The 119,903-nt window shown below is 42.6% G+C and overlaps 6 protein-coding genes across 13 annotated transcripts; 3 read left to right on the plus strand and 3 right to left on the minus strand.

Annotated features, from left to right (window-relative positions):
- Window positions 1-812: 812 nt before the first annotated feature.
- On the minus strand, window positions 813-32,759 carry LOC109873110 (DNA repair protein RAD51 homolog 3). 2 transcript variants are annotated; one of them, XM_031807899.1, is made up of 10 exons: window positions 32,657-32,759; window positions 31,929-32,069; window positions 31,468-31,705; window positions 31,217-31,374; window positions 29,297-29,430; window positions 28,843-28,974; window positions 22,992-23,058; window positions 22,628-22,688; window positions 15,615-15,675; window positions 813-3,760 (listed from the first exon to the last, which is right to left on the minus strand). In XM_031807899.1, exons 2-10 carry the CDS (start codon window positions 32,044-32,046, stop codon window positions 3,635-3,637), a joined length of 1,095 nt encoding a protein of 364 aa, XP_031663759.1. In that variant the 5' UTR covers window positions 32,047-32,069; window positions 32,657-32,759; the 3' UTR covers window positions 813-3,634. The 2 variants fall into 2 exon arrangements, with proteins under 2 accessions (XP_031663759.1, XP_020320244.1); XM_020464655.2 differs by having other exon boundaries at window positions 32,217-32,758.
- A 20-nt stretch (window positions 32,760-32,779) lies between these two features.
- tex14 (testis expressed 14, intercellular bridge forming factor) lies at window positions 32,780-64,299 on the plus strand. Of its 2 annotated transcripts, XM_020464302.2 has the most exons (31): window positions 32,780-32,981; window positions 33,103-33,190; window positions 33,390-33,562; window positions 42,077-42,191; window positions 42,331-42,496; window positions 42,573-42,718; window positions 42,813-42,891; window positions 43,124-43,257; window positions 43,372-43,485; window positions 43,670-43,793; window positions 43,892-44,070; window positions 44,222-44,370; window positions 44,445-44,635; window positions 44,774-44,885; window positions 44,980-45,911; window positions 46,095-46,189; window positions 46,488-46,570; window positions 47,845-48,111; window positions 48,214-48,311; window positions 48,427-48,534; window positions 52,558-52,663; window positions 52,808-52,886; window positions 53,353-53,492; window positions 54,016-54,164; window positions 54,344-54,710; window positions 55,169-55,336; window positions 55,452-55,560; window positions 57,176-57,280; window positions 62,536-62,669; window positions 62,752-62,797; window positions 63,834-64,299. In XM_020464302.2, the coding sequence occupies exons 3-31, from the start codon at window positions 33,436-33,438 to the stop codon at window positions 63,907-63,909; spliced, it is 4,698 nt and encodes a 1,565-aa protein (XP_020319891.2). In that variant the 5' UTR covers window positions 32,780-32,981; window positions 33,103-33,190; window positions 33,390-33,435; the 3' UTR covers window positions 63,910-64,299. The 2 variants fall into 2 exon arrangements, with proteins under 2 accessions (XP_020319891.2, XP_031663758.1); XM_031807898.1 differs by having other exon boundaries at window positions 32,780-33,562; window positions 53,383-53,492.
- Window positions 64,300-64,303: 4 nt separating this feature from the next.
- LOC109872888 (spindle and kinetochore-associated protein 2) lies at window positions 64,304-70,636 on the minus strand. 4 transcript variants are annotated; one of them, XR_004205975.1, is made up of 7 exons: window positions 70,215-70,635; window positions 67,198-67,287; window positions 66,826-67,002; window positions 66,662-66,736; window positions 65,549-65,760; window positions 65,221-65,263; window positions 64,304-64,746 (listed from the first exon to the last, which is right to left on the minus strand). XR_004205975.1 is itself a non-coding variant. In XM_020464303.2 (6 exons), the coding sequence occupies exons 1-6, from the start codon at window positions 70,305-70,307 to the stop codon at window positions 64,736-64,738; spliced, it is 489 nt and encodes a 162-aa protein (XP_020319892.1). In that variant the 5' UTR covers window positions 70,308-70,342; the 3' UTR covers window positions 64,304-64,735. The 4 variants fall into 4 exon arrangements, 1 of the variants encoding a protein (XP_020319892.1); XR_002252520.2 differs by having other exon boundaries at window positions 65,221-65,582; window positions 65,701-65,863; window positions 70,215-70,342; XM_020464303.2 differs by lacking the exon at window positions 65,549-65,760 and having other exon boundaries at window positions 70,215-70,342.
- An 8,946-nt stretch (window positions 70,637-79,582) lies between these two features.
- LOC109872651 (malate dehydrogenase, mitochondrial) lies at window positions 79,583-85,432 on the plus strand. The gene is made up of 9 exons (XM_020463962.2): window positions 79,583-79,764; window positions 82,556-82,724; window positions 82,844-82,927; window positions 83,030-83,139; window positions 83,533-83,658; window positions 84,134-84,211; window positions 84,590-84,689; window positions 84,804-84,955; window positions 85,131-85,432. Exons 1-9 carry the CDS (start codon window positions 79,699-79,701, stop codon window positions 85,260-85,262), a joined length of 1,017 nt encoding a protein of 338 aa, XP_020319551.1. The 5' UTR covers window positions 79,583-79,698; the 3' UTR covers window positions 85,263-85,432.
- A 355-nt stretch (window positions 85,433-85,787) lies between these two features.
- Window positions 85,788-100,640, plus strand: gas2l2 (growth arrest specific 2 like 2). 3 transcript variants are annotated; one of them, XM_020463960.2, is made up of 6 exons: window positions 85,788-86,641; window positions 87,273-87,514; window positions 90,836-90,943; window positions 91,262-91,406; window positions 93,887-94,208; window positions 98,644-100,640. In XM_020463960.2, exons 1-6 carry the CDS (start codon window positions 86,284-86,286, stop codon window positions 100,265-100,267), a joined length of 2,799 nt encoding a protein of 932 aa, XP_020319549.1. In that variant the 5' UTR covers window positions 85,788-86,283; the 3' UTR covers window positions 100,268-100,640. The 3 variants fall into 3 exon arrangements, with proteins under 3 accessions (XP_020319549.1, XP_020319550.1, XP_031663760.1); XM_020463961.2 differs by having other exon boundaries at window positions 91,310-91,406; XM_031807900.1 differs by lacking the exon at window positions 85,788-86,641 and having other exon boundaries at window positions 86,648-87,514.
- On the minus strand, window positions 100,495-118,263 carry rasl10b (RAS like family 10 member B). The gene is made up of 5 exons (XM_020463895.2): window positions 117,984-118,263; window positions 117,844-117,876; window positions 114,753-115,147; window positions 109,064-109,188; window positions 100,495-104,142 (listed from the first exon to the last, which is right to left on the minus strand). Exons 3-5 carry the CDS (start codon window positions 115,044-115,046, stop codon window positions 103,872-103,874), a joined length of 690 nt encoding a protein of 229 aa, XP_020319484.2. The 5' UTR covers window positions 115,047-115,147; window positions 117,844-117,876; window positions 117,984-118,263; the 3' UTR covers window positions 100,495-103,871.
- Between the last annotated feature and the right edge of the window lie 1,640 nt (window positions 118,264-119,903).

The raw sequence follows: 119,903 nt of genomic DNA on the forward strand, positions 1-119,903 counted from the left end.
CCTCGTTTCGCCTCTTCCTCTCTGCTCTCTCACACACACAACAAAGATGAGAGATCACTTCTTTGTGACAAGCGGTTTCAACTCGCTATTTGCATTTGAGGTTTAATCCAACATAATTGGTCACATGGACACAAACACATTGTTACAGTAAAATAATGTCTCAGAGGAGAAGTTACGTTTTTATGTCTTAACTACTAAAATTGTGCTCAGAACACACACACCTAAAAACTGGAGTATCAATGTACATTGGTTCTGGAAAATGAATGCTCAGTTTGTCCCGCTTGCATTGCAGTACAGTTATAGCAGCATTTCAGCCAAAGACTGTTATACTAGCTGTCTAGTCTGTTTAAAAATGAGAAATATGCATTTGTATATGGAATTGGCAACTCGTTCTCATTCAGAGAAATAATGTAGGCCACTTGATTTCAACATCTGAACAAAGTGGACAGGCTAGCATGCTGTTTAAACAGTTGAGATGGATAGAAGGGTGTGTTCATAACAATTCAACTGTTCTACCTTGTTAGCTAGCAAATAAATACAAGTTGGCTAAACTTGAAATATAAAGATTAACTGGCTAGTTTTTAATTTTCTATAATGCTTGCTACAATAAGTTAGTCATTAACTAATAATGTGCATTATGCATGTTCTGGTTAAATTTTAAACAAAAAGTCATTTTTATAGACTTTTTAAAATGTTTATCCAAAAAAGGCTGCGATTTTTGCTGCGATTTTAAATAATCGGTTGTGGTTGTGGAAGGCTTATTTTTAGTTTAGGTATAATTTCCCAATCCCTGAAATAATTCAAATCATTGCTGACTGTTTGAAATGCAGTATATATTTACCAAGGTGTACAGTAAAACTTAGAGAAAACATTTTAAAAAATCATCCATTAAGTAAAAAAGCACACACTACCGCTCAAAAGTTTTAGGACACCTATTCATTCAAGGGTTTCTTAATTTTTTACTATTTTCTACATTGCAGAATAATAGTAAAGACAACAACACTATGATAAAATATACGGAATCATGTAGAATTCACAGTATTAAACAAATAAAAATATATTTGATTTTTGAGATTTTTCCAAATAGCCACCCTTTGCCTTGATGACAGCTTTGCACACTCTTGGCATTCTTTCAGCCAGCTTCACCTGGAATGCTTTTCCAACAGTCTTGAAGGAGTTCCCACATATGCTTTTACTTCACTCTGCGGTCCGACTCATCCCAAACCATCTCAATTGTGTTGAGGTCGGGGGATTGTGGAGGCAAGGTCATCTAATGCCGCACTACATCACTCTCCTTCTTGGTCAAATAGTCCTTACACAGCATGGAGGTGTGTTGGGTCATTGTCCTGTTGAAAACAGGAAAAATGATAGTCCCACTAAGCCCAAACCAGATGGGATGGCATATCGCTGCAGAATGCTGTGGTAGCCATGCTGGTTGTGTGCCTTGAATTATAAATAACATCAGTGTCACCAGCAAAGCACCCCCACACCATCACACCTCCTCATCCATGCTTTACGGTGGGAAATACACATGCAGAGATCATCCGTTCACCCACACCGCGTCTCACAAAGACACGGCGGTTGGACTCCAGACCAAAGGACACATTTCCACCGGTCTAATATCCATTGCTCGTGTTTCTTGGGCCAAGCAAGGCTCTTCTTCTTGGAAATGGAAATGTTCCGTATTGCGCTTGATGGAAATATTCCATATTGACTGACCTTCGTGTTTTGGACAGTCGTCTCTCTTTGTTTATTTGAGCTGTTATTGCCATAATATGGACTTGGTATTTTACCAAACAGGGCTATCTTTTGTGTAGCACCCCTACTTTTAACAAGGCACACCTGTTAATTGAAATACATTCCAGTTGACTACCTCATGAAGCTGGTTGAGAGAATGCCAACAATGTGAAAATCTCTCATAAAGGCAAAGAGTGGCTACTTGGAAGAATCTCAAATTTAAAACATATTTAGTTTTGGTGAACACTTTTTTTGGGATAACACATGGAATCATATAGTATTTCATTAGTGTTGATGTCTTCACTATTATTCTACAATGTAGAATATAGTAAAAAATAAAATAAAAACCCTTGAATGAGTAGGTGTTCTAAAAACACACACACACACACACACACACACACACACACACACACACACACGCGTATAAAATACATCAAGATGATTATTAGGTCATGTCGCCCAGCCCCATGCCAGATGGTGAAGCATTATTCATCACTCCAGAGAACACGTTTCCACTGCTCCAGAGTCCAATGGCGGTGAGCTTTACACCACTCCAGTCGACACTTGGCATTGCGCATGGTGATCTTAGGAATGTGTGTGGCTCCTCGGCCATGGAAACCCATTTCATGAAGCACCCGACGAACAGTTATTGTGCTGACGTTGCTCCCAGAGGCAGTTTGGAACTCTGTAGTCAGTGTTGCAACCAAGGACAGACAATCTTTACGCACCACACGCTTCAATCGGTAGTCCCGTTCTGTGTGGCCTACCACGTCGCAGCTGTGCCATCCACTGCATGTTTCCACTGCACAATAACAGTACTTACAGTTGACCGGGGCAACTCTAGCATGGCAGAAAGTTACTGAGCTCCTCAGTAAGGCCATTATTCTGCCAGTGTTTGTCTATGGAGATTGCATGGCTGTGTGCCTGATTTTATATCCGTCAACAACGGGTGACTGAAAAAGCACAATCCACTGATGTCCACATACTTTTACATATGTAGTGTATTTTGATGACATTGTAACTTTTTTTTCGGCTGTTCATACACACAAACATAATTTGAGGCAAGCCAGAGTTCAGAAGCCAAAGTCAACGCCCCTTTGCCATTGATTGGTCAACAGTAGGGATCCTTCAATGAAGTGCTTATTGTCATTCAACAAGTGACTCGTTTTCATGCAAATTTTTTCACTTGAGAAATACTGCAACAAACATCCTCGTAAGATGTCAAATTGCACGACTAAGATCTTAATTCTGACTATTTGAGGAAGTGTATACTGGCCATGGCGTTTCAATACGGACAAACAGCACCATTGTCGCATTCTCATTTTTCAAGCGAAGGTCTTTTCATGCGAAGGTCTGCGAGTACACTCGTTCGGTTCACCTAGGCGCCAGCCGAACCTTAACATACGGCTAGTAAGCCTTTACTCAATGAGAGGGGGCAGCATTGAGCTAGACTGCAAAGGCACTTCCTGGAGCAGCTCAAACTGAGCATGTTATGCCTCCATGCAATGCCATCTTAACCAAATTATTTTGTCTTCAATGCGCTTTTGTGTCTTCACATAGGAATTAATGGTGTCACGTGATTAATGGCTTTGTCCATTCCTACAATATATACAATCATTGGTAGAATTTATGCCAAGGCGTGTTGAAGATGTTCTGGCGGCTTGTGGCGCCCTATTACCTGTACATGATAGTATAACATGCAGTAATTACAGGACAGCTATTGACAGAGGCAAATATTGTATATTTCAACTCAGTGTAAATACTGTACATTGTGTTGAGCAAAATATTCAGCAACAAAATGTGCAGACAAGAGTATATTGGGTTTTTGTTCCCCTAAGTATAATACCATTCAAACAAAACAATATTTCACATTCATGGTCTAAAACCACTTGTTTCCCTATGTTCTTGTAGATTGGTCCTCTTCCGTCCGGGGACGCTTGCTCAAGCTTCCCGATTGTCTCACAGAGGGGTCATCTGAGGCCTTTGGTTGGTCTGATGGGGGCGCGTCTCGAAAGCCTTGACCCTGCGAGTGAGGAATTGGCCAAATATAAAGCATAACGATTTATTCCCTTAGTGGAGTTTACAGAACAAAAATCTGAATATAAAATAATTTAAAGTAATAACATAGTTCAAGGTGCAATATGACTGACATGTAGAAATTAGGTTTTTAAAAGTACATAACCATAAGAAACGTCAGATATGTTATGAAACTTTAATAGTGCTCTACGTGGCTGGTACATGTTTCACTATGGGCTGTAATACCTTCCATTGCTCTGCAGGTCTGAGCTTTTCTTCCACAGCTCAGTATTTTGTGTGTATTATAGCCATTTGTAGTGCTAGCCACAAAGTAAGTTTAGATTATGAAATTACATTTTATTTGTCACACTCGCCAAATACAACAAGTGTAGACTTCACCATGAAGCGCTTACTTACACGCCCTTTCCCAACAATGTAGTTAGAATATTAGCAAATAGATAAAAGAGTAACACAAAACTATAATGAGGCTATATAAAAGCTACATACAAGGAGTTTCCTGTACAGAGTCAGTGTACTGGGGTACGAGGTAGTCGGAGTGACTGGTAGAGGTCCAAGATGACAGGGAGCTTCGCCCCAGTGATGTACTGGGCTATCCCTACCGGGTTAGGCCGGTATGGATATGGGGTTAGGTTAGGCCGGTAGGGATATCCTTGTCTCATCGCGCACTAGCGACTCCTGTGGCGGGCCGGCCGCAGTGCACGCTAACCAGGTTGCCAGGTGCACGGTGTTTCCTCCAACACATTGGTGTGGCTGGCTTCCGAGTTGGATGTGCGTTGTGTTAAGAAGCAGTGTGGCTTGGTTGGCTTGTGTTTGGAGGACGAATGGCTTTCGACCTTCGTCTCTCACGAGCTCGCACGGGAGTTGTAGCGATGAGACAAGATATTAGCTACTAAACAATTGGATACCACGAAATTCGGGAGAAAAGGGGGTGTAAAAAATCAAATGTTGGAGTCATGTGGGGCCACGTAGTCGTGGGTGAACAGTGAGTACGGGAGGGGGGTTAAGCACGCACCCCTGAGTGTCCCCCGTGTTGAGGGTTAGCATGGCAGATGGGTTTTTGCCTACCCCCACCTGGGGGCGACCCGTCAATGCCCAGTATCCAATTGCAGAGGGAAGTGATTAATCCCAGGGTCCTTAGTTTAGTGATGAGCTTGGAGGGCACTATGGTGTTGAACGCTGAGCTGTAATCAATGAACAGCATTCTCACGTAGGTGTTCCTTTTGTCCAGGTGGGAAAGGGCAGTGTGGAGTGCAATAGAGATTGCATCATTTTGCATCACTCCCAGTTATGGGGAGTGATGAGCTCTACAGCAGAGTCTCACAACTCAATTGCTGGTTGAAAACTGTTTTCTGCCCCTCCCAAAAGTTAGAATTTGTAGATAATTGGCCCTCTTTCTGGGACTCACCCACAAACAGGACCAAGCCTGACCTGCTGAGGAGTGACGGACTCCATCCTAGCTGGAGGGGTGCTCTCATCTTATCTACCAACATAGACAGGGCTCTAACTCCTCTAGCTCCACAATGAAATAGGGTGCAGGCCAGGCAGCAGGCTGTTAGCCAGCCTGCCAGCATAGTGGAGTCTGCCATTAGCACAGTCAGTGTAGTCAGCTCAGCTATCACCATTGAGACCGTGTCTGTGCCTCGACCTAGGTTGGGCAAAACTAAACATGGCGGTGTTCGCCTTAGCAATCTCATTAGGATAAAGACCACCTCCATTCCTGTCATTACTGAAAGAGATCATGATACCTCACATCTCAAAATAGGGCTACTTAATGTTAGATCCCTTACTTCAAAGGCAATTATAGTCAATGAACTAATCACTGATCATAATCTTGATGTGATTGGCCTGACTGAAACATGGCTTAAGCCTGATGAATTTACTGTTTTAAATGAGGCCTCACCTCCTGGCTACACTAGTGACCATATCCCCCGTGCATCCCGCAAAGGCGGAGGTGTTGCTAACATTTACGATAGCAAATTTCAATTTACAAAAAAAAAAATGACATTTTCGTCTTTTGAGCTTCTAGTCATGAAATCTATGCAGCCTACTCAAGAAATCTATGCAGCCTACTCAATCACTTTTTATAGCTACTGTTTACAGGCCTCCTGGGCCATATACAGCGTTTCTCACTGAGTTCCCTGAATTCCTATCGGACCTTGTAGTCATAGCAGATAATATTCTAATCTTTGGTGACTTTAATATTCACATGGAAAAGTCCACAGACCCACTCCAAAAGGCTTTCGGAGCCATCATCGACTCAGTGGGTTTTGTCCAACATGTCTCTGGACCCACTCACTGTCACAGTCATACGCTGGACCTAGTTTTGTCCCATGGAATAAATGTGGTGGATCTTAATGTTTTTCCTCATAATCTTGGACTATCGGACCACCATTTTATTACGTTTGCAATTGCAACAAATAATCTGCTTAGACCCCAACCAAGGAACATCAAAAGTCGTGCTATAAATTCACAGACTACACAAAGATTCCTTGATGCCCTTCCAGACTCCCTCTGCCTACCCAAGGACGCCAGAGGACAAAAATCAGTTAACCACCTAACTGAGGATCTCAATTTACCTTGCGCAATACCCTAGATGCAGTTGCACCCCTAAAAACTAAAAAAATGTCTCATAAGAAACTAGCTCCCTGGTACACAGAAAATACCCGAGCTCTGAAGCAAGCTTACAGAAAATTGGAACGGAAATGGCGCCACACCAAACTGGAAGTCTTCCGACTAGCTTGGAAGGACGGTACGGTGCAGTACCGTAGAGCCCTTACTGCTGCTCGATCATCCTATTTTTCTAACTTAATTGAGGAAAATAAGAACAATCCGAAATTCAGTTTTTAATACTGTCGCAAAGCTAACTAAAAAGCAGCATTCCCCAAGAGAGGATGACTTTCACTTCAGCAGTGATAAATTCATGAACTTCTTTGAGGAAAAGATTATGATTATTAGAAAGCAAATTACGGACTCCTCTTTAAACCTGCGTATTCCTCCAAACCTCAGTTGTCCTGAGTCTGCACAACACTGCCAGGACCTAGGATCAAGAGAGACGCTCAAGTGTTTTAGTACTATATCTCTTGACACAATGATGAAAATAATCATGGCCTCTAAACCTTCAAGCTGCATACTGGACCCTATTCCAACTAAACTACTGAAAGAGCTGCTTCCTGTGCTTGGCCCTCCTATGTTGAACATAATAAACGGCTCTCTATCCACTGGATGTGTACCAAACTCACTAAAAGTGGCAGTAATAAAGCCTCTCTTGAAAAAGCCAAACCTTGACCCAGAAAATATAAAAAACTATCGGCATATATCGAATCTTCCATTCCTCTCAAAAATTTTAGACAAGGCTGTTGCGCAGCAACTCACTGCCTTCCTGAAGACAAACAATGTATACGAAATTCTTCAGTCTGGTTTTAGACCCCATCATAGCACTGAGACGGCATTTGTGAAGGTGGTAAATGACATTTTAATGGCATCGGACCGAGGCTCTGCATCTGTCCTCGTGCTCCTAGACCTTAGTGCTGCTTTTGATACCATCGATCACCACATTCTTTTGGAGAGATTGGAAACCCAAATTGGTCTACACGGACATGTTCTGGCCTGGTTTAGATCTTATCTGTCGGAAAGATATCAGTTTGTCTCTGTGAATGGTTTGTCCTCTGACAAATCAACTGTAAATTTCGGTGTTCCTCAAGGTTCCGTTTTAGGACCACTATTGTTTTCACTATATATTTTACCTCTTGGGGATGTTATTCGAAAACATAATGTAAACTTTCACTGCTATGCGGATGACACACAGCTGTACATTTCAATGAAACATGGTGAAGCCCCAAAATTGCCCTCGCTAGAAGCATGTGTTTCAGACATAAGGAAGTGGATGGCTGCAAACTTTCTACTATTAAACTCGGACAAAACAGAGATGCTTGTTCTAGGTCCCAAGAAACAAAGAGATCTTCTGTTGAATCTGACAATTAATCTTAATGGTTGTACAGTCGTCTCAAATAAAACTGTGAAGGACCTCGGCGTTACTCTGGACCCTGATCTCTCTTTTGAAGAACATATCAAGACCATTTCGAGGACAGCTTTTTTCCATCTACGTAACATTGCAAAAATCTGAAACTTTCTGTCCAAAAATGATGCAGAAAAATTAATCCATGCTTTTGTCACTTCTAGGTTAGACAACTGCAATGCTCTATTTTCCGGCTACCCGGATAAAGCACTAAATAAACTTCAGTTAGTGCTAAATACAGCTGCTAGAATCCTGACTAGAACCAAAAAATTTGATCATATTACTCCAGTGCTAGCCTCTCTACACTGGCTTCCTGTCAAAGCAAGGGCTGATTTCAAGGTTTTACTGCTAACCTACAAAGCATTACATGGGCTTGCTCCTACCTATCTCTCTGATTTGGTCCTGCCGTACATACCTACACTACGGTCACAAGACGCAGGCCTCCTAATTGTCCCTAGAATTTCTAAGCAAACAGCTGGAGGCAGGGCTTTCTCCTATAGAGCTCCATTTTTATGGACCGGTCTGCCTACCCATGTCAGAGACGCAAACTCGGTCTCAACCTTTAAGTCTTTACTGAAGACTCATCTCTTCAGTGGGTCATATGATTGAGTGTAGTCCGGCCCAGGAGTGGGAAGGTGAACGGAAAGGCTCTGGAGCAACGAACCGCCCTTGCTGTCTCTGCCTGGCCGGTTCCCCTCTTTCCACTGGGATTCTCTGCCTCTAACCCTATTACAGGGGCTGAGTCACTGGCTTGCTGGGGCTCTCTCATGCCGTCCCTGGAGGGGGTGCGTCACCTGAGTGGGTTGATTCACTGTTGTGGTCATCCTGTCTGGGTTGGCGCCCCCCCCCCTTGGGTTGTGCCGTGGCGGAGATCTTTGTGGGCTATACTCAGCCTTGTCTCAGGATGGTAAGTTGGTGGTTGAAGATTGGAGGCTGTGCTTTGGCAAAGTGGGTGGGGTTATATCCTTCCTGTTTGGCCCTGTCCGGGGGTGTCCTCGGATGGGGCCACAGTGTCTCCTGACCCCTCCTGTCTCAGCCTCCAGTATTTATGCTGCAGTAGTTTATGTGTCGGGGGGCTGGGGTCAGTTTGTTATATCTGGAGTACTTCTCCTGTCCTATTCGGTGTCCTGTGTGAATCTAAGTGTGCGTTCTTTAATTCTCTCCTTCTCTCTTTCTTTATCTCTCGGAGGACCTGAACCCTAGGACCATGCCCCAGGACTACCTGACATGATGACTCCTTGCTGTCCCCAGTCCACCTGGCCATGCTGCTGCTCCAGTTTCAACTTCCACCTGACTGTGCTGCTGCTCCAGTTTCAACTGTTCTGCCTTATTATTATTCGACCATGCTGGTCATTTATGAACATTTGAACATCTTGACCATGTTCTGTTATAATCTCCACCCGGCACAGCCAGAAGAGGACTGGCCACCCCACATAGCCTGGTTCCTCTCTAGGTTTCTTCCTAGGTATTGGCCTTTCTAGGGAGTTTTTCCTAGCCACCGTGCTTCTACACCTGCATTGCTTGCTGTTTGGGGTTTTAGGCTGGGTTTCTGTACAGCACTTTGAGATATCAGCTGATGTACGAAGGGCTATATAAATAAATTTGATTTGATTTGATCATTTGTGGATCTGTCGGGACGGTATGCTAATTGGAGTGGGTCCAGGGTGTCTGGGATGATGGTGTTGATGTGAGCCATGGCCAGCCTTTCAAAGCATTTCATGGCTACAGTTGCGAGTGCTACAGGGCGATAGTCATTTAAGACAGGTTTCCTTGGTGTTCTTAGGCACAGGGACTATGGAGGTCTGCTTGAAACATATGGGTATTACAGACTGGGTCAGGGAGAGGTTGAAAATTTCAGTGAAGGCACGTGCCAGCTGGTCAGCACATGCTCCGAGTATGAGTCCCGATAATATGTCTGGCCCTGTGGCCTTGTGAATGTTAATCTGTTTAAAGGATTTACAGACTACAAAGAGCGTGATCACACAGTTGTCCGGAACAGCTGGTGCTCTCATGCATGGTTGTGTTTCTTGCCTAGAAGCGAGCATAGAAGACATTTAACTCGTCTGGTCGGCTTGCATCACTGGGCAGTCCACAGCTGGGTTTCCCTGTGTAATTCGTGATGGTTTGTAAGCCCTGCCACATCCGACGAGTGTCAGAGCTGGTGTAGTAGGATTCAATCTTAGTCCTATATTGACACTTTGATGGTTCGTTGGAGGGCGTAGCGGGATTTCTTATAAGCGTCTGGATTTGTGTCCCTCTCCTTGAGAGCGGCAGCTCTAGCCTTTGGCTCAGTGCAGATGTTGCCTGTAACCCATCGCTTTTGGTTAGGGTATGTATGAGCACTACGGGGACAACGTTGTCGATGCAATTATTACTGAAGGGGTGACTTGTGGTAAACTCCTCAATGCCATCGGATGAATCCCGGAACAAATTCTAATCTGTGCTAGTGAAACAGTCCTGTAGCTTAGCATCCGCTTCATCGGACCACTTCCGTATTGAGCGCATAACTGGTATTCCTGTTTAAGTTATTGCTTGTATGCACAAATTAAGATGGAGTTATGGTCAGATTTCTTTGTGCAGAGTAGAAGTGATCTAGAGTTTCTAACCTCTAGTTGCACTGGAGACATGTTGGTAGAAATGAGGTGAAACAGATTTCAGTTTCTCTGCATTAAAATCCTCAGCCAGAAGGTGCAACTTTTCAACTGTCCTGCCGATACAGAATGTGAATATAATTTTAATTGACTCGAAGTAGGCTTGTGGCAGTGATTGTCAAGCAAATAACTGTCGGTCTCACGTAATTGACCATTAATTCACAAACACATTTAGCATCCGTCTTCCACGCATAGCCTACATGCCATTTTAAAATCCATTATTTATTTTACATAGGTCTAAAGAAGAATGATATGAAGAAAATGTGGTCTATTTCAGAAGGAAATAATTGCATACTCTTTGTTGTCCTTATGTTCGGTCCTGATGTGGCTATGCCAAATGGCTGTGGACTACACTAGTAAATTTAGCAGACAAAATGTTCTTATAATTCCGTGGAACTATTTTATATTATAGTAAGAAGAATCCAATTGATCAAAGCTGAATAAAATACAAATATTTTCTCCAAAACGATTTGAGGGATTGCGCACATGCGACTATTCTGTGTTGAGCTGTTAACAAAGAAATAGGTAATCCTCTATGCTTAATTTAGAGTTATTAATGTAACTTTAGTTGTTCTAAAAACATTAGGCTGTATGTTTTGATTTAATACATTGTAAGGCTGCATGATGAGACTAATGATGATTTTAAAAACGTTGCTTGAAAGGCATGAGCTCTGCTTTGTATTTTGCACAGGCTGTACAGACATCATGTCTCTCAATCACAATTTGACAAGCATTTGATAATGCCTTGAATTTCACAGCGGCATCCCCTTTGTGGCTGTAATGCACCATCAAAAAAAAAATCTGTTTGGTGCTGCGTTCTTCTCCTCCGAGTGTGCTGCACAATCTGAAGCGCCTTTCACTCACATGGTTCTGTCACGTGATCGCACAACTGCGAGCGTCCTTATCCAATTCCGAGGTGCATATTGAAGATATTGGAAGAACTATCCACATTTACTTTGTCTGCCAACAAGATGAGTAGGCCTAACAAACAGCAAAAGCACTAACCTGTGTCAATCTACTATCCCCCATAGTACAAAAGTTGACCTATTCTATTCTGTGCAATAAATAAATAATTCAAAACATTCTGGGACAGTTGTGGGATACAATAGATCCCAAATTAATACAACCACTAGCATAAAAAAAAACTTCATGCAAAATGGCTGACGCAACAGATCAGAACATTTAGCTTAAAATATTGATAAACTATTAGGCTATTTCTTCATACTACAAGCGCAGCAATGCACACGTTAGTAGGCTATAAAACGCAAATGTTCCAATAGCGGAAAACACCATCATCAAAAGTGACCGCAAATGCAGTTATGCATGTAATGCTTTTATTATAAAAGGTGCATTTTTATGGTGAAAATTCAATTCCCCAAACTTGAAACGCACTGCTTATGTATGCCAGTTAAACTCTACACCCCTTGTAAAGCAGATTAAACGTGCTTAATTTGAATGAGTTATTTGGCCACTTTACTTTTGATACAAACATTAAAACATTTGGGCCCTATGGGCAGGGCTACATGAGGTGTGCAACTATGATTTGAACAAGTCGCAAAAAAATACAAATAAAGGCATTGTTTATGCTTGGCATCATTCACAAATTATAATATATAATTCACAAGTGATAAATCACCCATCAGATTATTCTTGATTTAATCTGGTCTTTACATATACGTTTGACATTTGTTTTTATTTAGACTATTATCATGCACCAGTATTGAAACCGGGCCAGCGGGGATAAAAATGCATGTCATCTACACACTTAAATAGTGAATGGAACTCTATCCTCCTGATTCCTGCTTACAAGCAAAAATTAAAGCAGTAAGCACTAGTGACTCAGTCTATAAAAAAGTGCTCAGATGAAGCAGATGCTAACCTACAGGACTGTTTTGCTATCACAGACTGGAACATGTTCCCGGGATTCTTCTGATGGCATTGAGGAGTACACCACATCAGTCACTGGCTTTATCAATAAGTGCATCGAGGACGTCGTCCCCACAGTGACTGTACGTACATACCCCAACCAGAAGCCATGGATACAGGCAACATTCGCACTGAGCTAAAGGGTAGAGCCGACGCTTTCAAGGTGCGGGACTCTAACCCAGAAGCTTACAAGAAATTCTGCTATGCTCTGTGACAAACCATCAAACAGGCAAAGCGTCAATACAGGGGCTAAGATTGCATCATACTACACCGGCTCCGATGCTCGTCTTAATAGGCAGGGCTTGCAAACTATTACAGACTACAAAGGGAAGCACAGCCGCCAGCTGCCCAGTGACACGAGCTAAATCACTTCTAAGCTTGCGTCGAGCCAAGCAACACTGAGGCATGAATGAGAGCATCAGCTGTTCCGGACAACTGTGTGATCACGCTCTCCGTAGCCGACGTGAGTAAGACCTTTAAACAGGTCAACATACACAAGGCTGCGGGGCCAGACGGATTACCAGGACGTGTGCTGACCAACTGGCAGGTGTCTTCACTGACATTTTCAACATGTCCCTGATTAAGTCTGTAATACCAACATGTTTCAAGCAGACCACCATAGTCCCTGTGCCCAAGAACACAAAGGCAACCTGCCTAAATGACTACAGACCCCTAGCACTCACATCCGTAGCCATGAAGTGCTTTCAAAAGTTGGTAAATGGCTCACATCAACACCATTATCCCAGAAACCCTAGACCCACTCCAATTTGCATACCGCCCAAATAGATCCACAGATGATGCAATCTCTATTGCACTCCACACTGCCCTTTCCCACCTGAACAAAAGGAACACTTACGTGAGAATGCTATTCATTGACTGCAGCACCATAGTACCCTCAAAGCTCATCACTAAGCTAAGGATCCTGGGACTAAACACCTCCCTCTGCAACTGGATCCTGGACTTCCGGACGCTCCGCCCTCAGGTGGTGAAGGTAGGCAGCAACACATCTGTCACACTGATCCTCAATACTGGAGCTCCCCAGGGGTGCGTGCTCAGTCCCCTCCTGTACTCCCTGTTCACCCACGACTGCATGGCCTGGCATGACTCCAACACCATCATAAAGTTTGCAGACGACACAACAGTGGTAGGCCTGATCACCAACAACGACGAGACAGCCTATAGGGAGGAAGTCAGAGACCTGGCCGGGTGGTGCTAGAATAACAACCTATCCCTCAACGTAACCAAGACTAAGGAGAGGATTGTGGACTACAGGAAAAGGAGGACCGAGGATGCCCTCATTCTCATTGACAGGGCTGTAGTGGAGCAGGTTGAGAGCTTCAAGTTCCTTGGTGTCCACATCAGCAAACTAGAATGGTCACCAAGACAGTCGTGTAGAGGGCACGACAAAGCCTATTCCCCCTCAGGAAACTAAAAAGATTTGGCATGGGTCCTGAGATCCTCAAAAGGTTTTACAGCTGCAACATCGAAAGCATCACTGGTTGCATCACTGCCTGGTACGGCAATTGCTCTGCCTCTGACCACAAGACACTACAGAGGGTAGTGCGTACGGCCCAGTACATCACTGGGGCTAAGCTGCCTGCCATCCAGGACCTCTACACCAGGTGGTGTCAGAGGAAGGCCCTAAAAATTGTCAAAGACCCCAGCCACAGACTGTTCTCTCTACTACCGCATGGTAAGCGGTACCGGAGTGCCAAGTCTAGGACAAAAAAGCTTCAACAGTTTTTACCCCCAAGCCATAAGACTCCTGAACAGGTCATCAAATGGCTACCCAAACTATTTGCATTGTGTGCCTCCCCCTGCTGTTGCTACTCTCTGTTTATCATATGTGCATAGTCACTTTAACTATACATTCATGTATATACTACCTCAGTTGGGCCGACTAACCAGTGCTCCCACACATTGGCTAACCGGGCTATCTGCATTGTGTCCCACCCACCACCACCTGCCAACCCTACTTTTACGCCACTGCTACTCTCTGTTCATCTATGCAGTCACTTTAACCATATCTACATACTACCTCAATCAGCCTGACTAACCGGTGTCTGTATGTAGCCTCGCTACTTTTATAACCTCGCTACTGTATATAGCCTGTCTTTTTACTGTTGTTTTATTTCTTTACATACCTATTGTTCACCGAATACCTTTTTTGCTCTATTGGTTAGAGCCTGTAAGTAAGCATTTCACTGTAAGGTCTACACCTGTTGTATTCAGCGCACGTGACAAATAAACTTTGATTTGATTGAGAGTCTTAAAGCTCAATTCAACCACAGCTGTTGGCATTGCAGTATTTATTATACACAGTCATACATCAACATAGTAGCTGTGTTCAAATACTCATACTAACCGTACTATTTGTGACGTAAATTGAGTATATAGTATGCTTATTGGCCATAGTATGAATATAGTTAGTATTCCAAAAGTTCACGGATGTCGTACTAAAATCCGCCAAAATACGAAGTATTCAAGCAGTGGACACTATTTCTGTGCTTTTAGAACCCATAATGCAATTCAGAAAATGGGCTCGGCTTCACAACATTTTCAGATTTGAAGGAAATTGCAGAAAATGCTGCCGAAGTCCGATGAAAGTGGATACAAATGTAATGCTTTAACCAATCATGACAAATTTTAAGAAAATGCAGAGCAATGTAATCTAGTAATCAGTGTGTGCTCTGAAAGCTCCGAGAGCGAACCGCTCTGAATTTACGAACTCCCAGAGCGCACTCTAGCACTCCAGATTGAATTTATGAACACACCCGAAGTCGTAAAATGTCTAGCTAGTCATTTGTTGTGTTAACAAGCTAGCAAGAGGTTTCATCACAACAGCATCAACTTCCGGTAGACAGGCAAAGTGCCAGTACACTCAACTGAAACCATACCGTTCATTTACAGTATACTAAAATTAACTAATAGTATATACTCAATATGGGTATTTGAACACAGCTAGTGTATTTTCCTCCAGTAATCAAATGATATCCAAAATGGTTTTAGGGGCTGTAAACATTCCAAAAAGTGCAAAATAGTTTGTACACAAAGTTATTGCATAAACAACATACATTTGGCCCAACTCCTTTCCTTTATTACCACTGGTTTGGAAGGACAAGATAGATAAAAGCAATATGGTTGGAAGTGGACTATCCAATCTTTTCACCAATCACTAGTCATGATGGACAGGAGGTGAGGAAAGGAAGCCATTTGAGAGTGTTGGGAGAAAACCAGTGTGTACTCACAGTGATCTGGTAGGGTACTGTGGCCTCCCTTTGGCTGGGTGACTTGTACAGGGATGCAAGTCTAGGAGAAGGAAACAGAGGTGAGGACAGGGTACTAAACTAACTTTTGTTTAGAACAAAAATAATCATTTACAATGGCCTGTGTCTTATCACCTGCATTCCATACAGAACAAGGCTAATAATGAACAGCTATGTTTTTAATTAGCATGCCCTTGTGTTCTTACATTGATTTGGATATATTTACTGTAAAAACAAAAGGGACTTAAAATAAAAAGTGCAAAATGTATTTATTGCAGATTTCAAAGCACCACGTGTTATTTTCTGCGAAATCCTCTAGAGGGGGCAGAATAAAATAAAATATATCAAAACTATACCATGGACAAATAGAAAGCGGGGAGAAGGACTGATTTCCCCCATTTTTTGTAGTTTTTTTAATAGAACATCCCATTCTTGTTTTTAAGTCCATAACAATGCATAAACCACATTTGGGGACCATTTTTTAGATCTGGGAAAAATAAAAATGGTGTAGTTATTATCATTTAATTCAGGTGCGCACCAGCGCGGTGGCATTTTCAAAACAAATGGGCACCGGATCCTACTCCGATGTGTTCTGCCTACAACAAAATCTCTTGCACAGTCTCTGTAATAATGGTATGGGACTAATAATGCATTTTATTTTGTAAAGTGGTTCCTTGCAAACACCACAACATTCTCAGTCACCTCATTGTCTGAAGGACAAGTGGATAAACAGGTTAAGGCCTGCATGTTTTTTTTTAAGTCTCATGTAATGTAGGCCTACATTGAACACCACACATTGGTTGCTACTGTAGGCTGAATGAGAACAGCCATGTTAAAATATTAAAGGATGCATTTTCTCCATCGTTTTTGATGGTAGGCCACTCTGGTAGGCCACTCTGGTAGGCCTACATGACCACTGTTAAAACGGGTATAGCCTCAGTGTCTACAGTATACGCATGCTGGAAGTTGGACAGAATTTTCACAATGTTCATGTTTGCGCTCAGCAGACCTGTATTTTGCTCAGTGCTGACATTTTTTCAGGGAACTTTGGTCCCAATAACCTGATGGCATTCAGTTAATTCTCACAATATGCTGTTCAGAGAATCAAACGTAGGATCATATTAATTTGGAGCAGTCACATTAAAAAAGTTTATTTCTTTCCATTATGGATACATTTAAGAAAAGTGATTCTGCATTCCTTTACCAAAGATGGTGATTTGGAGTTTGTATCATTATGATTACACCTTTTAGTTTTGTTTGGGGCTGATGAAAAAGCAGCCCCTTTGTACAAATGGTTCTGCATTCCATGTTCGTCCTTATGGAGCTGGTGTTTCTTGGAGCGTTGGCCATGTCAATGTGGTTTCTTACTAGGATATCAAGACAGCTGGAACGTTTGATAGGACAATTTAGGACTTTCAAATTCCAATTGAGAATAGTTAGTGTTGTCAATATTTCTCATGTAATTTATCATTTTAAATCTTGATAAGCCCATGGACGTGTAACAAAAAACAGGACCCACAGAGAAACTCATTGGCCGTTCACCCCCCTCCTTCCCCTTCCCTACCTCCCACACTAATTACAGGGTTGGAGCATAATGGCGAGTGGCAGCATAGAGTTTCTTAAGCAGCATTTAAAAAATATATATACAGTATATATAAAAGTATGATTTTTTTTTATCACATAAAAAACAAGTAACCATTTGACATTTGTAGTTTAGCTAGCAGACTTGATGAATTAGGGTGGGTAATGAAGGAACTAAGTTAACAGATATGCAAGCCTAAATAGGGAAATAGGATCATGTAGCTGTAAATCCATTTATTAGCAATATAGTGCACTTGATTTGCTCTCTGGGCACACCAGGAACGCAGAGTTTGTACAGTTGAAGTCGGAAGTTTACATACACCTTAGCCAAATACATTTAAACTCAGTTTTTCACAATTCCTGACATTTAATCTTAGTAAAAATTCCCTGTCTTAGATCAGTTAGGATCACCACTTTATTTTAAGAATGTGAAATGTCAGAATAATAGTAGAGAGAATTATTCATTTCAGCTTTTATTTATTTCATCACATTCCCAGTGAGTCAGAAGTTTACATACACTCAATTAGTATTTGGTAGCATTGCCTTTAAATTGTTTCACTTGGGTCAAACATTTCGGGTAGCCTTCCACAAGCTTCCCACAATAAGTTGGGTGAATTTCGGAGCATTCCTCCTGACAGAGCTGGTGTAACTTGGTCAGGTTTGTAAGCCTCCTTGCTCGCACACGCTTTTTCAGTTCTGCCCACAAATTTTCTATAGGATTGAGGTCAGGGCTTTGTGATGGCCATTCCAATACCTTGACTTTGTTGTCCTTAAGCCATTTTGCCACAACTTTGGAAGTATGCTTGGGGTCATTGTCCATTTGGAAGACCCATTTGTAACCAAGCTTTAACTTCCTGACTGATGTCTTGAGAAGTTGCTTCAATATATCCACATAAGTTTCCTCCTCATGATGCCATCTATTTTGCGAAATAGATATACTCCAATTACAACCTCATTGATGCTTGATGAGCATTATCCAAAAGGCAAACAAGTACACTTTCTACTCAGAGCCCGACCGATTTATTGGTTCACCAATATAAAAAAATATATTTAAAAAAATTGGCCGATATTAGCCTTTTACAGATGCATTTGTATCAGTGTTAAATCCAAACTAGCCCGTTACTTAGACCATGTAGAACCGCACACGACATAAAGATGCATGCTAGATTACATAATTAATTTTATTACAGATTATTGCGTCGATCCCGGAGCAAACATAAATTATTCCGCAGCTAGCCAGCTGAAGAGTTCCATCAGCCACTCCTGGGCTACAATCACCTATCCGGACCCGTTTTACTACCGATGCGGAGCTCCACCAGGCCTTCACGTCTGGACTACCGCCGTTATCTGCCCGAGGGAGTTATCCAACTGGCCCCTCATTTGCGACGTTACCTGAACGCCCATCTGCGGCCCGCTAATCGTTAGCTGTCTTATTGGCTGCTATCTGAATAGGTCTATCGGACAATTTTTCTTGGGTCACTTTAACTATATCTATTTTTCCAATTGGATTGATCCCCTCTACCACACGGAGCCCCACTAATCTACCAACGGAAACGCACGAGGTGGCTAAAAACAGACCTCCATCCTATGCTAGCTTGCTACTGATGGCCCGGCTAGCTGTCTGAATCGACGTGACCCCAACCAACCTCACTACTCACTGGACCCTTATGATCACTCGACTAAGCATGCCTCTCCTTAATGTCAATATGCCTTGTCCATTGCTGTTCTGGTTAGTGTTTATTGGCTTATTTCACTGTAGAGCCTCTAGCCCTGCTCACTATATACCTTATCCAACCTTTCAGTTCCACCACCCACACATGCGATGACATCACCTGGTTTCAATTATGTTTTGTCGTGGTAATTTCCTGTATTACTAAATGAGGAGAGTATACAAACCACACACCAGTCAGTTATACTTAATCTTTAATTATATGAGCTCCATCATAGCCCTTTGACTATCAGATCAATTCAGTGTCTATAAATGAATTATATAAATGAATCGTTCAGTTTGGTCTCTAAGACGAGATTCTAATCTCGTTCCTGGTACTTTATAGTACCAAAACATTACCTCATCCAATGGCATATATCAATTGTCAACTTTATCTTCTCCTATCTCAAGTTAAAAAAACTATTCTCCCCACTCCTGGACAAGCTCAGAGGGGAGTGACTTGCGCACAGACATTGTGGAGCCAATAGATAATTGGTTCTCCCTTAATCATCCATTCACATGGTTTAACAGATACATTCACATATGAAGACAATGTTCCATTCTGTCCTCCTCCCCTTCTGATATTCTGGTAAGCACCAGACATGTAAAAGACAAGGATGACCTCTCCCCCAACTAGGCCCCAAGTTACTTTTTCCTGGCCGAGAAGGGAAAAATGCAACTGCCAACAGTATAGTGCAAAAGGAGACATTCTAATGACAACAATCTCACATAAGCATATAAAACATCTTATGTTACCCAACTAATTCTGATTCATCTCCAACAGTTACTAGAAACAATATTTCTCTCATCACTCAATACCTAGGTTTACCTCCACTGTATTCACATCCTACCATACATTCCCATCCTACCATACCTTTGTCTGTACATTATACTTTGAAGCTATTTTATCGCCCCCAGAAACCTCATTTTACTCTGTTCCAGATGACCAATTCTCATAGCTTCTAGCCGTACCCTTATCCTACTCCTCTTCTGTTCCTCTGGTGATGTAGAGGTGAATCCAGGCCCTGCAGTGCCTAGCTCCACTCCTATTCCCCAGGTGCTCTCTTTTGATGACTTCTGTAACCGTAATAGCCTTGGTTTCATGCATTTTAACATTAGAAGCCTCCTCCCTAAGTTTGTTTTATTCACTGCTATAGCACACTCTGCCAACCCGGATGTTCTAGCCGTGTCTGAATCCTGCCTTAGGAAGACCAGAAATTCTGAAATCTTCATCCCTAACTACATTTTCAGACAAGATAGAATGACAAAAGGGGGCGGTGTTGCAATCTACTGCAAAGATAGCCTGCAGAGTTCTGTAATACTATCCAGGTCTGTTCCCAAACAATTTGAACTTCTACTTTTAAAAATCCACCTCTCACCGTTGCCGCCTGCTATAGACCACCCTCTGCTCCCAGCTGTGCTCTGGACACCATATGTGAACTGATTGCCCCCCATCTATCTTCAGAGCTAGTGCTGCTAGGCGACCAAAACTGGAACATGCTTAACACCCCAGCCATCCTACAATCTAAGCTTGATGCGCTCAATCTCACACAAATTATCAATGAACCAGGTACCACCCCAAAGCTGTAAACACGGGCACCCTCATAGATATCATCCTAAACAACTTGCCCTCTAAATACACCTCTGCTGTTTTCAACCAAGATCTCAGCGATCACTGCCTCATTGCCTGCATCCGTAATGGGCCAGCGGTCAAAAGACCACTCATCACTGTCAAACGCTCCCTGAAACACTTCAGTGAGCAGGCCTTTCTAATCGACCTGGCCGGGGTATCCTGGAAGGATATTGATCTCATCCCGTCAGTAGAGGATGCCTGGTTATTTAAAAAAAAAAGCATGCCCCCATTCAAGAAATTTAGAAAGAGGAACAGATATAGCCCTTGGTTCTCTCCAGACCTGACTGCCCTTAACCAACACAAAAACATCCTATGGCGTTCTGCATTACCATCGAACAGCCCCTGTGATATGCACATTTTCAGGGAAGCTAGAAACCAATATACACAGTCAGTTAGAAAAGCCAAGGCTAGCTTTTTCAAGCAGAAATTTGCTTCCTGCAACACAAACTCAAAAAAGTTCTGGGACACTGAAGTCCATGGAGAATAAGAACACCTCCTCCCAGCTGCCCACTGCACTGAAGATAGTGTTTCCTGTCACCACCGATAAATCCACTATAATTGAGAATTTCAATAAGCATTTTTCTACAGCTGGCCATGCTTTCCACCTGGCTACCCCTACCCCGGTCAACAGCACTGCACCCCCCACAGCAACTCGCCCAAGCCTTCCCCATTTCTCCTTTGCCCAAATCCAGTCAGCTGATGTTCTGAAAGAGCTGCAAAATCTGGACCCCTACAAATCAGCCGGGCTAGACAATCTGGACCCTTTCTTTCTAAAACGATCTGCCGAAATTGTTGCCACCCTTATTACTAGCCTGTTCAACCTCTCTTTTGTATCGTCTGAGATTCCCAAAGATTGGAAAGCAGCTGCGGTCATCCCCCCCTTCAAAGGGGGGGACACTCTTGACCCAAACTGCTACAGACCTATATCTATCCTACCATGCCTTTCTAAGGTCTTCGAAAGCCAAGTCAACAAACAGATTACCGACCATTTCGAATCCCACCATACCTTCTCCGCTATGCAATCTGGTTTCAGAGCTGGTCATGGGTGCACCTCAGCCACGCTCAAGGTCCTAAACGATATCTTAACCGCCATCGATAAGAAACAATACTGTGCAGTCGTATTCATTGACCTGGCCAAGGCTTTCGACTCTGTCAATCACCACATAGTCACGATCCCACGATAGTTCAAATGACAATAATCCAGTAAAACTGTAAAAAGAGTGATATCATTTGAGCTTTGGAAACAAGTACTTCCATAAATATATGGCGCAGGCCTTGTTTCACAGGAGCCTTGCAAAATAAGCTTTCCCTCAATGAACCAGCCTTAACGAATTGTTAATTTACATATAGAATTTGATTGTCCAACATTAGTTTTATATAATTTTTTCATTTTGTGGCCACCTAGAGTGGCCTCTTTCCACTGCCGTGGTACTGAATCGCAGCGGCAATGGGGCGGGCTGGCCCTGGTTTTCGTAGACAGCAGTGTTTTGTTCGTGCCAAGGCTAAATTCAATCAGAGAGCCCTAGACTGTATTTGAAAACAGCTGTGTTTTGTTATTTATTCATTAAAATGGTCAAACAAATAGCCTATAGGACAGGTCGTTCGCAAATTATATTACACAAATATTATATTTTGAAGTTGTGTTTCATTACTGTGTAGGAAACTTGTTCTTCTAGGCTAAATATATATATTTTTAAATGATATTCAGTTATGATTTAAAGCAGGGATGAATATGCAACGGGCGATGTTTTGTTTTTCAATTAAACTGGTCATGTGGATATAAGAACGTTGTTCTATATTATAACTTTACAGGCTAACTTATATTCTGTTAAGATGAATTACAATAATCTACATGTGATTTTGAGCACCGTGGGTGGACGCCCTAATGCGTTAAGCACCCAATGCATATGGAAGTCCGGTAATTTCTCAAATGTTTGGTAAATGTAAATCTTGCTGGTCACATTGTCCAGTGCCAAATTTTCCTAACAGACACCCTGGCAGGGACAAATAATTGTGGTAGCAGGTAGGCTTCCTTCCAGAGACCATCCATGTAAAGGGGTGTTAGTACAGTACCTGTGTGTGCCCTCCCAGTGTAGGATGAGTCTCTGTGTAGCAGCGTGACCCCAGCTCTCACCTGCAGATTTACAAGACGACAGGCACCCACACAGAGCCATGTTAACCACGTCTACAATCAGTGACACGCTCACATTTAACAACAGTTACTTAGCACAGCCACACATGACACTAAGAAATACTTATGAGCCATTGGCAGACAGGCAAAAGCTAATTGTACAGTAAATGAGTTGGGTTTAAAAATTGGGAGAGGTATAGGACTGTCTGAATTGCAAAATGTACTGTAATTCTTGGCCCTAACCGTTTGTTACATACATATTGTTTGTAGCATCTACAGTCAGTGCATCACAACAGTCCTTCTCACCTAAGGCAGGAACAAGCTTCGATTGGCCACTCCAAACCTTTGTAGTCATCTGATTGGTAAGAATAACCTAAACATGAAGGAAATGGAAGTTTCAAGAGTTATATTATTATATTATTATTAGAGTTATATTCCTCTCTAGGTTTCTTCCTAGGTTTTGGCCTTTCTAGGGAGTTTTTCCTAGCCACCGTGCTTCTACACCTGCATTTCTTGCTGTTTGGGGTTTTAGGCTGGGTTTCTGTACAGCACTTTGAGATATCAGCTGATGTACGAAGGGCTATATAAATAAATTTGATTTGATTTATTATTCCAAGTCAGAGTGTACCTATTACTTTCCCCTATTCGCTTGAATGTATTGCCACCACAATTTATATATTATGATCCCTTTAGCCAACGCCAATGACGACAGCTAGTCTTACTGGGGTCTGACACATATTAAAAAGACTACAGACGAGACTTTACAATTGATATAAATTTAAAAACATTAACATGTATTGTGTGTGCTTCTAACAGTTACACGTACTGGGGCGGCAAGTAGCCTAGTGGTTAGAGCGTTGGACTAGTAACCGAAAGGTTGCAAGATTGAATCCCCAAGCTGACAAGGGGGGAAAAAATATGTTGTTCTGCCCCTGAATAAGGCAGAGGCACTGTTCCTACGCCATCATTGAAAATAATAATTTGTCCTTAACTGACTTGCCTAGTTAAATAAAAGGTTAAAAAAAATATATATATTAAAAACAAGTAGGTCGCATTGGGGAGAGGCATTGCGCCTTGGTGTTGCTTTATAATTTTTTTGAAACAAGGTTTGCTGTTCACTTGCGCTATACAGTGGGGCCAAAAAGTATTTAGTCAGCCACCAATTGTGCAAGTTCTCCCACTTAAAAAGATGAGAGATGCCTGTAATTTTCATCATAGGTACACTTCAACTATGACAGACAAAATGTGAAAAATAATCCAGAAAATCACATTGTAGGATTTTTTATGAATTTATTTGCAAATTATGGTGGAAAATAAGTATTTGGTCAATAACCAAAGTTTATCTCAATACTTTGTTGGCAATGACAGAGGTCAAACGTTTTCACACACTGTTGCTGGTATTTTGGCCCATTCCTCCATGCAGATCTCCTCTAGAGCAGTGATGTTTTGGGGCTGTTGCTGGGCAACACGGACTTTCAACTCCCTCCAAAGATTTTCTATGGGGTTGAGATCTGGAGACTGGCTAGGCTACTCCAGGATCTTGAAATGTTTCTTACGAAGCCACTCCTTCGTTGCCCGGGCAGTGTGTTTGGGATCATTGTCATGCTGAAAGACCCAGCCACGTTTCATCTTCAATGCCCTTGCTGATGGAAGGAGGTTTTCACTCAAAATCTCACGATACATGGCCCCATTCATTCTTTCCTTTACACGGATCAGTCGTCCTGGTCCCTTTGCAGAAAAACAGCCCCAAAGCATGATGTTTCCACCCCCATGCTTCACAATAGGTATGGCATTCTTTGTCCTCCAAACACGACGAGTTGAGTTTTTACCAAAAAGTTATATTTTGGTTTCATCTGACCATATGACATTCTCCCAATCTTCTTATGGGTCATCCAAGTGCTCTCTAGGGAACTTCAGACGGGCCTGGACATGTAGTGGCTTAAGCAGGGGGACACGTCTGGCACTGCAGGATTTGAGTCCCTGGCGGCGTAGTGTGTTACTGATGGTAGGCTTTGTTACTTTGGTCTCAGCTCTCTGCAGGTCATTAACTAGGTCCCCCCGTGTGGTTCTGGGGTTTTTGCTGACCGTTCTTGTGATCATTTGACCCCACGGGGTGAGATCTTGCGTGAAGCCCCAGATCGAGGGAGATTATCAGTGGTCTTGTATGTCTTCCATTTCCTAATAATTGTTCCCACAGTTGATTTATTGCAGATTCAGTCTTCCCAGCCTGGTGCAGGTCTACAATTTTGTTTCTGGTGTCCTTTGATAGCTCTTTGGTCTTGGCCATAGTGGAGTTTGGAGTGTGACTGTTTGAGGTTGTGGACGGGTGTCTTTTATACTAATAACAAGTTCAAGCAGGTGCCATTAATACAGGTAACGAGTGGAGGACAGAGGAGCCTCTTTAAAAAAAAGTTACAGGTCTGTGAGAGCCAGAAATCTTGCTTGTTTGTAGGTGACCAAATACTTATTTTCCACCATAATTTGCAAATAAATTTATTTTAAAAAATCCTACAATATGATTTTTGGGATTTTTTCTCTCGTTTTGTCTGTCATGATGAAAATACAGGCCTCTCATCTTTTTAAGTGGGAGAACTTGCACAATTGGTGGCTGACTAAATACTTTTTTGCCTGTATAAAAGATGGTAGTTTCATGCATTCATGGCTCAGTATAATACTGTACGTTTCCTTGAATTTGTTGTGGACCTGGGTACTGTTAAAATACCCCTGGTGTCATAAGTGTGAGTATCAGTGCTGTGTGCGAGTTGACTATGAAAATAAATTTGGAATTTCAAACTAAATGTTTCTTATAAAAAGAAGAAGTGACGCAGTCCGTCTTTCCTCAACTCTTAACCAAGAGAGACTGACGTGCATAGTATTAATATTAGCCCTCTGATTACAATGAAGAGCAAAAATTTGTTCTGGGCCAGCTGCAGCTTAACAAGGTCTTTCTTTGCAGCACTTGACCATATGACTGGACAATAATCCATCTGGAGGATGGTGTCAAAAAAAGAAGAGTCCTTTCTCCCCAAACAGACCTCTCATCCATCTACATAACCATTGAATCTATATGTTGATGTAAGGTAACACCAGGTAAGTCAGTCTCCTCAACTTGTTCAACAGCCACACCATTCATTACCAGATTCAGCTGAGATCTAAAATGATTTGTACCAAATACAATGCTCTTAGTTTTAGAGATGTTCAGGACCAGTTTATTACTGGCCACCCATTCCAAAAAATACCAACTCTTTGTTAAGTGTTTCAGTGACTTTATTAGCTGATGTGTACATTGTTGAATCATCAGCATACATAGCCATGCATGCTTTGTTTAATGCCAATGGCAGGTCATTGGTAAAAATATAAAATATTAGAGGGCCCAGAGAGCTGCCCTGCGGTACACCACACTTTACATGTTTGACATTAGAGAAGCTTCCATTAAAGAAAACCCTTTGAGTTGTATTAGATAGATAGCTCTGAATCCACTATGTGGCAGAGGTTGAAAAGCTATAACACTTTCTCAACAACAGGTTATGGTCAAATATATCAAAAGACTGCACTGAAATTTTAACAGTACAGCTCCCTCAATCTTCTTAGTATACATTTATTCCAACCTATCATCAGTCATTTGTGTAAGAGCAGTACATAGAGTGCCCTTCTCTAGAAGTATGCTGAACGTCTGTTGACCATTTGTTTACAGAGAAATAGTATTGTATTTGGTCAAACAATTTTTTCCAACAGTTTGCTAAAGGCTGATAGGTCTGCTGATAGAACCAGTAAAAGGCTGCTTTACCACTACTGGGTAGCGGAATTACTTAGGCATCCCTCCAGGCTTGAGGACAAAAACTTTCCCCTAGGCTCAGATTAAAGATATGACAGATAGCCACTCCTATCTTTCCATCTAAGTTGTCAATGCCAGGAGGTTTGTCATTATAGATCAATAATCATTTTGCCACCTCTCCCACAACAACTTTACAAAATTCAAACTTACAATGCTTTTCTTTCATTATACATAAGTATGATGGCTCACTGTTCATTGTTGGCATTTTCTCCCTAAGTTTGCCCACTTTGCCAATTAAGTCATCATTAAAATAATTGGCAACATTAAATGGTTGTGATGAATAAGCCATCTGAGTCTGATGGAGTTTAATGTGTCTTTCTGCCCATAATTTAATTTAAAGTACTCAAGTTTTTCCCCATATTTTTGTATTTCATGGATTTTGGCTTCATAATACAGTTTCTTCTTTTTGTTGAGTTTAGTCACAATTTCTCAATTTCCATTAGTCAGCCAGTCAGATGTGCAGCCAGATTTAGACACTTCTTTTGTCCCATCCATTTCAGACATGCAGTTTTTCAATTCCTCATCAATCCAAAAGTTATAAAAGTCAGTTTCTTAACAGGTGAATGTTCATCAATAATTGGAAGAAGCAATTGCATAAATTCCTCAAGTGCGGCATCTGGATGCTCCTTATTAAATCACATCAGACCAACAAATATTTTATCATCATCATCCACATAAGAGTCACAGCAATATTACAGTATTTAGACACAGCTTTGGGAACTTTGGCTTTCCTGGATATTGCCACTATATTGTGATCACTGCATCCAAATGGGTACAGATGCAGCTTTAGAACAAAGTTATACAGTATTTGTATAGATGTGATTAATACATGTGGATGATCTTCTTCCTGTAGTGTTTGTAAACACCCTGGTAGGTTGATTAATAACCTGAACCAGATTACAGACACTAGTTACAGTGAGAAGCTTCCTCTTGAGCGGACAACCAGTCAATGTCCCCACTGCTAGGCTAGCAGCTAGCCAACAGCTAGGCTAGCTTGATAGGCGGCTAGGCTAGCTTGATAGGCGGCTAGGCGGCTAGGCTAGCTTGATAGGCGGCTAGGCTAGCTTGATAGGCGGCTAGGCTAGCTTGATAGGCGGCTAGGCTAGCTTGATAGGCGGCTAGGCTAGCTTGATAGGCGGCTAGGCTAGCTTGATAGGCAGCTAGGCTAGCTTGATAGGCAGCTAGGCTAGCTTGATAGGCAGCTAGGCTAGCTTGATAGGCAGCTAGGCTAGCTCCTCAAACCTGACAGGATCACTGAACAGATTGTAGCTGTCCAAGCAACTGATGCCAACCAGCGTCGCGTGATCCAAACTAAAAAATGTAGCTGGCTAGTAACCAAACTTTTATAATACACTTTCAAAACAAACTGAGCTTTCCCTCATTCAACTGGAAGATTGTTATGTTGAATGCGGTTTGTCAACAATACTATTTTCAAATCAACACTTATCCCTTGTTTATAGAATTAACTAATATCAAGTTGCCACTTTTGAAAAGGAACATTAAATAAGCCCCTGTAGGGATCCAAATTGGTACAGGTTGTTCCTGAGTGCAAATAAGCAACAAATTACTAGAACAAAATTTATTTGCTCCATGTACCTTAAGAGAACTCTTTGCTGATTTAAAAGAAATACTGACTAGTGCCATTCTGGCACAGAGCGGATGTCCCATTTAGACCTCAATCTACCTGGCTGCTTAAATCAGCATTGCACTTATAAGAGACATTTTATCAAAATCAAATCAAATTGAGATATCAGCTGATGTACAAAGGGCTATATAAATCAATTTGATATGAAATAAATTTGAAATTTGATTTGATCTCTTGGAATGAGAGCGCTTAGTCTAGATGCATGGTTGGATTGGGACCAGACATGGACAGTAAATACTGAGTAAGGAAAGAGAAAGACAATGCAAGTCTGGCAAGACTGGTTTCTGTTGGGCTTGAAAGGATGGCTCAGAGTTACAGCACTGTACTATACATTATAGTAGTTTGCAAGAGGGAGCGGGCAGATAGGCTCTATAAAGGGAGGATGTGGTTATCACTGGACTCTATAGTTGTGGTTTCCCTTTTCAATTAGCTTTTATTAAGTAATGAAAATAATTATAAAAAGAAGGGTTAAGAGAGGACAGATAAGAAATGAGTGCACGTTGGTGAGTAGTGTTGCAAAATTCCAGGAACTTTCAATACATTTCCTGGTTTTCACAAAATCCCGGTTGGAGAAAAAACAGGGAATTTAGAATTCACAGAATTTTGCAACCCTATTGGTGAGGCAACATCTGGGGTCTTTGACACTAGGCTAAGTGGACAAGTGTCACAGGTCATACCGCGACGTTGTGATTGGTGGCCATCTGGATGAGCCGCTGGGCGAGGCCGTTCAAGAGGCGGGTCCTCTGGGAGAGGTCCTCAAAGTCATGGCGAAACGAGAAGGCAATGCTGTCAATCACCACCAGCCGGACCTGGATTGGATTAACAAAGGTGCCCAAATTACCATCCAAAAGCCACAAGCAAATGAGTTGCAGATTTACATTGGAACATGGTTTCTGCTAAGTATTGTATTAATGCTGTCTGAAGTTTCAATGTTTCTCATTTTTTATTTTGCTATTTTGCTCCAGCCAATCCGTAAATCTAGCTGTCAACATTTTCTATGAGCATTTCAGTTAAGAAATTCCTTTGACTCGGAACAGAGCCCAACCCAACATGGAGGTTGTAGAAATCACCCCTTTGGATTTGATTGGTTGGCTGTTTTAGGATCAGTGACGTATTGGTGGGGATTGGTACCCCAGGGTGCTGAGCCAGGAAGTCAGCCAGGAGGTATGTCTCTGCCAACAGCTCCACGTAGTCATGGCAACGGACAAGGAATAAATTGGAGAGGATTGTTTCCACAGTGAACACCTTCAAGGCTTCCTGCTGTTCTGGAAAAGGGAAAAAGATAGAAGAATACAGCAGACAGTAAACTACAAAACGTCTCCAATAGGCTTGAATCTAAGACATAACCCTTTTTTTCTCTAGTGTTGTTCATTTTGTGAAGAATCGACCAACCAGTGATTGAATGCATGCACCAGTACTGTTGATCACAATATGTGAGTATTGTCATGACGTTGGCCTGGGGGGTAGGGTAGGTTTATGACAGTCATAAAAATACCTCTTCCCCTCTTTTTCCTCTCTCTACCCTACTGAGGTTACATTTGTAAAACCCTTGGTTAACATAGAGATTCTGGGAACATCAGTAGGTGGGGGGAAATGAACTATATTCTGGTAATCCGAACAATTGAACATATGCGGTGATACTTAATGAATATGATGTCAGTTCGGTTGTCATCTGAGACATTCTCATCAATGATAAGATGACAAACTCTACAGTGGAAAGTCTACACATCAGAGTTATCAGATTCACATGGAATTGTTGGTCAATTTAAATGTTTGAATATGACATTCTTCGTGATGGGATGAAATGTGATTTTAGCTTCTAAAATGTGAGATTTGGGTCTTCATAAGATATGGCTCTGCTCAATGTTCCCTGTGAAGGGGCATGGGCTATAAAACTTTTCAAACACGCCCTCCTCTCCCTTCCTATATAAGCCCTTAACGACAATTTAACTTCTTGTTCCTGAGGACGACGGTCCTATGTCAGAATGGTTCAGATAATAACTACAAAATGAAGCCAACATCAGCGTGAGCTTTGGTTGCGAATGGTATGAACTTTGAACTCTTATTCACTACATAAGTGATACCTCCTAGCCGTTGAGTTAGCAACAGCAGATGCAAACGAGGGTTAGGAAGGAGCAGACAGAGTATCCCGTCTATCACCCAACGACGTCACTACAACGTATACAATTGACAACCAGAGACATTCTTCAAAGGACTCAGTTGGGCAACACGTCCTTCCATCTACCACCAACCTACCGAAGCGCAGTTCAGAGTAAATATTTATTGCATTTTCCTTTTCCAAATGGGCGGTAATTTAGAATGCATCAGATACTGCATTTACGATAGCATAGCTTCTCCCTGTGTCCCTCAGTCTTCCCGCTCTTTCACTCAAACCCAGTCCTTTTCCTTTGTGTAACAAGCTGTCATATCTGTTCTGCCCGCTAGGGACGTTTTCCTTTATGACGTAATTTGTAATCAAGTTATGATTTAATTACGTGTATGTGTAATTAGTTAGGTATTTAGTAAATAAATAATTAAACCCAATTTTGTATTGCTGATTCAAATTGTTAGCCAGGGTTCGTGCAGATAACCAAGAATTTACAACTTTCAGATGAGACTGAATTAAGACGAGGATTAATATTTCTGCTATTGATGTAAAATATTACGAGGTCTTTAAGAGTTTATTCGGAAGATAACAGCTCTATAAATATTATTTTGTGGTGCCCGACTCTCTAGTTAATTACATTTACATGATTAGCTCAATCAGGTGATATTAATTACAGAGAAATTATTTTATAGAATAACATGTCATATCACTTAATCCGGCATAGCCAAAGACACGACAGCATTTACAAAATACTCTCATCAGTAAACCATTTTCTTCATAGACTAGTATAAATGTTACATGTGTATGACAACGTAGCAATACCGATGTAATAAATGCATTCAATATTTTGAAGTCTTTATGAGCACTAAATAGATGCTTCACAAATCAGTTATAAGTAATCCTACATGATGGGTGATTGCTTTTGTTCTGTCCTACTTAGTTACCTGAATCCTCTGCTAGAAGCCCACAGTGCTCCACAGCTGCCTGCGCTAGGTCCACAGCCCTCTGGACCAGGAAGCTGCCCTCTGTGTCTATGTACAGAGACTTGCCTCCCAACCCCCCAAAACACGCAGGGATCTGCACATCTACTGACAACTGGATACTGAGGGACACAGAGTTATTGTGCTATTACTACATTATAGCAAACAGATTAGTAAATTGAGTAACTCTTCCACACAGAGGTACCAGTGCTTACCAGAGCTGGGTCTTTCCCACCCCAGGCGCCCCGCAGACCTCAGTAGTCTTTCCCACTGGCATGCCCCCTCCCAGGGCCATATCCAGTGCTGAGCAGAAAGTGACTATAGTGCCCAGCTCCTGCTCTCTCCCCAGAAGCTCCAGGGCTGTCAGCCTGCCTGCTGCTGCTCTCTCCTGGCCAGGCTCACACCTCACAGCCTGCAGCACCTCTACTGCCTCCTCCTGGGAGATGCAGGCCTCTACAACAACATGGATGGAGAGGTTGATGAAGAGTACAAGCTTGAAGGGTAGAAATATAATGGACTGTGAGAGGCATTGTAAAATAAAGTTAGCTGGTACCACATATTGACAAAAATACATATGGGTTATTTAGGTGTAATGCATTTCACCCGGTTTATGGCCTGTAACTATTATCATTCACTACTGTAATGACAAAATCAATAACAGTGACTTGTTGGCTACCTTTGCTGAGTTGGAGAGGTCGCAAGTCACACAGGTCTGCAGCAGAAAGAAACCCAGCATTGAGGAGTTTCACTTTGACAGACGGCGCAATGGCGTAGCTCGAAACATCCCTCTGCATCTTTCGCTTATCGTTTCAGCGACCTGAATGAGATTGACACAGGTAGACAACTTCAACAGCTAGCAAGCCACTTGACGTTACTTTGTTTGATACATTAAACCCGTTTCTAACTCTTCCATGTAACTGCGTAGCTCCGAAAATAGTTTCATTTAACTATTTTTTCCTCTTACCTCCTCAGCAAGCCAAGTTTTACTTCTGCTGAAGCTAGCTTCTAGCTAGCGATGAGGAAACCAATTTCCAAGTACATAGCTGGAGCCATTTTCATTAATCCCTCCAAAATGTGTTTACTAGCGCCACCCACCCACACACGTCATTACATTACATCGTGTTGTCAATTACTGTAAACCCACAACCCAGGAAAATAAATGTAAGAACTGTTTTATTTATTTTTTAACAGAAAAGTTGTTTGATTTCGTTTACATGTTTAAGTTTAGGTATTTTGTTCAATTTTTGGGAATCCTGTTTCCATCCCGCACAGTAGGTAGAGGAACGCAGATGAAATTGTGCGATCGCCAATACACCATATAAAGAGATGTGAGAATAAGCACAGTACATTTGACAATTTATTGTAATTGGCTGCCTACATTTCAAAAATATTAATTTACTTAACTGTAATGCTGCAAAGCAATCATGAAAATGGCAATCATTGACATATCTGTCAAATAGTTTCCACAAATCTGGTTGGTTGCCTTTAAACCAGCTTTCCTAACTGTCCTCTGGAATCCAAGGTGTGAACGGTTTGTTTTCTACCCAAACACTACTACTGTACACAGCTGATTCAAATGATCAAAACTAGATGATTAGTTGATTATTTGAATCAGCTATGTCGTAATATGACAAAAACCTAAACGTGCACTGAGTTTGGGAAACTCAGTGCACGTTTTTGTCTTCTTGGCACTAAGGACCACCATATGTAAACATGCAAGGCTCTTGTGGTAGCTAAACTAACAGATACGTGTCATATGCTTGTGATCTGCTTTTCTAGTATGACATTTCCACTTTAGCACACAAGCTCCGTAACGTTAACAATATTTTTGTTCCCTACATTATTTTTAGTTGGTCGGCTCGTGATGCCTAATTTACTGTGAGAGATTCGACGCTCGCGTGTAGTCTGATGATCAGCTAACTAGTTACTACGAATTCGGTAAACAAGTACTTTTCACTAATTAAGTTTATATTAATTTCATACTAAACACAAACTTAACAATTTCAACTAGTAAATATATCGACGAACCCATAGTTGGCTAACTGGTTGGCATTGGTCGTTAATTAGCTAGCTAGACAGCTAATGTGTTAGCTAGCTTGCTAGCCAACTAACTGACATTCGGCAGTTTTTACTGCAGCGACCCCCGTTGGTAGTTGGAACTCCGTGGCAGTGAATGGAGCAGGATGGCTGCTTTGCCTGTTCCCTGCCCAGTGCGATTGGGGATCGTGAAGAATGGAGGTCTACCTGCTCAGTTGCATAGGTACACCCTGGAGAAAAATCTGCACAAGATGGAGAAGCTGCTCAAGAAAGGTAAAACAACTATAACACAACAGTAATGTTGCATGACTAAACATTTTTCACCCCTACCATAGACTGTAACGTTATATGGATGATCCCTGAACCAGAATCTGGCTTTAGTTAGGAGACATTGACTTGGCGAATATCCTTTAAGCACAAATGATCTAAGAACCTACCAGGTACACTCCCAAATCCGTAAACACGGGCACCCTCATAGATATCATCCTGCCCAACCTGCCCTCTAAATACATCTCTGCTGTCTTCAACCAGGATCTCAGCGATCACTGCCGCATTGCCTGCGTCCGTAATGGGTCCACAAACGACCACCCCTCATCACTGTCAAACGCTCCTGAAATCACTTCAGCGAGCAGGCCTTTCTAATCGACCTGGCCCTGGTATCCTGGAAGGATATTGACCTCCTTCCGTCAGTAGAGGATGCCTAGTTGCTCTTTAAAAGTGCTTTCCTCACCATCTTAAATAAGAATGCCCCATTCAAAAAATGTAGAACTAAGAACAGTTCACCCCACACTTGACTGCCCTTGACCAGCACAAAAACATCCTGTGGCGTACTGCATTCGCATCGAATAGCCCCCACAATATACAACTTTTCAGGGAAGTCAGGAACCAATATACACAGTCAGTTAGGAGAGCTAAGGCTGGCTTTTTCAACCAGAAATTGGCACTAATTCCAAAAGGTTTGGGATACTGTAAAGTCCATGGAGAATAACTACCTCCTCCCAGCTGCCCACTGAACTGAGGCTAGGAAACACTGTCACCACCGATAAATCTAAGATAATCGAGAATTACAAATAAGCATTTTTCTATGGCTGGCCATGCTTTTCTACTGGCTACCCCGACCAACAGCTTTGCACCCCCGCAACAACTTGCCAAGCCCCCCCCCCCCCCCCCCCCCCACTTCTCAGATAGAGTTCAGTGTGTCAAATCAGACGGCCCTCTGCCAGTCTCTATGGAGGTGCCACAGGCTTCAATTCTCAGGCCGACTCTTTTCTCTGTATATATCAATGATGTTGCTCTTGCTGCTGGTGATTCTCTGATCCACCTCTACGCAGAGGACACCATTCTATATACATCTGGCCCTGCCTTGGACACTTAACAAACCTCCAGACAAGCTTCAATGCCATACAACACTCCTTCTGTGGCCTCCAACTGCTCTTAAATGCAAGTAAAACTAAGTGCATGCTCTTCAACCGATTGCTGCCTGCCCGAAAAGCATCACTACTCTGGACGGTTCTGACTTAGAATATGTGGATAACTACAAATACCTAGGTGTCTGGTTAGACTGTAAACCCTCCTTCCAGACTCAATTTAAGCATCTCCAATCCAAAAATAAATCTAGAATCAGCTTTCTATCTCCCAACAAAGCCTCCTTCACTCATGCTGCTAAACATACCCTCATAAAACTGACTATCCTACCGATCCTTGACTTCGGCGATGGCATTTACAAAATTGCCTCCAATTTTACTCAGACTACATCCAATTTGCTATCACAGTGCCATCCGTTTTGTCACCACCACCCACCACTGCAACCTGTATGCTCTCGTTGGCTGGCCCTCGCTACATATTCATCGCCAAACCCACTGGCTCCAGGTCATCTATAAGTCTCTGCTAGGTAAAGCCCCACCTTATCTCAACTCACTGGTCACCATAGCAACACCCACCCGTAGCACACGCTCCAGCAGGTATATTTAACTGGTCATCCCCAAAGCCAACACCTCCTTTGGCTGCCTTTTCTTCCAGTTCTCTGCTGCCAATGACTGGAACGAATTGCAAAAATCACTGAAGCTGGAGACTTATATCTCCCTCACTAACTTTAAGCATCAGCTGTCTGAGCAGCTTACTGATCACTGTACCTGTACACAGCCCATCTGTAAATCAAAATCAAATCAAATGTATTTATATAGCCCTTTGTACATCAGCTGATATCTCAAAGTGCTGTACAGAAACCCAGCCTAAAACCCCAAACAGCAAGCAATGCAGGTGTAGAAGCACGGTGGCTAGGAAAAACTCCCTAGGAAGAAACCTAGAGAGTAACCAGGCTATGTGGGGTGGCCAGTCCTCTTCTGGCTGTGCCGGGTGGAGATTATAACAGAACATGGCCAAGATGTTCAAATGTTCATAAATGACCAGCATGGTCCAATAATAATAAGGCAGAACAGTTGAAACTGGAGCAGCAGCACGGCCAGGTGGACTGGGGACAGCAAGGAGTCATCATGTCAGGTATTCCTGAGGCATGGTCCTAGGGCTCAGGTCCTCAGAGAGAGAGAAAGAAAGAGAGAATTAGAGAGAGCACACTTAAATTCACACAGGACACCGAATAGGACAGGAGAAGTACTCCAGATATAACAAACTGACCCTAGCCCCCCGACACATAAACTACTGCAGCATAAATACTGGAGGCTGAGACAGGAGGGGTCAGGAGACACTGTGGCCCCATCCGAGGACACCCCCTGACAGGGCCAAACAGGAAGGATATATCTGTAAATAGCACACCCAACTACCTCATCCCATATTTATTTTTTTCATCTTTTGCACCCCAGTATCTCTACTTGTACATCATCATCTGCACACCTATCAACCCAGTGCTAATGCTAAATTGTAATTATGTTGCCACTATGGCCTATTTATTGCCTTACTTCCCTACTCTTCTAAATTTGCACACACTGTACATATATTTTTCTATTGTGTTACTGACTGTACGTTTGTTTATCCCATGTGTAACTCTGTTTTTGCCGCACTGCTTTGCTTTATCTTGGCCAGGTCGCAGTTGTAAATGAGAACTTGTTCTCAACTGACCTACCTGGTTAAATAAATAAAAAAGTAAGCCCAGGAAGCAGCCTTCAATTTGCCATTCAGCAGTTTTTAAAGCTTAACAATGTCCATATATGTTTATTTCTCACAAAATATGGACATTCAATTAGCAACTATTGTCATTTACTGCCGTCACGGCCGATGTGTACTTCCAAAAAAGGTTTAAATAAAAGGTTACGGGGAACAAAATGGCGCCATAGAGAGAACACTGTTTCAGCGAGCTCCCGTGGCATTCGTAAATTTATATTTTTACATTAATCTCCTAGCTTGAAAAAGTGGTAGAATTGGCTAAATAAGTTATCCTACAATGAGTCTTGACGGCTATTTCTCAAATCTCAGACAACATGCCCAACAGAACTACTAAGAACTCGACCAAAACCACCACCCCTGAAGATGTGCAGGAGGAGCTAGCTAACGTTAGTGAAGCTAATACCATTGCGGATCCAGGCACAATGGACCTGGTGATTCAAAAGATGACTGGTAACATTACTAAAGTGATCGATGTTAAGATAAGAACAGTCTTGGAAGCAATAGCAGGCCATTCAGCTGAACTACAGAGGGTTGTGAAACGTGTTGATGAGGCGGAAGGAAGAATTGCTACAGTGGAAACTTTAATTACTTCTATGGACACTAAGATAAATGCACTTGAGAAACAGGTGCGCGAAATGGCGGAGCACATTGACGACTTGGATAATCGAGGACGCAGATGCAATATTCGTGTTGTGGGACTCCCGGAAAATTCTGAAGGGACACGCTCAGTAATTTCTTTTGAGGAATGGATCCCTGGCTACCTACAAATGGACACTAAGGCTGGTCGTGTGAAGCTGGACAGAGCCCATCGCTCTCAAGCACCGATACCCGGTCCCAACCAGCGCCCACGGCCAGTTCCACAACTTCACCGACAAGCAGCGCGTCATGGATGCGGCTAGAAAAATCGGCTCTGATGGTAGTCAACATAAAGGTCCAAAGGTCTCCTTCTTCAATGATTATTCCACAGCGGTTGTACGAAGACGCAAAGCATTTGATGAGGCGAAGGCTCGACTCGAGAATGAAGATGGACTACGCACTGCTGTACCCGGCCACATTGAAGGTTATGGTCAACGGATCACCTAAAAAAACTCTACGCACCTGAAGAGGCTGCTGCGTTTATTGACTCTCTCGGGTAAATAACTTTAAGCTGCACCTCCGCAGCATTGGATAACTTTTTTATTTTTAGTTGAATCTGATCATGAAACAGTGGTGTGAGTTCTCACCTACTCCGGTTCAATAATATTCATATCTTTATTATTTTTCTTGCTAAAGTAACTGCCGCTATAGCTCAGGCTGAGATGTGTGTGAATCCATATTGGTGTCCAGGCTTGATTTTAGGTGGAAGAGCCTCAATCTTCTTCTATTGATTTTCATTTCCATATGTATATAAAGGATGAGGCTATTGAGTGGCAATGCGGACTTAAGAGTCTACATTGGAAAGTTGAAATCCCCTGCATGTTAGCTTGTGGAAAAAAAACCTTTTGGATCTTTAAATGTTTACTTTACATGTTTACTTTACATGTTTACTTCCCCCCCTGCCCACCCCCCTGATTTCCTCACTAAGGTATGTCTAGACTTTTCAGAATTAAACTCAGACACTGCAGTGGTTCGAGGAGATTTTAATTGTTTGTTGAACCCCCTTTATTGATAGGTTTCCCAGCGGCATAACTTCACTCTCTCCTCAAGCTAAGTCACTTAAAGCTATTTGTGATGATCTGGGGTATGCGGATGTCTGGAGAACTTTTCATCCCTCCAACAGAGTTCACTTTTTTCTCTGCACCTCATCGATGTCAGACTAGAATAGATTACTTTTTTATGCCCAGGACGTCTTTGCAGTCTGTTTTATCCACTAGGATAGGAAGCATAGTCATATCTGATCATGCTGAGGTGATCCTGGACATAAAACTCAACGGGGCATTCAATCAGTCAAGACATTGGAGGTTGAATACAACCATTCTTAAGGACCATACATGCACATCATATTTTATTACAGAGTTTAAAGTATTTTTCTCTTAACTCTCAATCAACAGATAACCCCTCGCTCCTTTGGGAAACCTGTAAAGCGTACGCCAGGGGTGTGATTATGTCATACACAGCCACTAAGAGACGGAAAAAGCATGAAAAGGAAAAACCGTTACAGGGTGAATTAGGAACTAAAGAGAAGGACTATATTAAAAGTCCCACTCCTGCCCTATTAAAGAAAATATCAGTCCTTAAGATCAAAGTTGGACTCTCTCCTAACACAGGACGCTGAAAAGAAAATGAGATTTGTCAGGCAAAAGCTATATGAACATGGCGCTAAGCCAGGAAATTACTTGGCATACCTAGCTAAAAAGAGAGCTGACTCTTGAGTCAATTGCTACTATTACCGATTCTGATGGCAATAATTTATATGAAAATAAATTGATAAACGACTTAAGAAATTTTATGCAAACCTTTATGCCTCAGAACTGCCAAATGATGCACCCATATTAATGGAGAACTTATTTTCTAAAATTGAGCTCCCTACTATCTCCGAAGAACAGAGGCCTCTCCTTAATGCACCTATTACAGAGGAAGAGATAATGTTCGCAATTAAGAATCTGCAAAATGGTAAGGCCCCAGGACCAGACGGGTTTTGTAGTGAGTTCTATAAAGAGTTCCATGGCTTGATCCTTGAGCCATTGCGTGATATGTTTAACCACTCATGTTCAAATGACCAGCTCCCTCAAACGCTGAGAGAAGCCAACATATCACTTATTCTCAAAAGGGGAAAATGTCCAGTCTTGTTCCTCGTACAGACCAATTTCCATTCTGAATGTGGATAGAAAATTGCTTTCTAAAATTCTAGCCACAAGATTAGAGGACTCACTGCCATTAATTGTGAAAGGAGACCAAACTGGCTTCATTAAGGGCCGTAAGTCATGCAACAATGTCAGGCGGCTTCTTAATGTAATTCAAGCCTACCAACAAAGTGCTATGGATGGTCTTGTGCTCTCTCTAGATGCTGAGAAAGTGTGTGGAGTGGTCTTACCTATTCTTGGCTCTAAATAAATTTGGTGTAGGGGACAACTTTATAAAATGGGTGAAAGTTTTATATGATGATCCTCAGGCTGCTGTCCTTACTAATGGGCTAAGGTCAAATAGCTTCTCTATATACAGAGGTACCAGACAGGGCTGTCCTTTGTCCCCTCTCCTATTTGGTGATGTTCACCATAAAATAAGCTTGTATGCTGATGATGTCCTGATATTCATCTCTAGTTCCGAGACTTCAATTACATCTCTTATTAATATTATTTAATTATTCAGCGAATTCTCAGGCTACAAGATTAACTTAACTAAATCAGAGTCTATGCCACTTGGTAACCTACACTCTGTACCTAATACTTCTCCCCCCTTCCCTTTTAAATGGTCTCCCTCAGGTTTCATGTATCTGGGTATATTTGTAACTCCTAAATTCCAGCAAATGTACAGAGCCAATTTTGTTCCCTCTTTTGATACAATAAGACAGGATCTGGAGCGCTGGAACTCTCTCCCGATTTTCTTGGTTGGGTAGGATATCCCTCTTGAAAATGAAAATTTTACCTAGACTACTTTACCCAATCCAAATGATCCCAGTATTACTCTCCAATAAGGTAATAAAGGATGTAAATGGATGCCTAAGTTCCTTTTATATGGAGTAAACGCAAGCCAAGACTTAAGATGGCAATATTGCAGCTGCCAAGTTCTATGGGCTGCCCAATATCAGGTTCTATTAGTGGTGTGCCCACCTATGTTTATATTTCTGACTGGATCACAAATGATGGCTCCTCTATTTGGTTAGACATTGAGACTTCTCTTTCAAAATACCCCTTACAGGATCTTTTATTTTTCAGAAGTTTCAAGTCTGTAGAAGATCACTGCAATAATCCCATTACACTTAACACACTCAAAGTATGGAGGTCAGTTCAACGCTTCCTGGGAAGGTCCAAACTAACCTCTGCTCTTACCCCAATTCTTAACAACCCAGATTTTAGTCCAGGATTGCTGGATGCTGGCTTTAACTTTTGGCTTAATAAGGGCATACGCAGACTAAATGACTTATTTGCTGATAAGATTTTATTGTCATTTGAGCAGATGGTCGAGAAATATCGACTCCCAAAGCAGGACTTTTTCCGCTTCCTACAAGTAAGACATTATATTCTGAAGAGCACCACCTTAATTGGTAACCCTGATATGTCTGTCATTGAAAGAATGCTTTTTTCCCCACAAAGGAACATGTCTGTGATGCTTTAAGGTCCTTTTCTGCGGTCAACACAGAGGGTGAAACAAGTGTGGGGGAAAGAATTGTCTGTTACTATTGACGAAGAGATGTGGGAGGACATTTGGAGATATGCAAAACAATATCTATATGTAATCGTACTAGAGCAATCCAATTAAGAATAAGACACAGATTGCATATATCCCCAAATCGCAGACATGCTTTTAGCCCCACTTCCTCTTCTCCACAGTGTCTTAAATGCAAAACTGATACAGGCACCCTAACACATTGTTTATGGTCATGTAACAAAATAAAAGATACTAGTCTGGTGTTCTGCAAGAAATTGAAAAGATCCTAGGGGTTGATCTAGAATTGGACCCAGTTTCTTTACTGTTGGGTCTCCCTAGTAGGCATGTTACTTCTGTGGGTAAGAGGAGGCTTTACCACATCCTTACCTCCGCAGCGAGGAAAAACATCCTTTTACAGTGGATTAGTGATAAGGTTCCTTCTATTAAAGATTGGCATAAGATACTATTTGAATGGGTGCCTCTGGAATCTGACATGTACATTGCATTCTAAAACAGACCAGTTCTACAAAGTATGGGAACCTTATCTAAATTACCTAGAACCTGAGGTATCAGCTATTAATGTGCAAGGATTCTCTTAGAATGGTGGGGATCTATGTATTTCAGAACTACACTGTACGTTCCATGTGTGGAACCTAACTTCTTGGTTTAAACTGAACTTTTTTGTTTAATTTCTGTTTGTAAGTTTGTTTAAAATGTATGTATTGAGAGATGCGGGGATGGGGTGAGAGAAGCGCCGAGCGGGAAGAGGAAAATGGTGTGTGTGTATATATATATATATATATATATATATACATATATATACATACGCAGGTATGTGTGAGTGCTGTTTAAAAAAAAAAAAGATTACAAAAAGTTACATGAAACAGAAAAAAATGCCTCTGGCACGTTCAATGTATTGATGTGTTGTATAGTTCCGACCTGTGCATGGCAGTAAGGTTAGTGCTATCCGGGATCAATGATGTGAGCGATTTACATTGGAGGTGCACTATAGGCATTTTTTTTCAATGGATTGTACATTCTTATTTACAACTTTTTTGGAAGTACATACTGGCTGTGATGGCAGTAAATTATGATAGTTGCTATACATACATTCGTTACTCACAAATGATGAAGTTATCTTGACATTATTAAGCTGGTAAATGACGAGTTCAATGGCTGATGAAAGGTGATGCCTAGTCAGTTGTACAACTGAAATGTCTTCCGCATTTAACCCAACCCCTCTGACTTCTCCTGTAAAGCCAGATTCTGGTTCATATGATCACTACCTACTAGCACCTACCCAGTGAGCTTGACAGTTATGACTAAATGGCTACCTTATGAAGTGAATCAATTGAAAGCTGTTCTGATGCTGTGCTATAGGTGTGGATGTGGACTGTGTCAATCACTTGGGCCAGACACCTCTGTTCTGTGCATCTCTCCTGGGCCTGGCAAGTGTCACTGAGCTGCTTCTGCAATTTGGAGCTGACCCCAACCAGTAAGATTGACAAGTCATTCACACACTCTCATGTCTCCTCTCTTTTTAGACATAAAATAAATACTTCGAAGATGTGTAAGCCTTTTAGTGCAGCATGTTTTGTGACACCATACTGTGAGTGACCTATTTTCCTGTGTAGTCGCTGTGAGGACAGGAGCACCCCTGTCCACGCTGCTGTGTTCGCCTGTAACCCCTGGCTGCTGAGCGGCCTGCTAGACGCAGGGGGGGACCTAAGGCTCCACGACCACAAAGGCAGGAGCCCCCAAGACTGGGCCGAGGCTGGGGCTCAGGAGCACAGCGCCAGGGTTGGTGCTCACAGATACAATGATCAGATACATACTGTATACACTACTAATCTCTCACTCCCTCTCTGTCATCAAGATGCTTAAGTTCCTGAAGAGCTGTGTGAACCACATGCACAGCCTGTCTCAGTCCCCCCAGCCCAGGGAGCTGCGCCGGACCCCCACCTCCACCTCTTCCAAGACTCTGCTGCGCTCCCCCTCTCTACTGGAGCTCCTCAAGTCTGGGTGAGTAGCCGGGGGATCCTACATTTATACTGCCCATTTTTGGGGGGGTTTGTTTTCTTAAAATCTATATGTTAACATTTCTCCCATGTTGCAGTGGTTCTGACCTGCACCTCAACAGAAAGATTACCAAGTCCTCTGCCTGTGACACAGTTCAATGTTTTGGCTTTGGAAAGGTATTTGCCTAAAATGGTGAAGTTGATGAAAACCAAAATAAGTTGCATCATGTGCCCACGTCATATTAGGATTTTCCCTATATCATTATACTATATGTGTGTATGTATGTAAGTATGAGTTTATTTGGATAAAATCATCTGCTAAATTGCATATAGTGTGGTATATATTTTGGAATGGCAGTATTTTGTTTCTGGATGAGAGTGAGTGACTGTGTTTTCTTGCTGGGCTCAGTTGTGTATAGATAAACCGGGATATGCGTTGGGCCTTCTGGCCTCCCTGCCTGTGATTGGGGACAGTGAGTTGGGGCAGGCTGACGACGAACCCCTCCTCTCCTTCTCCTGTGGCGCCTTCATTACCATGACCAAGTAAGACTACTGAGGACTGGAACCACGTCTTATATAACTCCTATGGGATTGCATTAAATAAGAAGCTACCGATTTAGATGTTTTTTCCTCTAAACTGGTTGTTCCATCTGTCAGTTACAGCTGGAAGGGCTGCAGGATCACTGTGAAGGAGCTGCAGTCCCTCTCTCCACAAGGAGGCAGCCAAGAGGCCTACCTTGACCTGATGCTCATTGAGCTGGAGTACTGCAAGTGAGAAGACGATGACACTCTTTGAACTCTTTAAACAACTTAAATGACTGCTGCGTTGAGTTCTCAAATGTTTCTCCAAATGATAGTCTTTAACATAAAGTACACCTGTCATTTCAGTGCTATTGATGCTGTTTATGGATATACAGCATAACCCAGTAACTGCTGTGTGACTGTCTGTTTGTAGCCAGCTGTTCCATCCATACCTGCTGCAGCTGATGGCAGTGAGCATGTCCAGTGACCTGATGAGGGTCCGTCTGGTGTTTGAGCGGGTCCACGTGGGCTCTCTGCACAACTTGCTGCACCAGAGGGTAATCCCCACCACACATACACACACTTTCAGCATTTATATGTGTTTTGTACTTACACATTCATTCAATTTAACAAATGTATTTGTGCACCTCACCAGCGTGCTGAGTTTCCAGTGCTGCGTGCTGAGACCATGCTGTTGGTGGTGCTGCAGGTGTGTGAGGCTCTGCTCTACCTGCACGGTCGGGCCCTGGTGTTGCGAGCGCTTTCCTCCCACAGCATCCTCCTCACACACCCTGGCGTGGCCAAACTCTCCGGCCTCGGCTTCATGGTGCCCAGGTAGGAAAAAAAGGAAACTTTCACTACTAGGTCTTTCTTTTTCCTAAACAAATTTTGTTGTAGTCCATGCGCCTGCAATGAAATACTGAACATTATTCCATAAGGGTGGTAAGTAATGAGTATTGGTCTGTATGTCCTGTTCTTCTCCCAGTGACAATAGTCACCGCAGACCCTCGGCTCACCTGCCCCTGCCCCCAGGCCTGTACAACTGGGCCGCCCCTGAGGTGATCAGACGGAGACCCTGCACAGGGAAGGCTGACGTCTACAGCCTGTGTGCCATCATCCAGGAGCTCTATACAGGTAGCTACTCCGTCTGTTGTCCACTGCAGCAGTGTGAATATTTGTGTGACCTTGGTGTGTGTGTTCTACCGTAGACACAGTGCCGTGGGGCCCGGTGGACCCTCGTTGGATCAGGCAGACTGTAGAGTCGGGCCAGGCCCTGGCTACAGATTCCAGTGTGCCCCAGCCTTACTACGCCCTGGTCAGGGTGGGCCTGCAGCCCCGCCCCGAGGACCGCACACACAGCCTGCAGGACTTGCGCTATACACTGCGCCAAGACATGAAGGTATAGACTGCAGCCTAGGCACTCCGCCAACATAAGCAATGGTTGGTGTCGTAATAGTGGCAGCAGCCTCACATGGATTTGTTATTATGACCTCTCTGTGGTGATCCTGGTGTGTGTGTGTGTGTGTGTGTGTGGTAGGAGCTGTCCCAAGTAGGGGGAAGGAGGACGAGTGGGCTGTACACAGACGTAGGAGGAGGGCTCAGGCCTGCAGGCTGGAGTCCAGAATCCGCCCCAGTCAAGGAGCCTGCAGGTGCTGGTGGTGAACAGAGCACATACAAAACACCCTGAACAATATAAACATTTAAAAAAAGGGTTTTATCCATGTCTTTTCCCCTCTTTCTCAGACCTCAGGCCTACCGCCTACACTGACCCACAGGAAGGTTCTTTAGGCAGTTCCATGGACACTACAGTGGACAGGGAGATCCAGGACCAGCTCAACGAACTGGACAAACTGCTGGACAGAGAGAACGAGACAGAGAGGGGAGAAGAAGGAATGACAACAGACTCTGAACAGCCCATATTCCACCGTGACATCTCTTTTAGGGATATCCTGCCCCTGGATGACTGGCGCCTGTGCTCTGTTGTGCCATCGGAACCCTACAACACCCAAGAAGAAGAGTCTGACTCCAGCACTGTAACAGAGGAGGAAGAAGAGGAGCGGACAATTATGAAGGAGAGGGCTGTTCAGCCAGAGCGCCCAGTGTCCGGAAAGCTCTCCGAGCACATCAGCTCCATCGTCCTCAACCTCAAGGTCTCCCAGGTACTGTTGCAGCAGTCCGAGTGCAACCTGGCCACTGTGGAAACAGGCCGTTCTCGACGGCAACAGGAGCGGGGGGCGGTCGACGAGGTGGACGGAGGGGCAGAGGGAAAATATCCTCAGACCCCCCACATCTCCTCCTCAGCCTCCACCTCCCTCTCCTCCACTCTCTCTGGGTCGGTGTGTAGTTACATGTCCCGCGCAGTGGGGCCTCCTTCACAGTACCGCCTCCTACCACATGGTGTCCACCCCTCGGCCAAGAGACTGGAGGCCCAGCTACTGAAGGGAGGAGAGTCCATGCCGCTCAGCGCTGAGGAGCTGGCCGCATGGCAGAGGGAGTATCCTGCAGAGGAATACCCTAATCTGGAGTGCACTACTCTGGAGTGCCCTTCGGAGGAGTACCCTACTTTGGAGTGCACTACTTCGGAGGGAACCGGCAGCGAGGGCGAGGAGATGAGCCACTATAGCTCGGCTCCGGAGGACAGCTTTGTCAACATATGCCCCAGAAGGCAGCAGCAGGTAGCACACCACCACAAATTGCAACCTCTGGTGTTACACACAGACACAACTGCAACTCTGAGTCTCACAAAAGTGCCATGATTGGATGAAGAATATATTCCCATGGTACAGTTTGTCACAACCCAAGCTCTTCCCAGGTTGTGTTGTGACTATCTGAGTGAGTGACTGCTGTCTGTCTGGTAGGCAGGTAGAGATGGAGGCTCCAGAGGGACAGTGAGAGGAGGTCCACAGGCAGAGACAAAGCAGCAGTCAGTGGACAGACAGGAACTCACTGACAGGTACAGAACACTGACAAAGGCAGCACTGTTCTCTGCTCTAAATCCATATGCATACGGTAGAAAATAAGTGTGGGATATAAAACTCGCAGTGGCCTCATTTAGTCAAACTGTATGGTGGGGACAATTGTGCAAATCTAACCCAAAATGTACAATAATTGCAACACCAATACCCTACAATTAGCTACAGTATACCTTTGAGCAACATTTTCTGTTTAAAAAATGACTAGGATTTGGTGACACATCACTTTACATTTTGTTTGCGTGTTTTTGACAACCTGCTCCCTCTGCCCCATCCCAGGCTCTGTCTGTCTTCTGAGGGGACAGAATCTCTTGAGGACAGTCCCAGACAGCCTGAGCTCCCAGCCAAGGCCAAATGGACCAGTGAGATTTCACTATATTATACACTGAACAAAAATATAAGCACAACATGTAATGTGTTGGTTTCATGAGCTGAAATAAGAACCCATAAATTCTCCATACGTACAAAAAGCATATTTCTCTCAAATTTTGTGCACAAATAATCCATCCACCTGACAGGTGTGGCATATCAAGAAGCTGATTATAAACAGCATGATCATTACACAGGTGCAACTTGTGCTGGGGACAAGATAAAGCCACTCTACACAGCCCAGGACCTTCATCTGGCTACGTCACCTACGGGATCGTCTGAGACCAGCCACCCGGACAGCTGATAAAGCTGGGTTTGCTCAACCAAATACTTTCTGCACAAACTGTCAGAAACCGTCTCAGGGAAGCTCATCTGCCCGCTCGTCGTCCTCACCTTGTCGTCCTTGACCTGACTGCAGTTCGGCGTCGTATCCAACTAAGAGGGCAAATGCTCGACGTCCTTGACCTGACTGCAGTTCGGCGTCGTAACCAACTAATTGGGAAAATGCTCACCTTCGATGGCCACTGGCACGCTGGAGAAGTGTACGCTTCACAAATTAATCCTGGTTTCAACTGTGGGGGCACAACTGTTTCAACTGTACTGAGTAGACGGCATGTATGGTGTCATGTGTGCGAGGGGTTTGCTGATGTCAACATTGTGAACAGAGTGCCCCTATGGTGGGGGTATGGGCAGGCATAAGCTACGGACAACTAACACAATTGCATTTTAGTGATGGCAATTTGAATGCACAGAGCTACTGTGGCAATACTGAGGCCCATTGTTGTGCCATTCATCCACCACCATCACCTCATGTTTCAGCATGATAGTGCACAGCCCCATGTCGCAAGAGTCTGTACACAATTCCTGGAGGCTGAAAATGTCCCAGTTCTTTCATGGCCTGCATACTCACCTGACATGTCACCACGAACCAGCATGTTAGAATGCTCTGAATACACGTGTACAATAAATGGTGGTCACCCCATTATATGATTTTCTGATCCACACCCCTAACTTTAAAAGTTATCTATGACCAACAGATTCATATTTATATTCCCAGCCAGGTGAAATCCATAGATTTAGGTCCTAATTAATTTTTCAATTAACTGATTTCCTTATGAACTAACTCTAAAATCTTTGAAATTGCTTTTTTATATATTTTTGTTCAGTGTACATGCATTATACCCAAGTTACAGTTCACAGAACACCATCTTTACATTTATTACAGTTCTGACCCCAACTTCCTCCTAAGTTCCTCATCCTCTCATAGGTGAGGTGTCAGAGTTGGTGGCCAGGATGACCCGGGGGCGTCTGGGGGTGGCTGTGGGCCCCCCTGCCAGCAGTGACAGTGAGGAGATGGAGGACAGACAGGGGTTTGGGCGAGTGTTGGAAACGCCAAGACCCAGACAGGACCCCCTGGGGCGCAGTGACAACGGCTACAGGTCCTCTCCAGACCCTGCCTCAAAGCCACAGAAAGCTGCAGCTGAGGCCCTCGAAAGCAGCTCTGAGCTGGAGCAGATCTTCAAAAGCTTTGCAGGTAATGCAGCTGATAAGCATGCTATACTGTCCTTATGCTCAGAAGCATAGTAGGATAGGATCATATCTATCTTCTGTCTCAGTATCTCATCTTTCTATACAGGTGTCCAGAGTGAGAGTGAAGAGGATGCAGATTTCCACACAGTGAACCGCTCCTTCAATATGACATGTGGGGTGTGGGAGGGCTCAGGACAAAGGGAGGTTAGATGAGAGAAGCAAAACTTCAACTCTGCACCCCATAGAGAACATAATCATCAGATTATATTAGTTAAAATGTTACACACTCAGTGTTAAACCCTTGACCTTGTGTGTCCAGGAGGAGGGGACCTCTGAGTCGGACTACACCCAGTCTCCTGTGGAGCCTTCCAGCATGTTCTACACCCCCAACCCAGAGCAGAGGAACAACCCATCCAGAGATAGCCAGGTCTAGTAGTTCTTAGTTAACGTAATAGTTACAATGCCTTCAAAAGTATTCATACCCCTTGACATATTCCACATTTTGTTGTGTTACAGCCTGAATTCAAAATGGATTAATAGATTTTTGTTCTACCATAAAAAAAAAATTTAAATCACCTTTATTTAACCAGGTAGGCAAGTTGAGAACAAGTTCTCATTTACAATCGCGACCTGGTCAAGATTAAGCACAGCAGTTCGACACATACAACAACACGGAGTTACACATGGAGTAGAACAAACATACAGTCAATAATACAGTAGAAAAAGAAGTCTATATACAATGTGCGAAAATGAGGTGAGATAAGGGAGGTAAAGGCAAAAAAAGGCCAAGGTGGTGAAGTAAATGGTAGATTTGCAGTGGAAGAATGTGCAAAGTAGAGAGAAATAATGGGGTGCAAAGGAGCAAAATAAATAAATACAGTAGGGGGAGAGGTAGTTGTTTGGGCTAAATTATAGATGGGCCATGTACAGGTGCAGTAATCTGTTAGCTGCTCTGACAGCTGGTGCTTAAAGCTAGTGAGGGAGATAAGTGTTTTCAGTTTCGTCGATTTTTGTCGTTCGCTCCAGTCATTGGCAGCAGAGAACTGTAAAGAGAGGCGGCCAAAGGAAGAATTGGTTTTTGGGGGTGACCAGAGAGATACACCTGCTGGAGCGCGTGCTACAGGCTATGGTGACCAGCGAGCTGAAATAAGGGGGGACTTTACCTAGCAAAGACTTATAGATGACCTGCAGCCAGTGGGTTTGATGTAGCGAGGGCCAGCCAACGAGAGTGTACAGGTCGCAGTGGTGGGTAATTATATGGGGCTTTGGTGACAAAACGGATGGCACTGTGATAGACTGCATTCAATTTATTGAGTAGGGTATTGGAGGCTATTTTGTAAACGACATCGTCGAGGATCGGTAGGATGGTCAATTTTACGAGGGTATGTTTGGCAGCATGAGTGAAGGATGCTTTGTTGCGAAATGGGAAGCCAATTCTAGATTTAACTTTGGATTGGAGATGTTTGATGTGAGTCTGGAAGGAGAGTTTACAGTCTAACCAGACACCTAGGTATTTGTAGTTGTCCACATATTCTAAGTCAGAACCGTCCAGAGTAGTGATGTTGGACGGGCGGCAGGTGCAGGCAGCGATCGGTTGAAGAGCATGCATTTAGTTTGACTTGTATTTAAGAGTGAACCTGTTTTTAGAAATGTTTGCAAATGTATTGAAAATTAAATCCAGAAATATCTCATTTACATAAGTATTCACACCCCTGAGTCAATACTTTGTAGAAGCACCTTTGGCATTACAGCTTTGAGTTCTCTTGGCTATGTCTGTATCAGTTTTACACATTTACACCCAAAGCATGATGCTGCCACCACCATGGTTCACAGTATGGATGGTGTTAGATCGGTGATGAGCAGTGCCTGGTTCAGGCCAAAGAGTACAATTTTTTGTCACATCAGACCAAAGAATCTTTCACGTGCCTTTTTGCAAACTCCAGGTGTGGTGTCATGTGCCTTTTAATCAGGATTGGCTTCCACCTGGCCCCTCTCCCATAAAACCCAGATTGGTGAAGTGCTATAGGAGAACAACAGTCTCTCTATCTCAGCCAAGGAACTCTGTAGTTCTGCCAGAATGGTCATTTGGTTCTTTGCCACCTCCCTGACCAAGGTCCTACTTGCCCGGTTGGAAGGCCAGCTCTAGGCAGAGTCTGGGTAGTTCCATATTTTTTCCAATGATGGAGACCACTGTACTCTTTTAAACTTTCAATACTGTAGACATTGTTTTATACACTACATGTCCAAGTGTGTGTGTGTGTGGACACCCCTTCAAATTAGTGGATTTGACTATTTCAGCCACACCTTTTGCTGACTGGTGTATATAATCAAGCACACAGCCATGCAATCTCCATAGACAAGAATTGTCAGTAGAAATGCCAGTACTTAAGAGCTCAGTGACTTTCAATCAAATGTATTTATAAAGCCCTTCTTACATCAGCTGATGTCACAAAGTACTGTATAGAAACCCAGCCTAAATCCCCAAACAGCAAGCAATGTAGGTGTAGAAGCACTTTCAATGTGGCACTGTCATAGGATGTCACCTTTCCAACTAGTCAGTTTGTCAAATGTCTGCCTTGCTGTTATTGTGAAATGGAAACGTCTAGCAACAACAGCTCAGCTGCGAAGTGGTAGGCCACACAAGCTCACAGACCGGGACTGCAGTGCGCTGAACCGTGTAAAAATTGTCTGTCCTCTGTCGCAACACTCACTACTGAGTTCAAAACTGCTTTTGGAAGCAACATCAGCGCAATAACTGAAATCCATGAAATGGATTTCCATGGCTGAGCAGCCGCACAAAAGCCTAAGATCACCATGCGCAATGCCAAGCGGGGACCAACTCCATATTAATGCCCATGATTTTGGAATGAGATTGTTTGAAAAGCAGGTGTCCACATACTTTTGGTGTGTATATGTCTCATCACAAGTATATCTTGGAGCTCTGCAGACAGTGCCTTGGACTTCATGTTATAGTTTCTGCTCTATATGTGAAATCAAAATATTTCTCTGTCCGCTTTTGTATATAATCTATACTGAACAAAAATATAAACGCAACAATTTCAATGATTTTACTGAGTTACAGTTCATATAAGGAAATCATTCAATTGAAATAAATTAGGCCCTAATCTATGGATTTCACATGAGTGTGCAGGGGTGCAGCCATGGGTGTGACTTGGAAGGCATAGGCACACCCACTGGGGAGCCAGGCCCAGCCAATCAGCATGAGTTTTTCCCCACAAAATGGCTTTATTACAGACAGAAATACCCCTCGGACGATCCCGCCTATGAAGCAGGATGTGGAAGTCCTGGGCTGCTGTGGTCTGCAGTTGTGAGGCCCGTTGGACGTACTATCAAATTCTCTAAAACAACTTGAGGCAGCTTATGGTAGAGAAATTAACATTCAATTATCTGCCAACAGCTCTGGTGGACATTCCTGCAGTCAGCATGCCAATTGCATGCTCCCTCAACTTGAGACATCTGTGGCATTGTGTTGTGACAAAACTGCACATTTTAGTGGCCTTTTATTGTCCCCAGCACAAGGTGCACCAGTGTAATGATCGTGCTGTTAAATCAGCTTCTTGACATGCCACACTTGTCAAGTGGATGGATTATCTTGGCTACGGGGAAATGCTCATTAACAGGGATATGAACAAATTTGTGCACAATTTGTGAGAAAAAAGCTTTCTTTTTGTACTTACGGAAATCTTTTGGGATTTTTTTATTTCAGCTCATGAAACATGGGCCAACACTTTACATGTTGCGTTCATATTTTTGTTCAGTGTAGATCATGTATTCTATTGTACTTGGTACTGATTCATAGATTTTCTGTTTTCTTGCTTGATCGTGTGACATTTATTGATGAAATGTTTGTTTTCACTTTTCATTCATGCACTTTCTTGCACTTATTTTTTGGGCACAATGACATTTTAATAAACAACTTTATTTTGCATTCAAGCCTCAGTTTTGGATTTATTTGTTTTTTCGGCAGTGTGCGGGTCTCCACCTCTTCCAATAGTTTCTGCTCTGGCATGCACTGTCAACTGTGGGACCTTATATCGACAGGTGTGTTTCTTTCTAAATCATGTCCAAACAATTTAATTGGCCACAGGTGGAATCCAAGTTGTAGCTACGTCGAGGATGATCAATGTAAATTGGATGCACCTGAGCTCAATTTGGAGTGTCCTAGCAAAGGGTGCTTAAGTAAATTAGATTTCTGTATTTCATTTTCAATAAATTTCCCAAAAAATCTAAACATGTTTTCACATTGTCATTATGGGGTATTGTGTGTGATGGGTGAGAATCTATTTTGAATTCGGGCTATAACACTGTAATAAGTCAAGGGGTATGAATACTTTATGACTGCACTGCATAACATAGGAGTAGTTAGTTATTTAGCTAATTAGTTAGTCATGCATGTAGTTAACTGTAGTTGTTGGTTTCCTCTTGTTAGAGCCCTGTCAGCTCAGAGGAGGACCTGGATGTGACAGTGGAGGTGTGTAGGGCTGCTGACAGTAGGACTGTACCAGAGGAGCAGAAGCTGGAGACCAAACACGGGAGTAAGATAGCTGTGTGTGTGTTTTGACACTCAACCAGAGTTTGAGCAGTATTTCAGTTTGGAAGCCATCATATTCACTGCTGGGTTATTCAGGCAGTAGTAGATGAGGACAGGTAATAAACTGATGTAGTGTTCATTTCCCTAGAGTGTCAGCCTGTACAGGAGTCAGATGAGATTGACATAAACCCCACTGTCAGTCAGCACGCACAATTTCCAATGGCCAGGTAGGAGCAGCACCAACACACTGACGCTCCATGGTAGAATCAACTGTACAATATGATTATGTAATGTATGTGTGTGTTGTCAATAGACAGATTAATGCTTAAGGTTTGTAAATCCCTGTTAGAACCTGATGGGAATGTTGTTTAGGAGCTCTGGAAAGGATGAGACTGTAGTCCTGTGTAGCTCAGTTGGTAGAACATGGCGCTTGTAGGTTTGATTCACATGGGGGACCAGTATGAAAAATGTATGCTCTCACTACTGTTGCTCTGGAGAAGAACGTCTGCTAATTGACAAATGTAAAGAGTAGATTGAGGTGTGATATAGTCAAGAACCAACAGTTCTTCCTTTGGGAGTATGTCCACATATCATGCCCAGTGTGCCACACGGAGTATTTCTGCAGATCATGTATGTATGTATGTATGGTATGTATGTATGTATGTATGTATGTATGTATGTATGTATGTATAGTGGTCTACCTGACCTGGCTGATGTCTCCAGCATCACGTGCTCACCCGCCCAGCACCATGAGTGGTTGGGCCAGGAGAGACTGCAACCCAGCCCCCTGAACAGACGGCCTCCGCCCTGCTACAGCACCCCACGCAGCCCAGGTACCAACCAACGCCACCCAGCTACCAGAGTGTTACATTTAAGCTTCATTATACGCATACATTTGCCATCAGCATTGTTTGCTACAAAGTGCATCCTACCTGCTACATGCAGAGGGGAAGAGCGTCTTTATTCTATTTTCCCCTACTATACCGTATTCATTGATTATGCCTAAGTACAATAGCTTTGGTCCAGTTTTTCGCAAGTACTCATTAAATTGTTGCTAGTGATTGTACTAAATGTTCCTCTAATTACACAAGTTGCTATTGTTTACATAGTCAATGTAGCTAGCTAGAGTTTCGCTAGCGAGTAGCTTTTAATTCATAAATCGTAGTACAATATCCAGTGGTGTATAGTCGAGGCCCTATGCAACCAAAATCAACTTTATTTCAAACATACATTACCAGTCAGTTCACACACCTTGCATTGGTTCCTTGAGTGTGCGTGTTTAACACCAGGAGCAGTACTTTTACAAGTTGAATTGCAGCAAAATGTCACTGGTATACTTGTTTTGGGGTGGTGCAGCGACTGCGCCCAACTACAGAGCCATGGGGGTCACTGGGGAGCCCATCCCCCCTCTGCCCAGCCTGCTGGACACCTCCACCTGGGGCAGCACCCGCTCCCTGCCCCCCCACACCGAGAGCTTCGCCATTGCCAGCCTGGGAGCCAGCACGGTCAGAATAGTCAGCACTCTCCCAGTCAGAACAATGTTTCAATTAATTCTTCAGACCTGTCGAAATATATAGTACGCGGGTGCCAACCAACCCTGGTCCTGGAGATGTACTGGGTGTGAAGTTATACCCATTATCAACATAACTGAAATGTTGATATATATTGGCTGCTCTATCTGCAGACAGACCTCTCCAGACAGACCTCACCCTTGATGAGAGACTCCTCCCTCGAGGAGACTGGGACGCACGTGGGCGTGTCAGAGTTCACCACAGCCAGCTCCGGAGAGAGACGGACCACAGTGACCAGCCAGGAGGGCGTGGGCTCTACCTACACCGTACCCACCACCAGCCAAGAAAGGGAGGAGGTGGAAGAGAGAGAGAGTTTAGAGAAGAAGAACATGGAGTATCTCGAAGGGGAGAGAGGGATGTCGCTGGCTGCTGACAGGAAAGAAGAGTTGGAAAGGTCCGATCAGGGTAGCTGTGCTGGTGTGGATGTCGACCTGATTGATGAAGATCCTCTGGATGCTAGCTCCTCTGTTTTAGAGGGAGGTAAGGTGTTGTCTCCAAACATAGTTCTGGAGGAGCGGGTGCAGGCTTTTATAGAAGCTCTATCCATGTTAACCCAAACCCCCCCCCAACAAAAATTTGTGATGACATTAAATCAATGTGGGGAAACTTATTGGATTTTTTAAAAGTAATTACGTAAGAATTGTATTTTATTTTTTATTATGTAAATCCAATGTCATGGTGACATTTTTTGATTTCACGTTTAATTCCCGTTAGTTGACAACTCAACCAAATGTAAATCAGAACTGACGTCTGCGCCCAGTGGGAACTCGCCTGATTCAATTAAGCAAGGTGTTGCTGATCAGTTGAATGTTATTGTCAGTAACTGAATTTCAACTAACTGACGTGATATTACTATTAGATCAGTATGTCAACCCCAGACCAGTGTACTATGTATGTTTGATGGTAGACTGTGTTCAGTTATAAACCTGTCTCTGCAGAAGATGAACTTGTGTCAGATGAGGAAGAGTTGCCTGGCGAAGAGGAGACAGACCATGAGGATGAAGATGTGATTAATGATCAAGTGCTAACTGACGAAGAGGTCTCTGTGGCCAGTACACAGCAGGCAGAGACATCAGGAGCTCACCATGGCAGCACACACAGTGAAGGTACTACACTGCATTACATCAGCATTATAAGAAAATAAAAAACAGTATCTCTAAACAGTAGCAAATACATATTTCTAATAAGAAATTAACCCAAAATCAATTTACCTCTGTTCAGATTACCTTTCAGGCTGTGGTCCAGACACAGAGGGAGCTGCAGCATCTGTACAGCAGAGCCAGGCCAAAGGCCTGTCTGGGGGCCCAGACTCACTGGAGGAGACTGATAGGTAGGCCTCACTAAACATAGTGTATTCAGAACCTTTGACACTTTCCACATTTTGTTACCTTACAGCCTTAATCTAAAATGGATTAAATAAAAAAAATCTCAATCTATACAGAATACCCAGAATGAAACAGGTTTTAAGAAATGTTTGCAAATGTATTAAAAATAAACATACCTCAAAGTTGTGCTCAGGTGAATCCTGTTTCCATTGATCATCCTTGATGTTTCTTCAACTTGATTGGAATCCACCTGTGGTAAATTCACTTGATTGGGCATGATTTGAAAAGGCACACACCTGTCTATACAAGATTCCACAGTGCATGTAAGAGCAAAAACCAAGCCAAAATGTATGCAGCATTGAAGGTCCAAGAACACAGTGGCCTCCATCATTCTTAAATGGAAGAAGTTTGGAACCACCAAGACCTTTTCTAGAGCTGGCTGCCCAGCCAAACTGAGCAATCATGGGAGAAGGTCCTTGGTCAAGGATATGACCAAGAACCCAATGGTCACTCTGACAGAGCTCCAGAGTTCCTCTGTGGAGATGCGAGAACCTTCCAGAAGGACAACCATCTCTGCAGCACTCCACCAATCAGGCCTTTGTGGCAGAGTGGCCAGACAGAAGCCACTCCTCAGTAAAAGGCACGACAGCCTGCTTGGAGTTTGCCAAAAGGCACCTAAAGGACTCTCAGACCATGACAAACGAGATTCTCTGGTCTGGTGAAACCAAGATTTAACTATTTGGCAGAATGCCAAGCGTCACGTCTGAAGGAAATATGGCACCATCCCTGCAGTGAAGGATGGTGGTGGCAGCATCATGCTGTGGGGATGATTTTCAGCAGCAGGGACTTGGAGACTAGTCAGGATCGAGGGAAATAGGAACAGAGCAAAGTACAGAGAGAGAGAGAGAGCCTTGATGAAAACCTGCTCCAGAGGGCTCAGGACCTCAGACTGGGGCTAAGTTCACCTTCCAACAGGATAACAACCCTAAGCACACAGCCAAGTCGACGCAGGAGTGGCTTCGGGACAAATCTCTGAATGTTCTTGTGTGGCCCAGCCAGAGCCTGGACTTGAACCCGATCAAACATCTCTCGAGAGACCTGAAAATAGCTGTGCAGTGACACTCCCCATCCAACCTGACAGAGCTTGAGAGGATCTGCAGAGAATGGGATAAACTCCCCAAATACAGTTGTACCAAGCTTGAAGCATCATACCCAAGAAGACTTGAGGCCGTAATCGCTGCCAAAGGTGCTTCAACAAGTACTGAGTAAAGGGACTGAATACTTGTAAATTTGATAATTTTGCAAATATATATATTAACAAAAGTTTCTAAAAACCTGCTTTTGCCTTGTCATTATGGGATATTGTGTGTAGATTGAGGAAACAAAACAATGTAATACATTTTAGAATAAGGCTGTTATTACATAACAAAATTTGATCAAAGTCTAGGTCTGAATACTTTCTGAATGCACTGAAGCTCTGGCTAGGGGTCACAACTGTGCCTGCTTTTGTTCCAGCCAACACTTAGTTTATTCACTCCCAACCTCCAGGACCAGGGTTGGAGACTACTGTATTGGACACTATTTCTGCCGTATACTCAGGCTCGCTCTCTCTCCCTCCAGAGCTCACTCTACTCTGGATGAGGTGCTGCAGGGCATGTTGGTGGAAAGGGCCGCTGGTCAAAGGGTTCTGAAAAGTCCAGGTCTGGTTGCACACCCCAAACAGCAGTGAGTGCCCAGCCATTAGCATATAACCTTACAAACTAATCCAATATCCACAGTTGAAGTCAGTCCAACATAGTTTACTAATTAGTAGTGATGCACCGATATGACATTTTTGGCCATTATCGATATTTTCCTTGCCAAAAAAAAAGATACCAATATTACACTTTTTAGCGGCCTTTTAAGCAATGTAAACTCAGCAAAAAAAAGAAACGTCAACTGCGTTTATTTTCAGAAGACTAAACATGTAAATATTTGTATGAACATAAGATTCAACAACTGAGACATAACTGAACACGTTCCACAGACATGTGACTAACAGAAATTGAATAATGTGTCTCTGACAAAGGGGGAGGGGGGTGGTCAAAATCAAAAGTAACAGTCAGTATCTGGTGTGGCAATCAGCTGCATTAAGTACTGCAGTGCATCTCCTCCTCATGGACTGCACCAGATTTGCCAGTTCTTGCTGTGAGATGTTACCCCACACTTCCAACAAGGCACCTGTAAGCCCCGGACATTTCGAGGGGGGAATGGCACTAGTCCTCACCCTCTAATCCAACAGGTCCCTGACGTACTCAATGGGATTGAGATCCGGGCTCTTCGCTGGCCATGGCAGAACACTGACATTCCTGTCTTGCAGGAAATCAGGGGTACCACATGAGGGAGGAGGATGTCTTCCCTGTAACGCACAGCGTTGATTGCCTGCAATGACAACAAGCTCAGTTCGATGATGGTGTGACACACCGCCCCAAATCGATCCCGCTCCAGAGTACAGGCCTTGGCGTAACGCTCATTCCTTCGACGATAAACGCAAATTCGACCATGACCCCTGGTGAGACACAACCGTGACTCATCCGTGAATAGCACTTTTTGCCAGTCCTGTCTGGTCCAGCGACTGTGGGTTTGTGCCCATAGGCGACGTTGTTGCCGGTATGTCTGGTGAGGACCTGCCTTACAACAGGCCTACAAGCCCTCAGTCCAGCCTCTCTCAACCTATTGCGGACAGTCTAAGCACTGATGGAGGGATTGTGCGTTCCTGGTGTAACTCAGGCAGCTGTTGCCATCCTGTACCTGTCCCGCAGGTGTGATGTTAGGATGTACCGATCCTGTGCAGGTGTAACACGTGGTCGGCCACTGCGAGGACGATCAGCTGTCCGTCCCGTCTCCCTGTAGCGCTGTCTTAGGCGTCTCACAGTACGGACATTGCAATTTATTGCCCTGGCCACATCTGCAGACTTCATGCCTCCTCGCAGCATGCCTAATGCACGTTCACGCAGATGAGCAGGGATCCTAGGCATCTTTCTTTTGGTGTTTTTCAGAGTCAGTAGAAAGGTGTCTTTAGTGTCCTAAGTTTTCATAACTGTGACCTTAATTACCTACCGTCTGTAAGCTGTTAGTGTCTTAACCTCTCTAGTGTCTTAACCTCTCTAGGGTCCCACCTCGTCAACAGCCAGTGAAACTGCAGGGCGCCAAATTCAAAACAACAGAAATCCCATAATTAAAATTCCTCAAACATACAAGTATTTTACACCATTTTAAAGATAGTAAATCCGGCCACAGTGTCCAATTTCAAAAAGGCTTTACGACGAAAGCACACCACACGATTGTTTCCAGCCAAAGAGAGGAGTCACAAAAAGGAGAAATAGAGAGAAAATTAATCACTAACCTTTGATGATCGACATCAGATGACACTCATAGGACTTCATGTTACACAATACATGTATGTTTTGTTCGGTAAAGTTCATATTTATATCCAAAAAACGCGCCAATGTAAACTCCGATATGTTCAGTAGTTCCAAAACATCCGGTGATTTTGCAGAGAGCCACAACAATTTACAGAAATACTCATAAACATTGCTAAAAGATACAACTGTTATGCATGGAATGTTAGATCCACTTCTCAATGCAACCGCTGTGTCAGATTTGAAAAAAACTTTACGGAAAAAGCAAACCATTCAATAATCTGAGTACAGCGCTCAGACAACAAATCAAGCCAAATCCACCATGTTGGAGTCAACAGAAGTCAGAAATAGCATTATAAATATTCACTTACCTTTGATCTTCATCAGAATGCACTCCCAGGAATCCCAGTTCCACAATAAATGTTTGTTTTGTTCAGTAATGTTCATTTATGTCCAAATACCTCTTTGTTCGCGCGTTTAGCCCAGTAATCCAAATTCATGACGCTCGATCACTAGGAGCAGACAAAGTCAAAAAGTTCTGTTACAGTCCGTAGAAACATGTCAAACGATGTATAGAATCAATATGTAGGATGTTTTTAACATAAATCTTCAATAATTTTCCAACTGGAGAATTCCTTTGTCTTCAGAAATGCAATGGTACTCAAGCTAACTCGCGTTGCCAGCTCGTGGCTCTCTGGCAGACCTCTAACTCATTCCCCTCTCATTTGCCCCCACTTCACAGTAGAAGCCTCAAACAAGTTTCTAAAGAGTGTTGACATCTAGTGGAAGCCTTGAGAAGTGCAATATGACCCCATAGACACTGTGTATTTGATAGGCCAAGAGTTGAAAAACCACAAACCTCAGATTTCCCATTTCCTGGTTGGATTTTCTCAGGTTTTTGCCTGCCATATGAGTTCTGTTATACTCGGACATCCTTCAAACAGTTTTAGAAACTTCAGTGTTTTCTATCCAAATCTACTAATTATTATGCATATTCTAGCTTTTGGCTGAGTAGCAGGCAGTTTAATTTGGGCACGCTTTTCATCCAAAATTCCCAATACTGCCCCGTACCCTAGAGAAGTTAACGACCGTTCCACAGGTGCATGTTCATTCATTGTTATTGGGTCATTGAACAAGCATGGTAAACCGTGTTTAACCTCTCTGGCGCAGGCATTCCGCTAGTGACCCACCTCGACAACATCCGGTGAAATTGCAGAACGCCAAATTCAAAATACAGAATAAAGATACAAGTGTTATACATCAAAATAAAGCTTAACTTCTTATTAATCCAGCCGCTGTGTCAGTTTTCAAAAAGGCTTTAAGGCGAAAGCATACCATGCGATTATCTGAGGACAGCACCCCGCTTACACTAGCATACATTTTCAAGCCAAGTAGAGGAGTCACACAAGTCAGAAATAGTGATTAAATTAATCACTTACCTTTGAGCTTCATCTGGTTGCAGTTACAATAGTCCCTGTTACACAATAAATGTTTGTTTTGTTCGATAAAGTTCCTCTTTATGTCCCAAAAACTCAGTTTTGTTGGCGCGTTTTGTTCAGTAATCCACTGGCTTAATGGCGGTCACAACATGCAGACGAATACATCCTAATAGTACCGGTAAAGTTTGTTGAAACATGTCAAACGATGTTTATATAATTAATTCTCAGGTTTTCTATTGTCTAAATAATCAATAATATTTAAACCGGACAATAGCGTATTCAATGGAAAGGAAAAAGAACGAAGGGTGCGCGCAAAGGAGCTCTGCTTCATTCTGCATGCCACTTACAAAATGGTCTCATTCTGCTTCATTTTTCAGAAAACCAGCCTGAAACAATGTCTAAAGACTGTTGACATCTAGTGGAAGCCATAGGAACTGCAATCTGGGTCCTAGGCATTCAATTGAAAACTACACCAAAAATATCCCACTTCCTGGATGGATTTTCACCTGCCATATCAGTTCTGTTACACTCCCAGACATTATTTTAACAGTTTAGCGTGTTTTCTATCCAAATCTACCAATTATATGCATATCCTAGCTTCTGGGCCTGAGTAACAGGCAGTTTATTTTGGGCATGCTTCTCATCCAGATGTCGAAATACTGCCCCCAAGCCGTAACAAGTTAAACACTTTACAATGATCTGTGAAGTTATTTGGATTTTTACGAATAATCTTTGAAAGACGGGGTCCTGAAAAGGGGACGTTTTTCTTTTCGCTGAGTTTAGAAGCGCAAGCATTTCGCAACACTCGCATTAACATCTGCTAACCATGTGTATGTGGCAAATTTTAAATTTGATTTGCCTAATCCTTATTGTGGCTATCTTTACAACACATAACCCGGTCCGGTCGAGCCTCACTAGCCAGATGAAGCTAGCTGGCTGCCAATAACATTTAGCTTTCGGCAACAGGGTTAAGTAGCTGGCTAGCTATTTATTTTCATTAACTGAATTTCAATATGCGAACAAGTGGCTTCCTAGCTAATACTTAAGGATTCCTGAATAAATTTAAATGACTGCAGTTTCTACTGGTCATTGTTTTCAGGCTGGTTATATTGGTGCTAGCTAGGTACCAAGCTAAAGCTAGCTACCCTAGAAGTTGCGGCCGAACAAATAATGCTTTATTACCAACGCGGTATTATAAACATTGTTCGTGGCTGGTGTTTGCTTGTTTGCACAGCTTTGACAGTGCTACTGATAGCAGTGGTGGTGCTTGGCTTGCACATGCGAATTCAGAACACACAACATTCTATATTAGAACTGTTATTTGATGTATCTTTGACACACAAAAGACCCAAACGGCATTCCATAGTATGTCGTGACGTTATTACTGTGGAACCAACATCAACCACAACAGAGAATGCCCTTGACAATGAATCCATTATCTTGGAGTTTAAAAAAAACTTTTTATTTAACTAGGCAAGTCAGTTAAGAACAAATGTTTATTTTCAATGACGGCCTAGGGACAGTGGGTTATCTGCCTTGTTCATGGGCAGAACGACAGATTTTTACCTTGTCGGCTCGGGGAATCGATCTTGCAACCTTCCAGTTACTAGTCCAACACTCCAACCATTAGGCTACCTGCCGCCCCAAGTTAATGGATTTCACCTTTGAGCTGTCTCGCTGAAATGTTCTTACTCGTTCAAATGACTGCTCGATCCACACATTATGGGCTAGGTTAGGAATGCTGTGTTGCACGTGTAAATTTTTGTTGGCGTCATTACGGTATGTACCTACATTATAGGTCAGCTTTAACATCGGCGTTAAACTAGACATCGGGCCGATGTTGGCATTTTTGGCTAATCTCACCCGATTCTGATATGTTAACCGACATTGCGCATCCCTACTAATTAGTTAAGTCGCAACTTGGGCCCATACTTTTACAATAGTGACTAATGGAACCTTCTGAAAAAGTGATCATTGCCAATATACCTGCTTCATTCGTACTATGGCCTTGTGAACCTATGGCCTAGAAGCTCTGAGATGGTACCTGATGTGTCCACCCACAACTGACCCGTTGTTACTGTAAAGTGTGAATTGGTGTCTTGAAGTGTTGTGGAATGTTTATGCCTTCACCTGTGGCCAGACTGGGTGTGTGTGAGCCCCAGGTGGAGGGCGAGTTGAGTGAGGATGCAGGTTGTCCAGGAGGGGACCGTGCCGAAGTGGCAGAACGAAAGGGGGTCGACACCAATGACTGGACAGAACCAGCACCTGTCGCAGGTGAGCAAAAGCACCCTCTCTTTCTCCCCAATTACTGACATACTAAAGAGGTGTCAAATTCTAATCAACTTTGTTTTGACAGAAAAGCTAGAAATGGCTAGTCATGAGACCTGGAGTCAGCCTCACAGGTGTGTTTTTATTTTTTACATTTTATTTATACACACACAGTTGAAGTCAGAAGTTTACATACACCTTAGCCAAATACATTTAAACTCAGTTTTTCACAATTCCCGACATTTAAATCCTAGTAAAAATTCCCTGTCTTAGGTCAGTTAGGATCACCACTTTACTTTAAGAATATGAAATATCAGAATAATTTATTGCAGCTTTTATTTCTTTCATCACATTCCCGGTGGGTCAGAAGTTTACATACGCTCATTTAGTACTTGGTAGCATTGCCTTTAAATTGTTTCACTTGGGTCAAACGTTTCAGGTAGCCTTCCACAAGCTTCCCACAATAAGTTGGGTGAATTTTGGCCTGTTCCCTCCTGACAGAGCTGGTGTAACTGAGTTAGGATTGTAGGCCTCCTTGATCGCACACGCTTTTTCAGTTCTGCCCTCAAATTTTCTATAGGGTTGAGGTCAGGACTTTGTGATGGCCACTCCAATACCTTGACTTTGTTGTCCTTAAGCCATTTTGCCACAACTTTGGAAGGTATGTTTTGGGCCATTGTCCATTTGGAAGACCCATTTGCAACCAAGCTTTAACTTCCTGACTGATGTCTTGAGATGTTGCTTAAATATATCCAGAAAATGTTCCTCATGATGCCATCTATTTTGTGAAGTGCACCAGTCCCTCCTGCAGCAAAGCACCCCCACAACATGATGCTGCCACCCCCATTCTTCACGGTTGGGAGGATGTTCTTCGGCTTGCAAGCCTCCCCCTTTTTCCTCCAAACAGTTATTTTTGTTTCATCAGACCAGAGGACATTTCTCCAAAAAGTATGATCTTAAACCCCATGTGCAGTTAAACTGTAGTCTGGCTTTTATTTTATGGTGGTTTTGGAGCAGTGGCTTCTTCCTTGTTCAGCATCTTTCAGGTTATAGGACTAATTTTACTGTAGGTGTATGTTTGTAGAAGCCAGTCATATTACACCAGAGTTGATCTTAATGAGCTTGCATGCTTAAAGACTGCAGTGTTAACTTGGTTCTTTATGCCTGCAGGGTTATTGTCCTGGAGCAGACTCCCATCAAAAGCCAAAGTGACCCCAACCAAGTGAGATTGAGAAAGAACATGTAGGACAACATGTAACTTAACATCAGTCTTATTTCTCTACACTACCATTCACTCACCCTTTAAGCATGACAATGTTTTCTTTGGTGCTGGACATTAGATAACTTATGCATTCTCTCATTCTAAAAACATTTCCTTTGGATAGTTGAGGTCATACATGTCTTTAATGTAATTTGTATTCAGTGCTCTACATGAAGCTTTAGTTAAATGAAATTGTTACCATTACTGTTAATACATTATCCATAGATCAGATTTGACCAATATTAAATTTACTTATGGTCTGTTTCTTTAAAGGTTCCTGTTCATTTTGTAATTGTTTTACATAGTTCGGGAAAGCAACTTCACTGTACTTAAGATGCTAATGTGTTTGTGCTCTTAAATAAATTCTTAATTGAGCAAATACCTTAGAGGGAATTTCATTTTAATGAAGCATCATAATACATTGACGTACAGTTGGAAAGTAATCATTAACATATTTACAGGTGAAACGCATTCAACTGATGCATTAGCCACAGTCAGAGAACCTTCAAAAATAGTGCATCTAATTTACAATATGGCCCGTCACCTTCCACTTACAGCACCTCAAACATTGTGGTGAGTTGGTTTCATCTGGAGTTCTTGCTTCTGGTCAATTGTTTCAGATTGTGTCATTTTAAAATAACTAGCAAAAGAAATCAAATCAAAGCATAAGTAGGCATCAGAACCCTTCAAATAGGCTAACATGTGCCAGTTCCCCACTCATTAGCAGGCAAAGGTGCCCTTTCTTGTCCAGAGAGATGCTGCAACGTCTTCAGCTTGGCGTCGCTAACCGTCATGTTCATCTGCTGCAAACTCAGGGCACCACTGGAGAAAGATTGGCAAAGTTAGTGTTTGCACAAAATATCAAGGGTCTTATTTTAGTGAAATTATCAATGCTTTACTGCCGTTTGAATATAATACTCACTCCTATCTCATCTAGCCTACCCGCACTGCTTCTGCCAGCTGTTGGCTAGAGCGTGTCAAGACCAGAGTAGGCACATTTGAATGCGAAGCGAAAAATACTTTGTATGCACTGTCAACACTCAGATTTCAATCTGCAACAAATCAGTTCTGGGAAAATGTGCTGATTTTGCTTAAATCTGCCGCCAATTGGATGGAAACCTAGCTGTTGCCTGTTATATATAGCGTCAATATAAATGATCCAAATTGAAAATGAGTAATGGGTTTTCCAATTCAGCTATGTACATAACCTGATGGTTACAAAGGAATTCAATAGGGGTTTGTGTTACTGTATAAAGACATGCAGAGAGGGTGTTAATTGAGGTTACAATTACTTACACTGAGGCTGCTCTTGGACTGAAGGCTCCATAGACATCAGTAACTGAACAGACAAACATTGGCATATTAGTTATTACAATGTGTATATCCTACTGAACAAAAATATGAAATGCAACATGTAAAGTGTTGGTCCCATGTTTCATGAGCTGAAATAAAAGATCCCAGGAATGTTTGCCAGAATTTCACGTTCATATCTCTACTATAAGCCACCTCCAACGTCGTTTTAGATCATTTGGTACTACATCCAACCGGCCTCAAACACAGACCACGTGTATGATAACCAGGTGTAACCACGCCAGCCCAGGACCTCCACATCTGGCTTCTTCACCTGCGGGATCATCCGAGACCAGCTACCCAGACAGCTGATGAAACATTTTGAACAAAATGTCAGAAATCGTCTCAGTGGCTCAACTACCTGCTCGTTGTCCTCACCAGGGTCTTAACCTGACTGCAGTTCGACTTCAGTGGGAAAATGCTCACCTTCGATGGCCAGTGGTACGATGGAGAAGTGTGCTCTTCACGGATGTATCCCAGTTTCAACTGTATTGGGGAGATGGCGTGTATGGCATTGTGCGGGAAAGCAGTTTGATGTCAACGTTGTGAACAGTGGTAGTGGTGGGGTTATGGCTTAGGCAGGCATAAGCTATGGACAACAAACACAATTGCATTTTATCGATGGTAATTTGAATGCAAAAAGATACCGTGATGAGATCCTGAGGCCCATTGTCGTGTCATTCATCCAATGCCATCACTACCTGTTTCAGTATGATAATGTACAGCCCCACAGCGCAAGGATCTATACACAATTCCTGGAAGCTGAAAATGTCACAGTTCTTCCATGGCCTGCATATTCACCTGACATGTCATCCATTGAGCATGTTTGGAATAATCTAGATCGACGTGTACGACAGCGTGTTCCAGTTTTTGCCAATATCCAGCAACTTCACACACAGCCATTGAAGAGTGGGACAACATTCCACAGGCCACAATCAACAGCCTGATTTAACTCTTTACAAAGGAGACGTCGCAATGCAGGAGGCAAATGGTGATCACACCAGATACTGGTTTATTTGATCCACGACCCTACGTTGTTTCTACGGTATCTGTGACCAGATTCATATCTGTATTCCCAGTCATGTGAAATCCATAGATTAGAGCCTAATTTATTTATTTCAATTGACCGATTTCCTTATGAACTAACTCAGCAAAATCTTTGAAATTTTTGCATATTGCGTTTATTTTTGTTCAGTTTACGAGAAATCCTGAGCCGTCAAGCTTTATATTTCTCTGAATGGCAAGAGACGTAAAATTGGACTATAAGAAGCAGTGCACATACAATGGCATAGATGGTGTTCCACGGAATGACATCTGTCAAAAATAGTTTCTCTGTACGCTCTGCTCCTGTATGCAATGACATCTTAGCGCGAGCAAATGGCCTTACCTCTGCTGTGTTTTGATTGACTGATAAACCAAGGAAATCTGCAGACTCCTGCTCCATCTTTGTCAGTGGTGGAATCTACAAAACAGTACAAATTCTCAATTGCACATGATTTTGCCACAAGGGCCAATTGACATTGTCGGATGTACGTGGAGGGAATGGGCTACCTCAATGTCAGCAGTCTGCTGTAACTGTTGCACCAGCTGCACAGTGGTGTCGAGGTGTGCTCGAATGGAGTCCATTGACTGCTTCTGCTCAGCTGCAATCTCCTGTACTTGTGTGCACAAGGCCGCATGCCTCACCTTGATGGCAGACAGGTTCTCCAGCAGCTTCACAGGGTTTTCCTGTGGTCAGACACGAGTCAGTCATTGATTTGACAGACTGTTGGGTAAATAGACAAATGGAGACATCTGTCTGCATGCCAGAAGTTCAAAGATAAGATGGCATTGCCTTCTGTGGATGAAGTGGAAAGGTGTTGGGTGACTGGTCTGAGGAAATGTTTTGTAACTAAGTACTGTGGAATCCATGTATGTATTCACCTCTGCTGCACCGTTCTCTGGAGCACTTGTCAGGAATTCCAGCCTCAGCCGTTTCTCCATGTACTCCATGTCAGCCTCTGCCTTCTGGAACTGAAAGGATAGTTGGTTTAGTGCACTGCAAGCCTGACAGAGTGGAGTAGAGTCTCTACGCCTTACAACAGATCATTATAACACACAGAAAATCATTGCATGTACAGATCTTCACAACTATGAAGATAAACAAAATGTGCAAAAAGGTTCAGTCATATCTTTCCAAGACTTCAGCCACATTGATGCATAGTGCCTTCGGTAAGGCTTTATCCCAAAAACTGAAGCCCTATAAGAAATATTGCACTACTCTGAACAAAGTGGACAGCAGAGACCATACTGATAGGGTTCCAGGACTTGTGATCAATCCCATGCGTGTCACTGTCAATTTTGTGATTTAAAAATATTTTAATTTGAGGTCAGTAGGAACAACACATTCAGAAAAAAAAACTTTTGGGACAAGCAAAAGTATTTTATTTTTGGACAAGTTTAGGTAGATCCTCCTCCTAAAAAGAAATGGAAGCTGACTGATGGGAAATTAAAGTTCCAGACTTGCTTTGATAGATTGCAAGTGAGGGAATGACTTGGAAGAGTAAGATTATTGCATAGTTGGCATGCATTTAAATCATGCTCAGGAACTCTGGCGAATAGTATTTTTCAAACCTCCCTCTCTGGGCTGTGTCTGTGTAGTTCATACATGCAGAACTGCCATTTTACCTGAATTAGCCACAAAATCCCTAGTTTGAAAGCAACTGTTTACTGGAAGCTATCCAGTGCCATTTTGCTTACATTTCCCCCCCACGTGGGCCAGCCCCCTAGCAATTTGAGTTCCAGCTAACAAAGAGCAATGACGCGGTTATCGGCATATAGATAAAGTATGTGGACACCCCTTCAAATTAGTGGATTTGGCTATATCTGCCACACCAGTTGTTGACAGGTGTATAAAATCAAGCAGGCAGCCATGCAATCTCCATAGACAAAAACTGGCAGAGGAACGGCCTTAGTGAAGAGGTCAGTGACTTTCAACATGGCACCGCCATAGGATGCCACCTTTCCAATAAGTCAAATTGTAAAATTTCTGCTGTTATTGTGAAGTTGCAAATTCTAGGAGCAACAACGGCTCAGCCGCAAAGTGGTAGGCCACACAAGCTCACAGAACGGGACCGCAGCGTGCTGAACCATGTAAAAAGTCTGTCCTCGGTTGCAACACTCACTACTGAGTTCCAAACTGCCTCTGGAAGCAAAGTCATCACAATTTTGTGGTAAGTTTGGGAAGGCCCTTTCCTGTTTCAGCATGACAATGCCTCTGTGCACAAAGCAAAGTCCATACAGAAATGGTTTGTCGAGATCTGTGTGGAAGAACTTGACTGGCCTGCAAAAAGCCCTGACCTAAACCCCATCAAACACCTTTGGGATGAATTGGAACTGACTGTGAGCCAGGCCTAATCGCCCAGTATCAGTGCGCGACCTCATTAATGCTCGTGGCTGAATGATGTCCCCACAGCAATGTTCCAACATCTAGTGGAAAGCCTTCCAAGAAGAGTGGAGGATGTTATAGCAAAGGGGAACCAACTCCATATTAATGCCCATGATTTTGGAATGAGATGTTCAACAAGCAGGTGTCCACATACTTTCATGTAGTGTATATGACGTAGTACACAATTTTCAGGGACCACTTTTGGCTTGAGCGCTACTTTAACTACAGCTAAAAAGTATACAACAGTCCTGGATAATAAGACCAAGGATCTTCATTGTAGATTTTAAACAAACATATTTTAATTAAACAACCCAACCTGCTCAGCCCTTCCTTGGGATGCACTGTTATTCAGCACACTGTTTCAGTAAACCCCAGAAGAGTTCCCAGAATTTTGCACTTGAGGGTGCCAACTTTCAACACATTAGTGTACATTTGTTGCTGATTTCTGTGTCAGTGGTCTTTGCTGTTTTCAGACGCTTTGACAATACTATTGCACTGCTAGCTGTCCAATACAGTAGTGCAATGAAGTCAGAGCACCTGCAAACAGCTTTGTTGCTAGCAAAGGTTCACAGCTACACCTTGCAAAACCTACCATTGGGAATAATCCCTGGCCAATGCCCTTTTAACATTGCACTGCTTTCATTGAAGGGTCACCAGTAGTACAATACAAAAGGGGCACTGGACAGACAGAAAACATAATGGATTCCTCTTTATCCTGTTCGTTGTCAGCCCTGAAGGAAAAATAGACAGCCAACCTCCTGTCAAACTAAATAATTAGCTACATGACAAACTTGAATTTGATTGGCTGGGCCAGATCAAGTTATGATTAAATAATCTAAAACTACATTAATAACTGTTTAGCAATCCAGTGATCTTCTGCAGTGACAAATAAGTGCAGCTAAGTGACTAAGGGGAGCCGAATAATAAACTTATGTAACATAATTGAATAACTTTACTAGTAGTATCTGGGTAATGTTTTACCAGTTACATACTGTAGCTAGCTACGTTTACTAGACTCCGTGATTGTGAGCTGCAACTCAATTAATGGTCAACAACCAATTTTTACAACTTTGATAACGTAAAAACTCGCTTTTAAACATCAACGGTCACCTACAGCGCGCACTCGGGGACACGGAATACGGCCTCTTCGCAGGCGCAGTCTAGTACTCGCAGTCCTCGTTGTGAAACGTGTGGCAAACAAGCTAACTAAATAAACACTGAAATGGAACGAGAGCCATGGTAAAGCTATTTTTGTTTGCCTTGTGGTGTTCTTAGCGGAAACACTCGCATATTATTATGTTCGTGTTTTTCCTTTTCCTGGAAATTAATCAAATCCGATTAGAATGGCAGAACATTTGAATTTAGATCCTCGCTACATTGCCGTTTTTCACGCACAGGTCATTTGCTCAAACAGCTCATTGGAGACCACATAATACAATGTATCTAAAGACTAGGAACGTAGGTTTACTTTCGCTGCTTTAGAAATACATCTATTTGATAAAACACAGCTTACCATCGCCTCCAGTTTATCAACTGCTGTCTCCATGTTAAATAGTTTACATTCCTCATGCAGCCCCGTGAATATAAAGCCACTGGTCTGATTCATGTAAAGCCTGCTGTGATTGGTTACCTGTTAGAAATAGTGGCCGCAGATTGGTCAATTGAGCGGCACCGCAGTAAGGGGAAAAGGGAGAGTTCATAAAATGGCGTTCTGGACACTGGATGGATTTACTGTGGTAAAATAAGAATTGGAGACTGCGTTCAAGATGTCCGACCGTTGTTATCAAATTAATCTACTCATGTTCCATCACTAGAATAACAACTGGTTCGCATTCGCCGATTCATGGACTCGCTATATTTCTTCTTCGATGATTAACGGCGGTTGGCATCCAATATCAATTCAACTCAATCATCAAGTTTGCGGACGACACAACAGTGGTAGGCTTGATTACCAACAACGACGAGACGGCCTACAGGGAGGAGGTGAGGGCCCTCGGAGTGTGGTGTCAGGAAAATAACCTCACACTCAACGTCAACAAAACTAAGGAGATGATTGTGGACTTCAGGAAACAGCAGAGGGAACACCCCCCTATCCACATCGATGGAACAGTAGTGGAGAGGGTAGCAAGTTTTAAGTTCCTTGGCATACACATCACAGACAAACTGAATTGGTCCACTCACACAGACAGCATCGTGAAGAAGGCGCAGCAGCGCCTCTTCAACCTCAGGAGGCTGAAGAAATTCGGCTTGTCACCAAAAGCACTCACAAACTTCTACAGATGCACAATCGAGAGCATCCTGGCGGGGTGTATCACCGCCTGGTATGGCAACTGCACCGCCCTCAACCGTAAGGCTATCCAGAGGGTAGTGAGGTCTGCACAACGCATCACAGGGGGCAAACTACCTGCCCTCCAGGACACCTACACCACCCGATGCTACAGGAAGGCCATAAAGATCATCAAGGACATCAACCACCCGAGCCACTGCCTGTTCACCCCGCTGTCATCCAGAAGGCGAGGTCAGTACAGGTGCATCAAAGCTGGGACCGAGAGACTGAAAAACAGCTTCTATCTCAAGGCCATCAGACTGTTAAACAGCCACCACTAACATTGAGTGGCTGCTGCCAACACACTGTCAATGACACTGACTCAACTCCAGCCACTTTAATAATGGGAATTGATGGGAAATTATGTAAATATATCACTAGCCACTTTAAACAATGCTACCTTATATAATGTTACTTACCCTACATTATTCATCTCATATGCATATGTATATACTGTACTCTATATCATCGACTGCATCCTTATGTAATACATGTATCACTAGCCACTTTAACTATGCCACTTTGTTTACATACTCATCTCATATGTTATACTGTACTCGATATCATCTACTGTATCTTGCCTATGCTGCTTTGTACCATCACTCATTCATATATCCTTATGTACATATTCCTTATCCCCTTACACTGTGTATAAGACAGTAGTTTTTTGGGAATTGTTAGTTAGATTACTTGTTCGTTATTACTGCATTGTCGGAACTAGAAGCACAAGCATTTCGCTACACTCGCATTAACATCTGCTAACCATGTGTATGTGACAAATAAAATTTGATTTGATATATGTTGATTTACCGCCACCTACTAGACTGGAGTAAAACACCCGTATACTTTGCTTGAAAAAATAAACAAATACCCTACCATCATGGTTGGGGAGTAACGTTCAAAACCGGTAACTGTAATCCGTTACTATCAAAAAAATATTGTAATCAGATTACAGATACTTTGAAAAAAGGTTTTTAAATTCGTTCCGCCTGGGCGAGTCTGACCCTAAATCGGTACCACTATGACGACACAACAAAAGCTATGTCTTCTAATGGTGCGATTGCTGTTGGCATCCAAAAATTATGCAATTTGAATAAACGCTTGGAGGTCAGGATGACAGCAGAGGTGTAGTCTACCGCGATACGGATATCTCTTATTATGGATATCTACATAGCGCATTGATGTTAATCACACCTGCGCTCTCGTTGAGCTATTTGCGCCTTACGGATTGTGGTTGTTGTGGATTGCTGTTCATAAATCTAAATGTGTATATGAACTCAATAATGGTTGAATTCAAGAACTTTTAAGCAGCCTGTCAATCATTTGTTTTTGAAACCAGTGGACAGCCAGCCAGTGAAGATTATGCTCTTGCAGCTGCTGCATCGCGCGTATCCCAGCCGATGGAATAAAAAATGGGGCTTTTATTCAATCTAATTCATGCTGATAAAAAAAAAAGATCCATAGGCCTAATGGACACGTGCTCAAACTCACACACTCTTGAAAGACTTAGGAAATGTTTGGGGTCACTTAGAAATGTCCTTGTTTTTTAAAGAAAAGCACATTTCTTTTGGCCCTTAAAATAACATCAAATTGATCAGAAATACAGTGTACAGTTTTTTAAAAACATTTATTTAACTAGGCAAGTCAGACAAATTGAACAAATTACACTCACCATTTTTTTAAATAAAAAATAACACCACCCTACTCCACTATTTAAATATATTTAGTCCTACCTCAGGCCAACAACCTGAAAGGACGGGACACCACCACTTAACACACCCTGTAACTCTTTGGGTGTCAAGTCTTGCACACCCAAATACCTCTCTGCAGCTGCCACCACAACCTCAATTTTCTGCAACTTACATTCCTTGCAGTACAGTTGATAACCATTGCTATAAATGCAAGAAATCCAATCTTACTGAAACAAAGTACCAATCAAAAGTTTGGACACCTACTCATACAAGGGTTTTTCTTTATTTTTACTATTTTCTACATTGTAGAACAATACTGAAGACAAACTATAATATAACACATATGGAATCATGTAGTAACCAAAAAGTGTTAAAAAGATCCAAATATATTTTATATTTGAGATTCTTCAAATAGCCACACTTTGCCTTCATGACAGCTTTGCACACTCTTGGCATTCTCTCAATCAGCTTCATGAGGTAGTCACCTGGAATGCATTTCAATGTGTGCCTTCTTAAAAGTTAATTTGTGGATTTTTTTCCTTCTTAATTCGTTTGAGTCAATCAGTTCTGTTGTGACAAGGTAGGGGTGGTATACAGAAGATAGCCCTATTTGGTAAAAGACCAAGTCCATATTATGGCAAGAACAGCTCAAATAAGCAAAGAGCAACAACAGTCCATCATTACTTTAAGAGATGAAGGTCAGTCAATACGGAACATTTCAAGAACTTTGAAAGTTTCTTCAAGTGCAGTCGCAAAAACCATCAAGTGCTATGATGAAACTGGCTCTCATGAGGACCGCCACAGGAATGGAATACCCCGAGTTACCTCTGCTGCAGAGCATAAGTTCATTACAGTTACTAGCCTCAAATTGCAGACCAAATAAATCCTTCACAGTGTTCAAGTAACAGACAAATCTCAACATCAACTGTTCAGAGAAGACTGTGTGAATCAGGCCTTCCAGGTCGAGTTGCTGCAAAGAAACCACTACTAAAGGACTTGAAGAGACTTGCATTGGCCAAGAAACACGAGCAATGGACATTAGACCGGTGGAAATCTGTCCTTTGGTCAGAGTCCAAATTGGAGATTTTTGGTTCCAACCGCTGTGTCTTTGAGAGACGCGGTGTGGGTGAACTGATGATCTCCGCATGTGTATTTCCCACCGAAAGCATGGATGAGGAGATGTTATGGTGTGGCACACTTAACCAGCATGGCTACCTCAGCATTCTGCAGCGATACGATTTGGGCTTGGGACTATAATTTATTTTTCAACAGGACAATGACCCAACACACCTCCAGGCTGTGTAAGGGCTATTTTACCAAGAAGAAGAGTGATGGAGTGGTGTATCAGATGACCTGCCCTCCACAATCCCCCGACCTCAACCCATTTGAGATGGTTTGGGATGACTCGGACTGTGGAGAGAAAGAAAAGCAGCCAACAAGCGCTTAGCATATGTGGGAACTCTATCAAGACTGGTGGAAAAGCATTCCAGGTGAAGCTGGTTGTGAGAATGCCAAGAGTGTGCGATGCTGTCATCAAGGCAAAGGGTGGCTATTTGAAGAATCACAAATAGAATATATTTAGATTTGTTTCGCACTTTTTTGGTTACTACGTGATTCCATATGTGTTATTTCATAGTTTTGATGTCTTCACTTATATTCCACATTGTAGAAAATAGTACAAATAAAGAAAAACTCTTGAATGAGTAGGTGTTCTAAAACTTTTGACTGGTAGTGTATATACTAGTCGGTGTCAGAGGAAGGCCCCAAAAAATTGTCAAAGACTCCAGTCACCCAAGGCATAGACTATTTTCTCTGCTACCGCATGGCAAGCGGTACCGGAGTGCCAAGTCTTGGTCCAAAAGGCTCCTTAACAGATTCTACCCCCAAGTCATATAAGACTGCTGAACAATGAATCAAATGGCCACCAAGACTCTTCCTAAAGCTGGCCGCCCGGCCAAACTGAGCAATCAGGGGAGAAGGGCCTTGGTCGGGGACCAAGAAACCAATGGTCACTCTGACACAGCTCCAGAGTCACTCTGGAGGTGCGAGGACCTTCCAGAAGGACAACCATCTCTGCAGCACTCCACCAATCAGGCCTTTATGGTAGAGTGGCCAGATGACAGTAAATGGCACATGACAGCCCGCTTGGAATTTGCCAAAAGGCACCTAAAGGATTCTCAGACCATGAGAAACACGATTCTCTGGCTTGTCAGGATTGAGGGAAAGATGAATGGAGCGCAGTACAGAGAGGTCGCTGATGAAAACCTGCTCCAGAGCGCTCAGGACCTCAGACTGGGGCAATGGTTCACCTTCCAAGAGGACAATGACCCTAAGCACGCAGCCAAGATTACGCTGGAGGGGCTTTGGGAATAGTCTCTGAATGTTCTTGTGTGGCCCAGCCAGAGCCCGGACTTGAACCCGATCGAACACCTCTGGAAAGAACTGAAAATAGCTGCAGCGACGCTCCCCGAAGAATGGGAGAAATTCCCCAAATACAGATGCGCAAAGCTTGTAATGTCATATCCAAGAAGACTTGAGGCTGTAATCGCTGTCAAAGGTGCTTCAACAAAGTACTGAGTAAAGGGTTTGAATACTTAAATGTGATATTTAGTATTTGAGCAAAAATATCTAAAAACCTGTTTTTGCTTTGTCATTATGGAGTATTGTGTGTAGATTATTTTTTAAATGTACCCCTTTTTCTCCCCAATTTCATGGTATCCAATTGTTTTAGTAGCTACTATCTTGTCTCATCGCTACAACTCCCGTACAGGCTCGGGAGAGATGAAGGTTGAAAGTCATGCGTCCTCCCATACACAACCCAACCAACCAAGCCAAACTTGGACCTCCCGGTCGCAGCTGGGCGCGAACCCAGAGTCTCTGGTGGCACAGCTGGCGCTGCAATACAGCGCCCTTAACCACTCCGCCACCCGGGAGGCCCATGTGTACATTGATGAGGAAACAAAACAATTTATTCAATTTTAGAATAAGGCTGTAACTTAACAAAATGTGGAAAACTCAAGGGGTCTGACTTCTTTACGAATGCACTAGCCTCATTATTGTTATTTTCTTGTGTTACTTTATTTTCTTACTTTTTGTATTCGGCGCATGTAACAATTTTATTATTTTTAATTTGTATTTTATTTGTTAGGAGTGCACTGATATGTAGGACACGAAACATCTCGGCCACTTAGAGAAAAAACACTTTATATCGGAGTTGTATCGAGATGGCTATTAATATTTATGACATGAGGCTAGCATAGCATCTCTCCATTGAATATAGGCAGTTGATGTTAACAACCCTCATTGAATATTCAAACAAGGATTACAGTAATGAAGATGTATCCACCAATCCAAAGAAAGTATAGGCGGGAGCTAGACAGCTCGCCATGCCGCTTTGTGGACAACGAATCCCATTGTTAGCGTTGAGAGACCTGTATCTTGTCAGTATATTCATAATATTTGCCTAGCCTCTGCTGAGTCCCCAACAACTGGATGTTCCGGTTTTTAGAGAAAATGGAAAAAGAGCCTGTGACATGACTTCCACCACTTATTTTTTTGTTAGTAAAAATAAATAAAACATTTGGTACTTTTACCCATTTTTCTCCCCAATTGGTAGTTCCAGTCTTGTCCCATTGTTTCAACTCCACTGAGAGCCATGCGTCCTCCCAAACACAACCCTGCCAAGCCACCCTGCTTCTTGACACACTGCTCGCTTAACCCAGAAGCACCAATGTGTCGGAGCAAACACCGTCCTGCTGGTGACAGAAGTCAGCTTGCAGGCACCCGGCCCGCCATAAGGAGTTGCTAGAGTTCGATGGGACAAGGAAAGCCCAGCCAACCAAACCCTTTCCTAACCCGGACGACGCTGGGCCAATTGTGCGCCACCTCATGGGTCCCGGTCACGGCCGGCTGTGACACAGCCTGAGATTGAAATGGGGTCTGTAGTGACTCCTCAAGCACTGCAATGCAGTGCCTGGGACCGCTGCACCACTCCGGAGGCCCCCATGACTTCCACTTTTGGATGGTCACAGTGAGGGGATCCCATTAATCTGGCACCTGGTGAAAGTTGATTGCATTCATTTTGGAACCGGGCTGCCTCCCTGGCGTGAGCCAGGTGCCCGTTAAAAGCCCACAGCGAAGTCGCCTCAAAACAAAAGAGGGGGGGAATTGGTAGTTTGAAAATTCTAACATATTTAAAGATGCACTATACAGAAATCGCTCCGCCATTTCCTGGTTGCTAAAATTGTAAGTTTGTCTAATTTCATTTTGTGACAAAACAAGCAAGTATAATGTAGAGAATCTGCATAACGGAAAATATTTTATTGTCAGCTGTTTTAAGCTGGTGTACAAAACCGAAAGTAAAACAAGCAAAAGTGAAACTTAAAAACGGCAAACAGGACAGATCTCCACTTCTTAGACTTGCTGAAAATGAGAAGGACAGATCTATAACTCACTTTTCTTTGTCAGGTCGCCCAAAAAGTTACATATAGTATTGCATCTTTAATGGAAAAGAGATGTTGTATGTTTCTGGATGATGCACCATAATGGCTCTTTGACAACATGACTGAGCAGCACAGATTACTGTTCGATTTCAGAAGGGTGGACCTCCCTCACCGCTTTTGCCCGTTCAAGTCACAGCCGGTCCCCCGCAGTGCAGTATAATCAAATCCATGCAAGGCCTCTCTCTCTCCTGCCAAGGATTCGACTGCACTTACAATATTGCTTCGGTACTGCAGCTTAACCAAATCACGAGCAAGAAAGACAATTCCCATTGATTGCTCCATAGTGAAGACGAATTAGAAAATTACTAAAATACACTTTAGTCATCATTATTTTGCACAAAACAGCCATTGAATTATTCAGTGGACAGCTGAAGATAAACATTTTATATTTATGCTCTGAGGTCATGACCCCAGCTAGCCAGGGTGTGCCAGTAGGCTTGTTTAGCTGTCCACTGTACTCTGACAAGAGTTCTCGGGGCATGTTCACGCTATACTGGTGTCTGGCCTAGTGCGCAGGAAGCGTAATCCCAGTAAGAAAGATGGAACCATGAAACCAAATGTATTGAGATCAAATGCCAGCCCAGTTTCACCTAGTTCCATTCTCTCATACTACCCGCGACTGGACTTTCTTTCACTACTATATTTGGTGGTGAGAAAACATTCTAAAGGGATGATTCAGCTTTATGGCCCCTGTGACGTGTCTGGGTTACTCCTTCTGTCTCCGTGACCAAACAATGGATGTCTTGGTGGCAGTCTATAGTTCGTATTACACCCAAAGATTATGGATATACTGACAGGATACATCTCTCAGCCCTAACAATGGGAGTTGTTGTCTACAAAGCAGCACGGCAGGCTGTTTAGCTCCCACCTTTCCTTTCTCTGGATTGGTAGAAACATGTTATTATTCAAATATTTTTTGGAATATTCGATAAGGGTTTTTGACATCAACCTTAGAGAAGCTGTGCTACTACCCTCATACCGTACATTTTTTTGCCATCGCGAGACAAATCCGATTGTGTTTTTCCTCAAAGTTTCCGGGATGTCACGTGTCCTACTTATATCAATACACTCGTAAAAACGTAAGCATTTTTCTATTCGATCAAGCCATTTGGTTTTTGGTTGACCAAATTCGACACTCATTGACCTTCCATACGAAAACTCCTTACTTGGTGGGCGAAACAACAAAAACGCCACCTGCTGGAGGGAGACCGATTTTCCGCAGAGTTGGGCCTCTCTTCCTTTTCCTCTCTGTTATACCTCTGTACTGGATTGGATGAACAGTGCAGAAGAGAACCTCCCCTGACAGCTTTTTTTCTTGTCGTCAAGACCAGTGGTGGAGTTAGTTTTGAATGACAATTTCACTTACGGACCAATGGCATAGTCTAAAATGCTAAGATCTGGCCTACTACCTTTACTTGAGGAAATGCACTGCTCCAAAAAATAAGGAACCACTCCTTTATTGGGGGTGTCTTGCTAATTGCCTATCATTTCCACCTGTTGAGTGAAAGCACCGCCAGCATTCAAAAGTGACCAAAACATCAGCCAGGAAGCATAGGAACTGAGAAGTGGTCTGTGGTCCCCACCTGCAGAACCACTCCTTTATTGGGGGTGACTTGCTAATTGCCTATAATTTCCACCTGTCTATTACATTTGCACAACAGCATGTGAAATGTATTGTCAATCAGTGTTGTTTCCTAAGTGGACAGTTTGATTTCACAGAAGTGTGATTGACTTGGAGTTACATTGTGTTGTTTAAGTGTTCCCTTAATTTTTTTGAGCAGTGTATATATAAGTGCCTTGCTCAGGGGAACAATGGCAGGTTGCACATGGGATATTCATGCCAGAAACCCTCCCACTGCCAACTCCCTTCCTTCAGGTTTTACTGGCCATCTTTCTATTGAATACTGTAACGTGGCGTATGTGGGTGTTCTACCTGCCTCCGTCCAAGGCCCGGGCTTTTGTGGCGCATGGAGTATCGTACTCACCTCGGCACTGAAGGATCATAGGATCAGGACTCTGATAAAGTTATTATGCTACATAACATAAGTACTTGTTCATAATATTCCATGGCAGTTTGATTTTCTCTGACAAAAAGTAAGGTAAAAAACAACAACATTAAAACATAAAAAGTAACATTTTTTAAGAGATTTACATTCCATTGGTTGCAATCACTAGCTAATCATCTTTACACTAAAAATACATTCCAATCAATGCATCACGAAAGTGAAGGCGATTGAGGACCACTTTGGACACCACGTCATAAAGCATGATTGATATTCCATTAGCCCAATCATAACCGGAAATGTTCATATTTTAACCAATCAAACTGCATATGGTACAGGAAGTAGGCTGTCCCTGATAGTTAAGATAGGTCGCTTTTGCAAGCGGTCTGTTTCGATCGGCCACCGAGGTAGAGGACGTTGGAGTCACTGTGAAGAGGATCAGTTATAAAGAATAGCCAACCCCTCCCTATCCAACATGTTTTCCCGCATTGCAAGACCCACAATTTGCATTGCTACCAGGAGCTTATCCACCTCCTCACAGGTAAATAATATATTTCTTTGTCAGCTAAGAGATGGCTAGTAATAGCGTAAATTAACTAGCTAGCTAGCATGGCAGCCAGCTTGCTTGTCAGATTATTTAGCCAGCTAACTAGCTACATTAGCTAGTTATAACTTGAAATGTCACATACTTTGCATTAGTTGAGCCACATCAGAATGGTCTAGAGTTTAAAACGAGTCAATGTTATCAACTTTAGCTATACTTATAACGTTAGTTTAATTAATTGGCTAGCAGTAGCTGACTAGCAAGGATTTGTAAACTGTTGATAGCTGCTTCCACTGCACTGTATAAGGTCAATTTGTCATTTACTTTTGGGATTGGCAAAGGGAAGGCATGCGCAATTATGAGTGACAAAAATAATACTATGGTAAAGGTGCTTTGCTTGACAGCGCAGGGTTTGTTCGGATATCTCGAGCTTGTCCTTCGTGACATGTTAGTGAACAATCTCCGATGGCACATTCAATTTAATGAATTATTAGGAGGATTATTGGCCCAGTTTCTTCCAAATCCAAATTTTTGCTAATTAATCCATATTTAACACGCATGATATACTAAAACTACTGATAGTGTGCAATACAATAACATCACAAATCTTTACTACAAACTGTTAATTTAAACTCGTTTGAATTGAGTGTCAAGGATCAAATTAACACGATAACATCTTGGACAGTTTTGAGCAATGTTTAAGATGTTCCTGAAGGTTGGCATTGGCAAGGATAGTAGTAGTATAATTCCACAACATTGATCAAGAAGTAACTTTAACCTTATTAATATAATCAGAGCTGTTGAAAGATTCTGTGAACTTGAGTGTAATGGTGGCTTACATTCTACAGCTTAATGAAGGTTAAATAAAAAAATGATCCTTGATTCGCTCACTCTGAAATCCTGGGTTCTTGTGGCCAACCATGAATAGTCAAGAGGTTGAATCCATAGTGTCCTGACCTTTGACCTTTCTGTGGATGGTTTGTGGCCTACAAGAATACATGTCATTTTCAGGTGAAAGGTTTGTCCCCTTTCTGATATTAGCAAATTACAATGACTGATTGTGCAAAGATTAACTAAATCCTACATGAAACTTGAATTATAAACAAAACCACAATTGAGTCAGTTTCATTCAAGCTTCTTGTTTGTAATAGCTGCACATCTATTCTACAATAGTTTGTGCTGGAATTCTTCAGACACGCAGGAAATATGTTTGGTTGTGTGATTGTCAGCAATATGACGTCGATATTAAGGCTGACCCCATGTAGTCGATTGTTTGGTCGATATGCTGTTGGTCGACAGATTTGTAGTCAAGCAGTGGTAAATGTATGAAATAAATGTTATGGCACACAAGACACCTGTCTGATTCACGCCCGTCTGAGTGTACTAATCCATTAGAGGCTGTGGGTATCACCAGTAGTACATTTACCGTTAATTACCATTTCTAATCTAGAATGTTTGGTTACGGTAATTTCTGTTGATGCATTCAATATTACATTCTTACCGTTCTCATTGTAGGAGTGGACACATTTTTTGCGGAGCGCACAACCTAGGCTACACTTGTAAGAAAAAAAGTGTTGGTTTATTTCATTTACGAGTTGTCAATTTATTCATTGACAGGAGCGCTCCAAACCAATCTTGAGTAAAAACATGCACCTGATTACACATGCAGTCTAGCTGGCCTGCATGCAAATGCAAATGTAAGCTTATAAATGTGCACATTTGGAGATACAATTTCTGATTTTCTTAACTCACCATCACTGTGGAGCTTCTCAAAATAATGTTTTCTTTGCCTCAAACAGCACGCAAACAGTTTGTTTTTACATCCATTGAGAATGACAGTAGTTCCTCAATGTAGCCTTTTTTAAACAATATTTAAGGTACTCTTCCTTTTGATAACCACTCAGCATGAAAGGGAAAAAAATGTTGTGCTCTGATCTGGTGGAAAAGTCATAAAAAAGGCCTACCTGATAACTTATCACTTGCACAAATAGCCTACAGCTGTGTTTGTTTCTCAGGAGCTCACTGGTGCAGGAAACTGAGGGCCCAGAATATTTTATACATTGTTAAACTTTTGCTAGCATGAGCATTGGGCCAGACCAAGTTAAGTTGATACAATGTTTCAAGTTCCTTGCAGACAGGCCATGCGTAGCAATGTGATTTATAGGATATTTATTTTCATCAGGCTATTTTCTACCTGCAGGCTGCAATGTTTTTATGTTTGGCTTTATATGGAGGCTATTTTTACATATTGACAATAGGTCATTTTAGATTTGTATCATTTAGATATAATTTGTATTGACCACATTGATTTTGAGATGAAGACTTTATTATAAATTAAATGAAACTGTTCCATGAAAATGTGCATGTAAAAATCCTAACTGGAACGCAGTTCAGTAGAAAGGGTATGATAACTTGGTACTCCAAATGAAAGGTTTCCGATAGCTATTACTGGCACTTCAGGAGCATAACGGCTGCGAAGGCCAGCAGCGGGAGGAGGATGGGCATAAAGTTTTTTTTTCTTTTTCTGGTTAGGCTATATTGATCTCTGGCTCCCTCTTTAGTAATTTGAGTCTTCATTTTGAATTGCAGTGCTTAAAGCATCAGGCAAGCTCAGTAGCCTACATATAGTTGATTTTATTCAACATAGGGTGTGTCTATATATGGGAAAATACATGTTTTAAACAATTTGACCAATCAATCGGGAACAAATTCTCGGTGGACCCAAAAAATGTTTAGTCGGGGACAGCCCTATGAGATAGTCTGTGAAATTGTATCCTCTCCCCCTCAGAACAATGCCAAGGTGGCAGTGCTGGGTGCTTCCGGCGGTATTGGCCAGCCTCTCTCACTGCTCCTGAAGAACAGTCCTCTGGTGGGCGAACTGTCGCTCTTTGACATTGCCCACACACCTGGAGTGGCAGCTGACCTCAGCCACATCGAGACCAGGGCCCACGTCACTGGTAAGACACCTTCCTGCTGTACATCAGCTTCACTACTAAAGTCTTAATACTGTGTAGTGAAGTGATTGTGAAAATTTCCTTTGGTTTATCTAATTTAACTACGATGATTCGTTCACTAGGTTACATGGGTCCAGACCAGTTGGACGCTGCACTGAAAGGCTGCAATGTCGTTGTCATCCCCGCTGGTGTCCCAAGAAAACCTGGTAAGTTTACCCAAGTTGACAATGGGATTCATAATGAAGAACATCATGCTTTCTTTCAATTGGAAGTGCACACATTACATTTAAAAAATAAAATTATTCCAGGCATGACCCGTGATGATCTGTTCAACACTAATGCCACCATCGTGGCCACTCTGGCTGATGCTGTTGCCCGCAACTGCCCCGAAGCCATGATCTGCATCATCGCCAACCCTGTGAGTACACCACTAACTCTTCTCCAGAATTAACTCAAGCTCCTGGCGACTCGGATTACTCTAGAGCAGCTCAGACGTCTATACAGTCGGATACCTTGGTGTTGGAGAAAAGCAATTTTTTTGTTGCCAAAGAGAAGGAAGCACTGACTTTCAGGAATGGGATTAATTTGAAAGGCAATTTATTTTCCATGCCAGTGCTGTTTAGGTCACTGATTTGTTTTGGTGCTTCAGTCACCACAATCTTAAATGATACAAGATCTCATTTGCTCTTCAACGATAAATGCTTAAATATTCCATTGATTGTGTAATGGCTGTTTAGTGTACATCAGAAGGTAAATGCCAGTGATAGTAACATGTGGTTTGAAATAGCTGACAGTTTTGTTTAATCCATAGGTCAACTCTACTATTCCCATCACATCAGAGGTGATGAAAAAGTATGGTGTCTACAACCCCAACAGAGTGTTTGGTGTCACAACATTGGATATCGTCAGAGCCAATGCATTTGTCGCAGAGCTGAAAGTAAGGTTTGACGACCTCAAACATTCCTAATGCACCCTATATTCACTCTCTATACCTTTGACACACAGGAGGGATCTCAAAGTTCATGGGTGTATCACCCTGAACGGAACAAAGTTTATGGTTGTATCTTACAGATGATTGTGGAAGAGTAGATAAACACTGCGTGACAAAGCAAAAACATTCACACCTAGAGTTGGAATTGCCTACTTTGTAGTTTGCTTAGAGCAAGGCTCTAAATGTGCTTGGGTGCATTCCATACAACGTTTGTATTGTAATAGGCTTATGTTGTAGGGAATGTCTCCACTTAAATATTTGGTTGTCACCATGATCCAACTGCATAACATTTTTAAAGTAGATTTTTTAAAACATTTTCTTTAAGTTAATGCTAGCCAGCTAGTATCCACTCATTGATTATTGCATAGGCAATAATATTGCATAGGCAAGATGGCTGACTGTTTGGTGTTTCATATTGCAGGGCCTTGACCCAGCACGTGTCAATGTACCAGTGATTGGAGGTCATGCAGGAAAGACCATTATTCCTCTCATCTCACAGGTAAGAATAAGGGCGTTTTCACAGAAATAAAAAATCCAATACCTGAACGATTTCCTTGCAATGACTCCAGTAGGACTAAATCTTAATCTAACAACAAAAATTACACACTTGCCAATTTTTAGGGGTTTGAGTTGATCTGATATGCTGCCCCTGTTTTTGGAACACTTTTTTTATGGCTCCCTCTAGTGTTTGTAAAATCAATGAATGAGTTGTCATACAGTGGGAGCCTGTGATTCAGAATTTGTTAGTCTGTGGCTTTAAGAAATTCCTAATTCATGGTCATTTTAAAATTCAGTTGGAAAATGAATAGGATAAGGTTCAACATGAACAAGGCTTTTCCTGTGAATAACAATACACCTTGCACACGCCACTCTGTAGGCAACACCCAAAGTGGAGTTCCCAGCCGACCAGCTGTCTGCTCTGACCGCTAGGATCCAGGATGCTGGCACTGAGGTTGTGAAGGCCAAGGCTGGAGCAGGTTGGCAGTGTTATCCGACGGACTTGCTGATTCTCAATGAAAACTGTCCTTTAAACGTAATGAATGTTTGAACCACTCTGATGAGCTCTAACTGGCAAACCTACGTGTGTTCAGGCTCTGCTACGCTGTCCATGGCCTACGCTGGGGCTAGGTTCACCTTCTCCGTCCTGGATGCCATGAACGGAAAGGATGGCGTTGTAGAGTGTGCGTACGTAAGGTCAGAAGAGACCGAATGCAAATACTTCTCCACACCTCTCCTCCTCGGGGTAAGTCCTACACCACCTTATAAACAGGTTTATAAGTTGGAGACTGAAATTGCACCTTCTGCTTATTGTTTATATTAATGCTGTACTTGTACTTAATTCAGGTTCCTATTTGAATGACACATGACTTTGACAATCTGAAGTGATGACCAGAAGGAATATTTTTGTGCCCTTTTAGAAACACGGAATTGAGAAGAACCTTGGCCTGGGCAAGCTGTCAGCCTTTGAGGAGAATCTGGTGGCTGATGCCATTGGTGAGCTGAAGGGCTCCATCAAGAAGGGCGAGGATTTTGTTGCTAACATGAAGTGAGCAAAGTTTGAATCTGTGGTTATTTATATTGTCCAGTCACTTAAATGGCAACAAGGTCTCTCCAAAATCCAAGTTTCATCATGCCTGATGACGAAATAGCTGTTATCAGAAATGTTAACTGATCAGAAATGTTAATAACGCTATCAATAAACAGTTGACCTTACATCTTGCACTGGATCAATGTATGTTTGAGGGATTTCTCAAACTTGTAGCTCTTACATAGATGTTCAAATGACTCCTGTTTGCAATCTAGATTATCAAAGTATGCTCCATGTAACTATGCATGGAATTATTTGTAAAGTAGTATTTTGTCTTTACCCATCAACCCAGAACTATTCTTGTGGCTTTTTTCAAAGGTATAAAGACATCTCTACACCATTTACATTTTGCGTTTGAATAGTGAAGGGGTGGGGGAGGGTGGAAATGTACACTAAGAATTCCAATGTGCAAGCATATCACCTTGAGTGTCTGACAATGTAATTTAGTTACTACACCTCAATATTTAAATTAAAATGTATGTGTATAACTTTAATTCTGGGTTAACGAGATTATATAAAAGGTGTAACAAGTGGCGTCCAGCTACAAAATAAGTAAGAACATTAAACCAGTTTTGGAAGGAATTTTGAAGTTGTTGTGGGGGACTGGTCGTGAAATGGTTAATGGGAATGTTTGGAATGAGCTCGTTACCTTGTAACCAAGGAGAGTGCCACAGAAGCCACTACAAAACAAACTGGCTGCCTGGGTAGCTAGAGAAACTTAAATAAGTGTAGACAGATTTCAGGTTGATTCTGACTGTATTTCGAACATTTAATTAATGACCATATTTTGAAATGACTTTATAGTCGATCGTTTTACACTGTAAATCACTAACGTTAGCTGAACTAGCTAGCTACGCGTTCAAACCGCATGAAATAAGTGGATCCAGGTTGAGGCAATGATATATTTGCGATACTACTTTAACGATAGTTTTGCCTCATGTCGTGACTTCTCTGCTTGAAGTGTATATTTCATATTGCTCACAATGTCCACTGGGATTCATCATGCCACAAATCAAAGCATCAAGCCCTTCAAGTCTAGCGAAGAGTACCTGTATGCGATGAAGGAGGATTTGGCAGAATGGTTGAGAGATTTGTACGAGCTCGATATTGACGTGAACAACATACTGGAGGCGCTCGAGACGGGCGCGGTCCTCTGTTCCCACGCCAATAATGTCACACGAGTGGCGGGAGAGTATATTCAAAAGTACGGGATGGTGCGACAGGTCCAGCTGCCAACGAACGGTGTCACGTTCGTAAATTCGGCCCAACCTGCAACTTTCCTGGCCCGGGACAACATCTCAAATTTCATCAGTTGGTGTCGAAAGCATATGGATATTAAAGGTATGACAATATTCCTGCATAATGGCAATTTATGTTTTGACTGACAACTACTCAATTGTATATATCCTACAGAAGGCTTGAACGTAATTACAGTTTAACTGGGTGAAGCCATTGTGAATGTAATCTTTAAATGCTGTAAATCCACACCCACTTGCCCCACAGGTCAAGTGGCAAACAGGTGTGACAAACTGACATGAATGGAGTCTCTTGAATTAATGGCTTATTGACCAGCATCCCAATATTATTTATGCCTATTGTATTCAAAATATTGAAAAATATATATATTTTTCTGAACGCATGCACACATTCAGTAGCCTACAACGGACAGTGTGTGCTAGACAAGTGCTCAACAGTGTTTGATGTAATGCATGCAATATGGAAATGTACCACTAGGTGAGGCTCTAAATCCATACTTCATAGGAACATGGCCTCCTGAACATTTCCCTCAATTTTTAAATCTGTACTTTTCTAATGATCACATCCCTGGATAGAACATTCATGTGAACATTCATCTGGAAACAGAAAACTCCTGGTTTCCTGGTCATGTTGGTCACATGAGGCTGCTCCTTCGTATTACGTTAACATCTCGATCCTCAGACGTCTCACTCAATCCTTCTCCCCACTCCTCCAGATGTGCTCATGTTTGAGACAGACGACCTAGTGCTGCGGAAGAATGAGAAGAACTTTGTGCTGTGTCTGCTGGAAGTAGCCCGGCGGGCCTCTCGTTTCGGCATGGCCGCCCCTGTGTTGATCCAGTTGGAGCAAGAGATCGAGGAGGAGATCAGAGAGGAGCTGGAGTTGCCCCTGGAAGAGACCCCGCCACTAGCCAAACCCCAGCGGCGCACCTCCAACACTCAAAACCTGGATGAGATGGTGAGACCGCACCGCTGGAACCAGTTCACAAATTGGAACCAATGAACAAATCTTCCACTAATCAGTGATCAAATCCACTATTCCAACTAGTTCACATATCTCCCACAGTCACTAATATTATCTGTAATTGTAATCAGCGATCAAATCTATTTTAAGTGACCAGTTATTACAAATCTACCATTATTACAAGTGAACTCTTACAATGATCAAGTCTACTGTAACTAATGCTCAAATCATCCAAAATAACCAGTGATCAGATCTCCTGCCCGCAATGTGGCCAGTCTGGTATAACTACTGATCTGGATCCCTCTATGGGGAAAGGACTAGTACTCGGTTTTATACACTGAATTATATTAGACTTGTTGGATAAACCTAATGATTGTAGTTTGGGCTATAAGGGTTATTTCAATTTTAATGAAGTTATCTGAGGAAATGAATTAGACCATATCATTTTTGTGGAAAAGATTAACAGACCATGGAAATTGCTGTACATATCAAAATAGGCTACAGGATTGACTTGAATCTTTTCTTTTCAATTTGACCTTAACTAAGCCAAAGGGAAAACTCTATTGGCAATGGATGGACCACCACCTTTTGCTGTCTTAACTCACTTATAAAACCCTGTGTCAAGAGGGATGAAGGCTTGTTTTTGTTACAAAGATGTGAGTTGTCGGACAAGCAGGGGAAATGTCTTAGCGGGTGCCTTGGCTGCCGGGATATGTCTGATTTGTAGAAGTCTGGGGTTCAATACAGTCACTCACTGATATATTGCATATTTAAGAAATAGCTGGATAGTGTAAGGAGACACAGTATTGCTGCCTTTGTCTAACACAGTGTGTCTGTGTGTGAGACTGAATTGTACTTGATTTTAACTATTAGTCACCCTGGCTATAGAATAAAGACAACATATAAAAACGTACAGTACATCATGTGCAGTAATTTTGATTACGTACAGTTGAAGTCGGAAGTTTACATACAACTTAGCCAAATACATTTAAACTTGAGTTTTTCACAATTCCCGACATTTAATCCTAGTAAAAATTCAAATGTTTCAGGTAGCCTTCCACAAGCTTCCCACAATAAGTTGGGTGAATTTTGGCCCATTACAGAGCTGGTGTAACTGGTTAGGTTTGCAGCCTCCTTGCTTGCACATGGTTTTTCAGGTCTACCCACAAATTTTCTATAGGATTGAGGTCAGGGCTTTGTGATGGCCACTCCAATACCTTGACTTTGTTGCGCTTAAGCCATTTTGCCACAACTTTGGAAGTATGCTTGGGGTCATTGTCCATTTGGATGACCCATTTGCAACCAAGCTTTAACTTCCTGACTGATGTCTTGAGATGTTGCTTCAATATATCCACATAATTTTCCTACCTCATGATGCCATCTATTTTGTGAAGTGCACCAAGTCCCTCCTGCAGCAAAGCACCCCAACAACATGATGCTGTCACCCCCGTGTTTCATGACTGGAATGGTGTTCTTTGGCTTGCAAGCATCCCCCTTTCTCCTCCAAACATAACGATGGTCATTATGGCCAAACAGTTCTATTTTTGTTTCATCAGACCAGAGGACATTTCTCCAAAAAGTATGATCTTTGTCCCAATGTGCAGTTGCAAACCGTAGTCTGGCTTTCTTATGGAGGTTTTGGAGCAGTGGCTTCCTCCTTGCTGAGTGGCCTTTCAGATTGTCGATATAGGACTTGTTTTACTGTGGATATTGATACTTTTGTACCTGTTTCCTTCAGCATCCTCACAAGGTCCTTTGCTTTTGTTTTGGGATTGAGTTGCACTTTTCGCACCAAAGTACGTTCATATCTAGGAGACAGAACGCGTCTCCTTCCTGAGCTGTATGACAGCTGCGTGGTCCCATGGTGTTTATACTTGCATACTATTGTTTGTACAGATGAACGTTGTACCTTCAGGTGTTTGGAAATTGCTCCCAAGGATGAACCAGCCGTGTGGAGGACACGACAAATTTTTGGGTGGGTCTTGGCTGATTTCTTTAGATTTTCCCATGATGTCAAGCAGAGGCACTGAGGATGAAGGTAGGCCTTGAAATACATCCACAGGTACACCTACAATTGACTCAAATGATGTCAATTAGCCCATCAGAGGCTTCCAAAGCCATGACATCATTTTCTGGAATTTTCCAAGATGTTTAACTTCTCTGGGATTATGTTGCCCACCTGGCCAAAAGCCAGTGAAAATGCAGAGCGCCAAATTCAAATAAATTACTATAAAAAATGAAACTTTCATGAAATCACACATATAAGATACCAAATTAAAGCTACACTTATTGTGAATCCAGCCAACATGTCAGATTTCCAAAAGGCTTTTCGGCGAAAGCAAATGATGCCATTATCTGAGGATAGCACCTCCGTAAACAAAGAAAAGCATATTTCAACCCTGCAGGCGCGACACAAAACGCAGAAATAAAAATATAGTTCATGCCTTACCTTTGACGAGCTTCTTTTGTTGGCACTCCAATATGTCCCATAAACATCACAAATGGTCCTTTTGTTCGATTAATTCTGTCGATATATATCCATTTATCACAAGTTACCTGTAAACGTTGCCAAAACATTTCAAACTACTTTTGTAATACAACTTTAGGTATTTTTTAACGTGAATAATCAATAAAATTGAAGACTGGAAAATGTGTTCAATACAGGAGGAAAACAAAATTGTAGCATGCTTTCTGGTCATGCGCCTCTAACAGTACACTTCAAGTGACCCTCGTTTAAGATGGCCATACTTTTTCATTACACAAAGGAAAAACCTCAACCAATTTCTAAAGACTGGTGACATCCAGTTGAAGTGATAGGAACTGCAAGAAGGTCCCTTTAGAAATCTGGATTCCCAATGAAAGCCCGTTGAAAAGTGACCTCAAAAAAAACATCTGAATTGTTTATCCTTGGGGTTTGGCCAGCTAAATAAGTTCTGTTATACTCAGACATGATTCAAACAGTTTTAGAAACTTCAGTGTTTTCTATCCACATCTACTAATAATATGCATATCTTATCTTCTGGGGATGAGTAGCAGGCACTTGAATTTGGGCATGCATTTCATCCGAATGTGAAAATACTGCCCCCTGTCACCAATAAGTTAAAGGCACCAGTCCACTTTGTGTATGTAAACTTCTGACCCACTGGAATTGTGATACAGTGAAATAATCGGTCTGTAAACAATTGTTGGAAAAATTACCTGTCATGCACAAAGTAGATGTCCTAACCAACTTGCCAAGTGTATGTAAACTTCTGACTTCAACTGTACATGTTCAAGTGTTGGCTCTTGGATTTCACCTGTGCTTTTGTTTCTCAGGTCCAGTGCCTCATTAGCCGCTGCACCTGCCCCACACAGTTTCCCATGTTCAAAGTGTCTGAGGGCAAATACAGGGTGGGGGACTCCAGCACACTCATATTTGTTCGGGTATGCTTCCCTCCGCCACCTGTTCTACTCTCTTCCCTCATCTCTGACAATCTATCACCGATATACCCATATACTGTAGCGCTCTATGGAGATTTTTGTTTTGTTTTTAACTTTCAGTGGAAAAATTGAGTGATCTGTTTTGTGCTTTTTTTACTGTGGCAGAAAGTGGGGTGCGGTATCTGGGGTGTGACATATGTAACCTTGAAGGTCTCTTTGAAATGCTTAATTCTATGTAGTCATTATTGTGAGTGAATTATTTGTCTTTTACTATCTTAACCCACCAATTATACAATGTTGCAGTTGTGCTCTTTTTCATAGGTATGGTTTGTGTGTGTGCGCCCGCATGCGTGTCCATGTTTTTATCAGATCCTGCGTAATCATGTGATGGTGCGAGTGGGTGGAGGTTGGGACACCCTGGAGCACTATCTGGACAAGCATGACCCCTGTCGCTGCACCTCTATCAGTGAGTTCTCTCAGACCCCCCCACATACACACACACACACACACACTAGCCCCCCTTCCGACTGAGCCTGCTTGCATCACCATCACTTACATAATGCAGGAGCATCCACCAGGCAAATTGACTGTCAATATTCATCACGACACACAGGGTGCCTGTGAGCTCCTGAGAACTCTAACCACAATACTATACAACAATGCAACTCAACTTTATTAATCCCCACAGGGAGCAATTTAGTTTAGAAGGTATCAGAGTACATGGATGTGTTATATAATTACAGTAGGATGGAGAAGTAGAATACCTGGAATATTACTCAAAGCGATTCTCAATATTGCAATAGTGTAGGGCATGCTGCACACTAGGTGGCAGTCCACATCTTAACCATTGCGCTTGTCATGATTGGACAATTGAGCTGCTTATTGTGTATTATTGTGCATTGACAAGCACATGCATTAAAGGGGACAAGGAAAGGAAGCATAGATGGATGACTGCGTACCCCGCTGAGCTTCTGTCAATTATATTACCGCTCCACACTAGATGCTGGTGTAATAAAAGACTTGCACTATATATACAAAACTATGTGGACACCCCTTCAAATTAGTGGATCTGGCTATTTCAGCCACACCGTTGCTGACAGGTGTATAAAATTGAGCACACAGCCATGCAATCTCCATAGACAAACATTGGCAATAGAATGGCCTTACTGAAGAGCTCAGTTACTTTCAACATGGCACCGTCATAGGATGCAACCTTTCCAACAAGTCAGTTGCTAGAGCTGCCCTAAGTGCTAAGTGCTGTTTTCGTGAAGTGGAAACTTCTAGGCGCAACAACGACTCAGACGCAGAGTGATTGATCACACAAGCTCACAGAACGGGACCGCCGAGTGCTGAAGTACGTAGTGTGTAACAATCGTCTGTCCTCGGCTGCAACATGCTCTACCGAGTTCCGAACTGCCTTTGGTAGCGACGTCAGCACAAGAACTGTTCAGCAGGAGCTTAATGAAATGGGTTTCCATGGCTGAGCAGCCGCACGCACTCAAGACTAAGATCAACATGCGCAATGCCAAGCGTCGCTGGAGTGGTGTAAAGCTCACCGCCATTGGACTCTGGCGCAGTGGAAACGCGTTCTCTGGAGTGATGAATCCCGCTTCACCATCTGGCAGTCCGACAGGTTAATCTGGGTTTGGCGGATGCCAGGAGAACGCTACCTGCCCAAATGCATAATGTCAACTGTAACGTTTGGTGGATGAGGAATAATGGTCTAGGGCTGTTAATGCTTTGGCCTAGGCCCGTTAGTTCCTGTCAAGGGTAATCTTAATGCTACATCATGCAATGACATTCTAGACAATTCTGTGCTTCTAATTTTGTGGAAACTATTTGGGGAAGGCGCTTAACTGTTTCAGCATGACAATGCCCCCATGCACAAATCACGGTCCATACAGAAATGGTTTTTTGAGATCGGTGTGGAAGAACTTGACTGGCCTGCAGAGACCTGACCTCAACTCAATCGAAGACCTTTGGGATGAATTGTATCGCCGACTGCGATCCAGGCCTAATCGCCCAACATCCATGCCCAACCTCACTAATGCTCTTGTGGCTGAATGGAAACAAGTCCCCATAGCAATGGTCCAACATCTAGTGGAAAGCCTTCCCAGAAGAGTGGAGGCTGTTATAGCAGCGAAGGGAGGACCAACTCTAATGCCCATGATTTTGGAATGAGTTGGTCATGTAGTGAATGTAACTGAAGCATTGCTGGCCTCCTCTCCAAGGTCGGCTTTTAACCAAAGTTATGTAACATCATAGCCGCAGGAAATAGTGGTGCTGAGGGTGCTGAACTTTTTTCTTTCTCTCACACAAAAGTAGTTCACTGGGCCTTTACTAGTCCTGTATTAGTGAACCAATATACCCCCAATCCCTAACATCTTCCCGGGGCTGTGTAAAATCTCACACTCCTGCCTCACCAGGCTTGTAAAATAAAGCCCCAAGAGGGCCAGAGGGGAAGGATGGTGGACTGTGATTGTCATTTTGTCATATAAATAGACACATTTCTATTAGGAGCAGCCATTAGCCTAACCTCTACTTTCAGCTGATGAGCGCTGGTCTTTTATTCCCCAAATTTAGAGATTGGGAAGAGTTGACGCCAATGCAGAAATATGAATTGTGACAGGCACTGACATTGCAACCATAAACCTAATTGATATTCATAAGATCATAAGAGGTTAAATACTTAAGCTAAAAATACAGTGAGGGAAAAAAACAAGTTATATAAATTGTGCTTCATTCCTAACAAGATCACCATACCGCAAATAAGTGCTTTAAATAACGATTACCATTCAAATTATGTGCTGCTGAATCCTGTATCTTACATTTTATTTTCACCTTGGTGATTTACTGGGATATTAACAGCTTCCCTATAACACTGGTGACAGATGAAGACTTTGTTTTCTTCTCTTCTCTTGATTTCCTTCCCTCATCTCTCTTCAGCCCATAAGCTGGCCCAGCGCCCGGGCACGCCAGTCCACGAGATCAAAGGCAGGTTGCCGGGGCGCCCAGACGGCCAGGGTCCAACCATGCCTACCATGCTGATCATGAGTCGCCACACCCAGACCCCCTTCCAGCCCGTCCTCTGGACCCCCTCCGAAGCCCCCTCCACCTACTCCCCCAGGGGCCTGAGGCCAGCCAGGACAAGGGGTTCCCTATCACCAGACACAGGGCTCAGAGCCTCTTGCTCCCCTAACAGATCGTCCCTCTCTCCTGACCCAGGCCCCCGGTTCTCCAGGGAGATGAAGACTACCTTTTGCAACAGGTAAGAGAATAATGGTGATGGTATTGATGAAAATATTAGTAATATTGATAATGCTATTAAAGACAATGATGGACATTGAGGGTGTTGAAATTGATTGTAAGATCACATTCATGGGTGGTTTTCCATACCAGGGTACATAATATATCAGTGAATGCCACACTGACCTTAAACACAGTTTGAACCGAACAGGATCATTAACACAGCTTGGTTCCCCTGGACCTGGACATGCCATTTAACTACATTATTAGATTACCTGTTCATTGATGGATTCAAAAAGGATACATAATATTTTGAAAAGCCCTCGCTTGTTGTCTGGCATCAGCAGCGAACGCCTTCCTAATATTGAGTTGCACCCACTTTTGTGCTCCGAACAGCCTCCATTTGTTGGGGCATGAACTCTACAAGGTGTCTAAAGCATTCCACAGGGATGCTGGCCCATGCTGACTCCAATGCTTCCCACAGTTGTCAAGTTGGCTGGATGTCCTTTGGGTGGTGGACCGTTCTTGATACACACAGGAACTGTTGAGTGAAAATCAATCAGCGTTTCAGTTCTTGACACACTCAAACTTGTGCGCCTGGCACCTACTACCATACCCCATTCAAAGGCACTTACATCTTTTGTCTTGCCCATTCACCCTCTGAATGACACACATACGTAATCAATGTCTCAAGGCTTAAAAATCCTTCTTGAACTTGTCTCCTCCCCTTCATCTTCACTGATTTGAAGTGGATTTAACAAGTGACATCAATAAGGGATCATAGCTTTCACCTGTATTCACCTGGTCAGTCGGTCATGGAAAGAGCAGGTGTTCCTAATGTTTTTTTATACTCTGTGTAGATGGGTCACCTTGCTCTGTCAGAGTTAGAATGGCACTTAACACCTATATTAGAGGACTGAGTGCAGAACCCTCTTACCATTAGGACCTTATGGCCTTGTCTGAGAGCCCCATAAGTGTATAAGGCATTAACAAAGCAAACACTGCAGTACAGATCCCAGGGCTGCCCACATAAACCTACTTTTGTTCAAGAAAAAGGATGTTGGCTTAAATTAATCTAGTTTGTCAGTCTGTAAATGTTAAGTTAAATTTGTTGTGGTAGCATATTATGTTCATGAATAATTAAAATGGAGTCTGTTTACACTTCACTGGTGTTGTTCAGGCTGTATTTTTGAGCATCAAGCAAAATGTGTTTTGTAACTGATATTGAAATTACTCTTTTAGCTTTTCCAAAGAGTGAAATTACATCATCTGCAAAGGAATTGTCTAAAACGTGCGTCCTCATGCATGACTGTTATATTGTGATAATGTGACTCAATACCTCCATGTAGCACATAGTTTTACATTCCCATTTTATTGTGTTGGATCATTTCACTGTTAACGTCCCCCACTACATGTTAGATCGTTAAAATGATTCAACTTTGTCATGCCGCCACAATGTATTATTAACATTGTAGCTGGCCTACTTCAGCACAGTCAGTCACTGGAGTTATAATTATGTGGATAATGATTGTAGGGATGCATATGTTAGCATACACTACACCAGGAGGTATCTGTGGGTAGCCTGCTTTTGGAAACGATGTGCAAATTAACAGATGTATTAGATTTGGGGGGGGTTTTCTACAGTTTATATTATCGGTATGGTATACTCCTAGATCATTTTCAGTTGTCTATTCAACATATTTCAGTCTCAGCATTATGCTGCAGAATTCACTGAGAATGTAAAATCACTGACAGATTTACAGACCTTCTATCCAGGTTAGTTTGAGGATATGAGGATGACCACATTGACTATCCATGAAAAAGTCTGTGGTCATCTTTGTCTATCACTGGTTGAAACGATGTCCTGCAGCCTCTGTAGACTTGGATTTTGATGTAGCAGCTCTGCTTTGCTTTGATTTCTCATTCTGTCATGAGTTTCCAGGTACTTAAACTCCAGGCTAGGAAATATTCTAAAATGACATAACAGTTTCTGTCCATTTTAATTAATCTATTGCACAATAGCATGGCAAACAAATAAACTCAGCAAAAAAAGAAACATCCCTTTTTCAGGAGTGTCTTCCAAAGATAATTCGTAAAAATCCAAATAACTTCACAGATCTTCATTGTAAAGGGTTTAAACACTGTTTCAATGAACAATAAACAATTAATGAATATGCAATTGTGGAATGGTTGTTAAGACACGAACAGCTTAGACGGTAGGCAATTAAGGTCACAGATATGAAAACTTAGGAAACTAAAGATGCCTTTCGACTGACTCTGAAAATCACCAAAAGAAAGATGCCCAGGGTCCCTGCTCATCTGTGTGAACGTGCCTTAGGCATGCTGCCAGGAGGCAGATGTGGCCAGGGCAATAAATTGCAATATCTGTACTGTGAAATGCCTAAGACACTGGTACAGGGAGACAGGACGGACAGCTGATTGTCCTCGCAGTGGCAGACCACATGTAACAACACCTGCACAGGATCGGTACATACGAACAGCACACCTACGGGACAGGTACAGGATGGCAACAACTGCCCAAGTTACACCAGGAACGCACAATCCCTCCATCAGTGCTCGGACTGTCCGCAATAGGTTGAGATAGGCTGGACTGAGGGCTTGTAGGCCTGTTGTAAAGGCAGGTCCTCACCAGACATCACCGGTAACAACGTCGCCTATGGGCACAAACCCACCGTCGCTGGACCAGACAGGACTGGCAAAAAGTGCTCTTCACTGACGAGTCACTGTTTTGTCTCACCAGGGGTGATGGTCGGATTCGCGTTTATCGTCGAAGGTATGACAGTTACACTGAGGCCTGTACTCTGGAGCAGGATCGATTTGGAGGTGGAGGGTCTGTCATGGTCTGGGGCGGTGTGTCACAGCATCATCGGACTGAGCTTGTTGTCATTGCAGGCAATCAACGCTGTGCGTTACAGGGAAGACATCCTCCTCTCTCATGTGGTACCCTTCCTGCAGGCTCACCATGACAATGCCATTGCTCGTTCTGTGTGTGATTTCCTGCAAGACAGGAATGTCAGTGTTCTGCCATGGCCAGCGAAGAGCCCGGATCTCAATCCCATTGAGCACGTCTGGGACCTGTTGGCTCGAAGGGTGAGGGCTAGGGCCATCCCCCCCCCCCCGAAATGTCCGGGAACTTGCAGGTGCCTTGGTGGAAGAGTGGGGTAACGCCTCACGGCAAGAACTGGCAAATCTGGTGCAGTCCATGAGGAGATGCACAGCTGTAATAAATGCAGCTGGTGGCCACACCAGATACTGACTTACTTTTGATTTTGACCCCCCCCCTTTGTTCAGGGACACATTATTACATTTATGTTAGTCACATGTCTGTGGAACTTGTTCAGTTTGTCTCCAGTTGTTGAATCTTATGTTCATACAAATATATATTTAGTTTTCTGACAATTAACGCAGTTGACAGTGAGGTTTCTTTTTGCTGAGTTTAGGTGTATGCATTTTTGGTCATAGCATACATCCAGAGATTTTGTGCTGTTCATCAACTTCAAGCAAATCACAAAGAAAATACAGCACAATAGCATTATATAGGCCCACTTAAAGGTAGACTCAGCAAAATGACGTTGCCACGAACAGCACCGCAGATATTGAGATGAGCAAGATGCAAGACTTCGCTGTCACACACAGTATCTGCACCTGTTCTCTTCAAGCTCTTACAGCTTGTGAGCCATGGGACCAAAACATCAGTGAAGTTGAGCCTCATGCTTCAACACTTTGTTGTGGAAATTGACCCTCTGTGCTGTTTACGTTCTGCATCTGTCATATCGCTGGGTCTACAACATGCCAAAATAAAGATAATATTGGCTGTCTCGTTAAAATCCTAATCACATTTTCAGTGTTGCTGTCTACCAGGGAGTAACTGAGGGCCTTAAATGTAATGTAGTATAGTGCGTTCTGACAGCCTTTTACGTGACAGTTTTTGCATTTAACACTATTACATATTATTGCTAAACAATACAAGACTGAAACAGTTGGTGAAAGCAGAAAACTCTAGGCTAGATGTGTGCATCTTATTTCACACACAAACACATCCAATGTTTGTTTGCTGTTCTAATTTGTGCTGTTGCCAGTGTCTTCTGTCTGTTGTTCGTTTTGTCTTACATTGTTTAATCTCCGTTGCCACAGGAGGCATTTTGCCTCTTGCCGTCATTGTAAATAAGAATTGGTTCTGAATTTACTTGCCTGGTGAAATAAAGGTAACTATATTAAATAATAATTTTTAGTTTAAGCAGCCTTTGTTTTTAGTTTGCAGTAGTGGATTTGGTAGGCTACATTGTAGAGAAGCCTGGAAACAACTTTTATTCTGTATACTTATGTGCAAACTTGCATTAACAAATTAATAATGGTAGTTATTTAGGTCACCTTGGAGAGATCGGATACGCAGTGGCATATCAAAACTTGACTGTGATTTTGTTGTGCTATTTCAGACTGCGACAGAGTGCTTCCACACCCACTCTCCAGCACCACCCGTCTGGGCGTAATGATGACTCAGCACTCAACTCGTCCATGAGGACAGGCAGAGAGGCCACACGCTCGTCCCATGCCCCCCGCTTCACCAGCAGCCTGCCTCGGTACATCCAACACTCCTCCACACCTCAGCCCAAGACTAAGCCCCAGGCTCAGAGGCCTAGAACCCCCCTGGTCTTCCACAGGTCCCCTGGGCAGCAATCCTCCCTGCCCCAGCCCAGCCCAGAAAACGGGCTTACTCAAACCTGGACTAAGTCTCAGTTTGCATCTAAGCTCAGGCAGAGCTCCATGTTGGGTGGCAACAGCACAGAACCCTCAACCAGTACTGCCCCCCAGAGGAATGGAGGACCCAACGCGGTAAGAGCTGCTACACCCGCCAGATATACCCCTGTCTGCCCCAGACAACCCACCATCACTATCCAGCAACCTGAAAACATTGATACTCTTCAAAAGAGCCCTGATTTAATTCGCAGCTTCTGTCCAGCCAAAACATTCTGTGAAGAATCATCTGGGGAATGCCAAGTCAGGCCCTTCACACCCATTGGAGGAAATCTGAGGGATCCAAATAAGACACCCACCCCTTATGACATCACAACCAACCCTTCACACAGCGACTCCAACCGTGAGAGAATGCAGGGCTTGACAAGACAGACTGCATTTGGCTTTCTTGTCAATGACAATGCTTCTCACAAAAGCACTGTGGTGAGCCTTGAAGAGCCTGAGCATCCAGAACTATGTGGCAACGTCTTTGTGGCAGGAGACAGAGCGATAGACAATGCTTACTTGTTTACCCCTCCCCCCATCAGCCCAGCCCAGGAGGCCAGTCTGTACCAGAGTCTGGAGCACGAGATCCTGTCCAACCTCCAGCAGCTCAGCGTTAACTCAGATGACAGAAAACGCAAGCAAAACAGTCAATACCAACCATCTCAGAATATCGCTGAGAACGATTATGGTGGATTCAGTACAGTTCTAGCTGGGTTCGAACCATCTCCACATACCTCAGCCTCTTATGCCACACATCCAGTTGAGGCCAGCTTTGATGCAGTCATCACTGAGCTCTCCAAAGGGAATAGGCTGCTGGAAAAGGTGTGTGTGGAGAGCTGGGTGAAAACACTCTCTGGTAGCCCTAGAGCTAGGGAGACTTGCAGCAACACAGAGGTGGTGAACTCCAGCTTAAACCTCAAAGTGGCCAAAGCCTGTGTAACCAGCTCCTGGTCCTCTATGGGCTCTGGTGTCGAGTCCAAAGAGCTGCCCGCTGATTCTACTTTCTCACCGGACTCTGGGAATGGAGTTAGCATTAGCATAAGGCGCAGGGTGACAGACGCAAATTCACTTGTAGTGAACCCCAGAGCCACTACTATAACAGGTCCTGATAGACCCATACCTTGGTTTCAACAGGCTTTCAGGTATAAGAGAACCTTGAAGAAACCAGAGAGTGTGCCCTCAATCTACAAGCTGAAGCTCCGGCCAAGGCACGACTACAGACCAGACAGGAAGCCCTCGCGAATCCCCACCCCAATCCCCTACAAAGGGGGTCAACCTGCGGGGGACCCTGGAGGGTCCAGAAGGGGGGGACACACCTAGACGAGCATCACACACCTCCCGCAGGCAGACAGACAGACAGACAGACAGGGTTCCACAGAAATGTATCAGAGCTACAGGCAGCATGGCTACAAAGCCTCAGTGAGACTAAGGCAGTGGCAAATGCTTCAACCGGTGACAGCAGAGGACCCAGAGCAAGAGTCCCGAGTCTAACCCCTTACATTTCGCTTCCATAGAAAATTGCAGTACTCAAGGGGAAAATACTCTAATTGGATGGTAATGTACAGGTACTGTACTACATTTATTTTTGGTTAAAGCTGAATTAATGCATCAGACCACACAAAGTAGTGGTGAAAGATGATCTGCATTCAGTGGAGCGTTCACCTCAACAAATAAAGGTTTTCTATAATGCTCAGTTTCGGTTCAATTTATTACTTCTTCTGTGTGCACTCCACTACATTGTGTGACAATCATTTTAATGCAAAACTTTCTTCAATGCTATGGTAATCATGTCTTTATTCCAATAGAAAATATACATTCTCCATCATAATTCTCCTCTATTCCCTCTCCGACAGTTGAATGTATTCAATTCCCTGTGATTCTATTTGTAAGGGAAATCTATTTGGTGGGAGGTCAGATTTCCACTTCAATTTTGCTTCAGAGCTGCGCTCGGCTCCTTTCCAAATGCTCTTTTTAAATGGGGAACCAGGGAGCAACACACACAGGCAGCTGGAGAGCAATGAGAATAGAAGCATTCAGACCTTAATATCAGACACATCCGAGCGTCTCACAGCTGCTGCCTGTTACTCCAGGATCCGTTCTATCAGAGCACAAAAGATAAGCAGATAGCCTCACCCAGACCCCCACAGACTCAGGTATTGAGGCATGGCTGAAATTCAGAGCCATTGTATTTATATAAGGCTGCAAACACACATCCACAAACTGAAATAGACATTAACACACTCGCACACAGTCACACACAATGTGGTGGCTGAAGCCACAAACTAATTTGCTGATCGATAGTTTTTTTGGTTTTTTAAATAAAAGATTCCCTTTCATGATTGTGAGCTGAATCACAGATTAACTTTGAATAGATTCAGGTTTTTTTTTGATAGTGCTTGTGTTTGATCAACATTCAAGGCATTATTTTTTTTATTGACTGCTTCTCAGGAGTGGCCCTCTCGTTTACAGTTCCACGGGTTGCTACTTTAGCATCCTTTGATTGCTTTACTTAGCCTAAGATACTGTCTTGTCACCTTGTGTGTATTGAGTTTATGGCTGTAGCCTGCAGACTTCTATATACCCCTCTAGCAAAATGCTGCTTGGAAGATCAAGTCTGGAGCTATTAATAGCCCTTGTCAGAGCTGCAGCCCGTCACACTACAGCAGCTGTGCTTGTTCCCCATCCGCTTGCACACACGTCACGCTCCTCGCCTCCACAGTCTCTACTAGAAAGACTCCTTCAATTACCTCTACTGGCTGTGGGCCTGCCAGCGATACTGACACACTGGGATGAGCTGTACTAGGGACGAACAATACACACTGGGACATACCAGGGATCAGCATGCGGTAGCCTTGAACTCAAATTCTGTTTCTTTAGCAACTTAATTTCTCATAACAAGCACCTATTAAGTTTGTTGAACAATTTGATTTGATTATAGCATTAAAGTAATTCACCACTAGTGTGTATTTTCTTATTGGGCCCTCAGGTTCAAGATGGCCCTCCAGTAGATATCTTTGAATACAATACTGATATTAGACACCTCATAATGCCAGGTTAGTGGTTCTCATCAGAAAGGGCCTTTAGCGAGACCTCAGGAAATTAAACGGGAATCCTGAAAATAAAATGTTTTATTGGAATGTGTAATGATCAAGTCACGAAAGTAGTAAGATATTATGCAGGTCTGACTAAATCAGTGGAGGAGGGAAAAGTAAATCTGACCTGTGGCGTAAAGGGCAACCATGCAAGGCAGTGGTCTTTGAGACTGTTAGCCAGAGAAACTCGACAGACTATGTACTATAGACAATGTAAGAGTTCCAGACAGACCTACCTCTGAAGTATTGAAGAAGGATGCTCAAATGATGTATTCATGAAACAGACCAGAGAATGGGATGTCTGAGGACTCCATCGTAATTATAGGTTCACATCGACACAGAGGAACTTAATCATAGACAGCTAGCTAGCTCATCAGCATATATAACATTTTTATTTATTTATTCAGGAACAGGCTGATTAAAGTCACAAAAGTAGTTTGACTGATTTTGAGGGCTGTTAGGCATTTGAGGCTCTCCTTATGGAATGTGATTGGTCCAAAACAGAAAACACTCCTGCAACTGGCAGTTTATTATCACTATCATCTTATAGTACCATACTAATTCAGTTTAATTCAAACAAGTGGCTATAGTCAGGTAGGCTAGCTGTATCTGCATTGTATTCTCCTTTCCCCATATTGTCTTTATTTACTTTTCTGCTCTTTTGCACACCAGTATTTCTACTTGCACACCTATCACTCGTTAATTTGCTAAATTGTCATTACTTGCTACTATGGCCTATTTATTGCCTCACCACCTCATGCCATTTGCACACACTGTATATAGACTTTTTTTCTATTGTGTTTAACTGTACGCTTGTTTATTCCATGTAACTGTTGTTTGTGTCGCACTGCTTTGCTTTATCTTGACCAGGTCGCAATTGTAAATGAGAACTTGTTCTCAACTAGCTTACCAGGTGAAATAAAAATAAATACAACATTTCATTGAATACAACCTTACAGGAAACAAGTGTGTCCTTTTGTTCCCCCTTTATTCCTATGTTTTACCAAAGGTTACTAACATTCAAGCATGGCATGTTCATTTATTGCTGTATTTAGCAGTTCAGAGGACCTGAACAGGCCGATATGTTGGCAACCACGTCTAGCCTCAAGTATTTTATTACATTTAGACCTTATTTTTTACAGTATATCATTAACAGTCTCATATCGGGGGTTTGGTCTGAGTTGTGTTTGTATATAAACACCCTTATGTGCTTCTACAGTTGTAGATTTTAGTATGTACACAGTTGTTTGTTTGCGAGTGGAGCGTAAAGGTGGACTGGATTACTCCATTTAACAGAATTGTCCCTATGGTTGGCTGTTTTGGTTTCAGAGGACTAATTGAGATGGGTTTGTGTACGGAATTCGTATAGCTACCTCTGGGGATTATATGCTCAAGTGTGCACCTTCAAGACATCCGAGCAGAGAGAATGCATCAGCAGATGTCAACCTCAATCCCACTCCAAATAGGGCTTTGACATTAGCAATGTCATACATCGATCAACGTCCAGGTGAGTCAAACAACGTAAGCCAATCTGTCTGTCTGGAGCGACTCCCAGATGCTGGAAAGTTCCTGTAGTGTACTTGAACGAGTTCAGAATTTTTACAGCAAGGGGTTGGTTTAGCTGCCTCCAAATCAAGAAAATATCAAAGATGGATAGGGTGGTACTCTCCATCCCTGATCAAGTCAGATAGCAGCAAAACAGAGGGCTGTTACATGTTAATACTGTAGCTTCACAGGACAGAAATGTGATCAGCCATGGTGGTCCTAGGGAGGTTTACTGTACCAATGGCCCTCAATGCCACTGTGGTGCGCACCCACCGTCACTGAGTAAATCACATGAGGGCACAGCGTTCGTTTCTTAGTGCCCGTTGGAAGCGGATGGTTGCATGGACGTGTTTGCAGCGGGCACAGCCCACACTGCGCAGAGCCTCCCCGAACAGCAGAAGCACGTGCCAGTTGAATTTGGCCGAACACTCCACGTAGCCACACTTCCAGTTCTTCCTCACCAGGTCGGACATGTTGTGGCGGGGGATAACACGCCCCCGCTGCAAGTCCCGCTTGTTCCCCACGACCAGGATGGGCATGTCGCCTGTGCCCAACACCCTGGAGAGGAAAAGAGACACCGAATGAGAGTTAAGACACCTGTGGCCATCTAAAGCATTAAGTATTCAACACACAGTGGTTGCTTTTCTGTGGTCATTTGAACAGAAACACAGCATCACATGAAAGCAAGGCTTAGCTATGACTGGCACAGATTTGTACCTCAGTTATAGTTGATGCTATTGAGGCAGCGTTCTCAAATCCCCTGCCCTGCCAACTCTGTCCAAAACTGATTAAGCCGTTTTATCAGGAAGTCTTCGTAGGGAGAGGATTAAGGGACATTTCTGTTTGGAGTTATTCATGACCAAAAACATGGGGTGCAACTTTCACTGGGTACGGGGCCACATTCTGGAATTGCATTTTTGTCCCTCCCAGTTATCATTGGAATGTGATACAAAATGAGGCAACGGTGTACTTTAGGAACATGCGGATGCCTCTGACCGGTCGGATAGGTTTTGGAGTGTTTAATTTTTTGATCCAGTCAGATAAACCTTGGGTTTCTGTGGTGAGTGTTCATTGTGCATGTTCTGTATACAGTGTGTGTACAGAGTATACTGTGCATTTGAAAAGTATTCAGACCCATTTACTTTCTCCACATTTTGTTAAAGTGACTCCCCATCCCGCATGAGGGAGCGTAATCATCGACTGATACTAATTAGCATAACGCAACAGACATAAATATTCCTAGAAAATATTCCTGTTCATGAAAATCACAAGTGAAATATATTGATACAGCTTAGCCTTTAGTTAATCACCCTGTTATCTTAGATTTTCAAAATATGCTTTACAGCCAAAGCTAGACAAGAATTTGTGTAAGTTTATCGATAGCCTAGCATAAGGTAACTTGGTCACGGAAATCAGAAAAGCAATCAAATTAAATCGTTTACCTTTGATGAGCTTCGGATGTTTTCACTCACGAGATTCCCAGTTAGATAGCCAATGTTCCTTTTTCTCAATATTATTTTTGTAGGCGAAATAGCTCCGTTTGTTGTTCACGTTCGGCTGAGAAATCGCCCGGAAATTACAGTCACGAAAACTTTCCAAATTAGCTCCATAATATCAACAGAAACATGGCAAACGTTGTTTATAATCAATTGGATAATATATCCACCGGGAAAATTGGTTTTTCAGTAGGACCGATTGGAATAATGGCCACCTCTGTATTTTACGCGAGAGTCACTCTAGGTGCCATAAGGTGACCAGTTGCGCAATGTAGCCGCTTACGGGTATTCTTCAACATAAATGCGTAAAACTACGTCACAATGCTGTAGACACCTTGGGGAATACGGAGAAAAAGTAATCTGGTTGATAGCCCATTCACTGCTCAATAGGGACGCATTGGAACGCAGCACTTTCAAAACATGAGGCATTTCCAGATTGGATTTTTCTCAGGCTTTCGCCTGCAACATCAGTTCTGTTATACTCACAGAAAATATTGTTACAGTTTTGGAAACTTGAGTGTTTTCTATCCCAAGCTGTCAATTATATGCATATTCTAGCATCTTGTCCTGACAAAATATCCTGTTTACTACATGAATGTTATTTTTCCCAAAATTTAAATACTGCCCCCTAGTCACAAAAGGTTAAATTACAGCCTTAATCTAACACTTTTTTTTAAACCCCATAATGACAATGCAAAAACTGTTTTTTTTAAAAACAGAAATACCTTATTTACATAAGTATTCAGAGCCTTTGCTATGAGATTTGAAATTGAGCATCATGTTTCCATTGATCTTCCTTGAGATGTTTCTACAACTTGATTGGAGTCCACCAGAGGTAAATTCAATTGATTGGACATGATTTGGAAAGGCACACACATGTCTATATAAGGTCCCACAGTTGACAGTGCATGTCAGAGCAAAACCAAGCCATGAGGTTGAAGGAATTGCCCGTAGAGCTCCGTGACAGGATTGTGTCGAGAAACAGATCTGGGGAAGGGTACCAAAACATTCTTGCAGCATTAAAGGTCCCCAAGAACACAGTGGCCTCCATCATTCTTAAATGGAAGAAGTTTGGACCCTCCAAGACTCTTCCTAGAGCTGGCCGCCTGGACAAACTGAGCTATCGGGGGACCAAGAACCTGATGGTCACTGACAGAGCTCCAGAGTTCCTCAGTGGAGATGGGAGGACCTTCCAGAAGGACAACCATCTCTGCAGCACTCCACCAATCAGGCCTTTATGGTAGAGGGGCCAGACGGAAGCCACTCCCCAGTAAAAGGCACATGACAGCCCGCTTGGAGTTTGCCAGAAGGCACCTAAAGGACTCAGACCATGAGGAACAAGATTCTCTGGTCTGATAAAACCGTAGGGATGGTGCCAAGGAAATCTGGCACCATCCCTACGACGAAGCATGGTGGTGGCAGCATCATGCTGTGGGGATGTTTTTCAGTGGCAGGGACCAGTCAGGATCAAGGGAAAAATAAACGGAGCAAAGTACAGAGATCCTTAATGAAAACCTGCTCAGGACCTCAGACTGGGGTAAAGGTTAAAAATCCAACAGGACAATGACCCTAAGCACACAGTCAAGATAATGGAATGGCTTCGGGACAAGTCTCTGAATGTTCTTGAGTGGCCCAGCCAGAGCCCGGACTTGAACCCGATCAAACATCTCTGGGGAGACCTAAAGAATAGCTGTGCAGCGTACCTTCCCATCCAACCTAACAAAGCTTGAAAGGATCTGCAGAAAAGAATGGGAGAAACTCCCCAAATACGGGTGTGCTGCCAAAGGTGCTTCAACAAAGTACTGAGTAAAGGGTCTGAATACTTATGAAAATGTGATATTTTTTTATTTTTTTATATACATTTGCAAATATTTCTAAAAACCTGTATTTGCTTTGTCATTGTGGGGTATTGTGTGTAGATTGAGGGGGAAATAACAATTTAATACATTTTAGAATAAGGCTCTAACATAACAAAATATGGAAAAAGTCAAGCGGTCTGAATACTTTCCGAATGCACTGTATCTGTAGTCAGATATATGTGAGTAAGATCCAAGGTGTCACCATACTCTCCCCATCCCAGGCCTCAGCGTTTGTCTCTTCCTTATCTCCTGAAGATGATGATAGTTCTTGTGATAGTTCCCTCTTTCCCTAAGAAATAAATAGCTTTTCCTCAACTGTCAGTTCCTTATATTGATTTCAAAAGAATGTAGCCTACTGCTCCAAATGTTGATTTTACAAGCATGTACTGCAAAACAGTTAGCACATAAATCTAACAAATCAAATGATTTGTGCATAATCATAACTGGGCGAGCCCACCCAATAAATGGATGACTGGGAGATGAATGGCTGTGACAGGACCGGTCACTGACACCATTAGCCTCTGTATGGCCTTGGCAATGTGGTGCTGTCAGAGTGGGCACTGATTGACGGCCTCACATTCACACACCCCGCCCCTACTGTCACCACTAGAACAGCTGTGACGTCCACTTTCACGTCCCAGTGCCACGAAGAGGAATGTGTGGATTCAAGAGGAAGCCTTATTGACTTTTCAAAACTGAGGCCAAGGGGGTTGGTTGGGTCAAACCCACAGTAAATCCTATGCCTCGATACATTTTCACCATGGTGTGTTATGAAGAATTTCAATTAAGTTAGACATCTTTTATAATACATTAGATATTACAACTTCTTTATTACAATAGCAGTACATACATTAAGTACATTGCAGAAAAATCTCAGCCAACCAGCTGAGGCAGCCAACCAGCTGTCAGTCTAGTCCCAGGCAGCCAGCCAGCTGTCAGTCTAGTCCCTGGCTCATTAGCAGATTTGGAGATGATATTAAACAACCCATCTCTCCCTCTGTGTGTGTCAGAGCGAGACATGTGAGACGTGCAAGAGAGATGGTGGTGTGAAGATGATTTCATTGTAAATTAAACACGTGTTTGCCACCAAGGTCATCAGCTGCCTCACAACGACAAGTCATGTGGTTGCAAGCTAATGGCTCTCAGAATCAATCGCCACTCCCCTGACACGTATCACACGTCCGTCCCTCCAAACAACACATCATGTCACTATCCCACACTGACATCAGTCTAAGACAAACACCAGCCTTGTTTCCCAACCCTGTTATTAGGACACACAGTCTCTCTGATTAAAGCTATCTGGGCTCCCAGGAGGGATGGTTTGCGCAAATTGCTTTGACTAATTATATGACACAGAATTGGTTTAGCAGCTGCCTGATTTGGGAGAGATGTATCGACCTGAAAAGTAAGCGAGCACTACTGACATGAAATTTGTGGATTCGCAAGGAATGGTTATTGATTTTTTTTTCAAGCCAAGAGGGGTGGTTTGTTAAAAAATAATCTAATGTTTCTGGATACATTTCATCCACAGTGAAAGATCGGCTTGGTAACAGTTCAATCAAACTGTAACAAGTATCTGTTGAGTGTCTATAAAGTGGGTGTTGTTAAAACTGTTTTCATCACACCATTCCACACTGCATTCGCTTACAACAACATCAAAAAAATACAATAGAACATATAAAAGAGGCGGCAGGGTAGCCTAGTGGTTAGAGCGTTGGACTAGTAACCAAAAGGTTGCAAGTTCAAATCCCCGAGCTGACAAGATACAAATCTGTCATTCTGCCCCTGAACAGGCAGTTTAACCCACTGTTCCTAGGCGTCATTGAAAATAAGAATTTGTTCTTAACTGACTTGCTTAGTTAAATAAAGGTTAAAAAAAAGACAATGGAGGGATTGTGAAGAGAAGCCGAAGTGATTATGAAGACATTTGACCCTGGCAGTCTGAGCCACTCATGTTGATTTCAGTCCAAATGTTAAATAAATGTTCTATGTGAGTGTGGCGGTGGAGGCTCCTGATTGCGGCCTAGGCTTCTCTATTCATAGCGAGCCATAATTACGGCTGAGTTCAAAGAGCTGGTGCCAGCCGGAGCTGGGCCCTATTTGGCATGCAAGCCATGTCCTCACCTGGTCTCTAGGATCTGCTGGCGCATGGTCTTGATGTATTCGAAGCTGTCGAAGCAGCAGATGTCATAGACCAGGATGTAGACGTGAGCGCTGCGGATACCTCGGCAGCAGGTGTCTGTCCACTCCTGGAGGAGGGAGGGGAGAGGATAGAAAAGTGAAGGAAAGAGAATTGTAGAAAGAGGAAGGAAGGAGACAGGAGGGAGAAGAGAAGACACGGGGAAGGCTCTCATTAGGAAGCAGTACCTTTTTGTCTGGTAATACTCAGATGCACTGTTTGATACATTTTGAATGTATAGTATAACTAGATAGTCTAGTTAATTTGCTGAAATTACTTGCAACATAGCATACTCTCTGGTCAATATGACAAAAACACAATCTGCTCTCTTTTGTCATTTTAATTTCTGCTTTATGATTGGCTCCTCGCTGTGAGAAATATTGTTTGCAAGCTAGTGCTTGCCTTGCATAGCTTTTCAAAAAGACCTCAAGCACCTCTCCATTGCAAATGAAAACACTGATTATCTTATAAATTATCAATTGAGTGTGAAATTTGATTAGTTATACCCAAAACTGTGGTTAATATGTGGACTTCAACACAATATTACTTTCTTTAAATGAGTAAGCCAAACTAGTAATGACATTTTCTGAGGTCTCAGTTCCATTGAACAGTTTCAGTTCAATATTTTGTTCTGTGACTGTAAAATTGTGTCTAGACGTGATGAGAAATCTCTGGTGCATTGAAAGGTCAATTTTCATTCAAACTTTATGACTGCAAAGCTGCCAGTGTTGTGTTTGAAACCACCTAAAGTGAGACAAGTCAAGACCATGACTGGGAGGAGAACAAGGGGTCCGAGACCAAGTCAAGTCTGAGACCAGAAAAATGCAGCCCAATTCAAGACCATGATTGTAATTTTGGTAAATCACCACCATAAGAGTTCAAAATGTCCAGTATTTCTGTGTTCATATTTCAGAACAACATATGGATTCTTTAGACATTCAGAATAGGGAAAATAGAGCCACTCTACAAATTATTACTAAGCCAAACACAGTGGGGAACAATGAGCCTTCAGAGAAGGGCTAAAGATGTATAAAATAATTATTATAATAATATAGAAATAATGATAGTTATTTGATTATTTTCAATGATGTTCTAATTTAATCTCATCAGTTTTTGTTGGAAAGGAAAGGGTTAAAACTGAAAATAAACAAATATCCAATCAGGATTTTTCTTTGCTTGTCTCTGGGGGATACATTGAGCTAGCTAAGTCAGCCATTGGCTAGGCCATCAGAAGTTATATAAAGGCATCTGCCATTCAATTGTATTAGTAAAAAAAGTATGGAAACTTCTGCCTTCTTGAAGGCCAACAGGTCACTACTACTCAATAGTGAGCAGTAGTTTTACCACAGTCTAGCTAGCTAACTTTTGTTGTTGGCTAGTTTTCAGTGGCAGCAGGTTTTATCAAAGAGGTTGTTGCTAATTTGTTAGCGTCTCCCTTTTCAAGAATAACTTTCAACAAGAAGTTAAGTTTCAAATGATCATCATCTGGTGAGTGGAACTGTGTTTTTTTTTATTAGAGTGTGCTTGGTGTTGTTCGCCATCTCTTTGAAAATAAGTTGTGTGTGAAACATTGTTGCATTTAAAGTGGAACTGACAGCATTTTAGCAACGTGAAATCTTATTAAAATTTGTTCATATACACCCACAGGAAGAATATTACACTTTTTTTTAAACATTCTGACATGTGACCACTTAGGTATGGTCATTTTCACATTTTACATAAATTCTTAGCATCCAGAATTCCCAAACATTCTAAGGCATTTGTGATAATTCTACCGCAGTAGAGTGGGGAAAGGGATGTGCCGGGACCATCGACACAGATCAGGGGGTTATCAATCAGAGCTACAGTAGACCTTTATACAAACAAGCCATTTGCCACACGGGCCTGTCATCATTCACTTTGAACTGGACTGTGTGTTTACAGGCAGTTGCAACAGCGCGACTTTCGATCATTAGAACACATTTGTCAAAAGCCACAAAATAAACCTGAATGGATTTCTACAAATATGTAAACACCACGGTCATCTTACAAAACATGAAAAGGTAGGCTCTCTCTCCCTCAGTTATGGCATCAACAACTAATGCTATAGCTATAGCAAGATAGGCTAAAATCTAACAAAGGAACATTAGATAAAACATCTCAAAATTTTTCAGCTAGTTGGCCGTCATAATTGCACTGATAAACGATGGAGAATTGTAGCCTCCTCATCCTTTTACAGCTTCCCTGCCAATGCATGCTTGTCCCAACCAAGCACTCAATTAACTAGCTAAAGGTAGCTAGCTTGCTACTTCCAGACACAAATGAGAGAACAGAGCTGGTGAGGCTGTTTACATGTCATCTAGTGCGTTCTTGACTAACTATTACTTTTTTTGCCTGCGTTTACTGACACCCGTCATATTCAGCAGGTGTTGCATGTTGGTAAATTCATCAGTTGTTCTGTCCTCTGGAACATTCAGATGAGGGCTCTCAAATCCGAGTAGATAGCCAGAGTGAATTTGCCAATGCAAGAGAAATGCTAACTGTATAACAGTCGTTCCAAGTTCTTGCTAACTAACCAAATGACTCCTGCATCTCTAGCTGTGTATGTATAGCCACCGAAAAACGATGAGGGGAAAATTCAGTCACTCACCCACTCCTCCAGTGTTATGACATGACAGCTTGCTAGCTAGCTGCTAGGAGAATATCTAGCTAACGTTAGGCTCTGTGTTTTTAGCTTGCTACATAAATAGATACGCTAGCCTATTAGCCATGTTATGACTGACTTGTGATCATTGCCCTTGCTAGTTTAATTGTATTGACATTACCAGCCTTAGTTACATTAGTCCGTTTTTGTCCAGAATATTGAGTCATTGAAACTCGAACAGTGCATCCCGAATGGAGGCAGCAAACAATGTACCAGGCCAGCTGTGATTTACAACCTGATAGCAATATTTTTTTGATTCTCCAGAAATGTATTGGTGAATTATATTAATCATGCATTTAACTGCATCTATCTACATTCTACAATGCCTTAGTGTACGTCATGGAACTGAGAGTCAAAGAGTACCTATTTTTAAAACCTCTTATAAAGTTGGCTTTGTGGCATAAACAGGGAATTTGATATTTTTGACTTATGATTGTCTTTTTGTTTCATAACTGCAAAGTAGTTCAAACGCTGTCAGCTCCACTTTAAACTTTAGGTCACTGGTTACTTTGTGTGCTAAACATCAAATATTTGTTTCAATGGGAAGTAATAGTTGTACATTTTGATTGGGAAATGCTTAATGGTTGTGTGTTTGTTTTCTTATGATTGGGACCTACTGGCTTATTATGTACGAGTTTATGGTTATCCTTTAACATCATGCTGTGTTTGACTGCTGTCTTTCCATCGGCCCTATGCAGTGGTGCCTGGAGAAGTGAGACTACTCTAACTGTGCCAAAAAGTTCCCAAACGGCCCACCCAGCGAAGGAAAGGCACCCTAAGTGAAGATTCGTTTTTTTAAATGAGTTTTCCTGTAAATTCTAAAAAATGTCACTCACAAAATCGCTCTTTTTTTTATAGAAAAATACAAAAATGTGATGTCTAAGTCCACAACAATGCTTAAATCACATCAATCTGATTGGGTGGGCATGTCAGGGCCTGGCTCTCCAGTGGTTGGGCCTGGGTGCAGTGGTTGGGCCTCTGTCCACCCAGGCCCATCCATGTCTACACGCCTGATGCAAACAGTGCATGATGACAATTGCGCATCACAAATAGCCTACTAACCAACACTTCAGACTAAACTTTTTCAATACGTGGTTTGTATACCCATTCAGTGGGCGGAACGGGGGCGGTCAATTGGGACTGGGTCAATTGTGTGGGACTGTGGGTCAATTAACCTTGTGGACGCTCTGATTCTAGTTTGTGAGCTAGGAAGAATACTGCCTGGGAAGGTCTCTCACTCAGAAATACGAGATGGGGAGGGAGGCGGGGGTTGGTTGATCTCAGGTCTCCCCACTGGAAGACCGAGGTAGGGGGAGCGGGGGAATCTATCATATAGCACACCTCTAACTTTGTACAGTAGTAATGCAATTAGTAAAATTAGTCACACTACAAAATGCTACCAAATAAACCACAATTTATTCATAATACTGTGAATATATAGTTTCACAGACATATTGTTGCATTTTTTTCTGGTTTGTGCAAAATCATTAAGAATAATATAAAACCAGTCTGCACACCACCAAGGTGAATTGGTTTAGTCTTGACTCTTTGTTGACAGTGTTGGGGGATGGGTAATGTATTGATGCTGGAGTGCCAAATCAACACAATTATTTTTCTATTTGTCTTTTTGATATTTATAAGTTATTTTTGTATATATTTTTTATATTTATACAGTTTTAAATGTTATGATTATTTATTTGTGTTGTTCCAAATGTCTGGATAAAAATTACAGTTAGTGCAGAATGGTGCTTTTTCTTTGTTTGTTGGCGGGGGCGCTGAAGGGGGGGGGGGTTGGCCCAGGGAGCCATACAAGCTAGAACCGCCACTGTACCCATTGTTGCCTTAGTTAGTATTTACTGATAGATATGTTGAATTGAAACGTATTTTCTACCCTAACGCTACCGATGTCATTATTCTGGGAGCTGCTCCATGCCAAAACCAGTTGAGAGCTGTCCACTCTTGCTGCATGCAGATGATATTCCGCTGAAACTAGACTGTTTGGCGCGCATGTGAATACATGTCACGTGCTTTGCGATTGTGTAAACTACTTTGTGAATGATTTCTCTATTGTACTACATAATTGATACATCGTATACCTTCACTACACTACTTTGATACTCATCAGAAGGGATTATAAACAATGCCCACTGAAAAAACTGGGTAAACGGTTTAAATATTCGTGTACCCTCTACTACATCACTGGCCCTTTAAATTATTATTTTTTTTACAAAAAGTGCACTCATACAATAATGCGCAGGTAATTCGGTTGCTGTCATTTCAGAATCACGAACCTGTCACAATATATATATATATATATATAAAGGCTGTTAAGATATTAATGTTTCAAGAAAGGAGTGTATATATTTGGCCTGGTGAAGCTGTTTTATGCGCTGACTGAATGGAAGCTGATAATTATTCGTTTTTTACTCCGCTGGTCTCGGGAAGAAATTACGAGTCCTCACTGTCCGAGACCGAGTCAAGACCGAGACACCAAATATGTGGTCTCTCGAGTACTATAACAATAAAATCTGCTTTAGCAGTATCTTCTGGACAGAGTAATAACCCCATGTAATTTATCCCTCTTATAACAGTGTTCTCAGGAGAGCCCTGTGTTGTATAATACATTCATCTGAGAATATCAGCTATTTGAGTAAAGATAAAAACAGATTTCTTCCTTTTATGTGACATCCTAGGTGAATACAGAGAGCAGGTTGTCCGCTTTTCTAACCCAATGACAAAGCTGCTGACTACACACTTTCAGATGTGTGTGTGTGTGTGAATTTAAATTAAAGGGACTGCGAGGCATCAAAGCAGTGCATACACAGCATCAAATCAGAAGTGCCTTCCTCTCCTCATGTCATGATGTTAAAATGGACCTTTCACCTGTCTATAATGTCTAACCTGCCACACACATCAGTTCCCATCACTGGTGTGCTTTAGTGGGACAGTACCTGCATTGAGTTCCCGGGGAAGCTGGTGATGGCAGGATAGTCGGTGATCTGCAGGTCGTGCACGTGGCCATTGAGCACAGCAGCAGACAGGTGGACACGGCGGGCGCGGCTGGTTGCCGGGGTGGGCGCCTCGCTGTAGTCATCGTGGAGGAAGCGCTGCACGATGGCAGTCTTGCCCACGCCTTGTGCCCCCAGCACAGCGATGCGGAAGGGAGGCGGCATGCTGCGCCCCCCTCGACCCCCTGCTGCTGCTCCACCCCCCTCCCTGTTCTCGCAAACCACCGGCCAGTGCATTCAGGGTTGTGCAGCGCATAGTCCCCACAGGCACAGAGGCAGATGTTGTGGTGGGGGGCACGCTCGGCCACATTCATAGACCACCAACACCCCCTATCCCACTGGTGGAGAGAGAGGAGAATGGAGAGGGGGTGTGAGAGAGAGAGGGGGAGGTAGAGGGATTGGAAGAGAGAGAGAGGGGAGAAAGACAGAAAAGGGGAAGGAGGGAAAGAGGCATAGGGAGACAGAAATTGGGAACACATAACAGGTATTGGTCATTTAGTTCATTTGGAGCTTAGGTATGCTAATTCTGGATAATTCTACATTTCTACATGAAAGTATAGGTTACTTTGGCAAGTGCATTCTTTTTACCACTGCATGCCTTTCATTCATCTACAAAAGGGAAACAAAAGCACTAAGCTGCTAAGCAACCAACTAAAACAAGAAGTCCTATATACAAGGACACTGGGAAGATGAAATAACATATACTGTGAAAACCAAAGTGCCACTGTGCAATCTAAATTCGCTTATTGACAAAATTGAAGCTCAAAATAAAAGTAACTCAAAATATTTATTTAGTCACTCTAAAATCTGTTTATTGTCTTCCAGATGGTTTATTGGAGGTGTGGTTTTGGAGTCAGAAAAGCCTAGACAGACTAGACTAAGATTGCTTATTAAGGCATCACTTCATTATCCCTGATAGTTTAAAACGTTTCATGAGTAATCTACAAAATGTACACATCTACAATAATCTCCGAGATGCATTACTCCAATATGCCTAACAAAATTCCAACCAAATCTATATCTGAAGCTGTACATCATTAACTCCATTTTTTTGGACGACAACAATCACCATTCAAAAAAAGTTGCCATTCCAACAAATGGAACCAAATTTAATGGGCAATCAGCAGTAGAAACAATAATAAAGCACCTCTCTGACCCTGTTTTGGTAAAAAGCAGAAGGATGGGGCTGGAGAAATGTAACCACTGTCAAATTCACAGACAGAGCTATGGATGCATCTGATCCATCTCTACGCAGACGACACCATTCTGTAGACTTCTGGCTCTTCTTTGGACACTGTGTTAACAACCCTCCAGGCGAGCTTCAATGCCATACAACTCTCCTTCCTTGGCCTCCAATTGCTCTTCTTTACAAGTAAAACTAAATGCATGCTCTTCAACCGATCGCTGCCTGCACCTGCACCTGCCCGCCTGTCCAACATCACTACTCTGGACGGTTCTGACTTAGAATATGTGGACAACTACAAATACCTAGGTGTCTGGTTAGACTGTAAACCCTCCTTCCAGACTCACATCAAACCTCTCCAATCCAAAGTTAAATCTAGAATTGGCTTCCTATTTCGCAACAATTCACTCATGCTGCCAAACATACCCTCGTAAAACTGACCATCCTACTGATCCTCGACTTCGGCGATGTCATTTACAAAATAGCCTCCAATATCCTACTCAATCAATTGGATGAAGTTTATCACAGTGCCATCCATTTTGTCACCAAAGCCCCATATACTACCCACCACTGTGACCTGTACACTCTCGTTGGCTGGCACTCGCTTCATACTCGTCACCAAACCCACTGGCTCCAGGTCATCTACAAGACCCTGCTAGGTAAAGTCCCCCCTTATCTCAGCTCGCTGGTCACCATAGCAGCACCCACCTGTAACACGCGCTCCAGCAGGTATATCTCTCTGGTCACCCCCAAAACCAATTGATCCTTTGGCCGCCTCTCTTTCCAGTTCTCTGCTGCCAATGACTGGAACGAACTACAAAAATCTCTGAAACTGGAAACACTTATCTCCCTCACTAGCTTTAAGCACCAGCTGACAGAGCAGCTCACAGATTACTGCACCTGTACATAGCCCATCTATAATTTAGCCCAAACAACTACCTCTCCCCCTACTGTATTTATTTATTTTGCTCCTTTGCACCCCATTAATTATATCTCTACATTGCACATTCTTCCACTGCAAATCTACCATTCCAGTGTTTTACTTGCTATATTGTATTTACTTCGCCACCATGGCCTCGTTTTGCCTTTACCTCCTTTATCTCACCTTATTTACTCACATTGTATATAGACTTATTTTTCTACTGTATTTGTTTTACTCCATGTGTAACTGTGTTGTTGTATGTGTCGAACTGCTTTGCTTTATCTTGGCCAGGTCGCAATTGTAAATGAGAACTTGTTCTCAACTTGCCTACCTGGTTAAATAAAGGTGAAATATTTATATATATATATTTATATATATATATTTTAAATGCAAGGACTGACAATCTATGATATCAAAATGCTAGTTGTAACCATGTTTTGGGGCTATATAGGGTTTGTTTACATTTACTTTGTTTACAAACATTAGAGTAAAACGATCTTATATTTCGAGTTCTGATGGGGTACTACAGTTAAACTAAGTTCATGAAGCATTTATAAGTTATATTATTCAAGAATCAATGGGTACAAATCATTTATTTATACGTCCAAAAATGTATGTAGCAACTGCTGATTGCCCCTTTAAGTTTCCCTTCCAGAATATGGACAACAATAAAGAACACGCGCATCACCTAGTGGAAGAAATGGTAGTATTCTGTACAGAAATGACCTCAGACGAGGTCAACTTTGTAAAGTGGAACATGTATCGATAGTGTTACATTAGATATTAGTCTATCATCCAAAATTCTGTTTGATCCGGAAAAATAGCACAATCACATATTAAAAAACAAATATCTCCATCTTTGGATAGGCTTTATGGTTAGCTAATAGGCTTTCATGAAATGCAAAAATAAACGTACGCATGAGACTTACATTCCAACTTTGTGCGAATATAAGCAAGTAGAGCTGTAAAAATTAAGAATAAAATGAATGTAAATAGACCATCTTGCAGCTGCAACTCTAAACAACTCCATATGAGTATAATGTGATTAGAAATGATAGTACATGCTTACCGTGCGCACAGGTATTGTGCGATGCCGATGCCGTACGGTGTAAATTCCAAAGTGCTGCTGCAGATACACCTGCGGTGATGCTGATGTGTGTAGAACCTCATTCGTTGGCTTCTTACTGACATATAACGGTCTCAGGTGGATACAGTGAAGAGTCCTAAAGATACAACCTACTCTCTCGTTAGTGGAGAGACGACACGCGGTCTAAACGCCCGTCATATATTGCAGGCAGCAAAAATCACAAGCCTTCAGTACATCCACGTAATTCATGCAGGCTGGTTTCGTCAAAGACCAGCCTACTTTAGGGGTGAGACCTTAAAGTGTGTAATAGTCTATGGACGTAGGGCCATCACGTCTTCTGTAGCAACAGTGTTTAACAACAGACAGCCAAAATATAGTGAACAACCTAGCATTTTAGGGAAAGGTACGTTCCGCACCAGAATGAAACGGGTTGCCAGACACTTGTCAGAGAAAGGTATCTGAAATTTGAGTGATAGTGCTATCTCTTGTTAAAATTGTCAATTGGAACACTAATGGAGTTTTGAGGGTATTTAGGGACACTGTGCGCGCGGCAATATTTTACGCGCAGTTTACGCACACATGCTTTGCCTTTTAAAGACTTACAAATAACACTAATCAGATCCATGTGGTTTCTACACAATGCCTGGGGCTCTTACATCAGAAGTACATGCATGATCTTCCATCTGAAATGAACAGGTTTTTGTGCGCGCATGCGATTTCATCTAAAGCATGAACTCGAATGCTTGAGCAACATGTGTACACTGCACCCGATGGGCAGTAAGGAGGCTGTTTCTTAGCAACAGTATATTTTGCCCCTGTTGCTAAGTAACCTCGTGCCACATACCTGTCTAGTCCACGTCACCTCTCACAATCATTTACTATGCACGCAGGTGCAATTTCATGTGATTTAGCCAGGCAGTTAATGTGAACTCACCAACCTCACACCTTGCAAACATATACCATTGTCGGATCTTATTCTGTGATACAGTTTGGCCTTGAAATGACGGATGTTTTTGCTTCAGACTTTTTTCAATGAGTTTACAACAATATACACATTGACACTGCATGGGAATGTGACTACGTTCTATTGTATATTTTTAAGAGAATTAGAGAAACTAATTACCAGAGACATATTTTATAGGCCTATATATAGCTCTGCTAATTGCAAACTAGATTTCTTCCCCATCCCCACATCAGTGTGAAACTTTTTTCCAACACTGATAATGCTGGTCATTAGACTGTGTAACTTCCATTGTGCTTGTTTTTCTCCCAGACATTCAACTATTACCAAAAAAAAGAAATGCTGATTCAGACTGACATTGTCAGTGTTAAACTGCCTACCCACCAAAGGAAAAAAGAGCACCTGAAACATCAGTAGCATCCCAAGTGAAATAAGGTTTGATTCTAAGCGAGCCACTATGTATTCTTTTGACAAAACGCACAGAGATTATGCACTGCTGTGGTTGGCCTTTGGCCAGGGTCGGCGCAAGAACGTATCAGTTGGATACGTTCTGGTATATATGTATATGTGGGCCCGTTTTTTTTGTTAATTGGTGTTATAATAAAGACCATAAGCAGTTTGTGAGTTTGGGGAAGTTTACAGTTTATCCTACCATTTATACCTATCTGTGCCTTTATGATTATTTTTATATGCACATTTTCATGGAACAGTTTAATTTCAATAATAACATTTTCGTTTCTCAAAATTATTGTTATGTGGTTAATCATAAAAATCTGATCTTGAAAAGTTAAAATTCAACTAATGCAAGAGCACCAGCCTCTGCCATATGGACACAGTGATCCATTGGAGGCTAAAGAAATTAGCATATGGAACTCAGAGATAGCCTACAGTGCATTTGGAAAGTATTCAGACTCCTTTCCTTTTTCCACATTTTATTACGT

Source organism: Oncorhynchus kisutch, linkage group LG28 (genome assembly GCF_002021735.2).
Source record: "Oncorhynchus kisutch isolate 150728-3 linkage group LG28, Okis_V2, whole genome shotgun sequence".
Taxonomy (NCBI): Eukaryota; Metazoa; Chordata; class Actinopteri; order Salmoniformes; family Salmonidae; genus Oncorhynchus; species Oncorhynchus kisutch.

Bases quoted from the DNA above. Each gene is read 5' to 3' on its own strand.
- LOC109873110 (XM_031807899.1), bottom strand. From the start codon at position 32,046: ATGCAGAGGGATGTTTCGAGCTACGCCATTGCGCCGTCTGTCAAAGTG. The intron at 28,975-29,296 runs GTACCAATCCCC...AATCCAATCCAG, and splicing joins TCCTGGCTCAGCACCCTGGG to GTCCGGCTGGTGGTGATTGA. The intron at 22,689-22,991 runs GTGAGAAGGACT...GTAAATCTGCAG, and splicing joins GAAGCTTGTTCCTGCCTTAG to GTGAGAGCTGGGGTCACGCT.
- tex14 (XM_020464302.2), top strand. From the start codon at position 33,436: ATGGCTGCTTTGCCTGTTCCCTGCCCAGTGCGATTGGGGATCGTGAAG. The intron at 43,258-43,371 runs GTAAGACTACTG...TCCATCTGTCAG, and splicing joins GCCTTCATTACCATGACCAA to TTACAGCTGGAAGGGCTGCA. The intron at 44,636-44,773 runs GTATAGACTGCA...TGTGTGTGGTAG, and splicing joins CACTGCGCCAAGACATGAAG to GAGCTGTCCCAAGTAGGGGG.
- LOC109872888 (XM_020464303.2), bottom strand. From the start codon at position 70,307: ATGAATCAGACCAGTGGCTTTATATTCACGGGGCTGCATGAGGAATGT. The intron at 66,737-66,825 runs GTAGCCCATTCC...ACTGTTTTGTAG, and splicing joins AGCAGACTGCTGACATTGAG to ATTCCACCACTGACAAAGAT. The intron at 65,264-66,661 runs GTAAGGCCATTT...TTGTCTGTTCAG, and splicing joins TCAATCAAAACACAGCAGAG to TTACTGATGTCTATGGAGCC.
- LOC109872651 (XM_020463962.2), top strand. From the start codon at position 79,699: ATGTTTTCCCGCATTGCAAGACCCACAATTTGCATTGCTACCAGGAGC. The intron at 79,765-82,555 runs GTAAATAATATA...TCTCCCCCTCAG, and splicing joins GCTTATCCACCTCCTCACAG to AACAATGCCAAGGTGGCAGT. The intron at 84,212-84,589 runs GTAAGAATAAGG...GCCACTCTGTAG, and splicing joins TTATTCCTCTCATCTCACAG to GCAACACCCAAAGTGGAGTT.
- gas2l2 (XM_020463960.2), top strand. From the start codon at position 86,284: ATGTCCACTGGGATTCATCATGCCACAAATCAAAGCATCAAGCCCTTC. The intron at 86,642-87,272 runs GTATGACAATAT...CCACTCCTCCAG, and splicing joins AAAGCATATGGATATTAAAG to ATGTGCTCATGTTTGAGACA. The intron at 87,515-90,835 runs GTGAGACCGCAC...TTTGTTTCTCAG, and splicing joins CTCAAAACCTGGATGAGATG to GTCCAGTGCCTCATTAGCCG.
- rasl10b (XM_020463895.2), bottom strand. From the start codon at position 115,046: ATGCACTGGCCGGTGGTTTGCGAGAACAGGGAGGGGGGTGGAGCAGCA. The intron at 109,189-114,752 runs GTACTGTCCCAC...TCCCTCCTCCAG, and splicing joins TCCCCGGGAACTCAATGCAG to GAGTGGACAGACACCTGCTG. The intron at 104,143-109,063 runs GTGAGGACATGG...TTTCCTCTCCAG, and splicing joins CAGCAGATCCTAGAGACCAG to GGTGTTGGGCACAGGCGACA.